The following is a 124761-nucleotide window of genomic DNA, read 5'->3' as shown; positions in this document are numbered from 1 at the left end:
CCCTTGCTCACACTGCACTCAGCCTCACCTTTCTGCTTCTTGGCGCCAGAGCACAGGAAGCCTGACCCTTTGGGGTTACCACCCTCACCCTCTCCCCTACTGCTCTCTCTAACCCCAGACAAACTTTCTCCTACTCCACAGAGCCTCTCCCAGCCTGCAAGCTCAGCCTTTTCTGTCTTCAGCTTCTGTGTCCTGTCTGACCTGCGCCTTCCTCTTCTCCCCTGACCTTTCAAGGACAGCTTCATATCTTGCACATCACCCTGTCAGCTGCCACTGGTCCAGGCTGACGGTGTGTTGAGCAAGTCTGGCATCTGACTGTGTCTAGGCAGACACTGATATCCCAGCAAGCCGTGCTAAATGTCTCCCTTTCCCAAGTCCTCACTCCCTGTCTGTCCTCACCTGCTCTAGACTAGGACGATTTCCTTTCCCTTCCCCTCCCTCCCACCCATTCCCCTCCCTTTCCTCCCTCCTCTTTTTCTCTCCTTTCTCTCTCTCCCTCATTCTCTCCCTTCCTCATTCTCTCACTCACTCTCTCAGTCTTTCTCTTTCTTGCACACACAAAGCAACGCTCTACCACTTGAGCACACCTGCAGCACCTCCTGTTTTCTAATTGAGCTATGTCCTTTATTTCTTTAATTTCCTCCCTTTTTTCATAGTTCTCCTTCCTGCCTTCCCTCTAGCCTGTCATACTCTGCCTTTAAATCATGAAACAAAAACAGCTTTCCGTGCACCCTGCTTCTTCTTCACAAGTGTGTTGTGAGTTCCTCTTACACTACAAATGTAAAAACTCTGTACCTCCCAAATCCTATACAACATGTGTGCCTCCAATCTCACACTTTTAAGACCCAGTAACTCGGTCAAGACTTAGTTCTGTTCTACTGGCATCGACAGAGATGACTTGGTGCTAAAGCTGGTCAGCTGGCAGGTGGGCCTATAGAGAGAAATTTGCACTTACAGGTGCTCTCACGGCGTGGCTGGCGCCGTGGTGGAGGACGGACGGGACTCCAGCAGCAGTCTCAGGGAAGCTCGGTTTCTTACAGGGCGACCCAGGGCTCCAAACCCGAGTGCTCCACTGGCCAGAGACACAGCTGCAAGAACTGCGATGAGGCAGCCTTGAAGGTCGGCGGCATCCGGTCCAGTCCGGTCAGCTCCGCTCCGCTGGCCGCAGGAGGCTGGCGCTGACCTGGGGCATGGGAGGAAAGGGAGCCTCGATTCTTGGATAGGATGAATGGACGAATGTGTAGTGATTCTGTAACGATGAGCTCACAGAGTGCCATCATTTAAAAAGACAAAGTCAAACGCAGCAAAATAAGCACTGGGATGTGGGGCCTGCAGGAGGGCAGTGGAGCCGGGTGAGAAGGGCAGAGGAAGGAAGGGCAGGGAGAGAATGCAGTCACGAGTTCACTGTACAGAAAAAGAAATCAAGGGAACAGGAGGCCGAAGCAGGTGAGCGTGTTGAAGGGGTGACACTGATGCATTATATTGGGCTGGGAAGGTGGCTCAGTGGTGGAGCACTTGCCTTGCATGCACGAGGCCTTGGGTTCAATTCCCCAGCACCACATAAGCAGAAAAACCCAGAAGTGGCACTGTGACTCAAGTGGTAGAGTGCTAGCCTTGAGCTGAAGAGCTGAGGGACAGCGCCCAGGCCCAGAGTTCAAGCCCACAAATGGAAAAAAAAAAAAAAAAGATGCATTATATTATATTCACAAACTGTTTTGTGAAATTATACCTCCTCTGTACAATAAAAACTTTTTTTTAAAAAAAGAAAAGCCACAAGGGATAGCTTATTTTTGTAGAGCACTATAGCAATTTACTATTCCCTTTCTGTCAATACTAATCACATCTGGCATTTTCCTATCAAAAATAAAAGTAATTCTAGAATATGCTGTTGCATTGGAAAGTTCAGATCATTCTTGGCTTTTGCATGGGATGTGTCCTGTCTGAATTTGGAATGGGGAAAGAAAATGTGAAAATAAAACCACTTCATACAGAAGCACTGTGGGGGATTCCGGAAGGAAGGCTCAGGTAGCAATAAGGAGTCGATGTTCCATCGAGTCAGGAGCCAGCAAGGATTAATGCTGCCTGTATATTTTATTCATGTCATAATAGACATTCTCAGCCTCTGCTTAGCCATAACGGCCGTCATATTGTAACACGCTGTAGCTACAAGGCAGTGCATAGCTGCATTCCCTAAAGCCACCCTAAGCATCAGAACCAAACCTAACTAACCAGGCTTTCCTTTGTCTGGGTAGCTCGGGACAGAAGTATCGACTTCATGTTTGCAACGAATTCTCAGCTGACCAACTGTTGCCATCTTCTTGTCTGTCAAAAACACTTGCTTTACAGCGTTTACCCAAGGAAACTCTTGCACTCCACATCCGGTCCTTTCCCACACTGCCCTGTCAAGGTAAATGTGCCACGCCCATGGGAGCCCTGAGCCGGGTGTGGGGTGAGGAGGGGAGAACACAAACTCGCACTCAGAGCAGCTCCAGTGGGTTTCTAGGGCTTCAGGCCTAGCAACGTCCTCCTGTCTCCCTCTCTCCTTCCCATCACCCAGCTTCCCAGCGCACCAGGCCGGCAGAGCGCACTGCTGCCTGCGATCCCCCTTTCCCATCTCTGCCCACCGCCATCGCTCTTCAGCTTCTCCAGGAGAAGCTGCCTGTGCGCGTTTGCTCCTCTGATTGCTGAGAGCTCCCCGCGTGGTCCACACTGCCCTCCTTCCTCAAGTCTTGGGCGTTCCGTGGGGCTGGACTCTGAGACAGAGCAGGCACGTTTTCTTAGAGCTGGTTTCAGAGTTATCCCCCAAGCTTGGTGTCTCAAAGGCTCTGCTCCCGGAGGAAGGGACCCCGTCTGCCGGCCACTGCCCGGCAGGGTCTGGAAGTTTTCAATGAAGATGCGCACCCTATTCACAGGTCCTGTGGGTTGGCAGGGGGAACGTTCTGGAAGGAAAGATCCAGTCCTTTCCCTTCTTTCTTCCTCTGATTCTTATTACTTCCTGCTTTTGTTTTCTAAAAGGACATATTAAAACAATTTTCCAGTGGATCGATAACTGCTCCAAGGAAGCCTTGGCGCAGAGAATAGGGACATCTCCCCCACGGGCCCCAACCCTCACCCACACTGCCATAGGTAAGGCCTGGGCGCGGCTAAGGGGCCACATTTTACACAGTTGGAAACAAAATCTGGAGGAAAGATGACTTTCCAGGAGTCACGGAGTCGCTGGGGCGGCGGTCCTGGCGCAGGGCCCTGCGTCTGTCCCTCCCGGACCGACGGACCGCGGGGGCTGGGACCCAAGGGAGAAGGGAGCGGTGAGGAGCGGTGAGGAGCGGTGAGGAGCGGGTTCATGGAAGGCTGAGGGCCACGCCTCTTCATCCTGTGCCCCGAGGTGCCCGTCCGGGCTGTGGGATGTCCCCCGCCGTGCGTCCTGGGGCAGCAGGACGGGGTGGGGGCCCGGGACACGCCCCCGGCCTCCCCACGCCCCGCCCTCCCCACGCCCGGCTCCCACCGCCGGGATATATCGCTCTCGGTGCCGGGCCGGGCGCAGCGGTGCCCGGCAGCCGGGGCGCAGCGTGGGGAGAGGACCGGGACCCCAACTCTCTCTCGGTCCCCAGCGCGCAGCTCGGCCCAGCCGCCGCCGCCTCCGGACCCCATCCGGAGAGCCAGCGGAGCGAGCGCCGCCCCGGGCCGGGGAAGGAGCGCAGCGAAGCGGACTCCACGTCGAGGGTCGCCGGCCGCAGGCGCGGAGCGGGGATGGCGCCGGCCGCCGCCCCGGAGGGGCACCCGACCATGGGCGTCCAGATGTTCTCGGCAGGGGTGTCCGCCTGCCTGGCCGACATCATCACCTTCCCGCTGGACACCGCCAAAGTGCGCCTGCAGGTGCGTGGGGGCTGGGTCCGAGGCGGGGCGCAGGGTGCAGGGCCACGGGGCGCAGGGCGCAGGGGCGTGGGGTACAGGACGCCGGGGCCGCAGAGGCGCAGGGGCACAGGGGCTGCGGGGCTTTGGAACGCAGGGCGCAGGGCTGCAGGGGGCGCAGGGGTGCAGGGAGCACAGGAGTGGAGGGGTGCAGGGGGCATAGGGCTTAGCAGCGCAGGGGGCACAGGGGCGCAGGGGGCACGGGGCGCAGGGGACACAGGGCCCAGCGGCGCAAGGGTGCAGGGGGCGCAGGGGGCACCGGGGCGCAGGGGGCACAGGGCGCAGTGTCTCACATGCATGAAGGCCTTGGATTCAATTCCTCAGTACCACATACACAGAAATAGCCAAAAGTGGCGCTGTGGCTCACGTGGTAGAGCGCTACCCTTGAGTAAAGGAAGCTCAGGGACAGCGCCCAGGCCCAGAGTTCAAGCCCAGGACTGGCCAAACATATAAAAAGCTAGATTGTCCAGGCTGGGACCCTTTAGAGTAGCACGGTGGGGTTGTTTGTTTGTTTGTTTTTTCCGGATAAGCTGCAGAATCAGGAGGACCAGGCGGGAGGGGGACTCTTGGGAAGATGGGGGCACAGGGGCCATCAGCATCCTTCAGCCAGGAGTTTCTCATCCCCTGGGCTCTTCAGGAACCTTCCCAGCCTGCTAGTGTAGGGAGACGGAGGCTGCGTGCGCATGTGCGCTCGTGCGCGCGCGCGCGCGCGCGCGCACACACACACACACACACACACACACAACGAGGCAGCTTAGGGCACGCCCTGGTGTATAGTTGGTCCTCACCAAGTTCACCCCCTCTCCACGAACCCATGACCGCCATTCCCTCTTCATCTCCAGATTCAAGGGGAGAGCCCCACGTCCAGCGGCATCAAGTACAAGGGGGTCCTGGGAACAATCACCACGCTGGCCAAAACCGAAGGCCCCGCGAAACTGTACAGCGGGCTGCCCGCCGGCATCCAGAGGCAGATCAGCTCGGCCTCGCTGCGCATCGGCCTCTACGAAACCGCCCAGGAGTACTTCGCGGCCGAGACCGACAGTGAGCACCACCCCGCACCCGCCTCACCCCCGGCCCCGAGTTTAGCTCTGCTCACTAACTGTAATCCAGGGGGGGCCGTGTGGCTCACACCTGTAATCCCGGTGACAGTTCATGGCGGTTGGGAGATAGAAGGGTCCCGGTGGAAAGCTATCCTGGACAAAGAGTTCCTGAGACTTCATCTCAATCAATGAGCCAGGGCAGGGCCTGTGTCTGTCACCCCAGCTGGGTGGAAGGCAGGGAATCCCAGGATGGTGATGGTGATGGGCGGGGGGAGGGATACAGGACCATTTTTAGTAAAGCAAAAAGAGCTAGAGGCTGGCTCAAGGGATAGAGCCCCTGCTTAGCAGATATAAGACCTTGAGTTCAAACCCCAGTACTGGGGGGAAAATAGCAAGCAAGGCTGGCCCTGTAGCTCAGTGGTAGTGCTCTTACCTAGTGGACAAGGCCCTGGGTTCCATCCCCAGCACCAGATCTCCCCCGCCCCCCAAAAAAAGAAGCACCATACAAGGTAGTAGTTGTCATACAAATTGGAAAGAAAAACAGCAGCACTTGCACATGTTCTCTTCCTCAAATTGGAGCTTTTCTGTCTAGAAAGAAAAAGAAGTATGCAATTGATTTTTTTTTTTTTTTTGGTCAGTTGTGGGGCTTGAACTCAGGGCCTGGGCATTGTCCCTGAGCTGCTGCTGCTTTTTTTGGTTGGTCTCAGGCTTGAACTCTGGGCCTGGGTGCTGTCTCTCAGTTCTTCAGCTCAAGGCTAGCACTCTACCACTTGAGCCACAGCACCACTTCCAGTTTTCTGAGGGGTTTATTGGAGATAAGAGTCTCACAGACCTTCCTGACCAGGCTGGCTTTGAACTGCAATCCTCAGATCTCAGCCTCCTGAGTAGCTAGGATTACAGATGTGAGCCACCGGCATCTAGCTTCTCTGAGCTTCTTTTGCTCAAGGCTAACACTCTACCATTTGAGCCACTGTGGCACTTGTGGCTTTTTCTGTGTATGTGGTACTGAGGAATTAAATCCAGGGCGTCATGTGTGCTTGGCAAGCACTCTATCACTAAGCCACATTCCCAGCCTTGCAAATTGATTTGTGAAACCCCTATTAAGGCAATTTGTCCACTGGGCTGTCCTTAACAATGAATCCAGTAAACCGTGCTATCATTGGTAGCAGGAAGAAGAGGCAACATGGTGACATTGCTGGGGAAGGTTGACTCCAACCGCTAACCACAGAGGAGGGCTCAGATGAATTCTGGGAAGGACTAGGCCACTGTTCACAGAGGCATGGCTTATCGTGCCTTGAAAACCCTGATTTTCAAAGCGCTTCAATCAACGTTGTGCAGCCCAGCTAGGATCTAGTCTATCTCCAACTGACATGAGGGAAGTAGAAAGATAGAAGAATAGAAAACTCTGAACCACTCAAAGTTAAAATATGGGAGCATTAGGGGTCTTGACCGTTTTTGTCTTGACAAGGCTGTTTTCTTTCTCTGGATAGAACCACCAAGTTTGGGAAACAAGATCTTAGCCGGCTTGATGACCGGAAGCGTGGCTGTGTTTGTCGGGCAACCCACGGAGGTGGTGAAGGTCCGAATGCAAGCACAGAGCCACCTCCACGGCCTCAAGCCTCGCTACACGGGCACCTACAACGCGTACAGAATTATCGCCACCAAAGAGAGCCTGTCGACGCTTTGGAAAGGTAAGTCACGGTGAGGCGGGGGGCACAATCATCACAACTCCCGCGTCACACACCAGCCTGAGCCCGTGGTGTTTTCTCTCCAGGGACCTCGCCTAACCTGCTGAGAAGCGTCATCATCAACTGCACGGAGCTCGTGACCTACGACCTGGTGAAGGATTTCTTCGTGGGAAACAAAATCCTAGCAGGTAACTTCCTCGTGTGGACGCATCCCTAACGTGTCTGTGCGTTTATAACTTCATCTCGGGGAATCTGTGGCCACATCGGTTATTTTTTTAAAGCAATTTTTGTACATGAAATGTCACTTTTTGAGAAATGCAAAAAAAAAAAAAAAAAAAAACAAGCTTTAAAAGCTGAGCCCTATTCATTTTTGCCTGCACTACTTTTTTGGCTGCTACCAAAAAAAAATGAAATGCAACTGTATTTTTATATCAGCATAATTCTCATTTAATGTTAGTGTATGTACTTTGGTTAGACTCTTGTGCTTCACACAGCAGCATTCAGGAAATCTATCTACCACACCCTCTCTCCAGAATGGCTGATTTTGTAGCAAGTTCATCACTGCTTTCCCTACCAAAACAAAAAGCAAAAACAAAAGTATGGGTGAATCTACAGCACAGACAGACAGTGAAGTTCTGCTTTGATGACGACCTTACTGCAGCTCAAGTTCAATAATGGCAGGTGTTTGGTCCAGGCAGTGCTGAGAGTACTCTGAGCTCCCCTCTCTACAGCCTACAGCATCCAGGCTTTCAGGTATTGCTTGAAAGCAAGCCACCAATTCCTCCGTCGTTGCTGCTGATCTAGAAATGCAAAGAGAATGCTGTGAGGTGGGGAAGTGGTAGAGCCCTTTGCACCTCACACTGGGTCATGGGTCACATTTTCCCAGGATGCCCACATAGCAGCCGTGAGGCCAGGACACAAAGAAGCCTGAGTTGGTTTCCTGGAGTGTTTGCCATCCGTTATCCATGTTCTAGTGACCATCTTTTCCTAGCACAGGTGTAACCTTACTTATTCCACTTCATGTATGCAGATGACCTCCTGTTGTCAGCACGTTTATAAGGACGTGACACATGACAGATGAGGACGCCCTCCCCCACCCCCAGTCCGATGTTGACTTCTTTCATTCATCTCCTAGACGATGTCCCCTGCCACTTACTGTCGGCTCTTATCGCTGGATTCTCCGCAACGCTTCTGTCATCTCCGGCGGATGTGGTGAAAACCAGATTCATTAATTCCCCGCCAGGACAGTACCTGAGCGTGCCCAGCTGTGCCATGAGCATGCTTACCAAGGAAGGGCCGACAGCTTTCTTCAAAGGGTAGGGACAGGATCTCCGTTGTCTGTTGTGTTGTGTTTGGGGACAGTGTTACTCAGTAACAATTGCCATGTCGCTTACCAACCTCACTTAACCCGTGACACAACTCAACACAGGTGGCTCCAGTCCACCAAGTCCTGTGTCAAGAAGTAAAAAGCTGGGAGAGAGACACTAGCTAGCCTTGTCCAGAGCTTCTTAAACATCAGGGCCCTTCCCCAAGACTGGAATTCAAGCACACTCTGTCGTGAGGTACAACTCTAGACCAGAGGGAGGTGTGAGGAAAAAAGATCTGATTTTCCTATTTTGACAGCCTTTTAAAAATTGCAGTTAGTTTTTGTGTGGGGAGCGCCAGGGTTGAACCCAGGACGGCTCTCTACTACCGGGATGCCTCCTTTTCAAAAATTCTATTAAAGCAAAACTAGAAAAAGTCATTGTTGCTGACCTAGAAAAATGATACAGAAGTTGCTACGGGTCTAGCAGACTGATAGACTAGTATTGGGCCATGGATGGCATTTTTCCATAATGAAATATTCTATTGTACTGAAACTACCTTCCTGAGAAAATACAGTATGAGCAAGGATTATACTAGTAGCAAAATAGCAAAATTCCGAGCCCCTTTAAAATTGTAAGGCAGTGCTTCAGACCTTATAAAATAGGCGCAAATGCACCATATGCATCATACAAAAAGCTCCAAGCACTTACTATATATATACATATCAGATATATATCATGTAAGTAGGTATGTGTGTCAGCAGTACTGGGGTTTGAACTGGGTCTGGCACTTGGCTAGGGCAGATGCATTACATCTTGAGCCATGCCTCTAGCACTTACTTATATGAATGCAAATGATATACATTATAAAGTTAACAGGAAATGGATGTATCAGTTCTTTTTTTATTGTAGTTGTACAAAGGGGTTACCATTCCAACACATTTGTTCTTAATCACTGAATAGTATTTTTTTCAAATTAGGGGACCTACAACACTATGGATTAATCTTGAAAACATGCCAAACAAAATAACTCTTACACAAAAAGACAAGTGTGATGGGGCTCCACTTGGCCAAATGCACGAAGACAGGAAATAGCTGGCAGCCACCGGGTGGGGGCAGGGAGAAGGGGTCGCTGAGCAGGGACAGAGGCTCACAGGGGGATGAGAGGTGTTGGAGGAGGGAGGCACCCATTGACGGCATCCATTTCGCAGTGCGCTGAGCTGCACATGTAGAAAGGGCTAAAATGTCGCTTTATATATTTTTCCACAATAAATTATCAGGTATCTGCGAGTCAAGAGAAATAGATCAAGACTTATGGGATGGGGAAAACCTTTGAGGATTTTTTTTTTTTTGATACTAGGGTTTGAACTCTGGGCCTTCTTTGCTAGGTGCTCTACCTCTTGGGTAGAGCATGCCCCACCCTTTTTTTGGCTTTAGATAGGGTTTCCTGTTTTTGCTCTGGCTGACCTCAGATCCTCTCACCTCTACCTCCTAGGTGTCTGAGACTATAGATAGTCACCACCATGCCCGTCTTGGTGGGTTCTCATTAACTCCTTTTTTGCTCAGGCTGGCCGGGAACTATGATCATCTCAATTGAGGCAAATGTGGTAAACAGGATTGCCAGGGTTTGTTATTTTGAAGGAGTCTAGGACACCAACTGGACACTATTTGGGGCAGAGGATAAATGAAAAATATTTCATTTAAATGGCAAGATGAGAAACATAAAATGCCTGGAAGAGCTTCAAGAATTCCAAATGGCCAGATGGCTGGCTAGGCACCATGTTCACACCTGTAATCCTAGGATACTGAGATCTAAGGATGCTCTGGCTCAAGTGGTAGAACACTAGCCTTGAGCAAAAGCTCAGGCATAGAACCCAGGACCTGAGATTAATCAAGCCCCAGAACCAGAGCATGTGCACGCACGCACACACTTACAGTGCATTCCAAAGACACTCATGATGGCACCATGTGCTTTTCTAGATTCATGCCTTCCTTCCTGCGACTGGCATCCTGGAACGTCATTATGTTTGTGTGCTTCGAGCAGCTCAAACGAGAGCTGACCAAGTCCAGGCAGACTGTGGACTGCACCACCTAGGCAGCCCGGGGCCTGCAGCACCCAGGAAGCCCTGCGCTGCCTCCTCAGGGAAAACCACCCTGTCGACAAACCCCACTGGAGCTCACCCTGCCACGCCCAGATTAGTCACTGCGTTCGATTGACTATATGGGGATAAAATTGTGTGACTGAACAGGAGGAACCTTCCTTATCACTCCAACTGTTGGAAAACGGAAGTAAATATGACCATTTCCTTTTATTTATTAACCAGTTTTCAGTTCATATATTCAATAAAGTATTGCTAATACCTTTTAAGGTCATCTTTTAGGGTGCACGCCTGGATTTGACGGTGAGGAATAAAGTGAGAACATGAAACTGCCCAACAGCAAGCCCGGGCTGTTATGTCGGGGGGGGGGGGGGGGGGGGGAGGGGGGGGGCGTAAAGCTGCGCGGCACGGTTGTCCTCTTGTAGCATGAGACTTGTGGCTGTGGCTAGTTTAGTCACGTGATCTGTCAGGGATGAAGTAAATCTTCGCATCCTTCCACTGAAGCCAAATGATTTCTGTATATTCTAATTCCTCTGCAGCAGCACGACAGAAAATGAAACTAAGTGACTTAAGAAGGTGTGGGGAAGACAGAAAGACAGAAAGGCTTACAAGTTTAACCTTTTTATTTGCTCACTTAACATCACAAACAAAATGACATCACACTTCACACTACAACAGTTACTTAAAACTCAACTGATTTATCCAAAGTAGACAAAAATTTAAGTTGCCAACTGGGCAAGAAATTTTCCTCCAGGGAACACTACTGCTTAAATACTGAAATACTTGTAAGAAAAACACAGCACGGCCCTCTAGCAGGAATGTGGCAGCTGGGTCTTACCTATACATTTTTAACTTTCCTCATCAGAAGCCAAAGACTGAAAAAAGACAAAAACAACTCATGGCTTCCCTTGGTGTACTAACAATTCCATTAACTTTCATCTAAAAATTGTGTGGAGAGGTTCACAGATTTAAAAAAAAAAAAAAAAGGGAAATTAAAGCTTCCCTGGTCTTGTTCACAGAGAAGGTGAGTATTTACTGTGAGGAGTTACCTGCTGGCTTCTACTGTTCCAAGGATAACACTGTCGTCATCCCCGCCAGCCTTCCTCTCCTGGGCCCGGCACCGCCATCTTCCCTCCACCACTCAGATGAGGCTCAGCCTCTGAGCGAGTCTCTGACCAATTCTATTCCACTGAATGTTCTCAGAGAAGTCAGACAGTAGATGAACAATTTTGTGAGCACTGGAATAACAATAAGGAGTTCCTCCATTTTCACATAGAAAAATACATATAAATCCAAGTAGCTCTTAAAAGTAGAAAAAGATCAGGATGGGTTATTTTTAAGAAAGCTTCTGATTTTGGAAGTATAAATAGTGCCAGTTGAGGACACAGATTTAAATGTGTAGCTATAGTTCCACATTTATTCACAAGGGGGTCACAGATACAACCCGATTTCTCCCAAATCTTTAATGATTGTCTTAGGAAACATGGTCAGACTTTTACAGCTTTCCTGTCTGGTGCCATTTCTGCAAGCTGCACATATGGTGTCTCCCTTCCATACTGACTCTACTTCCTGGATGCTAATGCAAATGTAATTATCCTGCTACTTTAATCCCATCATACTCTCTTACTACCCCGACATTTTACTAATTACAGAAAGATCCTAAATATGGATTTTAAAATGACATAAGAATCTGACATACAAGGCAGAATAAGGATGGCATGAACAACAGTTACACCATTATTCCTTTTCTGCCTATCAGCATCACCTGAGTCAGAATTCTGTCACACTCTGTGCACAGCTAGTGACGGCTTGCCTTGTGGATGTCCGAATTTCTAAATCTGTTGGTAGATTTCAGATCAAATTCTCTATAAACGGTTAATGATTACTCTGAGCAAAACCAAACAATATCTGTAATGTACAAATAGGTGGATTTAATGAAGCATATTACTGAGAAAACCTTATGATATTTTCTGATCATCATTAGAATTGGTTTTTTCCCCTCCATTCTCTGAAAGGGGAAAAACTTATTTGAGTAGAACCCTTCTGTACTTCAAGCACTTTTATTATGCAGACTAATAAAGATTTAAATTACTTCAAGATCTCAGCTATTCAAAGATCAAAAACTAAACATAAGTATTTTTCGCACTAAATTAAAGACAAACAACATTGCTTTCCATGGACTACTAACACCTTATACAATAAACTTCCATAGTTAATGCCTGATCTGGCTCGGATTTTGCTACACATCCTGAAACTCTAGCTAGATGAGAGAGAAAGCACCAGAATATTTTTTGTAAGTAAATATGTTACCAAGGTTGAGAAGTTCCCCATGGGACATCAAGTATTACATTCCTATAACAGTGGAAAGCTAAATCACTACCATTATAATAAAATGAACCAAGTTTTAAAAATACTTTCATCTTACAGAGGAAAAAATAATTTTAATCCATGCACTTCAAGGTATGTGCTATGTAACACTGCATCTGTGGGTTTCCCACTGGACGTTTGCTCTCTCTTGTCTCTGACAAGTCTGGAGACTGAAGCTCTTCAACAGCTATGAGCAACAGAAACAAAGTATGAATCCTGCCTGTCACGCCTGATGGACAAACACCCCATGAAACAATGTGCAAACATCGTTTAAGTTACCATGTGAACCAGGTTTCTTTCCCTAAGATGTAAGGAGACCTCAGCCACTGGATGAGCTTTCTTATCTTTAAGTTCTTCGAGGCCGACTGGCGATGAGGAGAAATGTCCACAGCACACCAAGAACTCATTCCTATGAGGTTCTCATCACAGCACGTGCTACCTCCTGAGCCCTGAGGAGAACAACGCTCTACAAAATGCACAGTCAGCATCCTCAAGCTGTTAACAAGCCCATTCAGTTCAGGTCCAAAGTCATTTCCAGAAACACCAGGAAGTCAAAAGCCAAGTTACCGGCAGTCAATACACCTAGGATGCTTAACCAAGGCTTATTGAAGCTTTCCTTTTGCTTCTCGAAACAAACTTTCTTTTGAAAAAAAAAAAATGAGATTTTTCTTGGCAATATCATTTGCTTTTCATAAACACACAGATAGGTTCTCACAGCAAAGCACTAAGGTTCTTAACTGAAAAAATGCAAACACAGAAGCTTATTAACAAATGCTTCTAAGTCTTAAGGAAACACTGCCATACGTTAAAGCATGTTATTCTAATACAAATAAGATGGTCACCAATCCTGCCATTCACTCATTTCTCATAAGTAATCAGAGAAACCAAAAGAGAGGCCATTATTCCCACAGTCTCCCCTCCCCGCTCCTGGCCATCTCCAGACTCTGGTTGCTACCAGTGATGAGGGGCTGGGATGGAAACAAAGGATGCCACAGAGGAGGACCTGGTGCTAACTGGCCCAGAAGCAAAAAGAATGCAAAGCCAATGAAAAAAACATGTATTTCTGGACCCAAACCTAAAATCCTTGAAGAGCACTGAAAAACATCTCAACTTGATAGCTATCGCACATCAAAAAGATGAAAACAGATTTGTACACAATTTCATCAACCAAGTGACAAATACCTGATTTATACTTTGACATGAATGGGCTAAGTCCTAAGTTCCCGACTGTAGTGGTAAGACCCTACAGAGGGGTCTTTGGAAGGATAAGGTACCTTTGGAGAGCAGTGTATCAACATAAACTGTAAACATACACTGATTGTCCACTAGCTTTCTTAAATAGAATTTCTGAAGAATTTTTGTAGGAAATTATATATAAGAGTGTAATTGATCAGATAATTTCTATTACAACGTATAAATTCTGTTGTGTGTGCAAAAATGTGGTAGAAATAGAAGCTTCTATGGATGGTTTATATTTTTAAAGTAAGTGCTACATTGCAATCCATTAACAGTCTTTTAATCTTTTCGTGAAACTTCTCTCTATATAGGTTGAAATACATAATGCTTTCTGGTTCTTCTTCAAACCAAAACTTGTCAAATTCATAGACAAGATAACCTGCAATAAAAGAAAAAACATGTCACTGTCATTAATAAAATTATAAACCACTCAGTTTTAAAAGTAACTACCCCCTTACATTCCATATTAGGATGCAATCATCAAAATAGCATTAAAAGTATTAGGAACTTGCTGTTTTCAATGACTTTTCTCAGCACCAGTGACTTTACAAAACTGCACCTGCCCAGTTTCAGAGAAAAACTTAAAAAAAGAAAATTCTATTTCAGTAAGATTGGTCACACTATAGTTAGAAACTAGCCCATTCCAAGACTACATACAGCTTCAAAAATTCAATCTGAGAAAGATTTCAGATTGATCTTTTGGTATATGCTAAACCAGATTTTTTTTAATTTAATTTAATTTTATTTGTGAACATACTGTACAGAGGAGTTACAATTACATGGCTAAACCAGATTTTTGACAAATAGGAAATGTAAGAAAATCAATGAAGCCTACGGAAAAATTCCTTTTGCTTCTCAGCTCTAAAACATGGACTAAAGATAGCAGTCTTATTATTTTTAAATACTATTTTCTATCTTTGATTGAAAATGCATTTGGGGCCTAGATTCAGACAACCGTGTATGGACAGAAATGACTCACAAACGTACAACTGAGCAGGGGCTCTCCCTCAGCTCCATCTCCAATACAATTACAGCGAAGACTCTGGCAATTAATACACACTGTGGACAGAGGGGGGATGGGACAGCTGTTGGAGCTGCCTCGTATGCACTTGCAGGGAGCGACACTGGCACATTCCTAGCCAGTTCCGATTTATCTGTGTTTACATTCACTGCATTCATCCGTGGGTTCTTTTAGTTCTGCTTTTTGAGACTACTATGTATCCCTGTGATCCCAGGCTGGGCTTTTACTGGAGCCCTCTTGCCTCAGCCTCTGGAGTGCTGGGTAATGGGTGTGCGAGACCTGCAACAGCCCAGTCAAGAAGACTGCCATGACTGTAGACTCTGAGTGTACGTAAGTGCACGCACGCATGTGGTATGTGTGGTGCGTATGTGTGTGTGGCCAAAGCTAAGTCTGGAAGGATACCACGGCTCAGATCACACAGGGTTTATGAATGAGGATCCTCTGAAGAACTCTGTGAGGGAAATGGCTAGATTTTCATTTTAAATAACCCGACATCCTGTGTGGACAACTGAAGAGTTTCGACACACAGAGGATGAGTTAAAAGGTTACTACAGTAATCAAATAACAAAGATGGAAGCTACCATGCAGTTCCATGTGGGAGGGAGAGGAGCAGACAGATGAAGAGGCGCAGACAGATGAAGAGAGACTCAGGATGTAGATGGGAATGAAGGGGTAAAGGCGGGACTGTGACATGGACACCTTTGACACAGGCTGAAGTTACAATCCAACCATGCATTAGTGAAGGTTTGCCATATCCCCACAACACGCAATAATGTTCCAAAAACACAAAAAGATCAAGGAAAGTAGAGCATGAGGCTCAGTGACATGTAAACTCACTGCTCGCGACAGCTTCAGAGAGTGAACTGATTCAATAAACCTTCACTATCCCACCGCTGCTCCCATACGTGTTAGTGACAGTAACAACTGTGTGGGCACACTGAATGGGGCCCAGCCTGCTACAGAAAACCTGGCCTTGAAAAACAGGAGGTGAAGTTTAAAATGATTTTTCTTACAAAGTAACAAAAATAGAGACATTCTATTCAATGTACATTATATAAAAACTGCACTATGTCGCTGAGGCATGGACGGGCGGGGAGGACGACGTGAGGGGTGGCCACCAAGACACCTGGCATTCGGGTCTACAATGAAAACTCTGTGCAACTGTTTAATTAAAAAATATTAAAAAGTCAAGTCGCAGGGGCTGGGAAGGTGCCTCAGTGGTAGAGCGCTTGCCTTGCATGCATGAGGCCCTGGGTTCGATTCCTCAGCACCACATAAGAGGAAAAAGCTAGAAGTGGCTCTGTGGCTCAAGTGGTAGAGCGCTAGCCTTGAGCTGAAGAGCTGAGGGACAGCGCCCAGGCCCAGAGTTCAGGCCCCACTTCCAACCAAAACAAAACAAAAAATCAAGTAACAAAAATAATCTTCAAAGGTCTACGCCTTTGATTCCAGAGCACTCATTATAGATTTAAAAAGAGAAAATTCATTTTGTAGCAGGCTAGGAAGTGAATGTCTACAGAAAATCTGTATGACTGCTAAATCTGTACACGTAGTACTTGCCTTATCAAATTCCTTTTTATGAGTAAATATAGAGTGAAGTAAAAAATACTCTTAGAGACCCATGTACTATTATTTTCTTAGCCTTCAAAGATCTTACCTAGTACATATAAGTATGAAGCTTTCTCTGTTGGTAGAGATAGTAGAGGAAATCCATTATACCTTCCTTACAGTTTGACAATTCTCTAGTGAAATCTAGTATTAGCTTGTTGTAATACTCACAGTAAAACTGATGGAAGTGTTCCATTGTTGGCATACCAGGAACAAAGTTGTAGAGATGAAACTTCAATGCTTCGCTCTTCAGTAAGCTATAAGCCATCTCTGTAAGATTGATTCCAACTATTGCATAAGAATACCTATGTCAGAAACATTACCAGTTATACCAGCTAGCCAAAAAGCTCACAAAATAAAGTTAAAGTTAGACAAGGAATTGGGAAAAAGTGAAGGAAGTTTAACATGGATTTTACAATAACCTCTACATAATATTAAAAAAAAAGGATGGATCCAAAACATTTTTTTCCCTAAAGCTTCTAGACTGAAGCTAAGAAACAAAAAAATAATTTCTGTTTATATGACACATAAAAAGAAAACTACATTCACCAAATCTCATTGATATACTGGCATTTTCTTCTCCCTTCCCAACGTATTAATTGCTAACATCTAACATTATTATGATTTTTCAGGATTATATATCATCAGAACAAACATAATGATAGAGCTAGTAATTTGACTTCAATTTGCATTTCACTTTATAATTCTGAAAGCTATTTGTCATTTTGCTGTTTCAAAACTATTTTCTATTCAAAATTTCAAGTGTATTCCTGGAGAAAAAAAAATCTCCATTTTATAAACTATCTCTTATGACAAAGATTTATAGAAATAAATGTAAAATTCACTTGTGATCATGATCTACTTTAAAAATAATGTGTCATATAACTACCTTACACAGTAAAGCATATCAATTAGAAATTAATAAAAGCATAGCAATAGAAATACCGTGAAAGACCTTTAAACCATGGTTATCTTAAATGCCAGAGACAAGTTTCTTTAACCTGTATGCAGCTTACCCTAATTTTGGATGGTTTGCACGGGAAAGAATCTGATGAGCCTCCTTGGTGTACTTCTCACTGAAATACCTACAAGTGTTTAGAGACAATCATGAAAAGGCAGCAGGCCCCAGCTTCAGACACCAGAGCAGGGGCATTGTGAGGAGGATAGCCCTGGCTCTCGGGCTCCACCCACCTCCACCTCAAGCACTTGTGTGACTCACAAGATGTCCTGGGTCAGTATTTAACCTGGCGGATCTAGCCTGTTCAGCACAACCATAGGCTCTAGGCAAGACTTGCCTTAACTACAAAACTGCCTAAAGAGACTTCCAATCTGTTTAAAAACAAAAAAACACCACCTCTACAGAGTTCATGCTTTGCACTGTTTATTCTAGCTGTATAAAACAGTCAAAACACATGTATTAGGGTGCCCTGCCTCTCACCTCAAGCCTGTGCCTAGTACCGCCAGCAAGTCTGCTTCGGCTCATACCATTTTCAGTGCACTCAAAAGAAAGTCAGGATCCTTCTTTTGCACCCCAAGCCCCCCAAACCTTACTACTTGGCCAACAGTCCAGTTAATACACCGGTAGTAAAGCCAAAGTATTAGCAGGTACAAGAGAAAACCAAAAAGCCACCTGTCTGTAGGCTCACATATATCCTTTTGGTGTACATCAGTGTAAACTTTTTGAGTTTGTAAAAACCGGGCAAACTTTGGGCTCACCTCACAGTGGTAGTATGTACACAGGTACAATAAAATTTTAACAAAATACCTAGTTTCTTTGATCCTCAAATTAATCTGTAAATCCACAATCAACAGAGTCCTGCTTAGTTGAAGGCTCTCCTACATACTCTTAAGTTTTCTACTTTAACCCTGAGTTGACTCTAAAATGCTCTTAGTAGGCTGTTATACTTTAAAAAAAAATTGTTATCTTTCAGTTGTGATTTAACAAAGCAGTCTATGAATTTCACTCCTTTCTACACACAACCCCTTATCAGCAGTAAAACTACTCAAAGCAGTCAATCTGTCTTGGGTATGGTGGTTCATGCCTGTAATCCCAGCACTCAGAAGACTGAGGCAGAAGGATCATGAGTTTAAGGCCAGCCTGAGCTAAGAGTATCAAATAAAAAGAGCTGGAGTCCACACAAGCTCTAGGTCAGGGATTTACATCACTTGTTAGCACAGGTGGAGAAGAGAAAGAGACTTCCTCTTTGTATCTGTTCTGATTTCTCCAAATGGAATCAGAAACCAGAGAGAAGAGGACACAAAATTCTTTTAAAAGGAGGCCAGAAGGAAGAAGAAAATCTCTCTTTCTCTGTGTGTGTGTGTCTCTCTCTCTCTCTCTCACACACACACACATATGCAGTTCTGAGGTTTTCACATTATGGTCAGCATGTCAGTAAACACTGGCCCTGCAGTTATTAAACCCAAGATAGTCTGAAACAACGCTTTCAAGAATTTCGCTGGATGGGAGATGGTGTGGAATCACTGGGAGAAGAGAGCGTCTATTCCACTTACACCAGGTTGATCAAGCCCAGGATGCCCATGCCTCTGAAGTCAGTTTTGGGATCGTCACCCTGGAAACCAATGTCAGCCCACTGCTTGGAGATTCTTGACTTCAACTTACTCGTGGGCATCAGAAGATTCCAGAGCTGTAAGAATATGCTTACACATTACAAATAATACTGGTGGTATTAATTTGCCAAGATAATTTTTTTCTCATAACTTAATCACATATATATACATATATGTTACTTTCAACTGAAGTTTTGTAGACAAATTATAAATTCAACAAAAAAAATAGTTTAAGAACTTTTTAATCATCTTAAGTACTGTAGCAGATTTATTCCAATGAAAATGACTTTTAGGTTTTGAAAAGGTAGCAAATAATACCTAGAAATCTAAAATAATGTCTTTATTCATAATTAAAACCCTTATGCTAGAATTGCTAAACTGCTTGCTTAAGAACACAGTACTAAGCATGAAGAAAAAGTGAAAGTTCTGAATAATCTTCTATTTATCTTAATGTTTAATGTATCATGGCATTATTTGGCAATTAACATTCTGTGAATCCCAAAAGATTTCTGAGCATCGAGATACACCAAGCTCACAGTATAATTTATATAAAAACTGGAGGGAAATCTGAGGCTGTGGACTCACATTTTTTGGTTGAAAAGAATGTTCTTTATGGATTTATAACCAACTTTAGGATTATAAGCATTAAAATGAAATTTGAATATGTTTATATATTTATCAATAAGTCATAAAAACTGGCTAAAAATTGTTTACATTCATGAAATCAAGTACGAGAAAATTTTCCAAGAAGCAAAGAAACCAGAAAGTTTAACTAAGCTTCTGGAATGTTCCTAGACTGTACTCAGGTCAAGACTAATTTCTCCAGTGTTCAATCACTTAAATACAGAAAATAATAATTTACCTTGAGGAGTAGCTTCTCATGTTGTGCATTATCAGAATCATATGGCCTTTTCCTCACATTTTCTACATCCAAATAGAGCTGTTTATACCCTGTTATCTGCAGTAAGCATGCTCTCATGCAGATTTTAAAGCTGAAATGATGAAATGATTATTATTATTTTTTAATCAGACCTTCTTATCATTGTAATGTCTGGCACAGTTTGTGGCTCCTATGTCTACTTAGAAAGCACATCCTGGCTCTCAGGAGGCATCAAGAGCCTCCTTAAATAGCAAACACTGCATAGCATTGCCTAGGACATAAGACAGGCCTACAAAGACACCAAGCTGTGGCAGGAACGGCCAACCTGGTGATGGCAAGGCTCTGTCCTCTCTTGCCTTTCCTCTGGGCAGTCCAAGCATTCCCAGATCTTCATGCCAGGTGACACTGACACACCTCACTTCCATGTAGTCCACAACAGGTCGTCTCTTTGCTCAACACCCTATCTCTCCTGAAAAAAACACCTCTTTCTAAAGTGAGCCTCTAAATCTATTAATGACTTCACGAGCCATTAGTTCCCCAAGCCAAGTTCTGATCTACCCTCCCTGTCAACGCCATACATCAAAAGGTCCCTAAGCCAATCTCTAACCTCTGAAATGTCCCTGAAAGCAATTCTCAAGTCACTAATCACCTTCTTTATTCATGGTTTTGCCATTTCTTGCTTGAATGATTCACTTTCCTAACTTCTTTCCTCTACCAGCTTTGCTCTAATCTTAAACACTTATCTGATAGTGGAGCTTGTAAAAAGACAGAAGACAACTCTAAATCTGTCAGAACAGCCTTGATGCTGGACAGTAAACCAACCTACAATGATCTGCCACCTCCTGTAGTGGGCTCCTGAGCCCACTGCACACGGATACCTGCACGGACACCGAGGGCTAAGGCTGGACAGAGAGCTCAGTGGGAGGACTGAGCAAGGCCCACACTGGAGGAAGACTTCACAGGAGGAAGACATGAAAACTCAACTCTGAAGGCCAAAGTTATTTAACCTTGGGAGAGGGATGGCCTGCTACCTTGACCAAGGCAGAAGGCAGATTAGGAACAGTGAGGGCCTGGGAACCTGGAGCCAGGCTTCAGCTCTGCATCTGTCACTCACTGCTCGGGACCTCCCTCACTGCCCAGACCTTGGCTGCTCATCCGCTGGGGTAAGGGTGAAGCTGATCAGCTCTGGAGCTCACAGCTGCATGTGAGCCCAGACCCCACAGGTTATAAATGCTCAACCAAGAAGGAAAATGAGAGAGCAACACACCTCGTGTCCTTCTCAGGGTTAATATTCTTCACCTTCATTATATCCTTAACACATCTGTCCACTTCACTCTCAGCAACCCGAGTTGCTTTCTGTAAAATCTGTTTGTATGGAAGAAAGCTGAATGAGAAGAAGCCCTTATAGCTGAAAAAAGAAGTGCATTTTACTTCTTATTTTATCCTATTTTATCTTCGGTGCTGGTACTGGGGCTTGAACTCAGGGCTTCTCCCTCTTGCTTGGCTTTTGGCTCACAGCTGATAGTCTATCACTTGAGCCACACCTCCAGTTCTTCAAAAACCTCTGTGTATGAAACACACACACATACACACACATATACACACAAGCACATACATACAGACACACACATATATACATACACACACATAAACACACATGTATTTTGAGAATTATTTCTAGAGAGAGAAAATCTCACTTAAGTTTTCTTTATAGCAAAGTCACTAGGCAGGACACTAAAAATAATTTTAAACTTAAAGCCTTTTTTTTTAACAACAACTAAAACTAAGTTTCTGAGAATTAGTAGGGTCTTTCTTACCTTATTCTTGGAGTATGTCAAGGAATTTTCTGAAATAATAAAAAAAGAAAGAAAGAACATTACCATTTACATGCACTTTTCAAATTATTCCATAAATACACTATAAAATAATAATATACTATTAAGTCACTTTCAAAGTTGGAGAAGATACAATTTCTATATGAATCACATGGCAAACACTTTAAAATTCTATATTATAGTATACAGTATACAAAAGAATGTTTAATTCAAAAGATCTTAACCATAACATAAGCCAAACAGGGACACAAACCTAGTTTCCTCAGAATCCTGTGTTTCAGTGAAGTCCCCAAAGTGTAAGAATAGCTCAGGTCCCAGATATTCATCTGAAGACTACAGTGAGTGCTGTCTACTATGTTCCCTTCCACTGAAAGCTGTCAGTAGTGTTGAGATTTAAGGCACTGGCAATAGTACAAGAACAAAAGAACAGGAGATGGCGGTGCTGTAGCTCAAGTGGTAGGCCGCTAGCCTTGAGCTGAAGAGCTGAGGGACAGCGCCCAGGCCCAGAGTTCAAGCCCCACGACCAACAACAACAGCAAAAAAAGAACAAAGGGACAAAGACTAGATTATCTGACTATCCTAAACCTAAAGAACAGGATAACTTCTCCACTTTTGGCTTCAAGAATGACAAGCACATTTTCACTAATCTAGTAAAAATTTTGTCTGGCACACACAATAATAAGTTTCTTTTTGTAGGCAATTTGAACAATCCAAGAAGAATGTTTTTGTCCCCAAGTAAAGCTTTGTCATAAGTTCTTTCCCCACATTACAATACACATACCAAGCAGCCTGCAGAGATTTCTTATCAAAAAGTACTTTGTTCTGAGCAGTCAAAAGGGCAAGTCAAAAGAGCAGGGTATAATTTAAGTCAGCTCTAGGCTGTAAGAACTAGGGAAGTAAGTAAACCTCAATCATCCATTGCCCGAGGCAGCCTGTCATTCGACCAGTTACACACCAGTCATGCAGAATACGGTCCTCTCTTTTCTCATCTGGATAACACAAGTCATGATTTTCTACTTAACATAATATCATGAGCTGCAGGGGTGGTTTCCAGGTCCTCCTTATCCTGGCCCAAAAAAAAAAAAAAAAAAAGAGAGAGAGATGCCCAACACATTTCTCACCCATCTATGGTCTAATTTAGGGAATAAGTATTGAAAAATTGGCATATTTTAGAAGGCAAGAGAGTAGGATTGTTAAAACTAGAATGAAGGCAAAAATATAAGCCACATCTGGATTATAAACTCTCTACTGCTGCATTAAAAAGAAACACACACATTAATTTTAATAAACTTAACAGGCCCAAAATACCATCATTTATGATTAGTAAGAACATGCACTGCATATAAGTAGCTATTAATAAGACATTTTTACAATTTTTTGGTGTACCAGGAGTTGAACTCAGGGTCCTGAATTTTCACTAGGTTTTTTTCCTCCCCATTCATGGCTGGAGCTCTTCAACTTGGGCCCTATCTCCAGTCTAGCATTTTGCTAGTTAATTGGAGAAAAGACTCTCTGGGACTTTTGCCTAGGGTGACTTAGATGATCAGTTTCCTGAGTAACCAAGCTTTTGACCTTCTTTTCTTATATAAAGGCTTTGAACCCCAGTGTGTACCTTATAGCACAGTGCATCTCAGACACGTCACATTTCAAGAGAGCAGTAACCAGCTGGCTACAGGTAATAGGACTGGACTGCAAATTTGGAGTCTTAATCTTCACGTGGGGCATTAATCCCATATGGGATTAATGGGTATGCAATTAAGAGATGAATGAAGTATAAAACTGAACCTAGACCATGACACTCCTTCCAGCACTAGTCTATATTAATTTGTAGTTTTCAATGGGATATGGTGGTCTCAATTTTTTTTCTCTAGAACAATTTAATCTATAATCTGAAGAACTACTGATACATGGAAGAACCCAGACTAGATTCTTCTTTGCACAGATATGGACTTTGTAGTCAGGTTTTTGTTCTTTTCTTTATCTATAATGTAGCCTTAGAAATACAGAGACTCAAAGATTACCAAGTTTATGAAACTCAGTTTAAGTGACTTGTCCAGAATATATAAGGAATCCACTCTGCCTGTAGGAACCGAGAAAAGATATTCGTTCTGAGTTAAATTTTTAGCAGTTTTAGGTATTTCTGTTGTAACATTACCTATCCTGTGTGTCCTCTGTGCACCCACACAGGTGTCAAAAATGCGCTGTAATTCACACTTTCCAGTCATCTGTCGTAAGAGCCATTTCATCCAATATCGAAAAAAGTGCCCATAGAAGAACTCCCATAAAGAAATTAACATTCTTTCCTGGAAAAGGAAATATGTCAAGTAAGATTAAATTAAAAATTTTTTTTACTCTGTTCCACACACCGAATCTGAAATTCTGTGGATACTATGGATTCCTGCGTCTGCTCGGACCCCCAAGCAAACGGTGCCAGGGTGCTCCGCAGCCTGGGCGCGGTGACCGCAGCCTGGGCGCGGTGACGGCCGGCCAAGCGGGTCCGGGGGTCGCTTTCAGAAAGAAACCCTAACAAAAGGCGGAGGAGCCGGGCGGGTTCCCCGGCGGCGGCTCCGCGGGCACGGGGCCGCGCGGGGCCGGCTTGCTCTGGCGTCCCGTTCTGGGGGTGCGGGGGTGCGGGTGGCACTCGGGACGGGAGCGCGGCCGGGGAGGGAGGGCGACGCGCTGGGTAACCCCGGCGGGCGCGGGCGCCGGAGGAACCGGGAGCGTGCGGGCCGGACGGACACCGCACCTGGCAGAACGGACCGTTTCCCTCTCGGTGGGCGAACGGCAGAAACACCCAGCGGCTACTCCCGGAGGAAGTCAAAGCCCCCGGCTCCCCGACCTCCGCTCTCCCTCCCGGGTAACTCCGGCCGGGGGACGCGGCCGCCGGCGGGGGCGCCCGGGACGCGCCTCGGGCCCCCGCCCCCCGCGGCCCGGCCCGGTCACCGCGGGCGCCGGCGTCTACGAGGCCCAGCCCCCCCGCCCGCGCCCCGCACCGCGGACCCGGCGGCGGCCGGCCCGGGCCTCGACCGCGGGGAGTCGCCGCGCGAGCCCCTCGCGCGTGCGCGTGCGCGTGCGCGCGGTGGGCGGGAACGGCTGGCACAAAGCCCCGCCGCCAGGCCCCGCGCAAGCAGCCGAGGGGGAGAGGACAGAAACAGCAGCCACCTCACAGGCACGCCGGAGGACCAGAGGGAAAGCCGCAGCTGCCTCAGTTTCCCCAACTGCAAAGAGCCGGCAACAGAAAGGACGCCGCTCGCCGACCGCTCTCGGCGCGCACCGCGACCCGGAAGTGAGGGCGTGGAGGCCCCGAGACCGCCTTCCCCGGGTTCGGGGCCCCGCCCCCTCGGCCTCTCCTGATTGGCCCGCGCGCTGCCTATCGCCAGCGGTGAAGCAGAGGGCGTGCGCAGTGCTCCGATGCCCGGACGCCTCCACGGTTTCCCTGGCAACGGGGGCGGGGCGCCACGCCCAGCGCCAGCGTGGACGCGGGACGCGGCTCCGGAGGCCAGGCGCTGCCGCGGCTGGAGAGCCGGGGCTGTTGCCGCTGGTGACCCGGGGGTGCTGCGGGTGGAGGGGAGGCCTGGGCCCGGGCCCTGGGCGCCGAGCTCGTGACGGAGCCGCAGCGAAGGAGTTGAGGACGCGTGGGACCCACGTTTAGTAGTAAAGCGACACCACGGGGGACGGCGCGCGCGGGTCGGGGTCGGGGCCGCCGGCGTCACGTCGGGTGACCCCCTCGCTCCCGCACCCCGCGCCCCATCGGGGCCGGCGGTGTCGGGGTGGCCTGCGCCGTGCGGCGGGGCGAGCCTTTCCCGGGGCCCGCCGGGGCCCGGGTGCCGCCGGTCGGGCGAGGCGTGGCTCGGTCTCTGGATTCTCGACCCCCCCCCCCCGTGACCCCTGCTGGCGCCCAGCCCCAAGCCCCGGAGCCACGCCGTGCCGGTGGACACGCGTCCACCTGAGGTTCCCGAGCGCTCTCCCCGCTCTCACCGGGGTGGTGACCGGCCACGAAAAAGAAGTGCGGTCCGTGCACGTGTCCAAGGCCAGCACGGGAGCCCCGCATGCTGATAAACGAAGTGTGGCTTCCCCTCCCCCAGAATAATAATGTATAAGGACATAATAATAACTTATCAAACATTCTTTCACTGTTCATCACAGAAAAATAGAGAAACCTCAAACACAGACATGTACTTGACGGCCTGTTGCGCATCGGGGAGCGCCCCACAAAGGAGTCAGATATCACACCAACAGCCAGGTATTTAGAATGTCAGGTGGGGCGAGTTATTTGTGTTACCGTTAAGGGAAATAGGTAAAAGGGGTATTAGGGAGGAGGACGTACGGTGTAATCAGCTCAGTAATGTGACGTGATGGGCGTTACTGAGTAATGAAGGTTATCACGAGGGCATCTGGAAGAGGAGGATTGTAGACACTTCAGTTGGGAGGAACAGGAAGGAAACCAATGCAGCTAGAAAAGGAAGAGCAAGGTGGAGAGCAGACAGTACGGACAAGAGACAACTTACATTAAAAGTAGAATCTTAGCTGGGTGTCATGGTATACACCTGTTTTCTCAGATATAGTAGGAAGCATGAATATGAGGCTCAGTGTCCAAACTAACTAGATAAAAAGCAAGATCCTTAAAAATAACTACAGCAGCACCAGGCACGGGTGAAAAGGAGAGAAGGCTGTTAGTATCATGGCTTCCCTTGATCTAAAGTTTCTGTCATGCTTGGCATTGTATGAGAAGTTGAGAAAACTAATTGTGACTCCATTTTTGTGATAGATTGGGATAAAATTACCTCGATCTCACTCAGCACACTTTTCTTGGATGGAAAAGAAATAATAATGCATGCTCTAGTAGTCTTTCATCACAGACATCTGACTTCTGCAGCTTCCTGCCACAATTTGATGAGACTGGAATTAGATATAATCACTGTAAATATCAAGCAATTCATTATAATGATGATGGCATTGTGACAAGGAGAAACTCAGATATAAGGGTGGTAGAGGCAAATCCAACTAGATAGTTTATCACTCCAGCTAAGATTTAAAAATAAACTACCCTTATCAGAAAATTTTCTGAAAATAACTTTAGTTTTTCTACAGTGTAAGTAATTAGTTATACTTCCTCTATGATATTGACAATTAAAAATGTCAGTGTCACACTGGCAATAAAAAGGAGGAACACACTGAAGGCTTTTGTTTGTCAGGCTGTGACCCAAATATGTGACAGGGGAACCCAGGATTCCAGCACAATTCAAAGGTTTTTGGAAGCTGTTCTGGTAGAATCATGCAAATTATAGGTTTTGAGTGAAACATACTACTGCCACCTTGTGGCAACCACCAGGATTCTTGTTAACGTTCCCGTCCCAGCGTGCTATGGGTCTGACATTAAAATCAGGACCCTTCCCTTGACACTTAAGGGTGTTAAGTTACTTTAAGGTACAAACTACCTATTATGTTCTTGGTAATATCAGGAAGCTGTTACAATAAAGAGGAAGCTGAGCAAAATTCTCCCAAGAATTCATGCCAACCCACGTGTCTCTGGAGCATTAGGACACCTAAGCAAGTAGCATCTCTGCTTCAGCAACTACCAGCCCACTGCTGTTGCGGAACGCTCTACATCTCAAGATGCTTTCTACCAAAGTACAACAGCGTCTCAGTTTATCAGGAAGCTACCCAGTACGGTAGGAAGTTAGTAAAAAAAAAAAAAAAAAGTCTGCTAGTGACTCCCACAATCCAGGGGAAGTCCGTGTAACCGGCTGAGAATAATGAGAATAATGCACCTGATTGACAATGGAGAAGGACTCATTTTTAAAATGTTCACTCTGGATAACACTGGAAACAGTCGTAGACAGCAAGTGGCAGGAAGAGGAGCATCCCGAGGAGTGCATGAAGCATCCCCAGGGGGTGGCAGGGATGTGACGGGGGACCGCGATGCCCGCCATCTGTGGCCAGCTCCGCCTGCTGTGCCTCCAGCCAAACGAGAGGACCCGCTGGTTTCCAGAAGCCGAGGGCCTGCCGTGCCCTCGAGGCAGTGAGGAGCCGCGATGCCTTCTCCCCCGAGCCGTTCCTGACCGGGGCTCGGGGCACACGTCGGAATCATGCCCGGATTCCGGAGGATAAACCGCGGTCCTCGCGTGGAGCGAAAGCCACGGCGCGCTCAAAGCCCCGCATGTGGAGGGATTCCCTTCCCCGTGTCAGGGGCGTGTCCGGGGCGTGTCCCGGGAGTGTCCAGAGCCTGACGGGGGGCGTGTCCAGGGCCAGTCGGGGGACCATGTCCGGGGATGTGTCCAGGACCAGCAGGGATGGGGGGGAGGGCCAGTCCGGGGCATGTCTGAGGCCTGCCCTGGATGTGTCCGGGGCGTGTTCTGGGTGTGTCCAGGGCCTGTCCGGGCCGTGTCCAGGGCCAGTTGGGGGGGAGTGTGTCCAGGGCCAGTCCGGGGCGTGTCTGAGGCCTACCCTGGACGTGTCCGGGGCGTGTCCAGGGCCAGTTCGTGGGGACTGTGTCCAGGGCCAGTCCGGGGCGTGTCTGAGGCCTGCCCTGGACGTGTCCCGGGGAATGTGCCCGAGGCCTGTCCGGGGCTCTGCCCGTGCCCGGCGGACGGGCGGCCCCGCGCGGAGGGCGCGCGCCGCCCCCTCGAACTCAGGACCGGGCCGCGTCCCCACCGCCAAGCTGGCCGCCCCCCGCCGCGGGAAGGGCGACATGAGGACCAAGCACGTGAACCTGCTGATCGCCCTGGCGGCCTTCATGCTCTTCAGCTTCTCCTGCTTCTGCATCTCCAGGATGACGCAGACCAGTAAGCAGCTCCCCCACCCCACCCCGACCCCACAGCCCCCCACGGGGCGCGGGGTGCGGGGCCAGGGGGGCCTGGGGCGCCGCCTGCCCGCCGTGGGGTTGGCCCAGCCGCGGGGCTCCCGCCGCCCCAGGCCCCCCAGCCCCGGCGGTTGGGGGTAACGGGCGCCAACCGCCCTGGCCGCCTGCCCCCTTCCCCCCCCCCCCCGTCCCATCCTTCCTCCTCCCGCCCTGCCCTCCGGGTCAGGGTCCGTCCCGCAGCCCCCTCCCCGTGCTGTGAATTGCACCAGGACCCCCAGCTTTCCGTTGGGCGGTCGTGAGTCACCCACTCAACGCTGAAGTCAATAAACACGACAGCCGAAAAACCACCGGTCAGTGCTCCAAAGTGAGGTTCACAGTGTCGGACTGGACACGACACCCAATGTGTTTTCAGCTGAGGTGTCTAAGACCTGTGTGGTGGCCCACGCCTGAAATCCTAGCTGCTCTGGAGGCTGAGATCTGAGGATCAGAGTTCAAAGCCAGCCTGGGCAGGAAAGGCTGTGAGACTCATCTCCAATAAACCACCAGAAAGCCAGAAGTGGAGCTGTGGCTCAAGTGGTAGAGTGCCAACCTTTAGCAAATGAAGCTCAAGGGACAGCACCTGGGCCCTGAGTTTGAGCCCCAGGACTAGAGCCAAACAACACCACAAAAACCACACACCCGCCAACCTGAGCCCAAAGAAAGTTGGTTGGCATAGGTAAAGAAAAAGCCAAAGCGAAAGCTAGCACACACATTCAATGAATGTAGAACTGTCACTAGCAAACGGAAATTTTCCTGTCATTCTGTCTTGTGCCCCCGGCTTGCAAGGTGGGATCTCTACCCCTTGAGCCAAGCCTTCAGCATGCTTGTTCCCTGGTTGTTTACCAGGTGACCCTTGCACTTGTTCTTAGCTGTGCCTCCTACTCCTACCCCTTCTAAGATCATCTTCTCTTGGAAGTGCGTTGGATGTGGGCACAAGCCCCTGAGTTCAGACCAGTACTGCGAAAGGTGCTCAGGGGACTCAAGGCTTCTGATGGTGATTTGTCTCAAACCTTAGCCAAATGTTTTGAAAAAAGTTGTCCTACTCAATCCTGAGTGGCCATGCACACCATGTAACTATCTTAAACATGTAGATTTAACTGACCACAGAGCAGTGCATACGCAGCAGCGGGGCTGACAAATGAGAGGACGTGGGGAAGAAAGCAGTCATAATATTCAATGCATATCCATTGAAACCAGGGACGCTGAGATGCGGGCTGAGGTTAGGAGGGCTGGGGAGGATGTTGTGCCAGACTGGTTTATTGAATAACTACCCATTTGTACGACTACTTCAAGATAAAAATACAGTTTTAAAAAAGAAAGATCTAAGATTAGAAATGGTGTCTTTTAACGCGTCTGTGGGTCTGTCTCTGTAAATACTGCTTCCTCTAGAGACAACGCTTGCTTGGCACGCTTTACCTAAATTGATCCTTCAGGGATTGTCCTGCACAGTGGAAATGCAGTTGGGTTGCATCACCCGTGACATACCAACTCCAAACACACGAGCAGAGAGAATATTGCCTGGGAAACCCTGGTCACAGAGGGCTTTCCAGGCTGTGCTACACCCACTCTCAGGTTTGTCAGCATCCTGAGTGCACTGTGTGAACAGGCCGGGATGCTGCGGCTATTACAGTTCTTCCGGGGAAAGCACGCTTCAGTTTCTAAATTGGGTCTGGTGTTTGACAAGTCCAAACCCTTCATGTATTCAGCACCTGCTTGTGGAAGAGCTGGAGCTGGCCGGGTGCAGGCGGCTTGGGGATTTCACAGTTTATAAAGTAAAGTCCTTGCTTTCCTTCAGTATGCATCCTAGAGCACTCCTGAGACAGACCTTAACAAAAGGGGAATCCTTGGAGGATTTTAAGATGAGGAGCAACATTATCCAATGTTTGCCACAGAAGAGGTCAGGTGGTAATCAGTGATACTAAAAAAGAAAAAAGAAGAAGATAAAGATGGATATTAAGAACAGGATGGTTGGCAGATTACCTGTGCTGGTATGGGGTCTTGAACTCAGGACCTTCCACTCTTGCTTGGCTTTTTTACTCAAGGCCAGTCCTCTGTTTAAGCCCCACTTCTACCTCTGGCTTTTACCTCATTAATTGGAAATAAGAGTCTCATAGACTTTACTCCCTGCATGGCTTCACACCATAATCCTCAGACCTCAGCCTTCTGAATAGATGGGACTGCCAGCATGGGTCACCAGCACCCACTCAGGACTGAGAAAGGACAACTTCTTTTCAAACCATTTGCTAAGGTTTGAGATAAACTGTTGTTAGAAGCTGGAGTACCCTTTGTTCCAAACTCAGGGCCTTGAGCCCAAGTCAGGTGCACTTCTGAGAAAAGATTATCTGAGAAGGGGTGGAAAAATTAGAAAGGATGGAAGAGCCAATGTGCTAAGGCAAAAAAAAAATTAAAAACCACTAATAACCCAGCTTCCTCTGTATTACTATTTATAAAATTTAGTTCTTTCTAATCTCCTGTACATGTACATATATACTATATTCCATATATATGTACATATACATACCATATACCACATAGATTCATATATGCAATCCTCATATATAGTACTTTTATATACTATATATTGAAGATATTTTGTTATAGAAAAGTATGTGATGCAGGCATGTATATCTGCCTCCCCCCCACAGGCAATCAGTTGATTAATTGTAGGAACCATGTTTCGGAGATTAAGGAGAGCCTAATACGTTTAAAAAACACCAGTGAAAATAATCGCAAAGATCTAATGAAAGCCCTGATTCAGATGAAGCATGGTATTACTCGGAGAGAAGATTCATCAGGAACCGCAGGTTTGTGCTACCTTTATGTTTATGTACAGTAATTCATTTCCTCTAAATATGCTTTATTTCTGATCATCGGGATTTAATGACTTCTGTTTTTAAGGCATTCCCTTTCAATGAATGTAAGTCGACCAGTGTTGGCTCTTTCATTATGAAACATGCAAAACTCAGGTAACAAGAGCACAGACACGATCCCATTTCTGCCTTGACAGGCGTCTGAGTATTTCTGAACTGCATTCTCTCCCTATGACCCACCGAAAAGTTGCTCCCAGAGAGGTCAGGTCACCTCTGACCTCTCTTCTCCTACCAGCACACCTTCACTCCAATAGGCGATCCCTTCCTTACATTCCCCATCTGTAAACCTATGCAGCATTCTCATCTCTACACTGGTTGGCCATCTTCAGGTCTCACCAGGATGATGCCTAACACACCGCTGGCTTTCCTCTGTGTTCTGTAGTTCCATTCTCATGAATTCACTTTAGCCCATCCTGAATATAAGCATTCAGTGGCTCCAAATTTCAGGATAAAAATGCCTGACTTGTAATCAAATCTTCCCCCCACAAATGGGATTGCATAAAGTTGCAGAGCTTCTGCATGGCAAAGGACATAGCTAGCAAGATCAATAGAAAGCCCACGGATTGGGAGAAGATCTTTACTAGCCATACAACGGACAAGGGTCTCATATCTAAAATATACTTGGCACTCAAAAAATTAAATCCCCCAACAGCAAATCCTCAAAGAAACAACTGCCCAATAAATAAGTGGGCGAAAGACTTAAAGAGAAGCTTCTCTGAAGAAGAAAGAAGGATGGCCAATAGACACATGAAGAAATGCTCAACATCCCTAGCCATAAAAGAAATGCAAATCAAAACAACATTGAGATACCACCTCACTCCAGTTAGAATGGCAAAAATCAAGAACTCTAACAACAGATGCTGGAGGGGATGTGGACAGAAGGGAACCTTACTTCATTGTTGGTGGGAATGTAAACTTGTTCAACCACTTTGGAAAGCAGTATGGAGGTTCCTAAAAAGACTTCACATAGAGCTCCCCTATGACCCAGCAATCCCACTTTTGGGCATTTACCCAAATGTTTACAAACAAGACCACACTAAAGCTACCAGCACAACTATGTTTATTGCAGCATTATTTGCCATAGCTAAGATATGGAACCAACCCAGATGCCCCTCAGTAGATGAATGGATCAAGAAAATGTGGTATATATACACAATGGAATTCTATGCCTCCATCCGAAAGAATGACATTGCCCCATTTGTTAGGAAATGGAAAAACTTGGAAAAAATTATATTAAGTGAAGTAAGCCAGGCCCAAAGAAACAGGTCCCATGGTTTCCCTTATTTGCAATATCTAGTATATGTATGAGTCAAGCGGAAAAGGTCAGATAATGTGATGTTAGGAAAATGAACCCTTAGATATGTATTTTAATGTTTTTTTTCTTTCATGCATGTGTTTCTAATGCATTTATAAGATTATTTCTTTGTTGCTTTGTATGTCCCTCCCCCACAGTATAATCCCTGCTTTCACTATATTTGATGTCAATATAACTTGTGGAGGAGATGGGGAAAAACAAGTCGTTTAAGGATACAGGTGGACCTGTTGCAACAATGAGAAGTACAAGTTGTCATGTCCAAAACGAGCTTTACAAGGCCCATGCGGGGGGTGGGGTTGGGGGGGGGAGAAAGATTGGGATGGGGGGGAGGGGGGAGGCTGGGAAGGGATGTGAAGGGTAAACAAAGGAGGAGGCTGCAATGCTTGGTAAGAAATGTACCCATTATCCTGCCCATGTAATTGTAATCCCTCTGTACAGTATGTTCACAAATAAAATTAAATTAAATTAAAAAAAATCTTCCCCCCAACTTTTAACTCCTGGCAGCCACTGACCAATTAGCTCTCTCTCCCTGTAATATGCCCTCCCCCACTCCCCAGATTCCAAACAAACACAGTCATCTAGTGATGCAGCACACAATCCTTGGAGACTGGTTCCTTTTTTACTGTTAAATAGCATTCCATTGTGTGGAGGTACAAGTAACACAAGTTTATTGTTTCAGCCATTGAGGGTCTACTATAGCGTCCATGTGTATGATTTTAGTAGGAAGAGACAGTTTCATTTTTTAAGGATAATATTATGTAAGTAGTGGAGTTGATGTGGCACAGGAAAAGGGTACATTTGACTTTGTAGACACTGCATGCCATTTTCAGAGTGAATGTACCAGGTTGCATTATCTATAGCCGCATAAGCAGTTCTATTCACTCTGGATTTTTACAGCTACTCTGGTGTCAGGGTACCTCAGTGGTAAGCCGTAGTTCCCTAGTGACTAATAATACTGGGCATCTTTAATGTTTCTGTGGTATCGAGAATTTTTTATTCAGACAGTTGGTTTTCTTACTGAGTTTCAAGTGTTTGGTATATTATCTTGTATATATGTCAGATGGATCTACAATTTCAAACTATTTCAAAATACTTTTGATTCATCATTTCATTTTCTTGCTGGCATTCTTCAGAGAACAAATATTTTTACAGTGTATTTTTGTTTGGGGGACACTGATTATTTTTGTTCCTTTATCAAAAACCAGATTCCTCCAGAGAGGTGAAAATCTACTTTTACTTCCTGTGATCTGGTCCATTAGTCGTGGGAAGATTTTTCTGTAGCGCCACACTGTTCTGTATTACGTGTTGTAAATTTAAACTGGGTGGTGTGACCCCTCCAAGTTGTTTTGTTTTTGTTTAAAGTAATGAATGGCACAGATAGACACATTACACTTTCAGGTGCTGCAAAGCAACATTCTGAAGACTGAAAATGTCATGCTATTGCTCAGAGCAGCAGAGGAACCAGTGGTGGCCTGTCCCTGCTGGACTTCCTTCTCCTGGAACGGGCCGTCCTTTGGGCCGCTGGCACAGGTCATAGAGCAAGGCTTAAATTGAACATGGCTCTAATTGATGGGGCAGATATTATTGTTAATCATCTTTGAGCTATATTTTATAGGCCTAGAATCATGACAATTCACATTTCCCATTATATGCAAGTGTGGAAATAGCACACTGAAAACCCTTCCTTTGTATGGTCAATATTTGCTAATAAAAGAGTATAATTTCCTTGACTAGCCTATTAATCTGTATATTAATACGTTAAACTTCATTTTAAAAATTGTATCAGAGAGAAACTATCGCAGTCTTTCAGCCAAGGAAGAAGGGGACAGATTGAATGAGAATGTCACCACCACAGCTGACAGATTCGAAGACATGAAGTTCTTCCTCCCTCACCTCCGGAAATTCGGTAGACTGTACCCTAATGTTGTCATTGGCAAAGGGAAAAAAGGAGGTAAGAATATTTCAAATCTGGAAGTTAAGTACATCTTTGGGGATATACTTGTGTGTCCAGCAGTATACACTATCTCTACCATACTCAGATATGTGGACCACCAGCCACAGTGCCATTGGATTACCAGAAGTCAGAATGTTCTGTGAGGAACTCAAATTCAGTGTCATTCCAGATACTCTGAAAATAAGGCATGTGTACATAGGGCATTTTCAAAGTGCATGACAGATCTCTTCGCCTTGGGTTTGGTAGGAATTGTCCTTACCTGGTAGTTTTCCTGCTCCCCATCTTTCTTGAGCCCAAGGTCAGCAGAAGGTTTGTGGAAGGGCTGTTTGGCCTCAGCCTTGAAGCATGAGTTTAAACTCAGCAGACAAACATGACAGGGAAAGGCAGGAGGGTTTCAGAAAGCCCCGTGACATTGGGCCAAGGCTCAGAATAAACCCCACTGGTTCCAGTGGGTGAGCCCACAATGGGAGAACATGGCCAGGCCCACTGGTTTCCTTGGTGACTGTCTGCTTTTGTGCTGTCATGGCAGACCAAGTGGTTGTCACAGAGACAGTGGCCTGAGAGTCACAAACCTTACTATCTGGCTAGGTTCCAGTGGCGCTCGCCTATCATCCTAGCTACTCAGGAGGCTGAGATCTGAGGATTGCGGTTTAAAGCCAGACCAGAAAGGAAAGTCCATGAGGCTCATCTGTGCCAAATTACAAAACAGCTGGAAGCAAAGCTGTGGCTCAAGTGGTAGAGCACTAGCCTTGAGGACAAAAGCTTGGGGACAGTGCCCAGTGCCCTAGGACTGGCACAAAACAATAACAACAAACACACAAAAAGCAAAAAGATATCACTATCTACCCTTTCACTGGAAAAATTTACTGACAGACACCATAAGCAGGTCTTGGGCATTAGTAACATTCCATACCACATGCCTATAGGGATTAACCATGTCTACTATATTGGGATGTTGGTGCCAGATGACACGGGTTAGCATTTACTAATGTTATCTTACTGTATTCCTCAGACTGAGAGAGACAGTATATTCTTTATTTCAAGTAATCCCAGTACAATAAGGCATAGTTCCATGTCTATATACCTGAGAAAGCTGAGCCTTAGGGAGACCAAGGAACTTTTTGATCTTGCACTTGAGGTGTCTTGAACTGCACCAGATTAGTTCTTTAGAGACTCTGGAATGTCACATTTAAATGTAGAATACCTGCTTTGATGTATGAGTATAACACTGTATGCTAGACAAAAGCTAAGTTTTCTGGAGGAGACGCTGGAACACAGCAGAAAAAGCCTGTCGAAACCGTAAGATTCTAGACAGCAAGGAGAAGAGTAGCCGTGAGTAAGCTGACGGCAGCAGGGGCCCTGAGCGGAGGGAGGGGAAGGCCGGTGAGAGGTGATGGCGTCAGGGAGAGTGATTTCCCAGCTCTCTGCGTGTGTTCTGGTCCGCACACAGGATGAGGACATCCACAGCTTCCCTTTGAGGCCCTTTTGGTGATGTTTCTCAACTAGCAAAGACAATTGAAAGGCGATTTGGCTCTGGTGAAACATGTCCTCCTGGAGAATCTCTTTGCTGTCTTCTCAGGTTCTCTGTAAGCCCTCCCCTTGCGATTTTTGAGTGAGTGCCCTTGTGATTTCTTGCCTGGCATCAAAGCACATCTAAATGTTTTCTTATGGATTCAGCATTGCCAGAGTCAATCTATTTTTCCTTCACTTCCCTGAGGCGTGCCACTAAAATTCCTAACTGATCATGCGCAGCTTTTGCTTCAAATTCCCCAGGAGCCCTGGAGTGGGCCCCGGGTAAACTCAGCTGCTCTGAGGACCATCTGTAGAAGGTGGGTTTCTGCAGTGCTGAGCACTGCCTTTGGTGGCCCATCCTCAGTCATGTGACTCCCTTACCTGTCAGCCCATCCTCAGGTCATGTGACTCCATGACTTCCCAACACGCATCACAGCTTCTGTGGGAAGGCTTTCCTTGCCCTTGCTTGGCCAGCTGCTGCTTTGTTCTGAGAGTTCATTAGCCCATAGCGACAGAATTGCAACCGAAACAAGGGGCCCCCTCTGATAGCGCTAAATGAGCGGGTCACATGTGGGGAAAACGATCCATGCGCTTGGTGGGAATCTTTTGGTGGGGGCAGGCAACCCACACCAAGAAAATGAAGGGGAGTATTTGAAGGAAATGGCATCAAACTAACACGAGGGTAAAAAGAATTAGGAGTAAGCAAAATAGTGAAAAGGCAGGAGGCAGATGGCGGGAAAGTGGAAGTTGGTCATCACGTGGAGGAGAAGAAATACGTAAAGCTGCCACAGCAGGAAGGTCTAGAAAAGAAATGTATATACAGGTTTGCACTGCTGTACAACTGCTGTACAGTTGGGCTGGGGTTGTCAGTAGCAACATAAGAAGAAGCCAAATGGAGAATGGTGAAGGGGCGGGCCATTAGCTTATTTACCCCAAGTTTAGCGACCCTGCTGGTGTCAGGAATTCTCTAAGTGTTGATGCATTATGGGGAGCAAGCCAGACAGGCAGAACTGCACTCACCGAGTAGACAAGGTAATGACGACAAGAGGGCTGCGTGCCAGGAGGGACAGGGGAACATGTTCCTCGGCAGACAGAGTTAGTGTGAATCTGTCATCAAAATGGCTGCTTAGCCAAACCCAGAATAACGTGTGGAACTAGCCTGGAGGAACAAGAATGTTCTACCCAACAAGAAAGGGCATGTTCAAAGGCCCAGAGGTGGTGTGCAGACAGTTTGGGAGGAGGAGAAAGTTCATGCAAAAGAGATAAGTCACAACTAGGTCATAAGGGCCTCAAACACACTTGGAAATATAGTTTTTTTTTAAGATCCAAACTCAAGGGGAGCCAGGTCAGGAATTATATTCATAGAGGATCTCTCAGTTTCCAAGTTTGATTTCTAATTTATGCTGTTCATAAAAAATAATGTGTGGTAAATTAAAATCTTTAATGTGAAAGTTGAGAGCAGGTGAGGTGGTGCATGCCTGTAATCTCGGCAACACAGGAGCCATAGGTAGAAAGATCTCGGCCCAAGACCAATCATGCACAAGCATGTGGGTCTCTATTTGAAAAATAACTAAAGCAAAAAATGGGATTCTATCAAGTGATAGAATCAAGTGCTTAGCAAACACAAGGCCCTTAGTTCAAACCCCAGTACTGCCACAAAGAGAGAAAGGAAAGAAAGAAAGAAAAAGAAAGAAAGAAAGAAAGAAAGAAAGAAAGAAAGAAAGAAAGAAAGAAAGAAAGAAAGAAAGGACGAAACCCTGAATGGGGGTTCCAGCATCTCTTTATGAAAAAGAAAGTATTGGCCACTGTAAAATGGCATGTACCGAGTTAGACAGATGAAAGCTATAATAAATAGGAAGTGTTTGATTGTCATGTCAAAATCTCCCCATCAGAAAACATGGCGCCCGCTTAATACCTTTAATATTATTTGCAGTCTGCTGCAAATGGGAGTTTCCTTGCACAGAATTGGGAGAGGTGCCAGAAGTAGGGTCCGTGATTTGCATTATTTCTGTAATGCTGAGACCAACCCCCACCCGGGGCTCGGTTCTGCTCAGTGACCGCAGCCACGCCCCCCTCCCCCCGCCCCTGTCTCCTGTGCGCAGTGTCCTTCGCCCTGGGCATCCCCACGGTCAGCCGAGGAAACCACAGCTACCTGGCCTACACACTCACCTCCCTGGTCTCCAGGATGACGACCCTTGAGGCAGAGGACGCTGTGGTCATTGTCTCCATCGCAGACGTATGTACGGAGGCCTGGTCCTCCTCTCCCGATGCCCCCCGCCCTTCCTCCCTCCGCAGAATCACCAGGCCAGTAGCAACTTTTAAAGAATAATAATTTTAAAAAAACATACATGCTTTGATGAGAAGAGAAAAAAAACATTCAAATCTCTAAAGAAAACACAACGTGGGAAATACAAGTTGGCTAAATTTGAATTGCATTTAGTGTAGGATCCCTGGACGCTGTAAAATATAGAAATTATGTTATAAACAGAACTCTAAAATGGACAACTACTGTAATGAAAACAAAAGCTGCTTCCTCAATCAAAGATGGGCGTCCAAGTCCAGAGGTGAACGCAGGACTAACCGCCAACACTTGAAGGCCTCTGCCCCCCGCCCCAGGGTCTCACCGAGAGTATCAGAGAGAGGAGCAGATCCAGCTTCAAAGAGGAACCTGCCCAGGGATTAATAGATTCACATCTAGGTCTAATGGCTTCAAAAAACTTTTAAGCCCTAATCCATGTATCTGTTGAAATTTTGAGTACCACTGTAAGTATTAATGGCATAAATTTTCCGAAGGGGAATTTGGCAACGTGTATCCCATTTACAACGTATGGGACTTTTGCCTCGAAAATTCAAATTCCTTTGGAAATAACCCATCAAGGGTTTAAACCCAATAAAAATATGGCCGAAGAGTAGGACCCCTGAGAACATGGGTTCTGGACCCAGATTTCCAAGGCATAGACGCGAGCCCCTTTGCTTCCTGGCTGGTAACCACAGACAATGCACCCAACTGCTCGGCACTTCCCTTCCCTCACCTGCACAACAGTGATGATAATGTTACTCTTCCACAGGGGTGTTTGGGAATGAGATGGGCTAATAAATCTAGAGTACTTCTACTTAGTCCCACGCACCGCACAGAGTAAATACTTGTTTTAAGAATTGTCAGTGGACTGTTGCTTACGAAACTCTCCTACACATTAGAGCATGCATCCTGGTTTCAGGCATTCAGTGCTGTCTTTCAACGTGGTTAAGTTTGATCAGAGGACTGTTGGCCTACAAAGTATTCCCAGAATTTTTTTTTTTTTTTTTGCTAGAAATGCTAACGGGCTGTAGTGCTATATTTTGTGTATATTGCCATCCATTTTATTTTATAAATATCATCCTGAGAGGGTAAACTACAGAAAGCACGTTACAGAAGAGTCTGTCATCCAGTCTAGCACACTGTTCTATGTTCAAGGATCAGATTTAGAAAGCATCTTAACAGGCTGAAAACCTGGGGAATGGCTCTGAATTATACCATGTGGGAAAACATCCAATCATTCTGAATTAGGCTTACTGTCATATCATGTCCACCAACTGAAGATGTTTTCTAAAAGAATAGTTCTTTGAAGCAATTCATTCTCAGGTAACACTTTTTGGAGCAGAACACTTTCAGACAGTAAGATTTTTGTATAGTAATTTTTAAATGTACTGCAAAGCGGTATTTCCTACTATAGTAAGGTGACATGTTCTGTATTCAATGTCTATATTTTAACTGCTCTCATAAAAAGTGAGTAAACACTAGAAATGGTTAGGATATAACATTCTATACCTAAATGACAGGTTGCAAAAATGTTGTATCAATAAAACTAGGAGATTTACTCAGTTTCAATATGACAGGTTGCAAAAATGTTGTATCAATAAAACTAGGAGATTTACTCAGTTTCAATATTTTTTCCTTTTTTAGAATAATGAAGATTATTTAAATTCTGTTGTGAAAATGATTAAGAAAAAGTAAGTACCACCTGGTAAATTAAAAACTAGCCATTCTTTCATTTTTCTCCTGCTTTACTCTCTGTCTAATTATGCTATAGTTTATGAATGATCTTGTAATGAATACAGAAGTGGAGAATGAACCTATATATCTTTCTAACCTGTGGTGCATGCTAGAAAAGACAGGTATCACTACACCAGGCTAGAATCTTTCTTTTCAACAATTATGGGAAGAAGAAATTACTTGTCACTTAACATTTGTATTTCTAGGACCATGTTGGATGATTGCATGGCTATCATTGATGATAGTTTCATTTGCCTCCACTGTTTTCAATTGCTGTACAATTCTTATGGTTTAGATTTCCAGAACATTTCTTACTCTGAAGGGTACATAACTACTTGGACTTTAAAAAAAAACATTTCAGTCCTTTTCATTGGCATGTATTAATTCATACAGAGTAAGAGGTTTCATCATGACATTTCTACAATGCATACTAACATCTTTTGATCATAGTCACTCCTCAGTTGCTCTTTCTTATCCCTGTCTGTCCTCCTCCTTCCCCTCCCCTTCCTCTCCCTGTTGTCACCCTTGTCTGTCTGTGACCTTACCATGTTTTATTGCCCCTCCCCCCAGCTTCCACAAGTGAGAGGAAACATGGTATTTGTCTCTGTGGGACTGGCGTATTTTAAAAAAGATTATTTCTCATTCCAACCATTTTACAGAAAATGGCAAAATTTTAAATGGCTGAAAACCCCCGTGTATGTGTGTGTGTGTGTGTGTGTGTGTGTGAGAGAGAGAGAGAGAGAGAGAGAGAGAGAGAGAGAGAGAGAGAGAGAGAGAGAGAGAGAGAGAGAGAGAGATTTTCTTTATCTAGTCATCTCTTCAAGGACACCTACACTGATGCTGTAATTTGGCTATTGTGAATGGTGCCACAAGAAACACAGGTATACATGGGTCTCCATCCTTAGCTGACCCTGCATCTTTGGAGTGTATCAGTAGTTGTAAAGTTAATTAGAATAATACAATAAGAAAAGGGGTTGGAGGAAGAGAAAGAAAAGAGAAAACTAAGAAATGAAATGGAGGTAGGGAAGGAAAGATAGGAAGTAATATTAGCAATCAATGAGAGAAATACCATAATTGTTTACACCTTTGAACATTTATCAGAATATCACTCTTTTTCTGTGAACTACAAATGTGTGGAAAAATACCATAAAGCTCATTTATTATGCTGCACAATGTACACAAATTGTGTCATTCATATAAACCTTTGTCCTGACTTCCTTGTACAGTAAAAAATAAACATTTCCTTGAGGATTCAATATATTAATATCATAATGCCTACATTTAAATACCATTTAGAAGTCATATCATTTATCTCTAAAGAAAGATCATGTGTAATTTTCTACCTGGCCTTCCATGGTTGGCCTTGATGGTACGATATTTCTATGAAAGGCCTGGGATGTGGTTATGTTAGATTTCTTGCCTCGCATGTGCAAGGCCCTGGGTTCAGTTTCTGGCCCTGCAAAAAAAACAATTACAACTTTTGCGAGAAGTATTTAATGTATTTTTGTGGTGTCCTTAATTGATATACTGCTATCAACTTTTAAAAAATAAAGATGCTCAAAGTACGTGCTCCCCCCATGGGCCAACCCCAGTCTCCTAGTTCAGAAGCCATATTCCTATCTTCTTTATTAATTTTAAGCTAGTTTAAATTTGTGATATTCCTGTCTTTATAAAATTCAGCACTTTAATATCATGTATTAACACATGAAATAATTCAAAGCAAAATATCATATAGACAGGCATAAAGTTATGTAAGTACTTGTCATTTTGGTGAATTGAATATTGAATCATCAGCCTCCATTTGTGTGTGTGTTTAGATTCAGTTGGTATGTGCAGATGGGGAGCATAGAAGTCATTACAATACCCACTTTCTTCTATCCAAACCTGGTCCTCAGCAACGAGACGGTGACTGGGCACGCACAAATGAAAAGGTAGGGTAAGCCAGGGAGCCTTAAAGACGGCTGCTGAGTGCACGGCGTCCTCCCTGAAGCGGGGAAGAGCACTGCAGATACTTCCTCAGGCACCAAGGGGCTCAGAGTTTGCAGCGGTGGTCAGCTGGTAGAGCACCAGCCAGTGAGCAAAAAAGACAGAGAGGGAGAGGAGAGCAAGGATGGAGAAGGGGGAGGGAGGGAGAGGAAAGGAGAGGGGATTAAAGGGGGGAAGAGAGAGAGAGAGAGAGAGAGAGAGAGAGAGAGAGAGAGAGAGAGAGAGAGAGAGAGCTGAGCCAGGTGAATTGGCTGCAAAACCTGCCACTGTGTGTCATCCAGGCCGGGGAGGTGGGGTGGTGGCATGAGATCAGCCACAGCGGCGGCACTTACACCACAGAAATGGGCAAAGCCACACCCGCCATCTCCAACTCCCCCACTTGCCCGCACATCTGCGAGTTGTCTTTGCTTACATTTGTAGACTGATGATTCCACCCACGAAGCAGGTGGGGGAGCAGGGATTATAAATCACTGCATCAGGATTCTAGCCTCTGCTCCTCTCCATTCTGGATGTCCCAGGCAGGTCGGTTAGTCTTTGATCCTTCATTTCCTTATCTTCCCACTATACATGATGAAATGCTATAAAAGAGCCTCAAAAATGTGAACAGCCTGTAAAGGTAAGCGTAAGCCACAGGGAGTGTGTATAAGGGTCTGTGTTGTGGTGAGGTAAACCGATATTGGGGGCTTAGTGCTCACAGATGGCTCACCCGGAAGCCAAGCTCACTAGGAGGCTGAAGCTAGAGGATCATGGCTCAGAGCCATCCTTGGCAGCAAAGTCCACGAGACTCCATCTCCAAAACAGCCCATAAAAGGGGTCCTGGAGGTGAGGCTTAAGTGGTAGAGCTCCCATTTACCAATCAGGCTGAGTGATCGTGAGGCCCTGAGCTCAACCCAGCCCCCTACTCCTACCTTCCTATTGTGGTAGATAGGATAGGAAATGTAACAATTTGGTTGCTCAAAACTTAATAAAGAGAGAAAGACATGTTGCTGAGGATCAGGCTTAAAAAGATTTTTTCCGTGGGATCCTATTAACTTGGTTCTGTTTTAAAATTTTATATATGGTATGTCAGAATCTAGAAATATTTCAAAAATTAAATATGAATATGCTCCAGTTTTCTGGCTCAGAAAGCTAGGGGACACTCAGCCCTTCCCCTCCTACCAGGTCCCTCTCCCCTCTACTCCTCTGCCTGGGCAGCGGCCTTTCCCCAGCCCTAGCCCTGCCCTGCCCCCCTCACAGCCTTTCTCCCCAGGGTAACCCCACATCTGTCTGCTTTTCACCTGAGATGAGACTCATACTTGCTGAGGTCCCTTGTGTTTTAGTCTCCGCGCACTCACTGGCCCCATCAGCCTCTTTTTCCTCCGGTCTGAAACCACGGTGTCTGCTCTTCCGTGCTTGGGACCTGCGCAGTAGCGAGTCGTGTTTCTACACAGCCAGTCCCTGGCGCTTTCTCCCCCACCCACCCCACTGCGCTGTGAGTTGGCCCCTAGTGTTCACATCTGCATGTTGAACTTTCTCACTTGCTCTCATTTTCTTAAGTTTGCATCTTTTCATGTGAGATTCTGCCATTCAGAAGAGCAAGAGCTGCACTGCAGTGGTATTTTCAGGACAAGACCTAGAATCCAGCTTTATGCTTTCATATGAACAAGACCTAATACCAGAAAGAACATGGACTTGATCACTTAGTCCAAAATTTAACTACATGAGAAGTAAAATGTAGATTGTAATTTACCATAGTTTAGTAAAAGGAGACAATACCTACAGAATAAAGATAGTAAGCTTTTCGTTATGTGAGCTTAATAGAAACACACTCAACTTTATCGATGGATTGATCTGTGCCAGTTCGGCTGCCTGAACTCAGGAGGTAGATGCTGTCCCTTAACTTTTTTGGCTCAAGGCTGGCGCTCTGCCACTTGAGCCACTCTACTACTGGCTTGTTGTATAGCAATTGGAAATAAGGGTCTTAGGAACTTTCCTGCCTGGGCAGGCTTCAACCTGCAATCCTCAAATCTCAGCCTCCTAAGTAGCTAGGATGACAGGAATGAGCCACCAGCGCCCAGCATCAACTTTGTCAGTTAACTATAAAAAGCTGACTTTTAGAGGGTGGCTTACCAACTAAATAATAATGAAAATAATGACCAATTTTGTTGTTTATCTTTAGGTTGTACACGAAACAAGTCTTGGATTTTTGTATTTTGATGCTGTATGCCCAGCCCAAAGCCATGTATTACCTGCAGGTGAAAACTTGCCATATGTGTTATTTTTTGTGAAATTCAGTATTCCTTTCTCTCTCTCCTGTAACTCCTTCCTTCCTCCTTGTGGTCGGTCTTCTGCCTTACTTTGTACCTCAAAAATAGAAAATGCTTATTGTATGAGGGTACCAAAGAGAAGCTTCAAGTTGACTCTACCATAATTTTCCATGGGGTGTACTGTAATGGGAAAAATTACAGTAACGTTATGCATAACGTTATACACTCCGGAAAGAAAATCTAAAGTGTGGTGAAGTAGAAATTCCACTGTATACGTTTTCCTGCCCGTTATTTTACTAGACTAAATAAGTCTGTTGGTGACAAGGACTCACTGTAGAGCCTAGACTGAGCCTCCTGTCTCAGCCTTGTAGGTGCTGGGACTACAGGCCTACACTGTCATTCCTGTCACCATTGTGTGTGCCTGGCATTTACCCCACATTGTCTCACACATTGTGAGCAACATGGTCCCATGAGGCCTTAGTATATTTGTAAAGATAAATCTGCCGTGTGTAATTTTTACCGCTCAGTTACTGCAGATTTTCTGGCAGTAGTGTTATGGTTTACGACCGCAAAAGTATCTGATTTATGTGACTACATAGACCATGTGCACCTCTGAAAAGAGATTTTGGAATGTTACTGGTGAAAGTTACAGAAAGGCAAAAGCCTTTGTCCTTACTGGGCTAAAAATCCTTTTCTGTTCCTCATTGGATGCAAGGTCATAGAAACGTAAGATCCCGCCAGGGTCTACTCTCCAGTCGGAAATGCCACAGTTCTGTTTTGACTGAGAACTTTCATTTTCCTCCCACTTATTTAGGAGTCCTTTTCTTCTGTTGATCACACAAGACACACATTACATTAACAACAAAAGGCCCTTGTTTCCTGCTCTGCTTCTCCCTGCAGTGGCCATGTCCTCACACCACAGTGGCAGCCGGCCCTGGGCGGGTGGACTGTCATCTACCAGCCAAAAACCACTCAGTCAGCCACAGTAGCTGCTACTTGCATGTGGCAGGAAGCAAAGTTCATTTCTGCCATGCGCTAGATGTTGCGTCTCTGCCCCAGATTCATCTGTTGAAATCCTAAATTCCTAATCTCAGAATTAGGGCCTTGGGAAGTGATAAGGGCTGGAGGTCAGAACCCTAATAATTGGGATTAGTGTACTTATCAAAGAAGCTGAGAAGTCTGTCTGGCCCCTTTCCCCACCTGAGGACATGCAGAAGTCAATGCCCATGAGAGACCGGATACCAGATTCCAGATCTATGGGATGTGTACAGTGCATGGATCTTGGACTTCCGTGACTCCCAGGGCTATGAGAAATGAATGGCCATTGTGTATAAACTAATCTGTAGTGTTTTGTTGTAATAGCCCAGATGCACTAGAACCAGGGTATCTGTGAAGATGAAAATGCAGTCAAACAATGCAAGGACTTAAATTGAATATTGCAGGTTAGCATTTAGGAAACAGATACTGTGATCTGGCTAGTCTCAGAGCCAGAAAAAGAAATTTGTCTGACTCAAATGTCCTCAGGGAATTACACTAACAATAATTTCCTCACTAGAACCTTCTTTCAGTGTATCCTATTTTAAGTATTATCTACCTACATGCTAATAATTGACTCAGCAGAAGTATCGAAGGACTAATTCCTTTTTTGTTGTTGGTTTGAATATTTTTCAGCTAGAAGATGACATCATAGCTAAAAGGATGTTCTTTAAAGAAATGGCAAATTATGTGCATAATATTGCTCCAAATAATTGGTTTTTCATTGAGTTTACAGTGATTGGATTTATAGGTAAGCAATAGATCTATCTTGTTGGGATCAAGCTTTTTAACAACTAATGCCAGTTTATAATAACAGTTGCTTATTAGTTATCCAAAAGAAACAAAAATAAAGAAGGAAGGAAGGAAGGTAGGGAAGGATGGAGGGAAGGGAAGGGAAGGGAAGGAAGAAAGAGAAATGACAGAGCTAGGTACCAGTGGCTTACATCTGTAATCTTACTCAGGAAACTGAGATCTGAGGATCACGGTTCGAAGCCAGGCTGCAGGAAAGCCTGTGAAACTCTTATCTCCAATAAACTACTCAAAAAAAAAATCCAGAAATGGTGCTGTGGTTCAAGTGGTAGAGTGCTACCCTTGAGCAAAAGAAGCTCAGTGACAGCTCTCAGGCCCAGAATTAAAGCCCCAGGACTGGCAAAAACAAAACAAAACAAAACAAAACAAAACAAAACAAAACAAATTGAACTCACAGCAAGTGAGGAAATGAACAAAAGCTTACATTTCCATGACTAAAGCCCCTGGCTTGATGCTGGCTGACGGAGCAGGGATAGGGAGAATCCAGCTTCTGATGTAGGAGCACCAGTTCTGATCTAGGAGCAGGGCGTGCGGCGGACAGCTCTACGTCATAAGCATTCTGCATCGCTTATGGAGCGTGAACTTTTGACTGAGTAGTCTCCCTCTTATTTCATTTTAAAAACAGCATATTAAAAACAGTAGTCACACCTATTGAATCATGTTTTTTTAATGTAGGGCATCATTAGTCATTATTAGGAATAGAATGAGGTAATAAGAATGGATGGGTGCAGTCAGGCTAGGTAAGGAGGCCAGTGATGGGTGACACTGATGAAGATGCTTTGTACTCGTAAATCAGTGTGTTGAATGAAACCCCTTTGTATACCTAGCTACTTACAGATAAAAATGAGGGAATTATTTTAAAGGATCATTAATTATACTCAAATTCTGACAAAGGAATGCTCATATATTGAAATAGAACGCTTTTAATTTTTTAAGTAGTTGTACCAAGGAGGTGCCATATAACAAAAGTTTATAAATACACGTTGAACAATATCACCCCTTTCAACATTCTCATCCTTCCCTCCCCTACCCATTCCTCCCTATGCTCTAGAACATTTTGAATAAGAATTAAGTGCCAGAAGTGATGAGGTCGTAGGTAGTTAGATAAGACCACCACAGTTTGCAGGTAATGCAACACTGTGGCTTTACCTCACCAACAGACGGCATGTGAAGTCAGAAGTGGCTTCTTGGATGTTAAGCTCAGCTTGCTTATACCCTTTCTCTTTCATAACTGGTTAAGCAGATAATAAGGCTTCACTTTATCATCTTGGACCATCAATGATTCTGTAAAATGTGTTTCTGAAGGATGGGATATAGTTTTAAGTCATTTCTGGATATCTTTGTGCTGATGGAAGGGACTGCTATTTATAAGCTTCTTGCATCCCATTTACTTTTCTTCACAGGAAAACTGTTTCGATCCGAGGACCTGCCTAGCTTTGTGCGTTTTTTCTTAATGTTCTACCAAGATAAGCCCATAGATTTGCTCCTGGAGGACATGTTTTATGTAAAAGTGTGTGAAACAAAGGAACCTTATGTGAGTATTACTTAATACATATGAAATATTTAGAGAACATTCTTTCTACTGTAGTTACCTATATTTTCTTACCAAACTGAATCTGATGATACCATCAAAATTTTTAACTAAGATGTCCCTATATTACATGAGGTGATAGGAGGACAAAATTGTAGAGAAACTTATAAACACAAGAATAAAAAATAGGGAGTAACAAAAAATAGAATTCTAAACCCTCCATACTTACATTAAATATAAATGGCCAAATATACTCAATTGAGAGATGCTAAGAACAGATTTACTAAAAGTATTTCTTGCTATTCTTGGTTCAAACATGAAGTATGGATTAAAATAAATAGATGGGAAAAGTAAAGACTGAAAACAATAATCAAGGAACTTTATACGATACTTACATAGGCTTTAGTGGTTCACCAGGTAACACTGCAAACAATTATAGTGCATAAATTCTTCACCATGAAAATGAAATTGACCTCACAACTCCCAAACTGTCCACACCCATTCAGGTTGAAATAGGTGAACTACATAACTCTGCATTGTACAAAGTCTAGAAAAGACTTTCAGCATTTCAGATATATTTTTGTTTTAGTTTGGTTTTATGCTGCTGGTGACTGAACCCAGAGCCTAGAGACTGTGCTACCACTGGACTACATGTCAGCTACACATGTTTGCTTTTAATAAGATTGGTGTTAGTCATTTTAAAAATATTTATATTTTTATTGATATCACAGTTCTTCCCCATTAAATATCACATAGCTTCTGTACTTTAATCTTACATGTTTATTGTTGATAATCATATTATTGTTGAAGAAGAAATTTCAGTCATAATGAATACAGGAAGAGAAGGATATGCACAATGACACCTGGCTGAAATGGATAGGCAGGGGGAAAAAACTACACATTTTATGTAAGTTATCAGAACAGAAGAAAGAAAAATTTAGCTAGTAGAAAAGTAGTTTGTTTTTCCAAGACAAGAATCATAAGAAATACAGGCTTTGACCAAAGCCTTCTCTTACCCTGACTGTTTCTCTCCTGGGAAGAAAGAGCTAACAATTACATTTTTGTATTAATGTAGTAGCCCAGAAAAAAACTGATATAGTAAAAAGTCTGCCATCATCAAATGCAACAGAAAGGAGCCTTCTGAGATTTTACAGGAGATTCTTGTTTGTCCTCTTTCCCAGGAAGACTGTAAGCAACGGCAGCACAAAGTTCGTATTCGGTACAAGCCTTCTCTCTTCCAGCATGTGGGGATACAGTCTTCATTCCCTGGGAGAAGACAACTTCTCAAAGTAAGACTTGGAAATAGAACTTCAGTGGCCAGTCATGTCTCAATAACGTATAAGCTCTTGGTTAGAAAAAGAGTGAGGACATGACACTTTAACACACCCAACCACTCAACTGTAACAGAAATGCATGGCAGAGGGTTTGCAAAGTTTGTGTCGACTCTGATGGTCAAAAAAAAATCTGCCTTATAGAAATTTTTTTGCCTTACCATTTTCACCTGTGCAATTTAAATAATAAGACTCAATAAGAGTTTTGTGAATCATAATACTCAACTTATACCTCATACCATATAAAGTAGAATCAACAATATCTTAGTCATAAGTGTGAATATATTGACATTATTTTTTAATTTTCTAACAGGATAACTTTTATTAGGAATTTCATTCCAGCTTAGAATTTCATTCTTCCAGCTTCTTTAAAAATCATTATTCTCATTCTTTGGGGGAAAAAATGTCATGGCAAGAACAAGACTTCTTCACATTTTAAAGAGTGGACAAGAGACTGAATTATATTTTTAAAGACTAAATCTTAGTGGTAAGTATTAAAATCAATGAATCTGCACAATGATCTTCACTACTCAGTGCTTTAAATCATTGTGTTTTATATATGTTCAACTTTTATTGGTATGTTTTCCTTAATATTTATTTCTAAGAAAAGCATTTCTTTAATATTTGTTTCTTTTAAAATGCAAGTTGTTCCCTAACCAATTATATATTACACTTATTATAAAACCATATAAATGTATATTTTCTGTACTGTAATTTTATTAGGAAAAAACTCTTCTCTAGTCATCTAGCATATAGATTATTTTATAATTTTGTTATTATATCACTTTATAACAATAAAACAAATACTGTCTTTTTAGTGATGCACCGTCTTAGTTTTGAACTTTCTTGAAATTTGCCCCAATGTTCAATTTCAACAGATCGTTACCAACTCATGTTCTATATTGCAATAAACAACCTTTCTCCTTTGGTGATGACTGAAAACTTTTTTTTCAAATCAATACATTGGTACTTTTGGAGATGTCAAATCCCATATTAGAGGTGGAGGGAAGGGCTGGGTCTTGGCTGGTGGACAGTCCGTGCACTCCCTCTTCTGCATTGCTTGTCTCTGCCCCACATGCAGTCAGTCCCTCAGACGTTACAGCATGCATAGGCCAGAGGCTGGCGTGTGTTGGAGGCCGGTTTGTAGAGACCTCTCCCAGTGAGCTTTACATTTCAGCAAAGCCCCGCCTGTCTGTGTGTTTGTCATGACCGTAGTCAGTGGGGCCATGCCTGTGTGGAGGGGGTAGAAGCGTGGAGGACACTTCCATCCTTCCCACGATGCCTTTGCTGCACCCACATGTGCAACACGTCTGCCTTTCCCTAAAGACCATTCTCTTTTGTGTAGATACATGTGATGAGTTCACCTTAGAATTTGGGGCCGAATGTAAAGAAAAAATGTTTTTTTCTAAAGACCATCATGATTCCTTTCATCCATTGAGAGTTGTTCCCTTTGGTCCACAACAAATGTGACATTATCATCATGTGGAATAAAAGGCCCATGTTCTTCCAGACCAAGAGCAAAGTTCTTTCAGCCTATTCAACTTTATACTGTGTCTGATGGTCACGTTATTATTAAATGTTTATTATTTTGTATTTTTTTACAGTAAGTTAACTTACAGTTAGTTACCTTACCTTTCACATATTTGCATTTTAAAAAATTAAATAGTTATTAGAAAGGTGATGAACAGAGGAGTTACAGTTACATAAGTCAGGTAAAGAAAGAGTACATTTCTTTTTGGACAGTGTTATCCCTTGCACTGTTTTTCCCTCCCATGCCCACCTGCATTTTCAATTATAAAAGTAAAATACAATGTGTTTTAAAATATCCATTCATCTATAATAGTTCGTTGATGGCAATGTTAATCTGAATATACAGATTCTCCATGAGAGGTGCAGGTGAAATTCAACTTCTATAACTCTAATCCAACTTCCATAATGCTAACATCACACGGAGTGATGTTATTGTCATTTGATAACAGCATATTACATATCTGTAATCCATGCTAAGTATAAAATTGTCTTTTCTGTTTAAAATGGGTGGGTGGTAGAGTGAAGGACACAGTAATGCAAAAATACCAAGAAATTAAGAAATAATTGCATCTTTATGAGCTAATATATTACAGATTTTACAAATTTATTTCCGAAAATTTGAAGATAATAAACATAAGAGGAAACCCCATGGTCTCTAAATCCTCTCATAACCTTGATTTGTAGTGAAATCTTTTGGATATTATAATAGAGGAAAAACATAATTATCCAGAAGAAGAAAAATGGCAATGAGCTAGCACTAAATGACTTATTAGGTCAAGAAAAGAAAATGGAACCTCTATTGGTGTTTTTTTTTAATCCATTATTATAATTTAAAGATAGTAACGTTAGTTCTTAATAGGAGCTGTATTTTCTTATCTAGCTAACAAGGCTAACACATAATCTCAATAAGTAGCTCCAAGCCTAGAAGTATGTTGTGTACAGGTTCTGTGTGAACTCACAGATACTTCTATCCATTCCTCAAAGACATCTAAAGAAATAGAAATGAGAGCCAGCCTGGGTCTAGCAGAGCATCATGACTTCTTGTCTTTTAATAAATGCATTTGAAACTCTTAATTTACCTATGTGACGTTTGAGCTGATTATTACCATCTAGATGTGTAACATAATATTTATTCTTTTCTCTAATAGTTTCAGAGTTTAATCCATTAATTACTTGGGATTGTCTCTTAATTGATTTAAATTTTTTTCATCTTCTTACAGTTAATTTCCAAGTAAGTTATATATTAAGAGCACTTCATCTGTGATAAAATTTGAGAGCACTTATATTTGTGCTCATAGGATTTCAAAAGGATGTAAAGTGTGTATACTTCTTTAGAAGTAGGTGGTACTCATTGGTGCTTTTTTTTAACAGATGTTGGTTTTGTGCATTAAAATATTAGACTCTTTACTGAGTAGTTTCCCTGAGTCATTAATTTGTAAGTTAAAATTAGATTCTAATTTTGTTTAAACCTTTTAAGTCCTTATATTTTTTAAATTTAAAGACAAAAAGGAAAGGGTGGGATCCTACCGTAATCCCACCCCCAGAGCAAGAGCGTGACCCCAATGAGCTCAAGACCTTTCTCTAGGCCCCACCTACTCTCCTTCCCAACACCTCCCACAAGCACTGAGCTGAGCACCGTCTTTTACAGGTGAGAGTTTGGGGAATAAGGTGTGTGCAGATGTTGGAGTCCCAGCTGGGCCGTCTACCCTGTGGTGGCAGGATGATGGTTTCTAACAAGAAACTTGACATTAGCAGTGAATTGCATAGTGGCTTATACATGAGCCGTTAGAGTTTTGTTTTGCCATTAGACTTCATTCTATAATCCCAGATAGAATATATAACAATTGATGTCAGTAGGGGCAGAAAGCTCAATCTAACCAACTTTCACAGAAGAAATATTAAGAAATAAATTACAACAACAACAAAGATAGAAACAATGTTATGTCTTTACAGTGGAATACTGCTTGAGAATAAAAAAGGAACTATGGATACACACAAGCACATGAATATATTTCAAATACTTCTAAAGAAAGCCAGACCAAAAAATAGCACATGCTGCTGTCTAGTTCCATGTTTATAAAATTCCACATTGATGTGCAAGAACAGAACCATGGTTGCCTGGAAATGGGTGACATGGGAACGTTTGGGGGTCATGTTATACCTGGGTGAAACTGCATTCCAAATATATTTCAATAAGCTTTCTGTAAAAAAAAAAAAAATCCTGTTAAAGGACAGGAGGGCTAGCTTTTCCAGATTTGAACGTCTGGGCATCTTAATACCTAAGCACAGTTATGAGTGGTAATAAAACAAGCTATGATTCTATGCTTAAAGATTGGATGGATGGATGCACAACCATATATATGTTAATACAACACTGCCTGTGTCTAATTAACATAGAAGATGAAGTTAGAAACTCACTGCTATAATCTTGATTCAGGCAAAAGTGATGGATGGTTCCTAAAGGCAGAGTGGAGGGAGACGGTGAGGAAAGGTTGATGGCCGGGCTTTGGAAAATCCAAGAGACTCCATCTCCAAGTAACCACCCCAGAGCTGGAAGTGGTGAAGTGCCAGGGCTGAGCGGAAAAAGCCGAGGGACAGCGCCCAGGCCCCGACCGAGTTCAAGCCCCAGTCCCCCTCCACACACACACACAAAGGTTTGCTCACCCAGATTCCTTACAAATTTCAAATCGAATTCCAACCTAGGGAAAGGAAGGCAGGCAACCCGGGAGGGAGGGTCGTGCTTCATAAAGGTGTTCTGTTACGTTAGCAACACGAAGGCCTGCGGTCAGACGCCCTGGTCTCGCTTCTGTTGTGGGGCCTGAGCTCTGGGCCTGGGCGCTGTCCCTCAGCTCTTCTGCTTATGTGGAGCTGAGGAATCGAACCCAGGGCCCCATGCATGCAAGGCGAGCACTCCACCACTGAGCCACCTGTGCAGAGGAAACCCATAGCCTGGGCCTTAGGACAAAGCGAGGCCAGGGAACCGCAGCCTCACCGAGATCGGCCAGGAGCTGGCCCGGGAGCAATAGGTGGAGCCCGCAGTTTGCCGGGAGGGTGGGCACCGGGAGGGGGGTGTGGGACCTGGGGAATGAGGAGGGAGGGCTGGTGCACCTCAGCAGATGCCTGCGGGGCGGGGCGGGGCGGGGCGGGGCGGGGCGGAGCGGGGCGCTGCCAGCCCCACCCCCTCTGCTGCTATGGAAACTGCAGCAGGTGCACCGGGCTCTGCCCCTCCCCAGCCCCACCCACCACGCCCCACCGCCCGGCAGCGCCCCGCCCACAGGTAGTGCCCCGCCCCCGATAAATGCACTGGCACGCCCCCGAGAAGTGCCCCGCCCTCCGGAGAGCGCCACGCCCCCCGCCACGCCCCCGCCACGCCCGGCCCGCGGGCGCTCGCGCAGGCGCAGTTAGCAGCCGCTGCTGGGCGGCGGCGGCGGGCGGGGTCGGGCCCGGGCGACGCGGGACCAGGTGGCCGCCAGTCCCAGCGCCTGAGCTGCCACCGCCGAGCACAGACACGCACGACACCTTCCCGCAGCCTCTGCGCTCGGGCGTGGGGTGAGGCATCCAGGCCCCGCTGCCCCTGGGCGGGATGGGGGCGCCTGGGCCGCACCTCTTTTTCTTCTGCCGCCCGAAAGGCTGAGCCGGCGGGGCCGGGCGCGGGCAGGGGCCGGGCCGGGCGGGGTGCGGAGCCGGGCGGGGTGCGGAGCCGGGCCGGTCCCGGGCGCCGTCCACCCCCGGGCGGGCGCGGGTAGTCGGGGCGCCCAGGCCTCCGGGGTGGGGGGCGCGGGGCCGCGGGGCCGCGTCCGTTACCCAGCGGTTGCCGTTTCCGCGCCGTTCCGCGCTCGAGCCCGGGGCGCGGAGGGGCGCGGGGGGGGGGCGCGGGGGGCGTGGAGGGGGCGTGGAGGGGCGCGGGGGGCGTGGAGGGGGCGCGGGGGGCGTGGAGGGGGCGTGGAGGGGCGCGGGGGGCGTGGAGGGGCGCGGGGGGCGTGGAGGGGCGCGGGGGGCGTGGAGGGGGCGTGGAGGGGGCGCGGGGGGCGTGGAGGGGGCGTGGAGGGGCGCGGGGGGGCGTGGAGGGGGCGCGGGGGGCGTGGAGGGGGCGCGGGGGGCGTGGAGGGGGCGCGGGGGGCGTGGAGGGGGCGTGGAGGGGCGCGGGGGGGGCGTGGAGGGGCGCGGGGGGCGTGGAGGGGGCGCGGGGGGGCGCGGAGGGGCGCGGGGGGCGCGGAGGGGCGCGGGGGGCGTGGAGGGGGCGCGGGGGGGGCGCGGGGGAGGCCGTCGGGAGCCAGGCGCCGCCCCCTCCCGCCGCGGAACTCAGAGCAAGGCCGGGCACCGGCCCTGACTGCGGGGTGCCCGGGACCCCTCCCCGCGCCCGGGGACCAAGGCCAGCAGGGCCCCGATCGTGCAAAGCCTGTTTATGTCAGCCACCTCCTCCACCCGGCCGCGTGGCAGCCTCTGCCCCAGACACGCAAAGATTGGTGTGGGAGTTCAAAGCGAGCGTCCCCAGAGTGGTAGACCGACAGACAGACGGACAGACAGACCGATAGATAGCCAGATAGATAGACTGGCAGATAGATAGATAGATAGATAGATAGATAGATAGATAGATAGATAGATAGATAGATAGATAGATAGAGCTGTGAAGAAGCTTCAAAATTAGAAGAGGGCTCATTTCTACTGAAACATATATATAAACATTTATAAACATATATACATATATATAAACATATATCGGTCCAACTGCAGTTGACGACTAGGATTTTGCTTCCTTTGAAATGTTTGCATTACTTCAGATAGCCCTCTTTTCATCCAGTCACATTTAAACCTTACCCTATTCCCCCCACCCCCAAATTCTTAGGACAAGATATTTTACCTTCTGTGTCCCAGGGAGCTGCCTAATAAGATTATGGAATACAAGTGGGGGGCACTGATATGTCCACAGATATGGTGTCAGACGTGAGCCCTTTACTGCTTGTTTTCAGTACCTGATGCCGGGGAGTGTGCCCCACCAGAAAGTGAGAACTGTCAATGTTGTAGATCTGCGCGTTCAACCCTGTCCCTTCACACGTGAGAGCCCAGGCCGGGGGCCTTAGAACCACCCAGGTTCTAAGCTGTAGAGCTAACCACTTGGTGAGATGTGCCCAGGTTCGGGGTGCTTTCTACTGTGTAGTTTTGTGGATGAGTTCTGAAGCCACACTCTTGGGAAGATGTGTCTGAAGGAACATAGGCATTATTTAACCTTGTCTCATGTTTTCTGGTCCTAGAACTTGAGTGCCATTTAATGAGGATTAAATCATTTTCTCGCCTTAGTGCCTTAATGGAATGACTGTGCCTAACCTGGAGTCTTGTCTTCCACTTGGAGCCTTGGCAATATTTCTTACCTCCCCTGAGCCTCACTTTTCCTGAATATCAGGTGGAAGTTCAATGGTTTCACCCTAAGATACTCTCAAGATTGGGATTCACACTACTGAAGCAGCAGACATGCAAAACCAGCAATTCTTAGTCTTCTTTCTCTGCCCCTCCTCTTTCAGCTCCTTGATGCCATGGTGCTGCCTTGGCCTTGGGGAATCAATGCTATTTGTCCTCCGCATCTCACTTTAAATATCGCCTTCTCAAAGATGCTGGCCCCGCCCCTATCCTGTAAGCTCAATTCCCCATTGCCAACCATCACAACTGAGTTTACCTATTACGCCTGGGTTATTTGTTCATTAGGTGCTTTCCAGCCTAGACCATACACTCCGAGACTGGGGACCATGTCTGCAATTATTGCTAATTATTGTAATTGCAGCATCTAATGCAAGAACCTGACACAGCATTGCCAGTCCCAACTGTTGGTTGAAGGTGAGATGGGTTTTGTGTCCCACTGGCCAATCACCTCTGAATTTCCCAGGTGAAACATTTGCCATTGGGAAACAAATCCTAGTACCATTTACTCTGAAAAGTGTTAGTTGTTTATGTGGAAATGGCTACATTTCAAGCCAGGTGTCCCACCTACTTTGGAAAAGGTGTCAGCGTTAGCTCCCTTCCCATCCCTACTGTGAGGCTCCGAGTGAACTTTCTGTGAGCTACATAGCCACCTAATCTTCTGATTTTAGTGAGAAGGTTCACTGTTCTTTGCATGACATGATAACAAAACCTTTTAAATCTGATGTTCCTATATCACATCTTTTGTTCTCAAGAAAATTACAATTATAGTTGTGAAAGTGAAGCATGTTCAAAGCAAAACTTTGACATCGTTCCTTCATAGGTGTGAAGTTCTGTTTAACATGCGATTAACTCTTCAGCCTTAAATTAGATCACAAAACCGCAGGCTGTCTGGGCCATAATGTATCTTCTCTGCAGAAACTTGTTCCCTCTGTTTTAGTCATTTAATATTAAACGTTAGTGGGCCAGTGTGAGAAACACTGGCATAAGTAGAGCTCTCTGGCAAAAGCAAGAGACATCACTATACAAGGACTCTTTCTGTGAATTTTTGTAGAAATTAATTTTAGAAAAGCAGCCCCACCCCAAGGATCTTAAAGCCTTTTATCAACTCTCTGTATTCTGGCTTCCCCTAATCACCTGGAAACTCTTGCCCTCAATTTGCTGGTTCAAAGACTTGTCCATCCTACCTGATGGCTTGACCACACCAGCTTCCCTCCCTTCAACCTTTCTCCTTCCCCCCCTGGCCCTGCATTCTCTAAACATTTACCTGCTCTTAAATCTCATGTACCCGCATGCTTTGCAGCTGGGGAATAAGAGGAGTGTGCTCCAGGTCTGGTGAGCTTGCATGTTTTTGCCTTTTTTGCAAGCTGTCTCAATGTTACTTTTGGGAACTATGTACAGTAGCATCAATCCTAAATAAACAAATGAATACATTATAGTGTTTATGTAAACAGATCCTTTTGAAAATGGTGGTGCTTAGTGTTTGATTTTCATTTCACTGTGTGGCTATGGTTTTCAAGCCCAGTGCTGAGATAGTTCTCTAAGTAATCAGCGTGCCTCAGTCCTCCTCTTCAGGTTGTAGCTGGAGGTCTGACCACTGCTCCAATCTCAGTACTCTCTCCCTTGGTGGCTGCTATAGTTCTTTGTGGTGCTACTGTAGGCTGTGTTTCAATTACTATTTCTGTTCTTAGGCTTCCTTATGCACTTTCGGCTGTGCTTACCAAGGATTTTACATTTAGGGGAGAGGGAATGGGAATCCTTTGCTTTTGAAAACAGTAAGTAGTGTTACTTAATAGTATATATTAATCAAGGTCAAGCTCAAATGGAAGAAAACTGAAAAGCCAACACAGTCCCTGGTTCTTGGGTTTTATAAAGATCAGATGGCCAGGATGGCCAGTTTATCAACTAGATGGATGGGTCATGCATACCCAGGCATTTGGTCAGATATTGTTTAGACTGTGTCTTGTGAGGATTTTTTTTTTGGGGGGGGGAGTGGTGTTTAGTCGTGGGGCTTGGACTCTGGGCTTGGGCACTGTCCCTGTGCTCTTCAGCTCAAGGCAAGCGCACTACCACTTGAGCCACAACGCCACTTCTGGTTTTCTAGTGTTTTTTATTGAAGATAAGAGTCTCACGGACTTTCCTGCCCAGGCTAGCTTTGAACCGCGATCCTGAGATCTCAGCCTCCTGAGTAGCTAGGATTACAGGCATGAGCCACCACACCGGCTTTGTTGAGGATGTTTTAGGATGAGATTTAAGTGTCTGAATTGGTAGACTGAAGAAAGCAGATTGCTCTGACTAGAGTGAATGGTTGAAGGTCTAAATTGAACAGAAAGTCAGTCTCCCCTCAAAATCAGTGCTGTCTGGCTGAGTGATGAAGATACCAGTCCTTTTCTTGCCCTTGAACGCAACCTGAAAAGAATCATTCTGGGAAGAGCAACTCTCATCAACTTTCCAGCCTGTGGGATTTCCCACAGGGACTTGCACCTTCAGCTCTCCAGAGTCTCCTACTTTCCTGCTTCACATCTCGGCATTCCTCATTTGAAGACTTCTTCACACCACATTAACAGTACAGGGGAAGCAGCCACACGGTCATCTCTATTGGTACAGAAAAGGCATGTTGTAAGGTCTTACATCCTTCCATAATGGGAGAGCCCCGGTCTATTCCAAGTGTGTGACGGTGCCAGATTCTCCATAGGCTTTCGTTGCTAGCCATTGTCTCTTTTCAGTAGTACTCGCTCTGGAGAGTGGAGAGTCTGAGCTCATTGTGATTCCTGTCTGCCTTAGAGAGATCCACTAAGCTCGTAGTTCCCTACATTTTGAAGAGTCTTAGATTTCTAGGAATTTGCTTCTCAAAAATATCCCGTGTTGACATTAACTCTGGAGATAAGTAATATAGTTATACTCTGTTCTATCTGGATGGTTGACACCTTAGATCTGGGTTACTTGGATGATTGACACCTTATAATCAAGAACCCTTCACTGTTTCAGTGTCCACAGGGACTTGTTTGAAACTCTACTGACACCAAGAAACAAAAGTTGAATTTTGTGCATATAATGAGAGTAGAAGAGGATGTAATTATGATTATATAATTATGATTATGTGATTATGTAGATGATGAGCTTCTGCTAAGAGGCAGCAGATTACATCTGGCTTGTACTTACCTCAGTGTCACGGGAACGGAAATTTTGCATGATTTGAACAAAATAGTTGAAGGAATGGCAGATGATTGTGTAGACGCAGGATTTGGGGAGTGATAAATGCAACAGCAATTTCTCCACAAGTTGACTGGAGTGTAGTAAGCCCCCACATTTGATTCATCTTTGAAATGCGGCTTGGTTTTGGCAAAAGATAATTCCATTAAACATGTGATAAAATTCTTTTCCTTTATATTTGGGAGTATAAGAAAATGTAAATAAATATATTTTGCTTTTATAATTATAAATTTTCTAACTGTACATATATACTTAAGAAACACTACAAAAACATTTAAGAATCATGATGATGCTTTTATCTTTGAAAGGGGTCTACATATTATGTGAGTTTGATAATCATCATTTCTATATCTTTAGGGTTTTTTTGTTTTTTTTGTTTTTTGGTTGTGGGGCTTGAATTCTGGGTCTGGGCGCTGTCCCTCAGCTCTTCAGCTCAAGGCGAGCACTCTACCACTTGAGCCACAGCACCACTTCCAGTTTTCTGACTGGTTTATTGGAGATAAGAATCTCATGGACTTTTCCTGCCCAGGCTGGCTTTGAACCTTGATTCTCAGATCTCAGCCTCTTGAGTAGCTAGGATTACAGGCGTGAGCCACTAGTGCCCAGCATCTTTAGATTTTGTTCCATTGGCTGTTTGGGTTTTGGACAAAGACTTGTGTTTGTAAAATCTGTTTACTGAGAGATTTGAAGTTTGTGTTCTACTTGTTCAAGGTATAATTCAAATCATCCTGCTAATTAGCTTTAAAATATGCCTAGAATAAAGCAAGCATTGAGAGAAATTCTTGTTCTCTCTATTGCTCAGTGTGAATCATTCACAGCTTTGCATCACACCGCCTCTTATTCTTCATTCCAAAGACAGTATGCGTTTCCGAGGCCTTGGGTTGTGCCTGGGTCTTCTCTTCATCTCAGCCAATGCGGACTTTGCTGACGACAGTGTGGAGGTGGAAGACTTCGGTGAAAACTCAGAGGAGATAGGTGCTGAGGAGGCCACACCTAGCCCAGAGGTGGGTGGCAGCGTGCTATTCCTCACAAGACACACAGGAGTACTGCGAGCATCCTGGATAGCACCCCCCAGGGGTACTGTGAGCATCCAAGATAGTACTCCCCCCAGGGGTACTGTGAGGACCCTTTACTATTATAAGTTTTGGGGAAGTACTGGGACGTGAACTCTGGGTCTCATGCCTGGTAGAAAGGCCCTCTGCCCGTGTCTCTGTGCCCTTTTGCTTTCTTTATTTTTCTGATAGGGTCTCAAAGTTTTGCCTAGGTCAGCCTGGACCATGATCCTCCTATTTATACTTCCAATGTAATTGGGGTTGACAGGCATTTACCACATGGTGAACCTTTTGCCTTGGCTTACCTTGAACCTCCCAGTCTGTATTTCTTGAGTAGCTGAGATTACAGTCATGAGCCACCTTGCCTGGCATGCTCCTAATTGCTTTTAATCCCCACATACTGTTAACTTATTGGGGTTCTAAGGCTATGTGAAGTGTGTTCTCTGGCTGCACGCACGTTTCTGTCACCATGCATTGCTCTGTGCTGTTACCATAGCTAGGACAGCCCAGCCACCTCATGCTGGTATGATGTGCATGTGTGGCATGTGTGGTGTGTGCTTGCAAGATTGCTTCATTAACATGCGTGTGAGAGGGGTAACTCTGAATTCTCAAAAATCTTATTTTCTAGGTTTTTAAATATAAGACACCTCAACCTATAGGAGAAGTATACTTTACAGAAACATTTGATAGTGGAAAGTTGGCCGGGTGAGTATTCATTTGGAGAACGTTTTCCTTGCTTTTGACAGCTTTTTGTTCCATATTTATGTAATAGATAAAACAAGGCTTAATTTGATTGGCTACGTACAAAGGAAGATACAGATACATTTTGTATCCCGTAGGACAAATACAACTTAAATTCAGATGACAAATTTGGGTTATTCTTCCAGCCTAAGAAATGGTAAGAGAATGATTAATACTTAGTGCTTACGATGTCCCAGACCCTGTCCTGGGAGACAGCAAACTCCTTCCACACCCATCTCCCGAGCAAGAAGCCAAGGCTGCGCTGTGAGCGGCTTCCTGCTGCGTGCTGCAGGCAGACTGCACATTCCAAATCTGGTTTAGATCCAGCCTTGCAGGCGGTGCACAGGCATCCTTATCTACCCTCCTCCCACAGACTTATTTTTATGTGAACAATGACTGTCTTGGACACTATTTTCCTGTATTTCTAATATGCAAAGCATCTAATCTTATTTTTCAAAGCCAACTTTTTTTTTCAACTTTATTTACAGGTGGGTCTTATCAAAAGCAAAGAAAGACGATATGGATTCAGAGATTTCTATATATGATGGTAAAGTATTTATTTGCCCATCAGCTGTCACCTGTCTGATGCAGAGTGTACCAGCTCCCTGTCAGGCTTTGTGCTCCAGTGTCCAGTCTCTTAGTCTGCTGCTCTTCCACATGGGTGGAAATCACCTTTTAGCCTGACACCCGGGTGTCTAACACAGCACCGAATTTCCCTCCATAACAGCTAGTCTCTGCATCTCCCAGAGCAGTGTGCCCAGGCTCTGCTCGGCTGGGGCACCCCCACTGGGCACACCCACACCAAATGACCATTCTCCTAGAGAGTACCAAACAGAACCTAATTAAGGACAGCATGAGACACATGGTCACCCCGGAGCCATAGCTGCAGGCTGACAGCTGTCTGCCGGGTCACCGGGAGCCTGTCTTCAGGCTTAGCTGTAGAAAGAAATGCCCTATAATCAGAGTCACCTTCCTTCCAGCCTAAAGCCAGCCTCTCACTGTGCTGAGGGAAAGCAGGCCTGTTCTCAAGGTGATTGGGGGGTGGGATTGTCCGTCCAGGGCCTCATCGCCATAAGTGTGTGGCTTTCCGTTCAGACCCCAGCATGGGTTACATCAGAACAGGAGCAAAACCAGTGGCAGTGTGGCATGTGCAGATTTCAGCCATCTTCTGCATGCCAGCCCAATGCCAAGCCTGCTTGCTGTGCATCCCCGGCCTAGGGACATTGGCCTCTGGGGGGAACCCTCCATGTGCACACAGCAAGCAAGGCCACATCTAGCCTGAATCCACTTGCAAAGAGGGGCATTTCCCTGGGGAAGCAGGGTCTGCACTCAGCTCATCTCGTTCTGCCTGAAACCACCCCCCACCAGCCAGTGAACGTGGGGCCTCCCAGACACAGTGCCCAGCTCCCAGCATCTGTGTCCCGGTGCTTTGCAGGCTTTTGTTTTTCCAGGAACACGGGGGATTTTTGCTTTTCATTTGTACGTCGTAAGAACCCATTGACACAGGTCCCCTAACATTTAGATTCAGTGTATTTGTTTCTACTTTTGTGAACTGACCACTTGAGCCACCTGACTTTAGGATCTGTGCAACCATGATTGGACCAGGGGCGTCCTCACCTCAGGAGCATCCAGTCCACATCACCTTCTGTGCCTGGGAATTTAGTGTTTAAGCCCCCAAGTGGGAGGGAGCTGCTTGCCTGGCCAGCTAGCCTGGGAACGCTTGTGTGGATGAAGCATACCGCTGATGAAGCTGACAGCAAGGAGCGGACAGCTCAATCAACATGGACTGAGGTGGAACCTCACAGTGGGTTGCTGGCCACTGTAACATGTCACCCTGAAAATCCAGTGTTGCCACCCTCTGAGACCAACCACAGTTACCACATGCGTGCCTTATTCAGATACTTCAGTATTTGGTGGTTGTGCCTTTTCATAATTTTATCTAAGGAAATGGACCCCCCTTTTATGGTACTGGGGTTTGAACCCAGAGCCGTTGGCTTGCTAGATAGGCACTCTTCACTTGAGCTAGGTCTCCAGCGCTTTTAGCTTGGACTTTTCAGATGAGATATTTCATTTTTGCCTGGGGCCAGCCTGGGACCATAATGCTGCATTTCCTCCTATGTTTGTTGGGATTACAGAAGTGTACCACTGCACTCAGCCCTGAAACCAGCTTCTGATATGGGAAAAGAGAACAGGAGAGCAAAGGAAGTGGGGAGAAGAGAAAAGAGGAGGAGAAGAGAGATGCATACACAACATATCAGACATTTCCTGACTTACAATATGGTTTATTTTTTCTATATCAGTATTGATGAAAAATACATAGTTTACAGCTTATTGGGAAATCTGTATTATCAGTATTTTCTGTTTTAATTTACCTTGCTTTTCTTTGTTTTTTAGGAAGATGGGAAATAGAAGAGTTGAAAGAAAACCAGGTTCCTGGAGACCGGGGGCTCGTGCTGAAGTCCAGGGCGAAGCACCACGCGGTGGCGGCCGCCTTGGAGAGGCCTTTTGTCTTTGCAGACAAACCTTTGATCGTTCAGTAAGTCATAGTACACTTGTGACCACTCTTTTTCGGGATTTGGGTTCATGTGATTTGACTGGCATCTGAAGATAGCTTCGACTTTAGTGCTGGGCATAAGATTCTATTTTTTTCAATTTTATTTCGTTAAACCTTGGAATGTATATATGCACAACCCCAATTATTCAGTGAAAACCAGTTAATGATGAAATTAGATTCATTTCTGCCACCAAATAATACAGCACAGTGTAGTCACTTTTTAAATTTCAACTTTTTTTCTGAGAGTTACTTGCTACTAGGATATTAACTCAAATATAATCAAGAGGGAACACAAGTACTGCTGATAAGCTGGCAGTGGGATTCAGCAGCAGTAGATTCATTCTCAAAGGAAGTGTGGATGGGGTCAGGAGACCTTTGCTCCTCCCCTAGTGGGCATACGCCAGAGGCCGGGCTTGCCCAGTGTCCTGCTGGACTCCACAGGTAGCCCACACCCGTCATAACAAAACCTCCCTCCTCCTGCCAGACAGTGATGGCACTCAGGAGCATCATTCCCTGAAATGTCCCCCCAGAGCCCCTCCACGTCAGAACCTTTTCTGTTAGATTGATGGCTGGTTCTTCCTGCGCCCTGCAGAGTGCCATCTTGTTTTAAGAGACCTCCCAGAGTCTAGCAATTGTACTTAGTTAAATATATCAGTGTGATGCTTCAAAATATCTGGTCTACAGTAAGTCATCTCAATGAGTTTTGAATACTGACTCATGTAATAGAGCATATGCCCACTATTTGAACAAATTTAAAATAGTTACAGGTACTTAGTAGACTCATATTTGACCTTAGTAGTATTTCTTGATGACTTTCGTTAGCATTTGTTATTTTTTGTCTTTTGTGTTACAGCAATTTCAGACAGACTGGGAGGGTGTTCTTTGTGGTTTTGGTTTGAATTTTCCTCAGGAATAATGACTTGCTACATTTTGGTCATGTGTTTATCTTCTTTTGAGAAACGTCTATTTAGGTCTATTTCTTTTTTCTTTTCTTTTCTTTCTTTTTTTTTGGTTGGCTGTGGGGCTTGAACTCTGGGCCTGGGCGCTGTCCCTCAGCTCTTCAGCTTAAGGCTAGTGCTCTACCACTGAGCCACAGTGCCACTTGCAGTTTTCTGGTGTTTAATTGGAGATAAGAGCCTCACAGACTTTCCTGCGCAGGCTGGCTTTGAACCATGATCCTCAGATCTCAGCTTCCTGAGTAGTTAGGATTATAGGCATGAGCCACCAGCACCCAGTTATGTAAAATACTTTAAAACATGAAAATATATTTTGTATGAAAATGCAGAAATTATTAAAATAGAAAAATATGTGATGTAACGTCATTCTTGAGTATATGGGTATTCTGTTTTTCATAGTACCATTTATTTAAGAGCCTGGCCTTTTGACAATGAATTTCTTCGGTAACTTTGTTGAGGATAAATTGGCTATAGATACACGGATTTATTTGTGGGGTCTCTCTTCTGTTCCATTGGGATATGTGTCATTTTGTTTATGCCAGTTCCATGCTACTTTTTAAAAACATAATTGTAGAATGCTTTGACAAGATCTGCTATTGCAATGTATCCGTTTTATTCTGTTTGTTCAAGATTTCTTGGGGTCTTTATAGTTCCATATGAAATTTAAGACTGTTGTATTTTGTGGTACTGGGATTTGAACTCAGTGCTTGTTAAGCAGCCACTCACCCAGCCCTTTTCACTTTACTTTTTTTTTTTTATTGTCAAACTTCTGTACAGAGGGGTTACAATTACATGGGCAAGGTAATGAGTAGATTTCTTATCAAGCATTGTTGCCTCCTCCTTTGTTTCCCCTTCCCATCCCTTGCTTTACTTATTTTTTAAATAGTCTTTCATATTTTGCCTATGAATCCTATTTATGTTTCCCACATAAAAAGGATGAAATGCACATAGCACTACACAAGTATTTTGGTTAAGATGAGCCTGTCTAACTTTTCCCCAGACAGGTCTCAAACAGCAGGCCTTCTGATCTCTGCTTCTTGAACAGGCAGGAGCTTCCATGTAGGGTGGGTTTTTATGAAGTATTTTATTGGTATTTTGATTGGGATTGCTTTAATCTGTGTGTCACTCCAGGTAGAATGGACATGTTAGCAATGCTAAGCCTTCTAATCTAAGAACATAGGGTGATTTGTTTTTCAGTACTTTTTAGTTTGTTTCATCAGTGTTTTATTTTTGTTATAGAGATCATTTACTTCTTAGGCTAAATTTATTCTGAGGTATTTGCATGCGTGTGTGTGTGTGTGTGTGTGTGTGTGTGTGTGTGTGTGTGTGTGTGTGTGTGTGATGGTCTTAAATGAGACTTATTTCCTTTACAGCATGCTCATTATTCATATATTAAAATGTGACTTGATTTTTATATGATTATTGCATAGCCTCCACCTTTATTGAGTTTCTTTATTAGTTCTAACAGTTTTGTTAACTAAGCTACTAGAGTAGCTATTCAGGAAGTTAACTTCCTATGCCAATAAGTCTTAGTATTTTCCTTATTCTTTTCAGTAGTAGTTTCAACATTTAGATCTTGCATTAAGGTTTTTGTTCTTCTTGGAGTTCATATTCATACAGAGTAAGAAGTAGATGTCAGTCTTGTTCATGTGGATATCCAGTCATTCCAGCATTATTTGTTGATGAGACCATTGTTTCTCCAGCATCTATTTTGGGTTCCTTTGTCAAAAGTCATATAGTTGTGGTACTGCAGATTCATTTCTGGGCTGTTTGATATTTCTGTGCAACTGTGATGTTATTTGACTCTGTAATATGATTAGAAGTCTAGTTTTGTGATGCCTCCAACATTGGCTTTGTGCTCAAGATTGCTTTAGTTATCCGGGATCTTTTGCATTTCTGTATAAATTTCAGGATTGATTTTTCCATTTCTATAAAGAATGACATTGGAACTTTGATCAGTATTACATTGAATCAATAGATCATCTTTGGCCATATGACCATTATTGTAATATTAATTTTGCCAATCAGTGCAAATGGCAGATATTTCCATATTCTACTGTCGTCTTTTTTCTTCAAAGTTTTATAGTTTTCATAGTAGAGATATTTCATCTCCTTAATTGTTTATTTTTATTTTTGATGCTATTGTGAATTTTTTTCTAATTTTCCTCTCATTCTGTTCATCGTTGGAGTACACAAAAGGCACTCATTTTTGTGTGTTGATTTTGTATCCTGCCACATTGCTGTGAAGGTGCAGGAGTTTGGTGGTAGAATCATTGGGTCTTTTAGGTATAGGATCTTAACATCTGCAAATAGGGATAATTTAACTTCTTTCCATATTTGGAACCCTTTATTTCTTTCTCTTGCCTTATTACTTTGGCTAGGAATTCCAGCACTATATTGAATAAGAGTAGAAAGTAGACATCTTTGTCTTATTTCTGATTTTAGAGGAAATGGTTGTTTTCCAACATTTAGTGAGCTGTTGGTGATAGGTTTGTTATAAATAGCATTTATTGAGGTATTTTCCTTTTATTCCTATTTTTTTATCATAAAAGGAGGTTGCATTTTGTCAAAGGCCTTTTATGCATTGTTGAGATGATTATATGATCTTTGTCCTTTATCTTGTTTATGTAGTGCATCATTTTTATTGGTTTATGTTAAGCCAATTTTGCATACATGAATGAACCCGATGTTCTCACAGTGTACAAGATTTTTGATGTGTTGTTGAATTCAGTTAGTAAGAACTTTATTGGGACTATTTTCATGTTATCTTTATCAAAGTGAGTACTCCGAGGTGAGTATTGTTAGCTCTTGCTTGTAATCCTAGCTTCTTAGGAGGCTGAGATCTGAGGATTGCAATTTGAAGCCAGCCTGGTCAGGAAAGTTCATGAAACTCTTATCTCCAAAAAAACTACAAAAACAAACAAAAAAAGGAAGTGGAGGTGAGGCTCAAGTAGTAGAGGGCTAGTCTTGAACAAAAGAAGCTCAGGGACAGTGCGCAGGCCCTGAGTTCAAGCCCTTGGACCAGCACCAAAAAAAAAAAAAAAAAAAAAAAAAAAGGCATCCAAATTTCTAGTGTACAGAATTGAGCACTGCTAATTGTTTAAACATATACAGAATTATGAGCGTATACTGCACATGATTTCTATAGTTTTTATTTTTTCTGTCTGCTAGTTTAAGGTTTGGCTAGTTCATTTTTTTCTACAAATTTGAGGTATATCTTTCAAGTGTTTATTTTAGACATCGCTCTCATCTCTCTTTCTGTTTCTATAGGTGCTTATAGATATAAACCTATCTCTGAGAACTGCCTTTCCTCTATTCCAAATGTTCTGGTGGGTTGTGTTTTCATTTTCATTGGATTTCAAAAAATTTTTAAATTTTTCCCTCTAGTAAGTGTGTTGTTGTGGCTGAATATTTTCTGCAGGTTATTCTACTGTTACACTAGTTTAATTCCACTATGGTATGAAAGAATACAGTATTTTGGTATGAAACAAAATCCGTTTTTGACTTTCTTACATTTTCCAAGACCTTACTTTATGTCCTAGAATATGACTGATTTTTGAGAAAGTTCCACGGGCTTCTAAGGAGAATGTGATTGTTCAACTGGTGGCAAAACATTCTATAGGTGTCTGTCAGGTCCATTTGTTATATGATATTATCAAATCTCAATCTGTTGATTTTGAGGTAGGTCTAGATGACCTATCTACTGGTAAAAGTGTAGTATTGAAGCTTCCTACTGTCAGTGTTTAGAGTCAATGTGTGTTTTTAAATCCACTAGCATTTGTTTAACAAAGGTGAGTATACCAACATTTAGTACATAGATGCTAAAAATTGCTGTCTTTTGTTTTTGTTGTTGGTTGTGGGGCTTGAACTCAGAGCCTGGGCCCTGTTCCTGAGCCTTTTCACACAAGGCTAGTGCTCTACCATTTGGAGCCAGAATGCCACCTGCAGTTTTATGGTAGGTAATTGGAGATAAGAGTCTCACAGACATTTGCCTGGGCTGGCTTCAAACTGTGATCCTGAAATCTCAGTCCTCTGAGTAGCTAGGATTAACAGGCACAAGCCACAGGTGCCCGGCTGTTATATCTTCTAGGTGGTAAGTTACCTTTATTAATGTGAAGTGACTTTTTTGTCTTTTCTTCACAGGTTTTGACTTGAAGCCTTCCTTATCAGATATGATTGTAGCTCTCCTAGCTGCTTTCAAGGGTTCATGTTTATGTGGACTCTTCAGCCTTTTCTCCTAATCCAATGTTTGTTTTTGTCAGTCAGGCGTGTTTCTGGTAGACAGCAGAGGGTCAAGTTTTTCCTTTTTATCCAATTTACAATTCTTTTTTTTTTTTTATTGTGAACATACTGTACAGAGGGGTTACAATTACCAATTTACAATTCTTTTTTGATTGGAGGATTGAGTCCATTGATATTGAGTACTTACTTCATTGACATGATGTATAGTAGTTCCAGCCACTAAAAAAAATAGTGTTAGATTCTTTCCTGCTCTTCCTGTGCTTGCCTGTTTATCCAATGTGATTTTCTTCTCCTTAACTTCAGGTTTACATTCATCTTCCTCTTCTGTGTGCAGGATTTCTTTGAGTACCTTCTGTTGTGCTGGTTTAGTCATACTAAATTGCTTTAAGCTGGGCACCGGACACCAGTGGCTCACGCCTGTAATCCTAGCTATTCAGGAGGCTGAGATATGAGGATCATGATTCAAAGCCAGCCAGGATAGAAAAGTCCATGAGAACCTTATCTCCAGTTACCCACCAGAAAACTGGAAGTGGCACTGTGGCTCACATGGTAGAGTGCTCACCTTGAGCTGAAGAGCTCAGGGACAGTGTCCAGGCCCAGAGTTCAAGCTCCTCACCAACAAAAAAGAAAAAGAAAAACTTGCTATAGTTTTTATGATAGAATTTTTTTATTGTCCTTTAATTTGTGTGATAGTTGCACTGGGTAGAGTATTCTAAGTTGGCAGTTTTTACTTGCAATGCTTCAATAACCTCCTGGCTTATGATGTTTCTGTTGAGAAATCATTAGTTACTCTGATGGTCTTTCCCGTTAAATGACAAGCTTTTCTCTTACAACTTTTAGTATTCCTTCTTTGTTCTCTGTTTTTGGTGTTTGAACTACAATATGATTTTGGAAAGTTCCGTTCTTGTTTTATAGGGTTTTCTAAATGTTCCTGGCTTTCTATTACTTTGTTGAGTATGTTACCTATGCCCTAAGCCATCACCTCCTCACCTCCCTCTATGCCCATCATTTGTATGTTTGCTCTTTTGCTAGAGCCCAAACTCGTAATTTCTTGCAAATCCTTGTGTATTTCTTTCACCTCTGTATTTTTGTCAGATTTTTTCCATGTCTACTACGTCTTCAACACCTAAAAGTTAGCCTTTGTTTAGGTGTATTCCTTTTGATCTCATTTAGCTGTTTGCATTTACTTGGTATTCATTTGACTTCTCTTTGACTTCATTTACTACTTTGGTTGTGTTCTCTTTGATTTTGTTGTTTATAAATATCCTATTTCATTTTTAACATTCTTATCATAATTCCTTTGATCTCACTGTTATTCTGATCTTTTGTTGTGTAATTATTGTTTAAACCTTATATTTCTTTACTGTCTCATATTTCCTAAATTTATATATTGGGATTTATTCACTAAAATACAACTTGTAGTTTTGAGTTTGTCATCTACAGTTAGTCTCTACATTCTCACAAGATTAGCTGGCTTTATGTTCCATTTGTCATTGCTGGTATTAAATTACATCTTGCCACTAACAAATTCACCAATTCAATTCCCAACCAGATATTTACAAGTAGCAAATTACCATTGGTGACATTATCTACACAACCAATAGCATATATGCAAGACTTAAAACTAATCATTTATTAAAATGATCATTTTTTATTATTTCTTCAATTTTCATCTTTTTGTTTTATTTCATTAAACAAAATCATCAATTCTGGTTTTTTTCCGCACTGAATTGTTTGTTATAAATTTATAAGTCATCTTAGCAAGACTATATTTCTTGCTTGTTGTCTTAACAAAACTATTTCAAGAAAATAGAAAAATTTTGCTGAGAATTGTAGTGCTATAAATCCATGAGAAGACACTCAGTGGTTTTTTACTGTTAAAGAACTATAATTTCACATATATCTGAGCTTGTTAGATACCAAATACTCCCATATTCTTGGCAGACAATATGAAATCTCTTTGCTAGAGGTATTTAATGAAGTATATAACTTATTGAGCATAACTTAGCTGTATTGAACATAACTCAGTAGTAAGCTCAGAATATAAAAAATCATGAGCAATTTCTTTGAACCCTGTTGTAGGTTTTTTGGTTTGTGGTTTTGAATTTATAAGGAATATGGGTAATATATGCCTGCTGAGAATTTGAAATTTACTCTTGTTTTATCTAAAGTTATGTTATCCTCAACAGTTAGAAAAAAATTATTACTTAAATGAATCACTAAATGAATTATATAATTGAATTAATCATCTTATTTATAATACTTTATATGTATGCCTTGAGATGACATAGTAGAAAAGCATTTTTGTTAATTTCCTATAGGTGTGCTTTGTACATATGAACTACTATAGAGTGATATAAAACATTTCTGTCTAAATGAGTTGTGAGTGCTACATTAGATTTTAAAGAGCAATTAGTAATTTTTATTTATCAGCAGTATGGTTCTTTTTCCTTCATGTAGATATGAAGTGAATTTTCAAGAAGGTATTGATTGTGGAGGTGCATACATTAAACTACTAGCAGACACTGACGATTTGATTCTGGTATGATCTTTTAATACTTCAGAAAACCTTAATAAAGTTAGTAAGTATTTTTAAGGAATAATTGTTACAATTGAAAACTTCACTTTCAACTTTAGGAACCTTGAATGTTTTTTTCTGTTAGTTTATGTAGTTTTTACAGTTTGTCTTTGAGTTCCATATGAAGCTGCTACATGAATGCATTCATTTTAGAAGATAAAACTTGGCCACAACTATAAACACATGCTAACGTGGTACATATTAATGCTGTGGAAAGGTCAATTTACAGCACTTTGTAAAGTAAGAATTATGTTTGTTTAGGAAAGCAAGGTAACACAGCAAAGCAGTAGAACTTAAGTAGGCAGAAAACTAAGTTAAAAGGTAGACCAACTCAAGACCAATAATGTGCAGAAAATAGCTAATTGAAACTTTTCCATGTTGAAGTAGCTTAAGAATCTAAGCACTTATATTAAGACCACCTGGGCTGGGCACCAGTGGCTCACACCTGTAATCCTACTTACTCAGGAGGCTGTGATCTGAATCTGAGGATTGAGGTTGGAAGTCAGCCCATGCAGGGAAGTCTTTGAGAGTCTTATCTCCAATAAACTGCTCAGAAAAAGCCAGAAGTTGGGCTGTGGTATAGTGCTGGCCTTGAGACAAAGAAGCCCCAGGACAGCACCCAGACCCAAAGTCCAAACCCCAGGATGGGCAAGGAAAAAAAAAAAGAACGCCTAAAGTGTGGGGAATTTCTTACCACATTCTCCCACAGTAGAGAAGGGGTATAATAGGAACTGTGCACATAACAGGAATGAACTAAAAAGGTCATCCTTTGAGTTGCTGTGGATTAAAGGCTCTTTTGGTTGGCTCACTTGTAGGATATGTTGAAGCCCTTGTTTTTGGTGATTGAAGGTAAAAATGACAGAGCTGGTGGCAAAAGTTCAGTGACTGATTTGGCAAGGCTGACTTATCCAACTAATCCTCAGAGAAAGCTTGTAAATTAGGCACTGTTGTCTCTACCCTTCAAAGGTAATAACATGGAGACTCAGAGAAGGTAAAGAAGCATGTACTCCGGGCCTCACACAGCAAGTTTATGCAGCAGCCTAACACAGAGACCCAGTGTCTATATCCCAGACCTCTTCACCAGCATGTCAGGCTGGATACATTTGGGGTGGATCTTCCATTTTCTGCTTAGATTGGTCATTTTTTAATGCCTTCCTGAACAACAGTAGAGGGTAATCCTTTTAGCTTTAAGGTTATAAATATACTATCTTCTAATGATTGATTCTCCATGAAATACTAATGCAGATTTACATCAAGTAATTAAAGCTACTTCATGATGTTGTTTAACATCATATTCTCAGGAAGTGGTTGGTATATTGCTTCAAAAATAACGATTTTCAAGCAAAATTTGTCACATATCTATATCCTTTTGCCATTTGTCATTTACTCATATTCTATGTGTTTATGTTGTTAGCGTATGTACAATAGTAAGCTTTACCCAGGGGACAGAATAAAGAAATCATTAAGTTCTCTAATTCTAGACTAATTCCAACGTTCATCTCTTTTTGAAGGAAAATTTTTATGATAAAACATCCTATACCATTATGTTTGGACCAGATAAATGTGGAGAAGATTATAAACTTCATTTTATCTTCAGACATAAACACCCCAAAACTGGAGTTTTTGAAGAAAAACATGCCAAACCTCCAGATGTAGATCTTAAAGAGTTCTTTACAGACAGGAAGACTCATCTTTATACCCTTGGTATATCCTTTTAATTCACTGGTGATGCGAAAACGTGCTGACTACAGATACACTCGTGGCGAGTGCTGTGGGGACAGAAGCCTGCACTCGTGCCAGGCTTGTCTTGTGGGTAAACGGCTGCACACAGGGCAGCACCACAGAGGGTGCCGTGCTGGGTGAGGCAGGTCAGAGGTCAAAGGCAACGTGGTGTCCAGCTTGCAGACTGTGGGGAGACTAGTGAAGGCTATGCTGCACTTGTCCCTGAGCAGAGCTGGAATGGAGAAGGAAGGAGGGGACAGGACATGTTAGCCCCGTGACGCTGATGCCAGAAAGGCAGGGAAGCAGAAAGGGAAGCGGCTCAGGAGAGGAGGTCCCCAGTGCCAGGATAAGGTCGAGCTCCACTGTCTGCAGTAGTGATGGCTGTGAGGCCCTGCCTTGTGGTGCTGGTGCCACTTAACTGACACTGAAGAGAACCATTGAGCCAACCGCATGTTAACATGCATAGCTTGACTTAAGTAATGGGAGCCTAACATAGCTGTTGAGGAGAGAAGAGTACCACCTGAGAAGTGTTTTTCAGTTCCTAAGTATGTACGTTACAGCGAATTACTTAAAACCATAGCATTTCAGAACTTGAGCAGGACATTAGCAGTGGCTCTACGCAGTTTCCTTTCTTAAGTTTCAACTCCATCACAGACTAGATATTTGAGTTTTCTTTCAAATTCTGCGATTGCAGAAATCTTGTGTTATTATTATTTTATGTCAAGTCAGTGCCCAGTTCGATGATAAACTGGTAGTATACTAGCCATAAGAATTTTATTCCTTTGAAACCAAAATTCCATTTTCAGCAATTTATCCAAAGAAAATAACTCAGAAAAAAGAAGACAACGATGGATGAAGATAAACTGACTTGAGGCAATCTCAGTGTTATATAGGGGGAGTTTCTGTACAAGGCAGAGATGATAAATGTGAATATGTTTAGCAACAGGAGGCAGGCTTAGACCAGTGAGTAACCTTTACCTGAATGTGCAGAATCTCAAATGCATGTCCTGTTTGGATTTTGGAGCGTTTCACATTTCCAGATTAAAGGTGTTCAACCAATGAAGTCCACGAAAATATTCTGAAAGCCCAAAACCAAGCACAGTGAAACGTGCAACACGTCTGGCCTCAGTATTTAGCCTAAGAGATTTTCAACTTGCTGTGTTCCAGTGGGGAAGAATAACTGTATTCATTTTTGCCTCTGGGCAAAAATATGCAAGCAGTTAGGAAGGGACTAGAAAGCAAGAAAATAGTGTTCATGATCATTTGATATGCCCCACCATATGGGAGGCATGAAGTAGCCCTAGAGCGAGAAGGACTAGTAGGCTGGAATTGAATTGCACGTCTGACTCTTAAACATTTTCTTCTTTTAATACACTCCAAAACATTGATCTTTGTGTTTGAGTCATTGAAGGCCATTTTTAAATCTGTGGTGCTGTCTTAAAAGACACTATCCTGTAGGGTTCTTGGGGGAGTTGCTTTTGAGACAGGCACCAGTGTGTGGCCCGGGGGGGTCTCCAGCTCACCCTCTGGCTACGGCTGGGATTTGCCCAGGAGTCCATTTTTAACATGTGCATATCTGTAATGTGCTTTTTTGGTTTTAACTGTAATTTGAACACAAAATTTCAGTTGCAACTTCTGTTCGAGACTTGCTTCAGAAATTGCTTTCTTTGAATTGGGAAGACCCAGTTTTTGGTTGTTTTGTTTGTATCTTATGCTTAGCTATACTTCAATCTTGCTTTTGTTGCTGCCAAGTAGCTTTTATAATCTTAGCTAAAAAGATGAGGAAATGGTGGAGGAAGAAAAAGTGGGTGTGGGTCTGTGTTGTGTTTGTGTAGAAATTAGAGTTGGGTAGCAGAGTTTGGTCTTATGTGACTAAAAACCTCTGTGGATTGGAACTCCATTAGAACTGGTTCTTCTGAAAGTACTCAGCTGCATCTCTGGTTGTCCGGACCCTCTTGATGTCTGCTGGCTGCATTCACTTCTTCTTTTTTCCTTGTTCTTTTTGGCTTTCTATGTAATCAGTCTGAGGGCCTACATGTGTGTTCTAGGCTGGCCTTGAACTTGAGGTCTTCCTACCTCATCTTCCCAAGTGCTGCGATTACAAATGTGCATGTAACATGTGCATGTAAATGTTACACAGATATTTCTACCATCATTCTTGCCAAAGACCTAAATTTTATCCACAAGAAGGAAAAGTTCTTTCATCATTACTTACGAAAATTTTGAGGAATTTTGGGATTTCCTTGGAAACAAGCATGCTAGCAGGTGTGAAGCTGACTGTGTCAAATGATCCAGAAGACATATCATGTTAAGAGTATGTGAGTGATAACAGTGTGGCCATTCCATTCCAGTGCAGGAAATGGCTTTCTAGAGGAAATGCCCTTGTTTGGAGGAAAGGTTCACGAACATGGTTAGGGGTGATGTGTAAAAGGTCAAGTGCTTGCCCTCAAGTGGCGGTGGCGGGCGGGGGTGGGGGGTGGGAAGTGAGCTCTTCCTGTTGTACTTGAAATTTTTTAAGTTTGAGATTGGGTAAAAACCTTTTTCAAAGACAATTGTTAGGTTCCTTCTGTAACTATAAAGGAACAAAACAGAGATCCTGAGTATCAAACTGAGTTAGCATTAGGTTAGAAAAAATACAGTTTAAAACCATTTTTCTTCATTTTAGAAAGTATTATTTCTAGTTATTTCAGCACATTTTGATGCAGTGCATTGGTGGGTCTAGTTTTATTTGGGATAGAGATATTTAAACATTAAGTCATTTTATTCATTAGAATATTCTCTTTAAAATGTCTTACCATAATAACTATAAAACATTTAAATTGTTCTTTAGTGTTGAGCCCAGACGACACATTTGAAATATTAATTGACCAAAAGGTAGTAAACAAAGGAAGCCTACTAGCAGATGTGGTTCCTCCAGTTAACCCTCCCAGAGAGATCGATGACCCCAACGACAAAAAGCCCAGCGAGTGGGACGACAGGGCGAAAATCCCCGATCCCTCGGCGGTCAAGCCGGACGACTGGTGAGCAGAGCTCAGAGGCTCCGTGGCAGGGCGTGACTGGGCGTGGTTAGCAGGCCTCTTCTTCACAGCCAAGCCTCTCACTTTTCACTGTTATGTGAAAGGCTTTCCTAAAACGGATTTTGCACTTCCCTTCCTTTTACTTTGTCCTTGCTCCTGCTGCTGGTGCTAGTGTGGAGCTTGAACTCCAAGCCTGGACTCTGTCCCTGAGCTCCTTTTGCTCAAGACTAGTGCTCAACCACTTTGAGCCACAACACCACCACTTCCAGTTTTCTACTGGTTAATTAGAAGTAATAGTCTCATGCACTTTCCTGCTGGCTTTGAACGTTGATTCTCAGATCTCAGCCTCCTGAGCCACCAGCACCTGGCTCCTTTTGCTTTTTTATTTTAGTGGGGTTTTTTTTGTTGTTTTTAATTTTGTTGAATCTTTCTGTTGCTTATATTTTATAATTTCAGTGCTGTGGAGAAAATTCACATATCTAAAATACTAATATACTTAAATTTTTAGTTTGCTCTTTATTGTGTATGTATGAATATTATATGTGGCTGTTATTTTTTTCCTCAATGTATTAAGAAGCAATCTGGATTCACTCAGATCAGTGTGCTTAACCAGAGCCTTGTCCCTTATCTCTTGTCTTGTCCTGTCCTTCCTTCCTTCCTTCCTTGTTTGCGTCCTTCCTTCCTTCTGCCTTCTGAACTTGATCATGCACATTCTACCAGGTTGTGGGGTGACTATTAATGAACATATTATTTTACAGGGATGAAAATGAACCCGTGCAGATAGAAGACTTAAGTGCTGTTAAGCCTGAAGGCTGGCTTGATGATGAACCAAAATTCATCCCGAATCCGAATGCTGTGAAACCAGATGACTGGTGCGCGCTCCCTCCCCGGGCTCATGGCTCTGGTGTTTCTCCCCACTTCTTCCCACTAGCCTGGATGGTGACGCCTGCTTTGTTGTTGTCCTTTGCTCAGGAATGAAGACCTGGACGGGGAGTGGGAGGCGCCTCGGATGCCAAACCCAGCCTGTCACATAGGATGCGGTGAATGGAAGCCGCCCATGATTGACAACCCGAAGTACAAGGGTGTGTGGAGGCCGCCGATGGTCAGCAACCCCGACTACCAGGTACCCCGCCTGCCTGTGGTTATCTGCTCCTAGACACCCAGCGATCCCTCACACTGTGTTAGAAGTCTGACACGCAACTTCATGAAATTGAAAGAAATTGACCTCAAGTAATCTGTGTTTACACAGTAAAGCATTCTTCATATAATTTTGTAGGCTAATTAAGAACACTCTGTATTATATTCTTCCCCAGTACTCAAGCAAGCTCACCCTTGGAATAAAGTTCTGACTTAGAAGTAAAGAAATGACTGCTAACCGAGAAGAGTCTCAGTGCCTGGTCATCAGTAGTGCCCGTAGGTTTTTTTTTTTTTTTTTTTTTTTGTGCTGTTGCAATTCAGAATTTTAAAAATATTAGCCAGACATCTTTTGATTACATCCGGGTTTTTCCATATTAAAACTGTTGATACTGTTCATTGGACCTATAGTTTCATCTTCCTGATTATCCAATGGCATTTTCTGACATCACACGTGCATCTGCTTCTCCCAGTTCTTGCTGTCTCCAGAGTATTCATCTCTTGGGTCCCATATTCATGTCATGACTTTAAATGCCACAGGGCAGAAGCCAGGTGTGTCTGGACCACCAATGGGTCCAGGACCTGGCACAGAAGTGTCTGGTGGCAGCGTGAGCTTGCTGAAGGGATCTGACTTGACTGGCAGTGCAGTGGCTTTGGAGCTGATGGAGCTCTGTGTGTGTTGAGCAGTGATTCTGAGGTGCACCGGACTTCAAGCCAAGTCTGTCTGGACACAGGTGGATGTCTGCCTGCGGAGCTTTCCGACTTGGGCAACTTGAACAGCATCTAGCGTTGAACAACTTCATTAAATCTCAAAAAAAAAAAAGTCTAACATAGTGTGACTTGTGCAACTTAAATGTTTATATATGCTGGATTTTACTTTGTTTTTTCCTTTGCAGAATTTAAAGTCATTCATCAGCAGCTGTTTCTCAAGAAGCATTTATAATTGTTTTATTATAAATGTCTCCAATTATTGTTTCTTTCAGGGAATCTGGAGTCCTCAAAAAGTTCCCAATCCCGATTATTTTGAAGACAATCATCCATTTCTTCTGACTTCTTTTCGTGCTCTTGGCTTAGAGCTTTGGTCGATGACCCCTGACATCTACTTTGATAATTTTATCATCTGTTCAGAAAAGGAAACAGCAGATCACTGGGCCACAGAGGGCTGGGGAGTAAAACTAATAGTAGCAAACGCTAATGAGGTATGGGCATGATAACTGCGTGGGGTAGTAACAGGCCAGCCACCCTCCTGGCTATGTTACACAAATGACCCCTTTAATGGCAACTAGAATGCAGTAATATCTACACCACGTTAACCACTTTTCACAGAAATGCGAATAAGTTTTTAAATCTAACTTGATTAAATACTATTTCATTTTAGCCCCAAATCTTACAGACTGTACAGAAAAGGTTAAGCTAAATATTTCAACATAATGCATCTTGGAGATGTCTTTAAGAACTAATTATCCATGAAGAAATGTGGTTCTTCAGACACTCTACCAGCCATCAAAAGAACAGGTCAAAGGACACTTTTTGATGGCCAATGGCCCTGGCTTTTATTTCAGTAATATAGACAGTTTTCTTATTGAAGGTTATAGTGAAATTTCTTTATATGAAAAAAGGACACAGTAATTCTGAGTCCTGTTTTTAGTGATAAGTTTTTTCAAAGTATAGAATTAGAGTTGTGTACTTCTAAATGAGCTAGATAATATACTCATGTAAATAGATCTACCCTGAGATTTAAGTAAGGAATGAAGTCACTCCTCTTGTGGTAGAAGTTTCCGTCCATGTTGTATCGCAGTTCCTACTTCAAATCTCACTAAGTTATATGCTTATTGTAATATGTAACCTAACAAAGTGTGAAAATGAAGGACTTGTTTTTGACTGACAGGTTTTTCAGTTCCTAACGAAAATGGCTAGCTAGAATGAATGTTTTGGTGGTTGACTTTCCCAATGCAGGTTTGTAACACCTTTGCTGGCTTCTCCCCCTCTAGCCTGGCGTGTTTACACAGCTGATGGTGGCTGCTAAAGAGCGCCCGTGGCTTTGGCTCATTTACTTCGTAACAGCAGGGCTGCCAATCGCACTGATTACTTTGTTCTGTTGGCCAAGGAAAGTAAAGGTAAAGAACACAAATGCCCCTCAACTTTTCCTTTGCTTTCCAGTTTGCCTGTGTTTAGGCATTCTATGCATTGAGCAATTCACTCTTAAATGCAATGAACTAAATTTCCTAAATCTTAATAATGATTTACTGTGTATGCTATTTATTGCAAAAAAAGGTTTTTAAGTGGTGCTTTGCTTTGAATAAAAATAGCCTATGTTTAACTACAACAGAAAAAATACGAAGTTGCAGCGTCTATGAAAACGGATCTCTGTAAGCCACAGACAAAGGGAGCTCTTGAGCAGGAAGTACAAGAAGAGAAGGCCGCCCCAGAGCAACCCGCAGACTTGGAGGAGGAAAAAAAGCAAAGTGATGGTGAAGTTCCTGAAAAAGGTCAGTCTGTGATGGCGACTTACCTTCGGGGTTCCGACCCCACTCATGAAAGTGGGGTATCGTCCTGAAATAACCAGCCGGTGTGCTTGCCGGTCTGCAGCTTGTGCAGCTGAGCTCCAGGGACAGGGCGCTCATTCGGGAGGAAGCTTTAGCCCTGCCCCCACGCCTCATCGCTGGCCAGCAGTTACAGACCCCACAGGCCACGGCCTCGTGAGGGGACTTTGCGTGCCTTTGAGAACGTAGAGGAGGTACAAAAGTAGATGGTGTGTATATGAAAAACAGGTAGATGGCAGATGATCACAGCAATGAAATCAACATCAGATCTTCTTCAAATGGTTGTTGTGGATATGGTAGTCTTTTCTGTAGAATAGTTTCCCGAAAATGCTGTTGGAATATATATGAATATATACATATACATATATATTATACGTATACATACATATATGTATATATACATTCCTTCTCCCTTACACTGAACTACTTGATAGTGTTAGAACTGAGTTGTCAAGACCTCCTTTTGCACATCTAGGTAGAAATAAAACCAGCCAATATCAGCGTGACTTAAAAACCATCTTTCTCTTCTTATTCTGGTACCTGGGCTTGAACTCAGGACCTCACTCATTTGGCTTTCTTGCTCATGAGTTGGTATTATACCACTTGACCCACACCTCCAGCTTGGTTTTTTACTTGTTAACAAAAGGTAGAGTCTCACAGATTTGGCTGGCCTCAAACTCAATCCTCCAGACATCAGCCTTCTGAGAAACTAGGATTACAGGCATAAATCACTTGCAGCCAGCAAAAAAAGACTATCTAAAAAGAAAACTACACGTTTACATGCATGTACCTGCACATACACATGTATATATGTAAGTTTTTTTAGTTTGTTCTCAGCACTTTTTCTTTGTAACTTGTAATGCTTATTAGTATGTTGTTTCCATGAACTTAAGAGGGATTTATGAGGTGCTCTCTAGGAAATACTGGAGTATGACGAGAGAATTGTTCTAGAAGGTCTGTGTCCACCATGTCCTGCATGTGTGTATGTGGAATACATGAGCATGTTCCTCCCCCCCCCCCGACTTTCCCTCTTCCTCCCTCCTTCGAGTTCCACAGCTCCTGGGGCAGGCGCCCTGTGCTCTGTGGTGAGGTGACTGAGCTGAAGTGCAGAGTGGAAACCAAATAAGTCAGTGAGCAGAGGACACCAGACAGTGTGCATGCAGTACACGGGTAGAAAACACCAGACAGCGTGCACACGGTACACGGGTAGAAAACACCAGACAGCGTGCATGCGGTACATGGGTAGAAAACACCAGACAGCGTGCATGCGGTACACGGGTAGAAAACACCAGACAGCGTGCACGCGGTACACAGGTAGAAAACACCAGACAGCGTGCACACGGTACATGGGTAGAAAACACCAGACAGCGTGCACGTGGAACACGGGTAGAAAACACCAGACAGCGTGCACACGGTACATGGGTAGAAAACACCAGACAGCGTGCACACAGAACACAGGTAGAAAACACCAGACAGTGTGTACCTGGTACACGGGTAAAAAACACCAGACAGCGTGCACACGGTACACGGGTAGAAAACACCAGACAGCGTGCACACGGTACATGGGTAGAAAACACCAGACAGTGTGCACACGGAACATGGGTAGAAAACACCAGACAGCGTGCACGTGGAACACGGGTAGAAAACACCAGATAGCGTGCATGCGGTACATGCATAGAAAACACCAGACAGCGCGCACCTGGTACACGTGTAGAAAATACCAGACAGCGTGCACACGGAACATGGGTAGAAAACACCAGACAGCGTGCACCCGGTACACGTGTAGAAAACACCAGACAGCGTGCATGCGGTACATGCATAGAAAACACCAAACAGCGTGCATGCGGTACATGCATAGAAAACACCAGACAGCACGCACCCGGTACACACATAGAAAACACCAGACAGCGTGTACCCGGTACACACATAGAAAACACCAGACAGTGTGCACATGGTGTGTGGTGTGAGCATGTGAACACAGGCCATTGGCATGGTAAAAATGAACGATCACTGACCATGAAGGGAGAGTTACTATTAATTATATTACAGTTACTAAGCACAGGAAAGACAACTGTTTCTTGGGTTTTCATATACAATTCTAGAAAGCTGTTCCTTGCCACACAAAGGATCTTTGTTATTTATAAAAAAATATGAAGTACTTGAAATTTATTTTTTTTTAACTTTGAAAGGAAGAAACTGGTTTTAAATTTTGGAATTCAAATACATTTTCTTTATCGTATCTACTTTTCAATAGCAAAACTCTAATTCACTAAGTCTTTGCCTTTAATAAAATGTACATTCTAGAGGAGGAAGGTGAACCTGAGGAAAGGAGTCAGGAAGAAATTGAAATCATAGAAGGGCAAGAAGAAGGGAATAAGTCCAATAAGTCCGGATCAGAGGATGAGGTAAGCACCCTTCTATCAGAAAAGAAACTCAGTTCTAGATTACACACACACACACACACAACACACACACATGCGCGCGTGCATGCACACAAGCTGTCTCAACCAAAACAGCATCCAGTTTGAGAAGAAATTTTTGCTATATTTCTTCCAAATTTCGTGAGCTTTCATAGTTTTGAAACTGATAAAAGCAGGAGAGCAGAAACACAATGCATTGTGTTGTGTTAACACCTATGATTTATGAATCGTAAAGGGTAGTGCCAAGTCAGTACAAAACTATGACTCTGTCATTAGCACATTTCATTGAAAAACAGAGCCGGACGCCGGTGGCCCACACCTGTAATCCTAACTACTTGGGAGGCTAAGATCTGATTGTTGCTGTTCGAAGCCAGCCAGGGCAGAAAAGTCCGTAAGAGTTGCATCTACAACAAACCAACAAAAAGCCAAAAGTAGAGGTGTGGCATCCATGGTAAAGCACCAGCCTTGAGTGAAAAAGCCAGGCAAGGCCCTGAGTTCAGTACACAGACCATTTGGGTATCCGAAACAGAATCCTTATGGATACAAGATAATTCTGTGGCTTTTGTAAATAAATACATGTCTTGAAACATTTTTGAAATATACCATCCGCTGAGTAGATGAGCAACACCTGCCAGTGTGCTTTCAAATCTTTCAATGAGCGTACTCCTTTTGTGACCTGACAGAAGATGGAAGTGTCCACAGGACCTTTTCATCTCCAGTCAGGCAGGGTATGGCTGAGCAGCCTTCTCTCACCCACAGAAGCCAGGAGCCGGTGTGGTCTGCGTCTCCAGCCCTGCAGAGTGGCTGTGGCCCAGTAGGGCCAGTGCTGCCCTGCTGGTGTGTCAAGTGTGCTTGGTGCTATTGGCTTGTGTTCTGAAGCTTGCTCAGTACACATCCCTGGTGACTAGTCTCAACTATCTTAGAGTTTTGAGAGACTTTGGGACCTACCGTCCAGTAGAAATGTCCAAGTACAGAGGAGTAGGGTAAGACAATTTCATCCGGAGCAGACGTCTAGCATTGCTTTAGACATGCTCCCATGCGTCCCGGCTTACCTGCACATCTCAAAACACTTCATGTAACTTACTTCCACCTTCTAGCCTTTCCTGAGCTGAAAATAACTCATAAAATTATAAGATGTCTGTGTGGTGTACAATCACATTCTGAGAAAAGAAAAAGGAAAACCTAGAAAGCATTAAATTGGGTATTTTCATTTCTTTTCCTCTCTTCTAATTTGTCTGGCAGAACTGTGTACAAAAATTTCTGAAAAATGCTCTGGACAAAGCAAGTCAGCAGTTCGTTCCTTAGATAAATACTGCACTGACCACCCACCGCTGCTTAGCGCCTCCTCACTAACTCCGACGTGACACTAAGTGCCCCCTTTAGAGACGTGGTGTACACGGTGCTTGCAGACACTTCATCAGGCCCACACAGCACCAAGGATGTTGTTTACTGTTAAATGTTTCCAAAATTGCTTTCTGCAGATGAAAGAAGCGGACGAGAGCACGGGCTCTGGGGACGGACCGGTGAAGTCGCTGCGCAAGCGGAGGGTGCGCAAGGACTGAGCGCTGCTCTTGAGCTCGAGTCATCCCGGGGAGAGGTCCGGACTCTAGAGGGAGTGTGCCACACCCTGTCCACCTGCCCCAGCTTCCAACAGACCTGCAACCCTGTTCTTGGAGATTTATTTTAGTCTTTCTTATGAGGGGGGAAAACAGTCTTTGTATTTAGAATAAAAGAGTGGCAAGTTACACATCAGATTTGAGATGGATGTCATTACAAGTTAGTTTTAATAGTTGAAGGTAGTTTGGGTTTCTTTTACAGAACAAAGTACTGTGAAGCAACCTCACTGATTTGGAAAAAAATCAGTTGCTGGCTTCAGTTACTGGCTTTCTACTTCTATGTCAATCCAATAAGATAGGTGGTGATTTTATAATAAAATGTGTGTGCTGCTGTACAGAGCAAGTTCAGTAAAGCCTCTGCATGGTGTTTGCATCCATCAGCTACTTGAGTATCTGAGACCCACATCCACCTAGTTGGCAGTTTTATATTCAGTTCACAAAAATGACTGATTCACTTTCAGAGGTGTTCTGTTGGGCAGCTGTAAAAGCAAATGTGGAAGAGTCACTGGGCAATATTGCAGCATATCTGACATTTGAATACATTAATAGTTTCTCAAGAACAAATGATGTGTGATTTTCTTCAAGTTTCGTATAGTTTTTCCAGAGTGGTTATCCCATTCCCAGAACTGCTTGTGCTTACACTGCTCTGGAAGACAAATCTCAAATAGTGTTTTTTTCCTAAAGAATGCCTTCTTTGCATACAGGTTATTGAGACGGCTTAAAGGATCACTGTGAGATTCTAATGGCTAACACCAATACCATGCACTTCACATTTCTCATGACTTTTCCTTACAAGCAGATCTCCAGTCTGTGGCCACCCCCAGCCACCTCAGGGGAGAGGGAGGGGGCAGATGCTGCTTGTTCCTCCTTATAGCGGCTATCAAGAGTCCCTGAACCAACTTACAGTGGAGCTGTTTTCCCACTTGAAATCCGTTCAAGAACTTTGCATGCTTACTACTGAGATGATTTAACTCTGAGCCCACGGAACTGCTTTAATACAGTCTATACGATGTTGACTTCCCTCTCAGACCCCAGCCTTGGCCACACCCCCTGCAGGCTCCCTCCCAGGGACATTCACTGGCCTACAGGCAGCACAAGCTCTGCCCTCTGACAGCAGCAGTCACACTGCTACTGCATGCCACAGCGAATCCAGACTCCACTGCTCCCGCACCTTCCACATGTTTTAATAACACAGAGAACCAGGACTTGCACTGACTTAATACTAACTGAGCACATGTTGCCAGCACTACCTCTGGGCTCTTGCTTTGAACTAGGCACACTGAATACCTCCTGAGACTTTCTCTATTCAGCACTGACTTCAGGAGGAACATCCTTAGCTTTATGAAAACCTTGCCTGACAAGTGCATTCTGTGTACACGTTTTTCCTAAGGATTAATAAAAGCTATTTTCATTGTCTTAGTTTGCCTTGAACATTTGGTTCAACTCTAGAAGCAGACACCGCTAATTCCTGCGCTTCCCCTCCGGCTGGTGGGGCTGGGCCAGCTCCCCAAGTGGCGTCATCCTTTCTTGCCCTCATCTGAATTCATTGTTTAAAGGGCCTTCAATCAACATTGGAATTTTTTTCCTTTTCTCTACAAAAGAGAAAATTACATGCATTTTAAGCTACACTTTCAGAAGTGTCTTAACTTCAGCAGTCTAAACTACCCTTCCCCTGGAGATGCCTTCCACTAGCCATCATGGCTGTGGGGCAGTAACGCTTTTGCCAGCCCTGCTCAGGGTCCCTTCTTCCCCTCACCTGCCCTCCTCGCTGAGCAGACACAGAAGGGCTCACCTGCAGATCAGCCACTACCAATGAATTCAGAGCGGCTGAAAACTCATGGACCACCATAGTGAAAACATCAATCTATTACATTCTAGAATCTATGGGGTTGGGTTTTTTTTTTTTCTTTTTCATTTTAGCTATCAGTAAAGAAAACCTAATGTTATATATTTAGAACATAATGGCATAGCTCAATTTCAATTTCTTCCCAACGTATATATAGTTCCCCTGCATTTCCATCTTCAGGAAGGTATGAAACATTGAGGAAGTGAAATGAGCCAACTCTAGCACACTAACAGGAGGCAGACATATTTGGGAACATTTGAAATGTTGGTTCTTCGATGCAAATGCACGAAGAATAAGAGTAGTTCGAGGGAAAATGGACTTTTAATACTGAACATAGTATCACATGTTTTGTGTTAAGTGAATATAATAAACTACAAATATAAAATGTAAAAGAAGGGATGAACATTTCCCTGATTCCAGGGAAATCATTTTCTGCAGCTCAGAGTCATTAAGTCTTTCTCTCTTCCAATTCTTGCAGTCTCCCACATAATGACTTCTGTTCTTGCATGATTTACAAGTCATGATAACTACTCCAGTAGTTATTATCTGGCAATCACCACTAGTGACTGGCAAAAAAAAAAACACACACAAAAACTTTACATCTTTTACGCCTCAAAGAATTAAGACCAATTTTTCATTTAGATTTTGAGTCATCTCTCCTTTTTCTCTCAGTTCTGGTGTTGAAAGTGAGATCTGTGTCAATGATGTTGGGCTATGGTGAAGACTTGCATGGATGTCAACTGCTATTTTAAAGCAAGAGAGCTCTCAAGAGTTTTGTCCTTTTTTCCAGTACTGGGTTTGAACTCACACGCCTCCCATGAGTTATATTTCAGATAGGGTTTCTTGCTCTGGCCTGGACGGGCCCTTGGACCACAGCCCTACCTATACTGCCCAAGTAGCTGGAATTACAAGTGCATGCCGCATGCAGGGTACACTCATGAGATCTGCCTCCGAACTCAACTCCCACAGCTCATGTGTTAGGATTCCCGCTGGAAGGACACCTCTGCCAACAAGTAACCTTCACCATACACCAGTAGATAGGCCTTATTAAACATGGACACTTCTCATTGTTTCTGTGATCTGTGTCAAGAGTGTCACAACTAAGGAAAGAAATCAGGCATGATTCCTAGTGCACCCAAAACACTCAGAATTGTGTACTCCACAAACGCATAGTAACATAAACTGCAGATAGTCACTGATTCCGAAGGGTTCTAGCTAAAACTTGACCAAAGACGAGGCCTACATGAAAAAAACAAAAAAAAGCTCAGAGCCACCAAAAGTTAGAAGCTAGACATACTATTTGCCACCTATATTTCCAACACAGACATTGATATCCTGAAGTACTGCCATATCAAAATCTAAAAACATGCAGCTGGCTTTGGCAGAACAAGTGCGTAACACGTGGATTTCAGCCTTTCATCACCTACTTGACTGACGGCAGCAGGAAACAGCAGCCAAAGAAGGCAGAAATGGGCTGTGAAGAGTCACGAAAAGAACTTACCCATGTCTAAGCAGAGATGGAAGTGAAGCAGTTCAGTTATGAGAAGCGCTACAGGATTAAAACAGCCAATGGCATATCAACCTGGAATAGCAGTGAAGGTTCAAAATGGTATTAAGCAAAACAAGGACACCATCCCTGCCCATCACCTGACGCCCCCGAAATCACAGCCCGGAGCTGAGTGGCTCTGATGGGTAAGATCCCCTGATAATTGTCTATAGGTATGCTACTTCTCTAACAGGAACTACCGGAATAAGATTGGTAACACTGAACCACCCTGATACACCCCTACTCTTGCACATCCCATTTACTTAGGCAACTATATCACATACACACACAATCTCTGAAACATCTTTTTATTAAACAGCAAAGCAGAAATGCAACACAATTTTAAATATTTGTAAAATTAGGTCACAAAAGGGATGCAAAATGTTTGCAGTATGACTATTACATCTTCATATAGTTAAAGTCATTCATCAAATCTTAATACTAACACATAAGATTATCCCATGATTAAAGTAGTTCAAATCTAATAACCATAAGCTATATTAGTGGATCTCTTTTCCTAGTATAATATCTTAATATTACCTCTGATATTGATTCCTTTACCAAATGGAATCTATGAACTAAATTTTTAGAAATTGTTAAAAGAATGAGTAAAATTCTACAAACCAATTAGTTGAATTTACAGAGATAAAAATACTGAGCTTACCAATTATTATACATATAAAATTCTCTCATTCATGATTCTAATACTAGTACACTCTTCAAGGAATTTGGTAACAGTTAATTGACTAGGTACAACAAATAAACCTTGCAACCAAGTCCTAGAGCTGGAATAGCATAGCATGTGGCATATGTAAGATCAGTCAAACTTAACCCATTTTCATATATTTATATATATATTCCCTGGAAGATCTGTGCCAGAGACAATACAAATCTGGAGTGAAAACATTTGGAGTAGGTTGCTACTTTTATCACATTATTTTTTACCTATTTCTATTTATTCCTCCCAGATTTTCTACTTCTAATCGATATATAACCAAAATTCTTATCTTTTCAGATAGCAAGTGGGTTATTGGTGCAAAAGCAAGTTGGTTTTTTGTTTTTAAACAAATCTCAATTTGATAAATTTGGTTTCTAATTAAAATCCTCTTTATAGCCCAAATCTGTTTTCAATGGTTAAAGAGAAACCATCATCAGTCCTATCTTATTACTAGAAAGTACAACTGACAAACTTTAGGCAAGGTTTTGGTTAACTTCAGGACTTACAGATCAAGTTACTGTCAGGCGATTACTACTCAAAGTACTTTTACAAATGTGAAACTATCTTGACTTAGGAGAAGGGAAATGGGGAGGATGAGGCAGATGGAGGAGAGGCACACAATGGCGGACAGGTACATACATAAAGCTGTGCATTCAGTATGATTTTGGTCACATTTTCACAACATGGTTATTTTCTTGTATATCTTACTAAGTAAGCGTGTAGTAAAAGACATTGCTAAGCCTATATATCAAAGCAAATTCAATAAAACATTCATCTTCAAGTTTCATAAATATATGCAATTCTAATTATAAAGTCTCTACAATACATCTGCACATTTTCTTAGACTAACATAATACACAGACTCATGGAAGTCTCCTGTTAAGTAGTTAATTTTGCCTAGATTTGACACTTTCATAAATATTCAATGAAGCCACAAACAAAGGTACTGTAACTTTTGGAATCTACCCAAGTTTTAAAGGGGGGAGAGAGGAAGGGAGGGGGAAGGGATGGAGAGAAGGAAAGGGAGAAAGAGAGGGAGGGAGAAGCAGCAATTCCGTCAATGAGAAGGGAACTCAATCCCTTACTTTCTTTTGCTTTTCGTGTCAGTTGTTTGGAAAACACTAGAAGCAGACATGAGGTTTTCTATATATTGTCCAAGAACTTGGTTTTCTGATTTTAGCTTCAGGTTTTCTTCCTTAACTGCATCTACTCTTGCTGAGAGATCTATATAAAAAAGAAGAATGCCAACATCAATAAAATGATGGCAATGACTCTATATTACAAAGTGCTTATAACTCATTCAGAGGGAGATCACAATTCTGTTTTTCTGTCTTTAGTTTCAGATCAGAAAGGTTGCAGCAAGCGGAGGGAACACTGTAAACCAGTAGACACTGATCACTTAAAAAAGAGAGTTACCATTCATGCTATGTAGCTACCTCTTAAAAATGAGAAAGTAGATTTCTTAAAAGGTACAAATGCCTAAGCAACATGAGCTGTGAAGTCTTTATTATAAAGTGTGTATCTAAATAAGTAGTTGGCTAGCACAAGTGAACTCATGTACTGGATATAAGCAAAAAAGTTTCCAAGCAATGCAGTCATTTTGTATCAAAGACACAGGTCCTAATGCTCAAATTGTAAAAAATGACCTCCAGCAATATATACTGGCAATAAGGGCCAAGCAGTGCTCTAGAGGATAAATAAAAGAAACACGGTGGGTGTGGGCATGAGTGCACAGCCAGGGGGCCCAGCATGGTCAGGAGCAAGCATAAATCCACAGTGTACTGACAGTGGACAGTGGCCTCAGGAAGTAAACGGTAGACAAAGGTCAAGAGTCCTAAGCAGCACAAGAGAAGCCGCTCTAGTCAGGCAACCGCTCTGCTAAGGGGAATCTGATGAGATGACAGGAAATGCAACCAGGGAAGAAAATCAATGCAGGGGGACGAGAGCTGCTCCTGAGCACGGACAGCCGGCAGGGCAAGTGGGCAACAGTCTGAGGGGGGAGGCACGAGGCTGACCAATGGTCTGGGAAGTCACACACGCTGCCTCTCCAACGGGAAGCAATGGAAAGGTATAGTAACGGAACTTCTCACCAAAAAATGCAACCTCAATTTCATTAAGCATCCACAACAGGTAGGTTGTAATATGAAATGCAGGGCATGTAGAAAGTGAAGAAAAGACCAGAGCACTCAGATCAAGCCCCTTTCATCTCTGAGGTTAGTATGTTCCTTGCACTCTCATACAAGCTTGATCATGGTAGACACGGCTACCTGAGGGCCAGTTCCTATGGAAGATAGCATCATGTGAGAGGCAGGGGAATAGTGTCTGACCTTCTTGAGGCCTCGCTGTCCTTTGAAAGCGCCAGCCAGAGCTACATGTGGGAGGAAAAGGCAAGGAGGGGGAAACTACTGAAGTGAGGGTTTAAAAAAATACACAGACTAACAAAATTAGGCAACATAAATGCTTACAGTTTCAGTTAGCTGGACATCATTCATGAAAACTACAAAATGCACACTAACCTTCAAGTGTGTGTTGGAGTTCCAACACTTGATTAATAAGTCGTGTTTTTTCCTCCAGTTCCACCTGATTTTCAGCATCAACTGCTGGAATGAAAAGGTTCAGATTCACTGTTAATTATCATTAGGCATCACTTGTGGAGAGTAGCATGTAAATGTCTGTCCAACCATTTTATAGTCATTATCTTTGTTGACTTGTACAGATGTCTGTGAAGTTATATTGAGACATTAAAAATGAGGACACACCATGTAAAAAGTAAAATATGATTTGCCAAAGCTGAGTGCCAGTGGCTCATGCCTATTGTACTTCTAGCCACTTGAGAGGCTGAGAACAGAAGGATCACAGTTCAAGGCCAGCCTCACCCCCAACCCACAGCTGGAGGCAGTGGTGCATGCCTGTCATCCCAAGCTACAAGGGAGATTAGATGAGATGGGGGAACCAGGTTCTAGGCTACCACAACAGAAAAGTGTCCATAGAAAAGGAAGCGGGATGAGGTTGTGTGCGCCTGTGATCACAGCACAGGCAGGAAGCCTACGGAAAGGTAGATGGAGGCTCAGGCATATGCTCAGGCAGGAAGCAAGGCCCCAGCCTAGAAATAACTAGTGAAAAACAGGGCTGGAAACATGTCACAAAGCCCAAGGCCCTGAGTTTGAACTCCCAAAACAGCAGTGAAGGCCTGAAGTAGCATTGGCTCCTTTCTAAGACCAGACGGCACGTTAGTACATACATCAGCCAACACCTCACCTCTGAAGACTATTTCTGTGCCTGGGGCATTGTATATGGAGGCAGAGGCATCCACAGCCCAGAACCCAGGGAGGAGAGAACTCACCATCCATGTCAGCATTCATCATCCTGGGCACTGAACTGCGCCTCGGACAGAAAAATCCTGATGAATGGTCTGTAACAAGAAAAAGTAGCACAGACGAATTATAACAAAATAAGCTTCCTTCAAAAGATGATCTAACCAGGGCTGGGAAGGTGGCTCAGTGGTAGAGCGCTTGCCTGCATGCCTGAGGCCCTGGGTTCAATTCCTCAGCACCACATAAGCAGAAAAAGCTGGAGGTGGCACTGTGGCTCAAGTGGTAGAGCGCTAGCCTTGAGTTGAAGAGCTGAGGAACAGCGCTCAGGCCCAAAGTACAGGCCCCATGACAGGCAAAAAAAAAAAAAAAGAAGATGATCTACCAAACCATGGGGCCAAGAACCCTTTCCACCTGCTTTACTGCTTCTGGGGGGGAAAATATGGGCAAAAGATTATAAATGGTACAGTTTACAAAAGAAGTGCTAAGGAAAGAAAACATTGAGCTTTTTGTTAAGTATCTAAAATTAAGTATTTTTTTTCTTTTCTTTTTTGGTACCAGTCCTGGGGCTTGAACTCAGGGCCAGGGTGCAGTCCCTGGGCCTTCATGCTTAAGGCTAGTACACTACCACTTGAGGCACAACTCCACTTCCAGCTTTTTGTTTGTTACCTGGAGATAAGAGTTTCACAGGCTTTCCTGCCTGAGCTGGCTTCAAATTGTGATCCTTAATCTCAGCCTCTCGAGTAACTAGGATTATAAGCATGTGCCACCAGGGCCTGGCTTATTTAATTATTTTAAAAGGTATGCAGCCAGGCACTGGTGGCTCACACCTATAATCCTAGCTACTCAGGAGGCCGAGATCTGAGGATCGCAGTTCAAAGCCAGCCCAGGCAGGAAAGTCAATGTGCCTCTTATCTCCAATAAACCACTAGAAAACCAGAAGTGGGCTGTGGCTCAAGCAGTGCTCCCTTTGAGCTGAAGAGCGCAGGGACAGCGACCAGGCCCAGAGTTCAAGCCCCTCAACCTACAAAAAAAAAAAAGGATGCAAAAGATTAAATGCTATTGGAAGCTGGGTCTGCAGCTCAGAGGGTCTACAGTTCATATCTAGCGTGAATGAGTCCCTGTGCCCAATTCCCAGCACAAAGAAAAAAGGATAAAATGCTAGCAAAAAATTATGGAAAAACAAAAACATAAATATTGCACACAAACGTTAAAATGTGACAAAATTCATAAAAACATTAAAAAATTTTACAGAATTTTACTATTAGGAATTTGGACTAAGGACAATTATAAAGCCAAATGTTATATAACACATAAAAGTCACTACTTCAATCTTATTCAGAACTCTATCAGAAACAAATGACCATTCAGTCATGGAACAATACAGTTCCAACTTAAAATGCAGTGACTACTCAATAATAATTACTATTGTTATAATACCAAAGAATCCTTATAGAATTTCATATTGACTAAACTAAGTTACGTAAAACATACACAAGTATTAAAGGGGAACACAGCAGTCAGGCCTGGTCACGCATGCCTGTAATCCCAGCATTTGAGAGGCTGAGGCTAGCCTGGACTATATAGCAAGACCCTATCTCAATAAACAAGCCAACAAACGAACAACAGAGAAAGAGAGAAAAAGAAAATAAAAAAAAAGTTCTTTAACTACAGATGATTATAGGAAGACAAATGTTTTCAAAATATTCATTATTATTTCACATTACTGTTTACATTTTTATAAATAAAACTTTAAAATAGTAGATATGTGAAACACTATGATGAAATAACCAAAAAAAAAGTCTATTTCTCATCTGGTTGTGATTAAATCAAGACAAGTTGCAATGTACCTAAATATTTCATTATTTCCATGAAAGTAACCGAGCAATGTAGTTGACTAGAACATTTCTATGACACGTGTTTTGTTCTGCTATTAACAGCCATTTCCAAATGTGTGGAGAATGTACCAAGTGTGCTGGACTGTTACTGAAAACAGGTTTGCCAACCAGTGTACTTGGAACTAAAGCAATCAAGATCCATTTCATCAACTTTCTTCCAAAAAGTATTCAGTGAGCACACAACACAAAGCACTGGAAGCCAGACCTGATGACCTGATACTAGATCGAGAATCCAGAGAGGAATCAGCCCCTCATGGCTCGGCTCCTGCTTCCTTCCAGTGATGTCATTTGGGCCATATAGCAGACACAATGCCGTGTCCAAGCCTAAGAACTGCCCCTGGGTAGGCCCTCCCTCATCTTTACAAAGCATTATCAAAGAAGCAAATATGAATGGAATCCAAGTCTCCCAACATAACGTTATCTCACATAACGAATCTACACAGTCCTCTGGCAGCTCCCCTTTTCCACAAAGCACCACAAGCCACCCCCTCCACCTGGTTTCCATGGTTTCAAGTCTCAGGTTCTCTGCATCTCAGCAAAAGTACTCAGGAGACTGAGATCTGAGGACTGCAGTTCAAAGCCAGCCCAGGCAGGAAGTCTGTGAAACCCTTATTTCCAATTAAGCGCCAACAAAGCCAGAAGTGGAGGTGTGGCTCAAGTGGTAGAGTGCTAGTCTTGAGCAAAAATTAATGAGCTCAGGGACAGTGCCCAGGCCCTAAATTCAAGCCCCAGGACCTACACATACATACACACATGCACAAAAGTATGTATCAGTACACACCAAAAAAAGATCTGTAAACTTATTGCACTGTTTGAAGGTCAAGCTTCAAAAATCACTCCTTTCCATTTAGTTTTTTAAAAAACTGATACAAAAAGATATATTCTTGTTGAATACAATGTCAAATACATTTACCTAGTTACCATACGCATTACCTTACAGCTATTTTGTTCCTGGTGAGGGCGACACTTTACTGTACACTGAGGAAGAGAACGGCTGTCCCCAATCCTCATACCACTCACACCAGTTCAAGGACTGACCTGGCTTAAGCAAGTCCAGCAAAGAAAACAAGTCTATCAACCTGCACGGTCATGGAGCAGTGCAGAACAGACTGCAACCCGCTAATGCCTGCTTCCAAGGGGCCACCAGGGCAGCCCTGCCCACCTGTACAAGGTGGTCCTATGCAGAGCTGTGGCTGGCCCAAAGCATTGCTGCTGCCTCTCCACAAGCAGCAATTTTCTTCGATTGTTATCTGATTAAACAAACTTAAGATGCTACTCCTGTATATATTCAGAGTCTTTCATAGTTTCAGAGAAATGAACTTATGGTAACAGAACAAAGGTGGAGTATGGAGTCAAGAGGTGGAGTATGGAGTGAAAGTATGTTCAACATGAATTGACTTTCTTTCCAAATAGGACAACTGTTAAACTGAGCAATGCCTCCATTTGCACTGTGCTGTATGTGCACTTGGTACAAGGTTGAGTCTGTAACAAGGGATCTTTTTGCCTCTAGCCACTATGACATCAGTTCCAAGTCAAATGTGCCCTTACATGTTCATGTAAATTCCCTCTGCTCCCATGCCTACATGAAATCTGACAAGAGAATCCAGACCAAAGCATCTCAAGTGTGGGAACAGTCCAATTAACTTTGAGGTGCGAAGGTTGCTCTGTTTATCCAGTCCTACCTCTGAAATGGACATGACCCAAGGATCCTTTAGTTCAGAACTTCCTTTTTTCCCCCCAAGCTCACAGTAATATGTACCTAGCCTTGAATAATGGAAGAAAATCTGTAATTATTTTTGATCATTTTACACCGAGAAAGCACACCGTATGAAGAGAAAAAAGGACCCGGAAATGTGACAAACGCTAGGACAAGACCCATTTAAATTACCTTTTCCACATCTGCACTCTCAACTACACCTCTACTTTGTTTTGTACTGACGCTTCTCTTAGCTCAGTGGCTGGGTTCAAAGCGACACGGGTGACCTGGGTTCAAATCCCAGCTCTGCTGCTTACATACAAGATGAGGATTCTGGGCTGTCTAACGGGGCTCGGGGCTCGGAGGGCCGTGCGCCTGGTGGAGAACTGAACGGATTAGCCATGCGGGGTACGTGTGTATAGGCTTAGTGCTCCGTATATTTTGGTTTCAATTTGAACCACAAAAAGAATGTTAGAAACGCCACCTGGGTGCAGAGGCCTCATTTTTACAGATCAAGAACCAGGGCCCAAGAGGAGAAGGGCTGACTCAAGTCACAGGAGACCCCCCCCCCGTCTCCCGCCACCCCCTCCCTCCCCGCGCACCTCTGGGCATCCCTCTCCCGCACCCCGCCAAGCTCACTCCGGGCCGGGTCGGCCGCTCCGGCCCCGCTTCCCTCCAGGGTCTGGCCTACATTTGCCCCCCCCTCGCCCCCCCCCACCGGGCTCTCTGTAGTTCTACAGGAGGCGGGCTGCATCGACCCGCCCCAGGCCCGCGTGGATCTTCCGTCCGGGAGTGCGGCAGACCCCGCGAGGCCGGCGGGCAGGCGGGGAGGCCGGCGGGCAGGCGGGGAGGCCGGCGGGCAGGCGGGGAGGCCGGGCAGGCGGGGAGGCCGGGCAGGCGGGGAGGCCGGCGGGCAGGCGGGGAGGCCGGGCAGGCGGGCAGGCCGGGCAGGCGGGGAGGCAGGCGGGGAGGCCGGGCAGGCGGGGAGGCCGGCGGGCAGGCGGGGAGGCCGGGCAGGCGGGGAGGCCGGGCAGGCGGGGAGGCCGGCGGGCAGGCGGGGAGGCCGGCGGGCAGGCGGGGAGGCCGGTGGGCAGGCGGGGAGGCCGGGCAGGCGGGCAGGCGGGGAGGCCGGGCAGGCGGGGAGGCCGGCGGGCAGGCGGGGAGGCCGGCGGGCAGGCGGGGAGGCCGGCGGGCAGGCGGGAGGCGGCTCCGGCCTCCGGCCGAGCCCGCCACACTGTTACATCACAGTCCCGGCGCCCGGCCGCCCGCCCGCCGGGCTCCGGACCCCAACCCCTGCACCCCACAACTGGTCCGCAGGACCCCCGAGGGGAGCTGACCCCCCCTCCAGTCAGCCGTCCCGGCCCCCCACCCTCCGCGGCGGCCCCCGCCCCACCTGCGCGCCCCTCCCTGCATCCGGGTTCCGGAGGGGCAGCCATGGCCATCCAGGCTCCAGGCCCCCTCCCGCCCGGACGGCCCCCAGGGTCCGGCGGCGGGGCGACGCCGGGAGGTCCCGGGATGCCGCCTCCCCGGAGGCCGAGGAGGGAAGGAGAACCGCGGGGACCGGGCCGCGGCCGACCACCCACCGCCAGGCCTCAGGCCGCCCCTCCGGGCCCCAACACCCGCGTCCCCCCCAGGCTCTCGGCGGGACCCAGGCCACCTACCCTGTCACCCCAGCCAGGCCTCCCAGCCCCCGACCACCCTCCCCAACACCCTCCCCTACCTCAGAGGCGCCGGAGGGGCGGGATCCCGAGATCACGCCTCCGGCCGGGGACTCCAGCACCGACTGACACCGGCAGCTCCGCCCTCCTCACCTACCAGGCATGCGCAGGGAGGAGCCCCGCCCCATCCGCCCGGCCCGCCCCGCCCCAGGAGCCACCCATCCAGAGTCTAGGATTCACGCCTGCGCACTGATTAGCTACCGCCCGCCTCAGGCGACCCATTTCCCCGCCAGCCCCTCCTCCGGGGCGCTGGGATTCACCTTTGCCTTAACAAAAGGACACTGGCGCCCAATCAGGATTGAGAGTTTTATGGGCGGGTCCTGCAAAAGCAGCCAATAACAGCACGGAAGCGGGCTGCCCGAGGGAGAGCTGGTCCCTCCCCTGCCAGTGGCTGTCTCCTCCCCTGGAGGCCGGTCGCGGTCCGGACTGCGGGTGGTCAGCTCGGGGGTGGGCCTCTCGGGACAGAGAAGGCCAAAGCTACGCTCCCGTGGGTCCTCAGTGCTCAGAGCAGACCTCGGGACCCGCAGCCCCCGGCTGTCACCGTGATGGCGCCGCTCCCCGACTCTTCAGAACGGAGGGAAACCCTAACGGTGCTGGTTCCACACACAGCCCACGGTGAAGCCGGAGAGGAAGCGGGCTTCCTGCCCGGGGCCCGCGGGGGTGCGCGGGGATCCGCACACCCCCCCCCCCCCGCCCGGCCAGGCCCGGCCCGGCCTTCCCCCCCCCCCCCCGCCCGGCCAGGCCCGCCCCTCCCCCCTCCCCCCCCCCCCGCCCGGCCAGGCCCGGCCTCCCCCCCCCCCCCGCCCGGCCCGGCCCGCCCCTCCCCCCCCCCCCCGCCCGGCCCGGCCCGGCCTTCCCCCCCCCCCCCCCGCCCGGCCCGGCCCGCCCCTCCCCCCCCCCCCGCCCGGCCCGGCCCGGCCTTCCCCCCCCCCCGCCCGGCCAGGCCCGGCCTCCCCCCCCCCCCCGCCCGGCCCGGCCCGCCCCTCCCCCCTCCCCCCCCCCGCCCGGCCAGGCCCGGCCTCCCCCCCCCCCGCCCGGCCCGGCCCGCCCCTCCCCCCTCCCCCCCCCCCGCCCGGCCCGGCCCGCCCCTCCCCCCTCCCCCCCCCCCGCCCGGCCAGGCCCGGCCTTCCCCCCCCCCACCCCCCCGCCCGGCCCGGCCCGCCCGCTGGCCTCTCATACCTGGGGCCAGCTCGGTCTGCCTCCTGCTCTTGGCCTGAATTCCCTTAAAAGCCCGCACACTAAAATGTAAATCTCCACCTGGTGTGTGCGCACTGCACATTTGGCTGGGGCTGCAATCTACGGTTTGAGGGAATTTACTAGAACTCCAACATCACTGTCATCGGAATGCACACAAAAAAGTAGCAAGAATGATGAGACTAGCCTTGAGAAAGGAAGGATTAAAAGTGCCTCACGATTGTGACATACTTGAGTCTCAACGTCCACGAGTTCTTCCCTGGCACAGGACTGATCTGAAAAGAATAACGTTTGATGGCGGCACCGCAGAGCACCGGAGACCTTGTGCTGCTAAAATAATTTTGTACATTTTAGTTGTAAAATACACCTGACATAAAATTGAAGCTCAGTCATATTCAGTGGAGTCACATGGTGGCACAGTCAACCTCCGGAAACATTGTCTCTTCTTCCCAAACGGAACCTCTGCCCCAGTCAACAGGAATCCACAAACATTGGTGCTAGAATTCATTTAAATCAGAATATCAAAATAATTTTTTTTCTTTCTAGACATGGGAGACTTCTGGATTGAAGTCTTTGCGTGACCATGGCTTCTGTAAGGAAGCGCTCTGTGCTGTCTGACAAAGTCTCTCTCTCTTGTCTTAAGTAATCAAGAGGGTTCGAAACACACTGTGAATGTTTTAAGGTGAAATATGTTAAAGGAAGATGTTTTGACAACTTTCAAGTGTAACCAGGTGTGTTCTCATACTTGGAGCTCATTAATCTGCAATTCGCAGTGATTCATCTCATTACTAAAAGTGCTGCCTTTTCTTTGTGTTTATTTAAGCTTCCCTTGAACAGCTCCAGATGAGATTGCAAATGTAGTTGCATCTGTACATCGCCTTTATAATAAGAATTTTTTAAAAAAATTTAAAGCCGTTGCAAAGTCAGGCCCTGGCCGCTCACACCTGTCAGCCTCTCTAGTTAGGAGGCTGAATGGGAGTCAGAAAGGAAGACAGTCAGAGCAGAAAAGTCCATGAGACCCAAAAGCCAGAAGTGACACAAGTGGTAGAGCACCAGCCTTGAGCAAAAAAATGAAAGGACAGTGCCCTGAGTTCAAGCCTTCGTGCCTATACCCAAATAAACAAACAAAAAAGCAGTTGCATATTCTATTCTAATAGAAAATATATTATGAAGAACACAGCTGATGCTCCACACCAGTGGGATGGTGGTGGCGTCTGACCGTCTGGAGGGGAGGCCAGCTAAGAAAATAGGGAGATTTGCCTGGTTTGGTATAAGCAACAGTTAGAACTGAACAGAAAAATCCTATCTTGCTGTCTTAAAATCCTTGCGGGCAGAAAGTCTGTCTTGAAGGCCCGTTATTAAGGCCAGTGCCAGAAATCCAGAAGACTGGTTAAGATTCCGTGCAGTTTCTCAGCTTTATGTCATAAAAGCCCAACATGAGTGCTTGTGGTGTGACACTAGATTTTCACCATTGTCTCGTCTCTAGCTCCTATGATCTTCCTCAAATTATCACTGTTCCCGGTGCCGCCAGTGAGAGGCCAAAAGGAAGTGCTTTTCCGGGTGTGCACGTGTGCATAGCATACCAGGCACACGTGCAACAACTCTGGAGTGACAGCTGGTGGCACCTCAGTGTCATCTCTGTCTCTGAAGCCTCTGAGATACTTGTAAAGGAAAAGACACTGCGAATGCCACAGGGGGCAGTAGATAAGGACTTGTGAGAGCCATGATCAGATTTGTCCTCTTTGACATGGTATAGTGGTGACCTCTAGTGGCCAAATTGCTTCGAAATCAACTTTTAATCTTTCAAAAGTCGGAATAATAATAATAAAATAATAATAATGCAGGCTATTGATGAATAAGAGCTTGATCAACGACTGGCTCTGGTAGCAATTGATTTATTTTTCTTTAATAAAGTTGCATAAACCAAAAAAAAATTAACTTTTACTTCATGTACATAAATTGATTCCGGATTTACTTTATCCTTTACTTAGTAATGTTTTCTACTTAGCAGATGATCTTCGTGCATGTCTGTTTAGGAGATTCGCATTTTCCAAGAATCACAGGACCTCCAAGCTGATTGTAAAAGGCTGCACAATGTGCACCCAGTGGTCTAGAACACCTGTTCTGAGGTACCTAGCCCCCGTGAAGAGGTCGCGTCCTAAAGAGGCCTCGTGTGGGCGCTTTGATAGCTGCAGCTCAGCTTCCAGCCAACAGGCAAGGGTGAGCATCTTTGCTCTGCTGCACCCTACCTGCTGTGACATTTCTAATAGGCCACCACCCTAAGACCCATGGAGAGAGTTTGAAACCATTCCAGATCCAACCTTACTCCTCACATTGTTTTTGTCAGGTATTTATGAGAACAACAACAAAATCACCAACACTCCCATGAAATTGTGTTGGATGATGAACATCCTATCTCCTGATCACATGAGAAGAGAAACATGGACAGCCCTCAGCCACTTTCCAATCACTCATCAAAGGAGTAGCCAGCCTGAGACTCAGACACCCTGGATTTACAATGTGACCCCAGTCGCCCTGAATTTACAGCCTGGCCTCCGAGCCTGGTACAAAGCAGGCACAAATTAACTCACTGTTACATAGATGATTAAATAAAGGAGTATTCAACCTTCCTTGACCCATCACTGTGCCTTATCTCTGATGGAGATCAACTTTGGAGGCTGATTTAGCTGGAGAAAACATATGAATTAAGTGAGAATTTGAATAATTCAAGGCAGCAGGAATAGAATCTGTGCACACTTGATTAAAATGTTGTAGTATCACAAATGTATATTAGAAATTAAAATTATATCTCAAAGATCTGAAGACACCATGTAGCTCTTCCTTATCTCCAAAAATACACCAAGTAATATAATATACACAATAACTTGGAAACGCATGTGTCCATGCTGATATAAATAAGTAGGCCAACTGTTTGACATGAAATGGGATATTATAGTCTCAAAATTTCTCCCCTCACCCCCAACAAAAATCCTTACTAGCTACTAAATGAGTAAACTATGCATTGATAATCAAGGGATCAACGTTGTTTAAGGATAAACAGAAGTTGTATAGCATCTGCTAGGACACAGAGAACACAGTGTCAGGCAGTTTCTCACCAAACTCCTGGATCACAAGGAGACACTAGACAAATGCAAGGACAAGAACACTTAACAAAGTAATAACTATAATCTTCAAAAGTACCAACATACTTGACTTACGAAAGTCAAGTAAAGATTATGGGCTTTGTTCCCAACAGAAGACTAAAATGACATGACCACCAAATGCTAGGTCTGACTCTCAGCCAAGGATTTCAGCAGTAAGGCATACTTCCAAGACGACGGATGAAGCTGGAAAGAGCTTTGAGCATTAGGTAAGATTTGTTAAATAGATGGTGGTCAGGGAGGAGAAAGTCCCTGAGCATAGAAAACCGAAGAATGCTATTCAATTATTCAGTATAAAGGAGAATACTTTTTTTTTAGGAGAATACTTTTGAAGGTAGTTTCACTGTTTGTTTAGTTTGAGATTGTTTTATACAGTAATTATATATAAATTTTAAAAATCACAAAGAAGCTTTTACAGTTACTGCACCTTTCCTCAACCATCTGCCTTCCATGAACTGTGGCTAAATTTCTCACTTTCTATATTTTATATTCCTTACAACAACTTTTCACTAAAAAATGCAGATGTTGTGTGCTGATGGACATGCATGACTGAAGGGCTGGTAATCTTCTCAAAATCAACATCCCCATTAGGATTTTAATACCTTCCTTCCATATGCATTATTTTAGAAAAATTTCTACAGCTGATTGTATTTTTAAAATTGCACAAATACAACACCATGGAAATCTAACCACCTAGGCTCTCCTCACACTAATACACATTTTCCCCAGATTTTCTTCCCTCCCAGTCCATATACATAAATTACTTTTACATGCTTGCAATCTCAGCATAGACACCATTTTTGATTCGACTTGTCCTGTCTGAGCACATCCTAGATTGCTTTAGCATCTCTGGGGCTCTTCGCGCCCTCTGGTTCTGTGATTACATTTTTGAAGCACTGACCCCATAATGTAGCCACAGGACCATACTTCATTATTCAATACCTGCAATGCAGGCACCTTATTGCTTCTGCCTAGTCAGAATAAAGTGGCGGTGCTATCTACCTAGTGGTTTTTAGCTGATGCTTTGTCACTGATAAAGGCTTTGAAGTCACCAAGACCTGGGCTAAAATCCAACATCTGCTTTGAAAAAGTCACTAAGCCATTCTGAGCCTGTTTTCAATCTGAGGAATGGGAATAATCATGCTCTACCATGTTACTGGTGGGGATTTGATGGGACAGCAGGTGTAAGATTGGGTCTTACCCACAGCCTAGCACGCTCCATGTTCTTTGCAAATGCTGTATGATCATCAGTCATCAAAGGCTAAATAATTAGTATGGCCATACTTAAAACAGCTCTCTTAGTTGGACTTGTTATGATGTTTTCTTTTTCTTTTTCTTTTTTTTAAAGGCTGGTAACTGGGCAGTGGTGGCATGCATCTGCAATCCTAGCTACTCAGGAAGCTGAAATCTGAGGATCACAGTTCAAAGCCAGTCAGGGCGGGAAAGTCTCATGAGACTCTTATCTCTAACTACCAAAAAGCTGGTCACAGAGGTTTGACCAAGTGGTAGCATGCCAGCCTTGAACTAAAAAGTTAAAGGTCAGCACCCAGGCCCTGAGTTCAAGCCTCAGCCACAGTGTGCACACACGCACACACAGCATGGTAACAAGTATCCAAACAGCTATATAGTGTTTCCAAAGAAACCAATGGATTCTTAGTGGTCACTGAAGACCTAGAATGACGTGGGACAAGTCATCTGCCTGCAACACCTGTAGTTTTTTCTGCCTCTCTCAAAACCACATCTAAAAACCCTGAAACATGTTACCATTGGAGCCTGCCAGGCAAGTTAGCTATGGACTTCTGTAATTACCCTCACAATCAATGGCTACACCTTATTAAAAAAAGGATGTTGGGGCTGGGAAGGTGGCTCAGTGGTAGAGCGCTTGCCTTGCATGCAAGGCATGGTTCGATTCCTCATAAGCAAAAAGAAAAAAGCTGGAAGTGGCACTGTGGCTCAAGTGGTAGAGCGCTAGCCTTGAGCTGAAGAGCTGAGGGACAGTGCCCAGGCCCAGAGTTCAGGCCCATAGTCAGACCAAAATAAATAAATAAATAAAAATAAAAAAGGATGTTTCACTTTACTAAACGGACCAATAAAGGAGTTAATATTTGTGCTAGCAAAAATATGCTGCAAAAAAAGTTCTTTGAGAGATTCCTTGAAATATGTGCTTTCTTTGGGGAATGCATGCCAGGCAATTGCAGAGTATTTCATAGAGATGCATGGGCTGAGAAATATAGTGTTTCGGGATCAACATTTCCCTGCGCACTGAAGAGGCACTCGGAATATGCATCCGTATCACTTCCTTTATGGAAATCTCATGCTTACACTCCACTAAGGGGCTGCAAGCAGAAGGGACAGAAATCCACGGTGAAAGTTACAGATGATTTCAACACCAGGAAACTGAAGTCATTTAGAATTTCACAATTCTATAAAGAAACATTTTTTTAAATCTAAATATTTTTTTTTTACAAATGGAGCTTGCTAAATAGACCTTAAGAAAATCCACTACCCTTGTAATAAGCAAGAATGAAAATGAAAGCAAAATATTAAGAACAAATAATAGGAGAGCCCTTTGTCCTCTAGGAAAAGGTTAGCACAGATTCGGAGGAGGGGTGGGAAAAGAAGCGATTTTAACATACAAGCTTTCTCACATAGCAATGGAGAGGCACGCATGCACATGGCAAATGCTCTGAGCCAAAGTCATTAAGCTGGGGTGTGTGTGTGTGTGTGTGTGTGTGTGTGTGTGTGTGTGTGTGTGTGTGTGTGTGTGTGTGTGTGTGTGTGTGTGTAAACAGGGAACAACAGTTAAATGGAAGAAAAGTCAGCAAGAGCTGAAAAGAGCAACCTCAGAAGACTGGTGGCAGGGAGGCAGGCCCTGTGACAAAGGCCACAGGAAGGCGGGCTGTCCCCACCGACCATTCACAGAGGCCCCTGGGCCCTGTATGCACTCAGAGTGGAGAATTCAAAATGACTACAGAATCCGTCTCAGAAAGCAAAGCCTGGCTTCTTGAAACAACTTTTCTGCTAACCTTGGTTCTGAGATGACACGCATATTAACTCTAGGATAGCCGTGTGTGCCTCAGGCATCATTTACAATTCATTTCTAGAGCTGGAGCTCCCAGCAGGAGCTTCTTCATTCAGTCTGTCCTATGTTGGAGGGTTGATTCACTCCTCTCTATACCCCCACACTAGCTTAAGGGTCTCTATGGAGATCATTCTCTGAAACTCAAATTCTGAGCAAGGCAGACAGGAAGGAGAGGAACTGGGATCCAAGAGCCAACCCAGCCTTTGTGGAACGAAAGTCCAGCCACTTCGCTTCCTTCTCAGTGGGAACCAGACTCAAGAGAACACAGCATTTCCCGAGCTCAGGAGCGCAGGTAAATCACTCAGCTCACCTGGAATGTTGGGGGTGCCAGCTGGGAAACTAATTCTAAACACAACTATAAAGATTTTGTGTAAAATTAAGATGAATTCTAACGTTTACGGGTTCTATTTCATGTTGTTAGTCTATCGAAAAAATAAAAGCCATTGCTGACAACTGACGGATGTATTTGTCTGTTTCAGGAAGAGTCACAATATTAATACTTTTCCTGTGATGAGAAAATTAGAGCTTTGCCTAGATTAAGAAAACCTTTAGAGTGCCCTAGCACTCCAATTTCCCAAGCTTGTTTATTCAAACTAGTTTCTTTTCTTTCCTAGATGATTGATTTCAGCTAACTGGATTTCTCCTGAAAGAAGTGTTAAGTGTTTCTTTAGAAAGAACACTTGACGTTTCTAGCAATATATTCGACACCCAGCACTGGAGCCTCAGGAGCTTTGCGAAGCTACTCACCCCCCCCCATACACACCCACCTCCTCCTCCCCAAAGTCTAAGGCGTTTTGCTGGGCCAAGGCCGGTATTCCCCGTACTGCTGTGCCGATTCTCCGCAGCTTCCAGGGACAGATGTTCCGCAGTGCCAGTGCTATCTATACACACATGGATCCCAAATGCCAATTTAAGATCTGTTGAAAATTCTCCCATTGCTGGTATAAAATATTTGTTTGATTCCACTGAAGACTTCATTTCCCACCATACTAGAGAATGATCTTGAATAGCCTTTGAATGACACATACACATTTACACATACAGATATATGTGTGTACACATACATATATGCATAGGTGCACACATGCATATGCATGTACATGTATGCATATATACGCATGCATGTGGATACATGGGTGTGTGTATACATGTTTATATACTATGTGCTGGTACAAGGGGCTTGAACTTAGGGTTTCACTCTCTCACTTGCCTTTTTTACTCAAGGTTGGTGCTTTACCACCTTTAGTCACACCTCCACATCCAGCTTTTTTCTGGTTCATTGGAAATAAGAGTCTCTCCACTTTGTCTTCCCAGGCTGGCTTCCTCGGTGCCTGTACTGTAGCCTGAACTCAGGATCTGATCCGGCACTCTTTTAACTTGCGGTGCTCAAGGCTGTTGGTGTACTACTACTTGAACCACACCTCCACTTCTGGCTTTGTTTTTGCTACTTCATTAGGGATAAAAGGCTCACATTTTCGGCCTGGGCTGGCTTTGAACCTCGATTCCCCAGATCAATCTCAGCCTCCTGAGTAGCTGGGATAACAAGTGGGAGCCACTGGCATCCGGCTGAATGATCTCTGAAATGAATCTTCCCGGCCAAATTCATTACAAGGAGATGGAGCACGAACAGAGACGGGCCTGGTCTGTTTCACTGGACACAGGCAATTCCATGGCACATCCAGCGGCCCCGCTGCCTCCCCCGGCAGGGTTACCACGGCCGACATGGAGAAATCAGGTGCCACCTGTGAACCATTCCGTTCACTCTTGTCCAGGACAAGACTCCTGCAGGGCTCAGCCCCCTCTCACCGCAGCACACATCCGTTCCCTTCCTCATCTAGCGTGGACGCTATGGGTAGATGAGATGGAAAGGAGCTTCAATCCGATGATGCCAGTTTCTGTGGTCTGAATTGCTTCAGGAAACTGCTCCCCCAAAAAGCATTAGAATGAGGTGGTGGAGGAGAAGTTGACTTATATGATGAGCATATCTCATATCAGCTGCCCAAGGACAAACGCTCAAGGATTTGATCAAGGACCTAGCAGGACGTGGGGGACAAGTTGCCTCCCTTCTGTGTGATTTGAGAATACATCCATTTTCAAGGATTCGATTCAGGATGCCTGGCACCGAAGGTGAATCTGATTAATGCTGACTGCAATGATAATCACAGAGGAGCAAACACATGTGAAGAAACTAGAGCTGCTATACACCCAGCTCACCTGTACCCACTCACAATCCTGTACCGACCCCCTCCCTACAGCAATCCAGTACAAGAACTGAATCTCCCTTCTGTGTCTGCAGTTGGGCCCACAGGGAAGGACGCTGGCCTCACTTCCTCCTCCTCGACTCCTCTAGTCCTCTGTGGTATACATGCAAACCCCACACAGTTTCAGAACTGTCACATCTCACTCCCTGGAGGGGGTACGACCTGGGCAGGTGGAGAGCAGGAAGGGGCTGGCTGGGCAGGATCCCCAAGCACCTGCCAAGAGCTCACCTAATCATTTAACCAGGGCGATCGAGCAGGACAACCGCAGCATTTCTTGACCCTGTTTCCTGAGAAGCAAACAAGACGGATGGTTCCAGCAAAGAGGAAACCTTTTAAACAGATATTAAAGTTGGGTTACTACATGCTACATTCTGCAGTAAGTGCTTTGATAAATGAGATTATCTTATCCACCCCAGTGCATTGTTGTTCTATCAAGCAAAATGGATGTGAGCTGTTGGAATGCCTGTGTGTTAAAAATTAAATTCACTAGAATAAAATTCCCCTTATTTTCAATTACATTCTGCAAATACTGCATACCCGGCCTACAGAAGCGGGGCACTTAAAAGGAGTTCAGTGTAAGAGATTTTGTTTATTGGCATTAATAAACCTGTAAAGACAAAGGTCCTGGAGACTTAGAGACTGGTGGGAAGGTATTTGTGTTCACCACTGAGATAAAACGCCCAGGAAACCAGCTGGAAAACAATGTCAATCTAAGCTAGGTGCTAGAGGCTGATGCCTGTAATTCTAGCTACTTAGGAGGCTGAGACGAAGTTGGTCCTAGGCCATCTGGACAAACACACAAGAGGCCTTCTTGGCCAATATCTAGGCAGGGTACAATGAGGCTAGCATCCTAGTGACTATAGGCCCTGAATCCAAATGCTACTACTGCCCAGTAAAGAAAGAGAAAACAAAAATAGCAAAACCATAATGAGAGGCCACTTCATATCTACTAGGGTGGTTTCAATTAAAAACCAAAGACCTGGGTACTGGTGGCTCACGCCTGTCATCCTAGCTACTCAGAAGGCTGAGATCTGAGGATCTCGGTTCAAAGCCAGCTCAGGCACGAAAGTCTATGAGACTCTTATCTCCAATAAACCACTCAGAAAACCAGAAGTGGCACTGTGGCTCAAGTGGTAGAGCACAGGCCCTTAATTGAAGAGCTGAGGGACAGCGCCCAGACCCAGAGTTCAAGCCCAACAGCCCCTCCCCCCAAAAAGTAAAAATAAGTGTTGGTGAGGATTTGGAGATGTGAGGCGATTGTAGGACGTGAAAGAGGTGTGAATGAAGTAGTCACCAGGAGAAAGTTTGACACTTCCTGCAAAAGTTAAACAGAGTTAGCGTAGGAACCAGCAATTCTACTCTTAGGGGTACACCCAAGAAAACGAAATCATGTCCCCGCAGAAACATACACACAGCATTTATCTGAGCACAACATGTAGTATCCAAAAATAAGAAACAGTTTTACATGCCCAGCAGTAGATGAATGGAGACAGAAACGGTGACAGACTCAAGGGGTAGTATTCAGAAATGCACAGGAACAGAGTATTAACACAACTACAACTTAGATGAACCCCCAAAACACGTTGAACATACTAAATAAAAATTGAACAAATCCCTTCTCTACTGCGTGTTCAGAACGGGTGAATCTGCAGAGGTAAAAAGCAAACTGGCAGTTGCTGACGGATGGGAAAGGCAAACCAGGATCGGAAGGGAAAGGCAAACCAGGATCGATTCCTTAGGGGATGAGACATTGAGGGTTTGAACACAGTCTGAAACATGGGAGAAGCTGCAGTTGAACTGTAGTAAGGACACATATTATATAAGGATATTATAAACTTCAACTTTTTAAAAAAAGAAAAAAGAAACCCAAAGAGGAAAAGTTTAGCTCCGGTGTGTTTTCCTCTCCACTGTGTGTGTGTGTGTGTGTGTGTGTGTGTGTGTGTGTGTGTGTGTGTGTGTATGTGTGCGTGTGCGTGTGCGTGTGTGTGCGCACACACGCACACGCACACACACTGGTATGAATGAACTGTTTATAACTATGGTAACTCATAATGTATCTGCAATCTCAGATTCAACATAAGACTAGTCTGCTGTCTGTCTAGAGTTAAGAGTCAACTGCCCCTATTACAGAGGCAGTTAACCTTCTTTTGAAAGGCTGAATAATATTCCATCGCTTGTACAGCAAACACGGCAAGGCTTCACTTATACAAAGGCCTAAAAGAGTCAAACTCATAGAATCAGAGTTAAAATGGCCACCGCGGTGGGGGAAATGGCTGTTGAGTCTCTATTCTGCAAGACAAATAACTCCTAGCAGTGTGTCACACACAACTGTGCCTTCAGTTTGCAAGACTGTGGGGCACACTTCGAAATTTTCAAGAAGTTCAAGAAATTTGTCTTAATCTCATGTTAAGAGCTCTTCACAATGAGTGCAAATTAGGGAAAAAACAATTTAGCTAAGAGTGTCATTTTAACTTTCCCCCCCTCAATTACACTGTTTTCAAAGAATTCATGTTTGAATTTTCATGGATATTTAAATTATATGTCTTTCAAATCGTGGATCTGGTTTCAGTAAATATACTTTAATATGCTAATAGCCCACATCAAGGCAGGAGTCTGTACATAAACAGTTAGCTTTAGCAGTAGGGTGATAAGTGGGAACATAATTCTGGCTTCATTGATAGTGAATTCCTCCTGAGGTATTAGATTCTTCAACAGAAACAAACAAATAATACATAAATAACTGAAGCTGGGCGCTGGTAGCTCATGCCTATAATCCTAGCTCCTCAGGAGGCTGAGATCTGAAGATAGTAGCTCAACCCTGTGAGATTCTTTATCTCCAAATTAATCAGCAAAAAGTTGGAAGTGACAAAGCATTAGCTTTGATCAGAAAAGAAAAGCTAAGAGGGCAAGGTACAAAAAAAAACCTGCTTAAATAAATATGAAAAAGAATATTCATGTAGAGGGGCTTGTGGCATGAATGCAAATCTAGTTTAACAGAACTTCATAGCAATCAGTAAAGCAAAAATGTAGTAAATAAGATGTTTTGTGATTCAACACCACAGCCAGGGTTCGACAATGTTGCTTCGTGGTTTTCTTTTTTGTTCAGGTAGTGGATGCAAGCAGAGAGGGGCCATTTCGTCGCTATCCATCCAGGCCAATGATCCTTCCACGAGCTTCAAGAGGAAACACTGGATTTCTCTACACACTTCCTGCTTGGGCAACACAGAAAACTTTAAGGCCAAGTTTAGCACATGCTGACTACACATTGTATGAAACTTAGAGTGAGCATATAAAATTGCCTAGATTCACCACATACCTAATTCACAAACACCTTCCGTGAATGAAACAAAATGCATTCCATCACAAAGCTCGGGCCGAGTACCTCAACACACCTGCATGGCAAGGAGAGACGTCGCATGAAGAAAATCAACCTTGGGCCTGGCAGACAGAGAGGGGTGAGGTGTGGAGGTTATTTGACCCATCATGGGAAGGAGGCCTGGCAGATGGCGGACCCTGGAGAGGGTGAGAGCATCATCTTAAGGAAGAGGATCCACAGAGAGGTCGCGGGCACACAGCCCTGGAGGTGGGAGCTGGTATGGCCTGCCTGAAGAGTGTGCCTGGCTGCAGCGAGGCCCAGAAACAAGCAGCTGAGGGACAGAGGGGAGGCTTGCCAGCCCTCTGAAGTGTCTGGGTGTCACCCTGCTGCGGGGCAGGACATGAGAGAGGAGAGAGAGGAGAGTGATGTGAGTTGTGGGCACAGACGTCGCCCTGGCAGAGCTGCCTGAGCGAGGACGTGGGATCTGATATCCACCCCCGTGCTCTGCTGACCAAGCCGCACCCCAGGCCCGCAGGTGGGTCTTTCTCTGTCTTTTCTGTATGTCAGCAGTGCCCTGCCTATTCATTTCTAAGTTCTTGAAAATCTGCCATGTCCGTTTCCATCCTAGACCTTTATTTATGCTAACACCTTCCAAAGTTGGTTGCCCCTAATCATTAAAGTTATGTCTGCTTTATGATTAAGAAATGCAAAGTCCAAAGGCTGGTGGCTCATATCTATAATCCTGGGCATATGGGAGACTAAAATGAGGAGGATCAAGGTTCCAAGCCAGCCTGACAGAAAAACACCCAAGACTCACAGTCAACAGGAAAAACTGGGCGTGGTGGTGAGTGCCGGTCATCCCAGCCTACAGGCAGAAGCAGAACTCTTATCTCAAATATCATCAGTTGCCAAAGGGCTGCTCTGCTGTACAGCCCCTGCCTGTCAGGCATCCTGAGTTTCAACCTGGGTACCGCCTAAAAGAAAGAAAGAGCCATAAAGCCCGAACCCCACCTGATTGCAGGGAGAGCTCACCGTCTGCCCTTGGAGCCATGAAACGGGTTCTTGTTGGTGTGAGTCAGACCTGGTCCTCCTGTATCTTGGTGGGAGGCTGGCTAAGGCCAGCCTGGCCTAGTTATTCTGACTCTCTAGCTCCCTCTGGTGGATAGATTATCTGAACATTAATTTGGGGAGCTCTTTTAAAAACTCCCCCATTTCGAAATCTGGAGGGCTTTGCCCATTACAAGCTTGTACCGGGAAATGCCTGTGGCCAGAGGCTAAGTGAATTGGGGGTGGCCTTGGAGCAGGGTTTGGGGGTTGATGGGAAGGGACTGTCAGGTGACAGAAGTGAACTTGTAAACATGTATCAGAAGTCCCTGCTGATGGGGGAAGGACTTTTGAAATTTTGGACTGAGTAATAACACACATAAGGTAAAATGTGCAAATGATGAGATTAAAGATCCACGGTAGACACCGGCACCCAGATCAAAAACACTCCCAGCACCTTGGCGTAAGATGTTTTTTTTTTTTTTTAAATGGCTTCACTTTTTAGCACTCAGGTCTATTTCCCAGCAAACAACCTGTAGTTTCAGAATTGCTGCCTGTAGTCTGCCCAGAAGGACTGGGAGGAATAATTTGTTAAATGCACTGCATGTTGGAACAGAGGTTGATCTAAGGGACACGAGGCACCCCAATCTTCCATTCCAGAGGGAAAATGACACACTTTCATCCCTCTGCTCAGCGCCTTCATCACTTGGCTCTCCATCCCACAATTTTCCAGTTCTTTTTCCTTTCTTCAGTTAAAAACACAGGGACTAGAAGCTGTGTGCTCAGAGCTGTCGGTGCACAGAGGACTCTGTGAGGTCTCTGAGACCCAAGAACACCTATGCCAGTTGCTCTGAAGGCAGACATAGGAAATGGGTGACTTGAATCCAAGGGAAACGTGTGCTAAGAATGAACACTGTCGATCGTATCCTCCTACATGCTAACATTTTCCTTCAGCATATGTAACCTGTATTGGGAAATGAAAAGTGGCTTCCTTCCCCCTTCTCCATCCTCTGGTTGAGCTACAGATTCAATTGAGAGATGGATCCATGCATACGTACAAAGCTCCACACAGAAATCAAGGCTGGACAGAAGACTCGTCGATGCGGGAAGTCGGCAGAGCACCTGGGCGACAGAAAGGGATTAAGCAACTTGTGGCTCTTGGGGTGGGAGTGTTGTAAGGAGAAGCCACATTTTGAGAGATCTTGGAGTGTTTATTATAAGGCCAGAGACTCCCTGTCTCAAAGACCAGCAGTCAGCAAATACACTTCACACGTTAGGAAACTGAGCCATGAAGGCTAGAGAGGAAAGAAGGAACAAAAACAATAGCAACAAATCGATTCAGCTTCAATGGAGAGCTGAAGTGGGACACAGGAGACAGGAGACAGGACATAAACACGGAACATGTGGATGGTGTAATGGCGGCTGGCTGGTCGAGGCCTGAATAGGGTCAGATCAGGGGGCAGGGTCACAGGAAGCTCCCAGTCACAGGCACTGGATTGACTGATGTTTTAGTAACCTATCAGCCAAGTGCCCACCCCTGCCTCCAGGGATCCAGGCCCGCCCATCACCTGGGAGGTGGGGGCTTCACCTTCCCCCACCACGAAGACAAGATGGCAGACCCTACCATCCACCATGTGGCCAACATGGCACGGACCAGACCCTAACTCCCTATTTCAGGAGGCTAGTATGGCTGACAAGTCAAGACGATGAGGGCAGGAAATGCATGGGGACAAAGCTTACCCTGGCTGGGAAGTAAAAGTCCCTCTGGAAACAAAAATTGCATGGAACAGAGCTCAGACTAATAGGTGGCAGTCGGCCTCATTCCTGTCTCCTTTTGTGACTCTAGTGGTTCTGCCTTGGCTGAGAAGATTCCCACGGAAGAGTCTTGACTTCCTTTTGGAGAATGAATCTTTAGGCACGTGAGGAGAGAGCAGCGAAAACGCCTGCCAGGTTGATTCCCAGTTGTCCTCGGTTACAGAAGTCGGCATATCAGAATACCACATGTCCTGCATTCCTTCACCTGTATTCTCCCCTGAAGAATTGAAAGCAGAGAGCGGCGGCGTGGCTCCAGGTCTGCAGAGCTGGAGAGTTCACCAGCCACAATCCAGCCTGTGTCACTGCCCCAGGGAAGCCCCTCCCAGAAACCAAAGCAGCAGAGGCCTTTGGAGATCTTGTCTGTCCAACCAGCAGCAGCACAGCCCTGCGAGGGAAATAAACACCTCTCAGCATCTTTCTCCCATTCCACTCTCATCCAGACCCCACCTTGTCATCTGTAAGACGCAAGCAAGCCCAATTACCCCACCCTAATAACTCAAAGGCATGTTTTATTTTCATAAGTAAAGTTACAAAGTGTAGGATTACTCCAGCATTTGACTATTAATTGTTTGGCAAAATTAGTTGCCAAGCAATGTATTAAAAAAAAATTCACATTTGAATTGCTGGGTGAACTTCTCTCTAATAAGTCACGTTTCCTCCCTTAGGTGTTGAGACAGATTTAGAGTTCCAAGTAGTTCAAAATAGGTCCATAGAGCGATGCCAGGCATGAAATCCTGCCTGTGGCTGGTGTTGGGTGCTACCTCCTTACCACAGGCTGTGTGCAGATGGAAAGAGAAGGATTCTAACCCCGTTTGGTAGCAGTTAGGACAGGTGTCAAAGTGAAAGAGAAGCCCTGCTGTCATGTATGACAGCAGAGCGCACTACGAAAATGAGATCTGTGCCAGGCGCCGGTGGCTCACGCCTGTAATCCTCATTACTCTGAAATCCAAGGATCGTGGTTCAAAGACAGCCCAAGCCTGGAACTCCTTGTGACTCTTACCTCTAATTAAGTGCCAAAAAGGCCAGAAGTGGAGCTGTGGCTCATGTGGTAGAGCACTGTCAAGCTCAGGGACAGTGTTCAAGCTCTGAGTTCAAACCCCAGGACCAGTACAAAAATAAGTGAGTTTTGTGTGGTTGACCGAAGAGAGAATAAAGATGACAACATTAAGGCTAGCACTAATCACACCTGCTCACCTCTAAAGACCAGACGACAGGCGTCAGAAGCAGTACTATTGAGAGCCAGGGCAGAGTTTTGCTAATTGACGGGCATGGAGCTTCATTGGGATTACTGCTTACTTTGTGTCTAATTTAGTTTTGTTATGGTTGCTCGCTATCGATGAATAGTAAGCATGAACTATATTTCCGTGTCTAAGGATATTTTATAAAATGAAACCGTGACATCTGTGCATTTTCTGTTGAAAAAGAGGTGGGGTGGAGGGGGGGCGGGTCCTACCTTTCTCTGGTTTGAGAAACCCTGCACTGTCGTCCTGGGGCCTACAGAGGGCGACAAACACGGGCCTTGTGTTTCAGAGCCCAGCTTTCACCTCAGTGGAAAAAACCGAAGAGCTGGCTCTTGCCTGAGCGTGTTTGAAGGCATAGCACTGCCTGTGCTGCTGTGGCCTTCTTTCTCGTTTGTTTGTTTTAATTCATGGATAGTCTCCCTTAAAGTTGTTGTTAAACAAACAGATTTTTCTGGATTCCTATTGAAATGGCCATGGTATCCCAGTTGATATTTTCCCTTATGTTCATCGAGTCTTTGTTCTATGCGGTTTGGCAAATGCATAGTGCTAGGCTAGTGACATTCAGAGCATCCTGTCATCTGACAGATGACTGCCCCCTCTAGAATGTCCTCTTCCCTCAAGCCTGGCAGCAATTGACCTGTTCCCCCTCTCCCTCTCCCTCCCCCCTCTCTTTCCCTCCCTCCCTCCCTCCCGCCCTCCTTCTCTCTCTCTCTCTCTCTCTCTCTCTCTCTCTCTCTCTCTCTCTCTCTCTCTCTCTCTCTTCCTTCTTTTCTTTCCTTCTTTCCTTTCTTTCCTCTAGTAATGGAGCATGAACTCAGGTCCTCACATTCTTGCTTGACTCTTCTGCTCAAGGCTGGTACACTACCACCTGAGTCACAGCTCTACTTCTTTTTGGTAGTTAATTGGAGATAAGAGTCTCACAGACTTTTCCTGCCAGGGCTGGCTTTGAACCATGATCCTCAGATCTCAGTGTCCTGAGTAGCTAGGATTACAGGTAGGAGCCATCAGTATCCATCTGATTCATCATTCTTAATCTTTCCTTCTTTCTTTCCTTCCCTCCTTCCCTCCTTCCTTCCTTCCTTCCTTCCTTCCTTCCTTTCTTCCTTCCTTCCTTCCTTCCATTCCTCCAGTATGTGTGCCAATACTGGGTCATAGACTCAGAACTTGCCCAAGACTTATTCTTGCTTGGATTTTTTGCTCAAGGCTGGCTCTCTACCACTTGAGGCACACCTCCAGTTCCTCATCCGTCACTCTTAAGTTCTGCTTTCTATAAGTCCTAGGTAGAGGATTTCATTCAGCCAAGTCCTGGCAGCATCGTGACAGGCTGGTCTTCCCTCCGGTTTCCAGTGTGGTCTCACACATTATTGGAATGGCCTTCACCATCGGTATGTCTACCTGTCTGTTTGTGATCCGGTGTCAGGGTACGTCTTGATCCTCTGCCCTCTGCAGAGAAGTCTGGAGGGAGCGGAGCCCAGTCAGGGGAGGTTTGCTGCTGTTCCCTTTCCCCAGCTAACACTGTGAAGCAAGCTGTCTTGGGTTTTCCCTAACTTTCCTTGTATGCCTGAGGTTCTGGGAGGGAAAATCTGGAAAGGGCAGGAACCCTCCTGTCTCCACAGCCCCTGGGGCTCCACCCTCGCACCGGCCCACGCTTGGCCTTTAGTGATTCTCTAAACATTTCCAGCTTCATCTTCTTGCCAGCTTTTGTGGCATCTGGCAGCATGGGTCCTAGGTAAGCACAGGCTTGAATCCTGGTTCTCCCTGCGGGCCTTCTTTCTCTCGGCTTTAGCTATTTGTCGGTGACCTGCTAGGTTCAGGAAAGTTTCCTACTTTTCTTTGTTAGTCTGAATAGTAACAATATTCTTTGCAGCTCTTCAAATCGTCAAGGTTCACCAGCTTCATTCTTTATATTTTCAATTTCACTGGCACTTACTTGATTGTGGAAGTTTTGAAGGATTTTTTTTTCATATCATTCCTCAATATTTTTCTAGGATAATTTGGAAAGTAGGACTGGGAATTACTTAGTGAAAAGTATTCTGAGTCACTATTTTCTTTTTCCACATTATCCGTTTCTTTCACTCAGACATGAGTGTCTTCTGTTTCACTGTGTCAGGGGAGTCAGGGAGGTAGGACAGAGAGAATGTATGGCCTCCACCAATTCCTGGGGTTTGTTTCCAGAAGCCTGGGCCTGTGGTAAAATTTAGAAGGCTTGCTGAGAGAGAAGAAACATACGCCTCTGTTTATGCTTTGTTTTGTTCTTCGAAGAAACGAAGTTATTAGGAAGGAAAAGAGTCTCCTTAGACTGGAGGAAAGCTCCTGGACCTGGACCTGGAGACCAAGGGAGGTCTCGGAGTAAGGCAGGGAGAAGACAAGAATGTAGAGAGGTCAGGCCGCTTGCAACGGCTAGCCAGACAGGTCCCCGCCGCCACCTTCTACAATGGGGGTTGGAAGCACCAGCTGCCGTCAGTCCTGGAAAGGTCTTAGGACCAAGGACAGTGGCAGTCTCCTTGGAAACCAGGCGACTCTGCGGGACAAATAACCAGCAGCAAGTGCTGTAGACACCGTGGTACTGTAGAACGTGTGCAGCACGTGACTGCTGGGAACGCGAAGGTGGGGATGCCCACGCTCTACCTGGGGAGACTAGGCAGATTCTATCTCGTTGGCCCATCTCAGCTGATGGGTGCAAATGTCTGTGGCAAAGTCCATCCACGCTCAGGGACTTGGTCCTCCCTGGCTCATTGGCAAGGCTGGACTCCAGCTCCTTAGGATTTGTCTCTTCCCCACTCAATCTGGGGCATTTGCTTCCCTTCGGCTGTGGTAATGCCCCTGGAGTAGAGTAGATGGACGGCAGAGACAGCAAGGGAGGGACCTGAATACACCTCCCTGTGAGTCCGAAAACCATGTCTCGCACGAGCAAATTCCCGTTTCCCGTCTTGCCTTGAGAATCATGCTCTCCCGCTTTCTGTGTGGGCGCGCATGTTCTACTCAGGACACTAACACCACACACGGTTTGATTCTTGTATGTGGGAGCGGCGTTCTTACAAACGTGTGGGTAGAGCGTGCACGTGTAAAACAGACATGCCCGTGGAAACACACAGTGCTATAAACATAGTTTGAATAATTAGTGTTCTTTGCATGACAGACAGCTAACGAGGAGGTGTATCTGCAAATCTGTGGCCTGGAGAATAAAAGCACCCCTGGATTTCCTTCCTGGGAACTTGTTACTGGCTTCCTCTGGGATCAGCCTCCCTCCAAGGCTGGAAGAAGGAGCAAGTGAAACACACCCAGCTGCTGAATGAAAATGTCCCAAGTGAACTCATGAGAGAAGGCTTCCTTTCTCCTCTGCTCCTGTGGAGTTGGGGTGCTGGGGTGGCTGGGGAAGGGGTAATTGATGAGAAGCATAGCTGATGATCCTGACTGGGAGCCCTGACCTGGTGGGGAGGAAGTTTGGAAGGCTTGTGACTCCTTAGGTGTCACCTGTATCCGGAACGTCTGTAGGTGTCACCTGTATCCGGAACGTCTGCCTGATGCTATTGTGGACGGCCCGTGGTTACTGTCACAGATGTCACACCACTACAAAAGGCCACCACAACCTGAAATCTTAGCCACAGCTGCACGTAGTGAGCCCCTGATCTGGGAATCTTTGGGGGAGCCCCACCAGCTGAGGGGACGCTGAGTGCCAGCCGGTCCTCAGAAAGTGTGATTTGGTGTTAGACCCTTGGGTTCAAGGGGCTCAGACCCGGCTGGTGAGAGGAGGTGAGGATAGCCAGGAAAGCAAGGGGCAGACGGGAGCTGTGGCTGCAGCCAGGCTGCCCGGCCCACGCAGCACGGAGGGGAGGAAGGTTCCCGGCGAGGGGGTCTCCGCCGTTTCTTTGCCATAGCTGCCATCTCGGCACCCTTGCCCCACCCGGGCTGGCTTCTCTCTCCGTATCTCCCTCCGCTGTGCTTGAGCCGGCCTAGAGAGCCATCTCCATCTCCTGGAGAATAATGCAGACGCGAATCTGCCTGGGGAGTTTTATTATTTTCCACTACCTAGGGTTCTGGGGGCAGAGATGGGCTCCTGTTCCTGGGCAGAGCTGTAAGTCCCAGAAGCGCACAAAGACCAATGTCCAACTCTTCTATCGAATGATGGCGCCACTGCCTTTAGGCTTTCCCACACAAACGCACAAGAGGGTCTTGAATTTGGTCACTGCCCCTCCCTGGATCTAGCTTGGGCTCCTGGGCCTAAGATCCTGGTCTCTTAGGTGCAAGTGGGAAATTTGCAATAAAGTAGAAGGGTTTGTTCCCTGAAATTTAAAATGCATGCTTCTGGGATGCTAAGTCTTTGTGTGCAGGGTCAACTTCAGGTGAGGGTCTGTAAGTTTGTCTGTTCAAGTGCAACAGATTGGGAGAGCTATAATGGGTGGCTGGGGACCCGTGGTGTGAGAAGGTGAGGGACTGAAGTGGCCAGAGTGGCTCTAAGGAGGCTCTCATCCGGGCAGCCCACTGGAGGACAGGAATGGAAGCTAAATGACTCCCATTTATCACGTCTCCTTTACTTAGTTAACATATAAAACCGCAGCTTAGTTTTATATTGAAGGCAAGTGAAGTCTGATATGACCTTCAAACAAATTTCTGCTGGTGCAGTAGATGAAGTCTGTAATGCTAGCTACTTGGGAGGTGGTAATAAGAGGTGGAGATTGATGTCAGACCAGGTGTAAAAGTTCATGAAACCTCCATCTTGACTGATGGTTCAGTGAGATGGTACACACCTGTTGTGTCTCAGGGAAAGAAGCACATGGCCGAGTTCAGAGGCAACACCTGTCATTCCCTGTGACAGAGCAAAGCACAAGTAAGAATTGCAGCCAGTCTGGCTCGCAAAAAAAAAGCAAGATCCTATTTCTAAAATAACAATTTAAAGAAGGACTGGAGGTGGGAAGGTGGCTCAGTGGTAGAGTGCTTGCCTCGCATGCATGAGGCCCTGGGTTTCATTCCTCAGCACCACATAATCAGAAAAGGCCGGAAGTGGCACTGTGGCTTAAAGTGGTAGAGCGCTAGCCTTGAGATGAAGAGCTGAGGGACAGCGCCCAAGCCCAGAGTTCAGGCCCCATGACCATCCAAAAACAAAGGGGGGACTGGAAGTATGGCTTAAATGCTAGGGCACCTTCTTAAAGCAAGTTCCTGAGATCAGTTCCCAGTAACACCAAAAATTAAGATAAATTTATTTTGGGGGGGGCATATAGATGACAAAATTCAGTGTCCAGTACAGTGTCCAGTGCATTGAATTAAAATTTCACCATTGAAGAGTCATTCTGTCCTGCTGTAGTAACAAAATCCTTAGATTCAAGATAAACTAAGGACAAACCAGCAGTTTACTCTGGAATTACAGGATCACATATGAAAGCCGGCGTTCCTCTTTGCTCCCAGTACCTGGAGTCCAAACAAAAAAGTATTTTTAGTTTCTGCACTTCCTTCACACCAAGCTTGATCAGCAAGCAAGAAAAGTTTATCAATCGTGTGCAGGTTGGGAAACATAGAGCTTATCAACTGCACTGCTCATTTTAAAATTAGAAATACCCCCTTTTGGGGACCCTTGGCAAGAGTTTTGGAAACCGTTGATTTTAGGTCTAAAATGTGCCTTTGGTCAAAAGCGGTGGAGGAATGTTCCTTGAGATGTTTTGAGGACAGCACGCAACAGAAATAGTATCTCTCTTTTTTAGCAAGTAAGTCCCAATTTATATAAGCCAGAAAGCGATATAGAAGTGTTCTTCCTAAAATGTTCGCAACGCAAGATTATTTTAAAAGCAGTCTACTTTCCCATTGACACATTCTAAAGATACATCCTCAAGGAAACCCTTGGTAGCAGAAAAGTGTGTTGTGTCTGTGATCAGGGCTACTGATCACTGAGCGTTTGCTGAGGGCCCGTTACTTGCCGGGTATTATGCAAGGATCTTTGCTGAATCCTCTCATTTCAGTCACCCCAACAATCCTGATGGATACGGCCTCAATTTTCCAAGTAAGAAATAGGAAAATTCGTGTCACAAGCGCACAGTCATGCGGTGAGGGTGGAGGAAGATTGAATTCCGGCGGTGGGACCCTAAACACCTCTCAGCTGTGGCCCTGTGGCTCACTCACATCGCTCACATGTGGCTCACTGTGGGGGAGGGGACCGTTTCCTAGTCCATCAGGTACCGAGAGAAAAAGTGACCTGATGTCACCTCCACCCTTGACACATCCTAAGAACTTACCTAGAAGGATGCTGCCGTTTCTCATCATTACACCTGCCCAGCGGTTAATGATGTCATCCGTATCTGCTTATGGTAAGGGGCTCTGGCTGCGGTGTGCCTGCCACACCAATGGCATTCACAGAACTGCAATGGGTAGGTGGATCTTAATTGCATTGAATTGGATGTTGATATTGTGTTTCCACCAATGCTACCAAGACACAGATAATTCAGATGAATGAAAGTTAAAAAAAAAAAAAAAAAAAAAAGAGAGACTGACTTATTAAGGTTAGAACTGGGGTAAAGGGGGAGGGCTTCATGTGGCACAGCAGACTTGCTCAAATCCAAACCTTGGTTCCCCTCCCTGGAGGCAGGTTGGTGCTACAGAACATACACACAGAAAAACAACCCCACAGAAAAACAGCCCCACTCCTGCAGCCCCACACTGGAACACAGTGATGGGGCGGGGATTCAAAACTGATCCCCAGAAGAGGCCTGGACCTTGGACCCACAAGGCAGGAGGTGAGCAAAACACATCCCTCCCCAGACAGGGAGATGAACGAGGAGGGGAAGGACTAGGTTTCTCATGTCATGTCTATTGTCCTCATTTCACATGCTTCCCATCAGCCCTAACTGGAAGTGAGCAAGGAGCGTGGGGGAGGGGGACAGAGCAGGTGTTCTGACCATTGTCAAAAGCCAATGGTAGTCGGGCTCCCTTTGCTTATACCTATAATCCTAGCTACTCAGGAGGCTGAGAACGGAGAATCACAGTTCAAAACCAGCTTAGGCAGGAAAGTCTACAATTAGCCAGAAAAAGTCAGAAGTGGAGCTATGGAGCAACTAAACTAAGGAATAGTGCTTAGAGCCGGAAAGAAAGAAAGAAAGAAAGAAAGAAAGAAAGAAAGAAAGAAAGAAAGAAAGAAAGAAAGAAAGAAAGAAAGAAAGAAAGAAAGAAAGAAAGAAAGAAAGAGAAAGAAAGAAAGAAAGAAAGGGAGGAAGGAAGGGAGAGAGAGAAAGAAAGAAAGAGAGAGAAAGAAACAAAGAGAGAGAAAGAAAGAAACAGAGAAACAAAGAAAGAGAGAGAGAAAGAAAGAAAAAAAGAAAGAAAGAAAGAAAAAAAAGAAAGAAAGAGGAAAATGAAGGAGGGGGAGGGAGGAAGGAAGGAAGGAGAGAGGAAAGGAGTGAGGGAAGGAGAGAAGGAAGGAAGGAGACAGAAAGGCAGGATGGCAGGCAAGCAGGAAGGAATCAGGCAAGCAGGAAGGAAGGCAGAAAGCAAGGTAGAAAGGAAAGCAGGCAAGCAGGAGGACAGGCAGGCAGGCAGAAAGGAAGGCAGGCAGGAAGGCAGGAAGGAGGGCAGGCAGGCAGGCAGGAAGGAGGGCAGGAAGGAGGGCAGGCAGGAAGGAGGGCAGGAAGGCAGGAGGGCAGGCAGGCAGGAAGGAGGGCAGGCAGGAAGGAGGGCAGGCAGGAAGGAGGGCAGGCAGGAAGGAGGGCAGGAAGGCAGGCAGGCAGGAAGGAGGGCAGGCAGGAAGGAGGGCAGGAAGGCAGGAAGGCAGGCAGGCAGGAAGGAGGGCAGGCAGGAAGGAGGGCAGGAAGGCAGGCAGGAAGGAGGGCAGGCAGGAAGGAGGGCAGGCAGGAAGGAGGGCAGGCAGGCAGGAGGACAGGAAGGAGGGCAGGCAGGAAGGAGGGCAGGCAGGAAGGCGGGCAGGCAGGAAGGAGGGCAGGAAGGAAGGAGGGCAGGCAGGAAGGAGGGCAGGAAGGAAGACAGGCAGGCAGGAGGACAGGAAGGAAGGCAGGCAGGCAGGAAGGAGGGCAGGAAGGTAGGAAGGCAGGAAGGAGGGCAGGCAGGCAGGCAGGCAGGAAGGAGGGCAGGAAGGAAGGAGGACAGGAAGGAAGACAGGCAGGCAGGAGGACAGGAAGGAAGGCAGGCAGGAAGGAAGGCAGGCAGGCAGGAAGGAGGGCAGGACAGGAAGGAAGGCAGGCAGGAAGGAGGGCAGGCAGGAAGGCAGGCAGGCAGGAAGGAGGGCAGGCCTGCCAGTGCTCCCTTGGAAGCTGGAGGCACAGAGCTGCCCACTCTGGGATTGTCCATCCCAGGCTGAACAAGGGAGGGAACGGGTGTCACAGGAGTGACACAAGGGGCCCCGTCGCCCCCTCCCCATCACACACACTCGATGAGACAGTCGAGCCCGTCTCTGGAGCTCAGACAGCTTGCATAGCAGGAAGAGGCAGCTTTGTCTCCAGACGCTTCTCTGAGCCTCAGAAACAGCTAGTGGATAAATATAGGCGGATGACGCACCAACCGTGAGTGGATGTGTGTGCGTGAGTGTGCATGTACCGACAAGCCTGCCAGCCACGGTCTGCCACGTGGCTCTCCAGGAACTGACACTCAGGTTCCCAGGGCCAGAAGAGCTGAACGAATGAGCCACTAGGAAAGCCTGGCAGGAGGGCGAGCAGAGGGCGCACGGAGCCCTTGCCTCTACTGTGCTCCCTCTGAGGTCACGCCCTGGTCGGTGCTGGCTGTCTATAGCGCTCCTGCTCCAGTGCCCGAGCGACCTCTCTGAATGAAATGCCAGGCTCTGTGAAAGCACCAGCAAAGTAGCATTTGAAGGTCTGAGAAAACGGGAGCGGGGAAACCGAGCTCGTTGTGAAAGGCAAATGCAGATTTGGATGGTTTTGAGGTAGGGAACAGGGGCCAAACGAAGCACTGCCAATTTTTAATTACCAGCACAATTAGCAGCCTGGTGTAACAACAAGTCTAGTCTGTCAAGCTCTGCTTAAGGACCAGCGCACTGTGGTGATCACGCCCAACGAGGAGAACAGTCTGTTGTCCCCTCCCCCTTTGAAAGGCAGGCTCTGGACTGCCCAGCCCTCACCCTGATATCATCCGTAGCCCTGGTTAAGTTGGCCTGGGGTCAGTATTGTATCGTTAATAAGGCCAATTGCCCTGTGGCAGATCAATTCATGCCCCGTGAATAATATTAAATCAAGGCATGCATTAGTATTCATTTCTTAGGTTATAACAAAGCAAAATCTTTCTGTCCTCCCATTCTTCATTAAGCCCATTCTCTAAGGTATTTTGAATTATTTGAGATAACCACTCTGACAGTTACTAAAGTAGCATCTCCTTGGGGACAGGGTTTCTGGAAAAGCCAGTTCCTCCGAGCATGTGTTCCCGTGACAGATCTGTGTAGTTGAATCCGATTTAGGCTGGGCAGGAATGTTCTTCTAGGATAAGCAAGATCTCTCAAAAGGGACACAGGTGCTATTGGACCACAAGCCTATGTCTCCAAGTCAGAGAAGCAAAGTCCACAGGCTTTTGACCTGCTCCTTGCAACATTCATGGGGTCTGCAGCAATTTCACTGCCGAGTCTTCACTGTGGTTCACTTAGAGCAATCATGGCGGAAGGAACCAGAGTCCTTGACAGGAAGGCCTCCAGGAGCCCCTCCACATACAGACCCTTTGGACATCCCCCAGGGCTTGTGCAGACAGAGTCCCTGCCACCCACTGCTCCCCGCTGCTTGGAGAGTTATCCGGCTCCACTGAGGCTGCTCTCACAAAGGCCTTAGACTGAGTAGTTTGCAAGCAACAGAAATGTTGTGCACAGTTCTGGAGGCTAGACAACCCAAGATCAAGGCTCTGGTAGGTTCCATGTTCTCTTGCTCTGTTCAGATGGCAGAAGAGTTGGACAAGGCCAACTCCTGACCTTATTATAAGAGCTCCGATGCTACTCATGGTTACATAATCATCTCTCAAGGCCCCACTTCTTAATACCACCATGCTGGGGGTTAGCATTCAACGTACAAAAGAAAGTCACAGAGCCCTTGTTCCCTGCCTTACTGGCTATTTGATTCCAGCATTGTATATCCACTTGGGAGAGACAAGCATCGGTGTTCATCCAGAGTGATGTTCTAACACTGTCTCCATTGTCCCCTTCCTTCTTGGCTCATACCTGCACATTCCACTCTCTGGGAGTCGTCAGTCAGGTCAGGTCCGGGGAAGGCTGAGTGGCTGTGAGGGGCAGGAAGGAAGGAGCTGGGAGATCCCACTCTCCTCTCCTTGCTTTGAGTGATGGCCGGGACAGGGTGCCAGTCCTCACGTGGGGTTACCAGAGCTGCGGTGTCGTTTGGGGGTCCAGGCCTCTCTCCCCCATACCACCAGCGTTCAGTGGTCGCTCACCTCGGCCTCTCCTTCACCTGCCAGTTCCTCCGCTCTTTGTTGGCTCTCCAGTCTGTTCCCCTTAGTAATTTGAAGAGTTAGCATGCAAACAAGTCATAGGTTTGCCTAATGGCGGTTTTCTCTCTGCACAGTGCCGGGGCAGGGGGGGGAAGTCCTGGGAAGCTCAAGAAAGGAAGACTAACGTAGAACGGGGGCGGGGGCACCCCCCCAGGTCTTCGCTGGCCTGTGAAAGGCATCGACAGCCCTGGTGGTGTGTGAAAGGCTCTCACTAAGTAACCCCCTTTTACCAGGCCGGCTCGCTGCTCTCTGGTCTTATACCACAGGATCTCTGCCCTGGCTGACATCTGTGTGCTGGCATCTGAGAATCACGACCTCCCAGTTGCACACTTTTACACACCCATCCATCCACTTCCCTACAATCCCCTATTCCACCCCCTCTGTTGATCGGACTCTTCCCCCTTTTGCCGGCTTGATTTTAAAGCCAGTAATCCAGGCACTGGGATTGCAAGTGATTGATGCAACCTCAGGTCAAATGCTCTTATACTCTTTCTGTTTGGGTTCAATTTGATTTTATTGCTAGAGATCTTATAGTCTTAATTACATATGCCTTCCTTGTTGGCCAACACATTTTCAAGATCTGCTGAGGAAATGGAACCCGTATCCTATTCCTACTGCTGCATGGTCCTATCTCTCTCTCTCTCTCTCTCTCTCTCTCTCTCTCTCTCTCTCTCTCTCTCTCTCTCTCTCTCTCTCTCTCTCTCTCTCTCTCTCTCTCTCTCTCTCTCTCTCTTCTC

General features: G+C 45.2%; 5 protein-coding genes and 1 long non-coding RNA gene across 17 annotated transcripts; 3 read left to right on the top strand and 3 right to left on the bottom strand.

Annotated features, from left to right (window-relative positions):
- The first annotated feature begins 3559 nt into the window (after positions 1-3559).
- Positions 3560-10377, top strand: LOC138810648 (mitochondrial brown fat uncoupling protein 1-like). Its single transcript, XM_069997816.1, has 6 exons — positions 3560-3873; positions 4752-4950; positions 6440-6640; positions 6724-6825; positions 7773-7953; positions 9922-10377. Exons 1-6 carry the CDS (start codon positions 3748-3750, stop codon positions 10034-10036), a joined length of 924 nt encoding a protein of 307 aa, XP_069853917.1. The 5' UTR covers positions 3560-3747; the 3' UTR covers positions 10037-10377.
- A 3481-nt stretch (positions 10378-13858) lies between these two features.
- Positions 13859-34956, bottom strand: LOC138810642 (ELMO domain-containing protein 2-like). 4 transcript variants are annotated; one of them, XM_069997809.1, is made up of 10 exons: positions 34792-34956; positions 26337-26451; positions 23708-23855; positions 21535-21563; positions 20985-21082; positions 19700-19829; positions 18781-18914; positions 17286-17354; positions 16441-16574; positions 13859-14022 (listed from the first exon to the last, which is right to left on the bottom strand). In XM_069997809.1, the coding sequence occupies exons 3-10, from the start codon at positions 23847-23849 to the stop codon at positions 13877-13879; spliced, it is 882 nt and encodes a 293-aa protein (XP_069853910.1). In that variant the 5' UTR covers positions 23850-23855; positions 26337-26451; positions 34792-34956; the 3' UTR covers positions 13859-13876. The 4 variants fall into 4 exon arrangements, with proteins under 4 accessions (XP_069853910.1, XP_069853911.1, XP_069853909.1 ...); XM_069997810.1 differs by lacking the exon at positions 26337-26451; XM_069997808.1 differs by lacking the exons at positions 26337-26451; positions 34792-34956 and adding an exon at positions 24715-24820.
- LOC138810641 (alpha-1,3-mannosyl-glycoprotein 4-beta-N-acetylglucosaminyltransferase-like protein MGAT4D) lies at positions 28065-49681 on the top strand. Of its 2 annotated transcripts, none has more exons than XM_069997806.1 (11): positions 28065-28337; positions 31039-31197; positions 34365-34529; positions 38147-38280; positions 39988-40034; positions 41895-42008; positions 44222-44297; positions 45981-46095; positions 47558-47688; positions 48867-48974; positions 49380-49681. In XM_069997806.1, exons 1-11 carry the CDS (start codon positions 28100-28102, stop codon positions 49386-49388), a joined length of 1296 nt encoding a protein of 431 aa, XP_069853907.1. In that variant the 5' UTR covers positions 28065-28099; the 3' UTR covers positions 49389-49681. The 2 variants fall into 2 exon arrangements, with proteins under 2 accessions (XP_069853907.1, XP_069853906.1); XM_069997805.1 differs by having other exon boundaries at positions 28068-28337; positions 49330-49681.
- LOC138810644 (uncharacterized) lies at positions 41820-53503 on the bottom strand. 2 transcript variants are annotated; one of them, XR_011367209.1, is made up of 6 exons: positions 53211-53503; positions 52965-53096; positions 44292-44406; positions 43341-43462; positions 42476-42624; positions 41820-42132 (listed from the first exon to the last, which is right to left on the bottom strand). It is a non-coding gene; the product is annotated as an uncharacterized lncRNA (long non-coding RNA). The 2 variants fall into 2 exon arrangements; XR_011367210.1 differs by having other exon boundaries at positions 43359-43462.
- On the top strand, positions 53428-83877 carry LOC138810639 (calmegin-like). 6 transcript variants are annotated; one of them, XM_069997800.1, is made up of 15 exons: positions 53428-53572; positions 60027-60175; positions 60852-60928; positions 61453-61511; positions 63359-63500; positions 71177-71258; positions 72806-72998; positions 75847-76036; positions 76792-76905; positions 77006-77156; positions 78151-78366; positions 79159-79284; positions 79497-79656; positions 82015-82115; positions 83612-83877. In XM_069997800.1, the coding sequence occupies exons 1-15, from the start codon at positions 53443-53445 to the stop codon at positions 83690-83692; spliced, it is 1971 nt and encodes a 656-aa protein (XP_069853901.1). In that variant the 5' UTR covers positions 53428-53442; the 3' UTR covers positions 83693-83877. The 6 variants fall into 6 exon arrangements, with proteins under 6 accessions (XP_069853901.1, XP_069853900.1, XP_069853905.1 ...); XM_069997799.1 differs by lacking the exon at positions 82015-82115; XM_069997804.1 differs by lacking the exons at positions 53428-53572; positions 82015-82115 and adding an exon at positions 53953-54095 and having other exon boundaries at positions 60031-60175.
- A 4928-nt stretch (positions 83878-88805) lies between these two features.
- On the bottom strand, positions 88806-96588 carry Scoc (short coiled-coil protein). 2 transcript variants are annotated; one of them, XM_069997798.1, is made up of 4 exons: positions 96482-96588; positions 91200-91268; positions 90373-90453; positions 88806-89080 (listed from the first exon to the last, which is right to left on the bottom strand). In XM_069997798.1, the coding sequence occupies exons 2-4, from the start codon at positions 91219-91221 to the stop codon at positions 88938-88940; spliced, it is 246 nt and encodes an 81-aa protein (XP_069853899.1). In that variant the 5' UTR covers positions 91222-91268; positions 96482-96588; the 3' UTR covers positions 88806-88937. The 2 variants fall into 2 exon arrangements, with proteins under 2 accessions (XP_069853899.1, XP_069853898.1); XM_069997797.1 differs by lacking the exon at positions 96482-96588 and having other exon boundaries at positions 90373-90456.
- Between the last annotated feature and the right edge of the window lie 28173 nt (positions 96589-124761).

This window comes from Dipodomys merriami, unplaced genomic scaffold, assembly GCF_024711535.1.
Source record: "Dipodomys merriami isolate MVZ:Mamm:240054 unplaced genomic scaffold, mDipMer1.0.p SCAF_502, whole genome shotgun sequence".
Taxonomy (NCBI): Eukaryota; Metazoa; Chordata; class Mammalia; order Rodentia; family Heteromyidae; genus Dipodomys; species Dipodomys merriami.
The sequence above is the reverse complement of the archived record's forward strand: the minus strand, read 5'-3'. Positions and strand labels throughout refer to the sequence as shown.

What these genes read in the sequence shown, in the direction of transcription:
- LOC138810641 (XM_069997805.1), top strand. Translation starts at nt 28,100, where the DNA reads ATGTGCCCGAGGCCTGTCCGGGGCTCTGCCCGTGCCCGGCGGACGGGC. An exon ending in TGGCAAAGGGAAAAAAGGAG is followed by an intron (nt 34,530 to 38,146) that starts GTAAGAATATTT and finishes TCCTGTGCGCAG; the next exon opens with TGTCCTTCGCCCTGGGCATC. An exon ending in GTGAAACAAAGGAACCTTAT is followed by an intron (nt 47,689 to 48,866) that starts GTGAGTATTACT and finishes CCTCTTTCCCAG; the next exon opens with GAAGACTGTAAGCAACGGCA.
- LOC138810642 (XM_069997809.1), bottom strand. Translation starts at nt 23,849, where the DNA reads ATGTTAATTTCTTTATGGGAGTTCTTCTATGGGCACTTTTTTCGATAT. An exon ending in CTGGGCTTGATCAACCTGGT is followed by an intron (nt 17,355 to 18,780) that starts GTAAGTGGAATA and finishes AAACACTTGTAG; the next exon opens with GTATTTCAGTGAGAAGTACA. An exon ending in ACACTTCCATCAGTTTTACT is followed by an intron (nt 14,023 to 16,440) that starts GTGAGTATTACA and finishes CTTTTATTGCAG; the next exon opens with GTTATCTTGTCTATGAATTT.
- LOC138810639 (XM_069997799.1), top strand. Translation starts at nt 53,443, where the DNA reads ATGCAAGGCGAGCACTCCACCACTGAGCCACCTGTGCAGAGGAAACCC. An exon ending in GACTCATCTTTATACCCTTG is followed by an intron (nt 72,999 to 75,846) that starts GTATATCCTTTT and finishes ATTGTTCTTTAG; the next exon opens with TGTTGAGCCCAGACGACACA. An exon ending in GCGGTCAAGCCGGACGACTG is followed by an intron (nt 76,037 to 76,791) that starts GTGAGCAGAGCT and finishes ATTATTTTACAG; the next exon opens with GGATGAAAATGAACCCGTGC.
- LOC138810648 (XM_069997816.1), top strand. Translation starts at nt 3,748, where the DNA reads ATGGCGCCGGCCGCCGCCCCGGAGGGGCACCCGACCATGGGCGTCCAG. An exon ending in CTTCGCGGCCGAGACCGACA is followed by an intron (nt 4,951 to 6,439) that starts GTGAGCACCACC and finishes TTCTCTGGATAG; the next exon opens with AACCACCAAGTTTGGGAAAC. An exon ending in GGGAAACAAAATCCTAGCAG is followed by an intron (nt 6,826 to 7,772) that starts GTAACTTCCTCG and finishes TTCATCTCCTAG; the next exon opens with ACGATGTCCCCTGCCACTTA.
- Scoc (XM_069997797.1), bottom strand. Translation starts at nt 91,221, where the DNA reads ATGATGAATGCTGACATGGATG. An exon ending in GATGAATGCTGACATGGATG is followed by an intron (nt 90,457 to 91,199) that starts GTGAGTTCTCTC and finishes TTTTCATTCCAG; the next exon opens with CAGTTGATGCTGAAAATCAG. An exon ending in ACTCCAACACACACTTGAAG is followed by an intron (nt 89,081 to 90,372) that starts GTTAGTGTGCAT and finishes TTTTTTATATAG; the next exon opens with ATCTCTCAGCAAGAGTAGAT.